Source organism: Lineus longissimus, chromosome 9, assembly GCF_910592395.1.
Source record: "Lineus longissimus chromosome 9, tnLinLong1.2, whole genome shotgun sequence".
Taxonomy (NCBI): Eukaryota; Metazoa; Nemertea; class Pilidiophora; order Heteronemertea; family Lineidae; genus Lineus; species Lineus longissimus.
The window spans coordinates 11,725,872-11,870,050 of NC_088316.1; the positions used below are offsets into that span (position 1 = coordinate 11,725,872).

The 144,179-nt window shown below is 42.4% G+C and overlaps 9 protein-coding genes and 1 long non-coding RNA gene across 22 annotated transcripts; 3 read left to right on the forward strand and 7 right to left on the reverse strand.

The window, feature by feature from the left end:
• The first annotated feature begins 1,480 nt into the window (after positions 1-1,480).
• Positions 1,481-60,346, forward strand: LOC135493310 (neurofilament heavy polypeptide-like). 7 transcript variants are annotated; one of them, XM_064780549.1, is made up of 9 exons: positions 1,481-1,596; positions 9,070-9,174; positions 9,657-9,816; positions 11,360-11,492; positions 48,373-48,502; positions 48,990-49,117; positions 49,634-51,094; positions 51,808-51,850; positions 55,194-55,299. In XM_064780549.1, the coding sequence occupies exons 2-8, from the start codon at positions 9,120-9,122 to the stop codon at positions 51,838-51,840; spliced, it is 2,100 nt and encodes a 699-aa protein (XP_064636619.1). In that variant the 5' UTR covers positions 1,481-1,596; positions 9,070-9,119; the 3' UTR covers positions 51,841-51,850; positions 55,194-55,299. The 7 variants fall into 7 exon arrangements, with proteins under 7 accessions (XP_064636619.1, XP_064636616.1, XP_064636618.1 ...); XM_064780548.1 differs by lacking the exons at positions 1,481-1,596; positions 51,808-51,850 and adding exons at positions 7,792-7,842; positions 8,261-8,429 and having other exon boundaries at positions 55,194-60,346; XM_064780546.1 differs by lacking the exon at positions 51,808-51,850 and having other exon boundaries at positions 55,194-60,346.
• Positions 37,996-39,767, reverse strand: LOC135493827 (uncharacterized). The gene is made up of 3 exons (XM_064781411.1): positions 39,612-39,767; positions 38,898-39,035; positions 37,996-38,279 (listed from the first exon to the last, which is right to left on the reverse strand). Exons 1-3 carry the CDS (start codon positions 39,700-39,702, stop codon positions 38,140-38,142), a joined length of 369 nt encoding a protein of 122 aa, XP_064637481.1. The 5' UTR covers positions 39,703-39,767; the 3' UTR covers positions 37,996-38,139.
• A 1,182-nt stretch (positions 60,347-61,528) lies between the features above and the next one.
• On the forward strand, positions 61,529-66,872 carry LOC135493380 (RNA-binding protein 41-like). The gene is made up of 6 exons (XM_064780697.1): positions 61,529-61,658; positions 62,114-62,272; positions 62,977-63,157; positions 63,729-64,340; positions 64,494-64,641; positions 65,036-66,872. The coding sequence occupies exons 1-6, from the start codon at positions 61,585-61,587 to the stop codon at positions 65,143-65,145; spliced, it is 1,284 nt and encodes a 427-aa protein (XP_064636767.1). The 5' UTR covers positions 61,529-61,584; the 3' UTR covers positions 65,146-66,872.
• A 1,147-nt stretch (positions 66,873-68,019) lies between these two features.
• LOC135493528 (uncharacterized) lies at positions 68,020-76,256 on the forward strand. Of its 7 annotated transcripts, none has more exons than XM_064780923.1 (2): positions 68,020-68,131; positions 73,315-76,256. In XM_064780923.1, the coding sequence occupies exon 2, from the start codon at positions 73,420-73,422 to the stop codon at positions 74,260-74,262; it is 843 nt and encodes a 280-aa protein (XP_064636993.1). In that variant the 5' UTR covers positions 68,020-68,131; positions 73,315-73,419; the 3' UTR covers positions 74,263-76,256. The 7 variants fall into 7 exon arrangements, with proteins under 7 accessions (XP_064636993.1, XP_064636994.1, XP_064636992.1 ...); XM_064780924.1 differs by having other exon boundaries at positions 73,398-76,256; XM_064780922.1 differs by lacking the exon at positions 68,020-68,131 and adding an exon at positions 68,282-68,347.
• A 790-nt stretch (positions 76,257-77,046) lies between these two features.
• LOC135494018 (uncharacterized) lies at positions 77,047-85,596 on the reverse strand. Its single transcript, XR_010448342.1, has 3 exons — positions 85,479-85,596; positions 84,853-84,993; positions 77,047-77,494 (listed from the first exon to the last, which is right to left on the reverse strand). It is a non-coding gene; the product is annotated as an uncharacterized LOC135494018 (long non-coding RNA).
• An 8,192-nt stretch (positions 85,597-93,788) lies between these two features.
• Positions 93,789-94,505, reverse strand: LOC135494061 (uncharacterized protein K02A2.6-like). Its single transcript, XM_064781811.1, has one exon. It carries the CDS (start codon positions 94,503-94,505, stop codon positions 93,789-93,791), a length of 717 nt encoding a protein of 238 aa, XP_064637881.1.
• Positions 94,506-105,643: 11,138 nt separating this feature from the next.
• LOC135494062 (uncharacterized protein F54H12.2-like) lies at positions 105,644-107,011 on the reverse strand. The gene has a single exon (XM_064781812.1). It carries the CDS (start codon positions 107,009-107,011, stop codon positions 105,644-105,646), a length of 1,368 nt encoding a protein of 455 aa, XP_064637882.1.
• Positions 107,012-114,870: 7,859 nt separating this feature from the next.
• On the reverse strand, positions 114,871-117,021 carry LOC135494063 (uncharacterized). Its single transcript, XM_064781813.1, has one exon. It carries the CDS (start codon positions 117,019-117,021, stop codon positions 114,871-114,873), a length of 2,151 nt encoding a protein of 716 aa, XP_064637883.1.
• A 5,666-nt stretch (positions 117,022-122,687) lies between these two features.
• Positions 122,688-126,665, reverse strand: LOC135493640 (uncharacterized). The gene is made up of 3 exons (XM_064781126.1): positions 125,467-126,665; positions 124,992-125,309; positions 122,688-124,771 (listed from the first exon to the last, which is right to left on the reverse strand). The coding sequence occupies exons 1-3, from the start codon at positions 125,602-125,604 to the stop codon at positions 123,653-123,655; spliced, it is 1,575 nt and encodes a 524-aa protein (XP_064637196.1). The 5' UTR covers positions 125,605-126,665; the 3' UTR covers positions 122,688-123,652.
• A 2,100-nt stretch (positions 126,666-128,765) lies between these two features.
• On the reverse strand, positions 128,766-131,802 carry LOC135493641 (uncharacterized). The gene is made up of 5 exons (XM_064781127.1): positions 131,605-131,802; positions 130,837-130,946; positions 130,371-130,601; positions 129,868-130,052; positions 128,766-129,360 (listed from the first exon to the last, which is right to left on the reverse strand). Exons 1-5 carry the CDS (start codon positions 131,629-131,631, stop codon positions 129,122-129,124), a joined length of 792 nt encoding a protein of 263 aa, XP_064637197.1. The 5' UTR covers positions 131,632-131,802; the 3' UTR covers positions 128,766-129,121.
• Positions 131,803-144,179: the final 12,377 nt, after the last annotated feature.

A 144,179-nucleotide genomic window follows, 5' to 3' on the forward strand; every position in this document is an offset into this window, starting at 1 on the left:
CACCAGTTGTTTTCAATATCGTCGCCTCTCGATATGACAAAGGAGTAAAAAAGTCTGATCTCAGGATGGTGGACTCCTGGAGCAGTCCATTACGTCATCCTAATTGGGTCTCCTTACGATAAGGAATGAGGCTGATCCACAGCGTCCGGAGTGAAGGATGATGGGCCAGATGCTCATTGGGCTGTTCAATCTGGTTTGACAGGTTTTCGGTATTAAGGATCCAACTTTGTAATTGTTATGGTCCAAGAGACTAAATCGGGATCTACAATATTCTAGACAGTATCTATAATAGAAGACACCTCATGGTTGAGACATTGTCCCCGCTTTTATTCCTTGACTGTCTTCAGTCTCAGACCATCAAACCCCCTATAACCCTAGACCCGGAAATCAAGCGGACCATGTAATAGATATATCCGCGTAATGACATCCTAGTGTAGGACCAACTAATTACCTACTAATACAACTAGCATGGTTTCAGTACAACGGCACCCCCTAAAAGCACTACCCACTACCCATGCACTACCCACTACCCACCCACTACCAAGTACCTTTCGCTCCGGGCCATATTCCTTGTCGCTTCTGTTAGTGCCGCCCAGGCTCGGGATTGCTTGTACCCACTCCCATTGTTAGTTAACCCCCACTGGACCAAAGTATACCTCAGAAATTGCTAGGCCTATCCAGATCACTATTCACATAATGTAAGATAAGAAGTTTATTGGTTTTAGCTTGGAATAACCAGACTAACCTAGTCTGGTTATTCTCAGGTTTTAGGTAGGAATATCAATCCCGAAAAATTGGTAATCAAATGTCGATAGTATCCCATTTTGTTGTGATTTGAATACAGTCACACTTCGCCGTGATTTGGTTCATTCAAGCTAAACCGTGATTCGGCAATCACGTTTTTGTATGAATTTACACAACTATGTTATTATGTGATATAAGCAGGATAAAGCGTGACAAAGGAACAATCGTGTTTTTTCGTGTTGGCCCCGACTGTATTAGAATCCTGAGTTTGATGTATTTGAGGTGGACATTATTTGTTGTTATTGTGCTGTTGTGGATTTGTTATAATCAGTGATGTATGCACAGGTAGACGCCCGGGTAGATTGTTCCACAGTAGTGGTGGGACGGGCTGCGCCAGCTGGTCGAGGAGGGCAGTAATAAACTAACACGGAATATGGCCCGGAACGAAAGGTATACTTGGTAGTGGGTGGGTTGTGCATGGGTAGTGGGTAGTGCCATTACAACTGCACAACAGGCGGACAAAAACACATTTCATATTTTCTGTACACTCTGAACGCTGTGGACCGGCGTCCCCCTCCCTCCCCCTCCCCCTCCCCCCTCCCACTCCCACTCCAATTACATGTATTGTAGGGTGATGACGCAATTGGCTGTCCTGGGAGTTTTCTGCTGAGCACATGGCAATGTTTACATTCAAGTGGGCGTGGCCTTGACTCCAGTGACCCGAACCCACCGGCCATATTTGGTAGTGCTGCTATCGGATCGTTACTAGTGTCTCAATTTCCTACATTTCCGTCCATTTTAGTCGCATAGCATGTAAAATAACTATCTGAGGATATCAAGAACATTCCTAAGGTAGTATTAGCGCATTTGAAGTAACTTATCCGCGTTTTGAAAGCGTTTCTGCAGCGGTGACATATTCTGACAGATCGGTCAATGGCATTGCCTGTCTATTATACCAGTGGTAGTGTATCGGTATACATTGTGTACATTTAGTAATGAAGAGTACATGCAGTCGGTATGGCATTTGCAGGTGGTATGTACAGAAAGACGTATCTCTCAAGGTACAGGCTGTCTGAGCAGTTCTGGGGTGGGTTGTGGACATTGATTACTTAAATAAAAATACTTATTTCATGGACCTGCCTGTCACCCTGCAGTGACACTGTCTGGAGGTGGCAAACTTTTCACCAGTGTTGAAAGACATTCACCATGGGGTGACATATGCTAAATCGGACTGCCGACGTCTGGTATAGAGGGCCGGGCAGCAGTTGGGTACAAAGGAGCATGTAGGCCAGGACAGTTGGCACTGACAGAATGTTTATGTTTCTGATGATGCATCCAAAACTGGGCAGTATCTGAAACCACATACCACATACCCACATACCCACATACCCTCATGCCAATTTTTTCCAGCTGGGGCAATCCAATGACAGTTGAAGCTTTTTCTTCACATCTATTGTCAAAGGAAAATCTGTCGATCTTTCGACCTTAGAGGGCGCCACCGCCAGTAACTTTAAGGGGAAGTCTGTTGTTAAAGGGGAAATTTGTCGATATTTCCACCGGATGTGGTACTCTGCCAAATGGAAATAGCTGTCGATATAAAGGGGGATATGGTGATATTTAAATCCTAGAGAGTGCCACCCTCACTTTCTAGTGTTAAAGGGAAATCTGTCGATATATCAATCTTCAACCGTCATTGTATTGCCCCACCTGGAAAAAATTGGCATGTGGGTATGTGGTTTTAGATACTGCCCAAGAACTGCCATCTATTATTCTTCACAACACTGAAAAAGTGACTTGAGTCTGATGTGTCGATGAAACATCATATTACTGTTAACAGGGAAGTGTCTGAGGACGTTTTAATTTCGCATTCTTGCGACAAACGAAAATAGAACAAGGCGAAAAACAAATAAAGTTAATTGCAATCATTGATACAGCGTTCTCAAAACGCTTGTTTAAAACTACACCAAAGATGCAATTATAGCCACATGTACTTTCTAGTTTACAGTAAGAGTTGATTGGTGATCTATGTTCATTTATGTAACCAATATTAGAACTATAATAGTGTTAAAAATCCATTTTGTCGATGAAAATGAACGGTGATATATCTAATCTAAGACATAAAAGTATTTAAAAAGCTTATAAATATACACAATTAGCTAATAAGCAATGGCTTATCCAATCAGTTGGATTTACTAGTGACTTGTGCCAAAATAAGAAGCTGCTTGCCAGTGGATATATTGATACTATAAATCTTCATCCAGCAAAAACTTAGATGAGGAGAAATCTTTTTGATATCGTTTTTATCAAAGACCATTCAACCATTCTACATTGTGGTTTGAGTCCTGTCGCAGACTACGTGCGAAGATGACATTTAGGTCAACATCATAGGCTTTCTTTGTTGTTGCATTGGCCTGCCTGGTTTTTGTCCGGACTGGGGAGGGTAAACATGGGCCTGTAATAGAGGGAACATTGAGTAGCTGTGAGAGGTCTACGATCATATATAGTAACAGCAAATATTGTGGGGACACTTGACCTATTTACAACACCAAAGGTATCTTCTTGCGTGTCTTTGGGGTTAACTGGAAAGTACATTCGAAATTTTTAATTGAATTTTTAAATTCCCCATTGTGCAATTTATATCTATTGAATATAAATTTCAACATTGCGGTTGTGCATTAAGATACAAATACTATGCATACCAATTTTCAGCTAAGTTGCATGCATTATAACTGAACTAGGGCATTGTCTACAGCTCATGCATTTCTATTTTCCTTACCCATGATTATATGTGAATGGGGTACTCCTTTTTATGTACCAACTCATGCCAAAGTTGCCTTTTGGCTCTCAGTCTTGACAATAAATCTGGCAGGGTAAAGACCGCTATCGGGTTTCCTTTCCGTGTGCAATACTTCAAAACCTGTCTTGACGTCTGCTGCGCTGTTTAGAGACTAATTCGGCCATCCACTTCAAGATGAGCGCCTCTTGTGGTGGAGTGGCCAAACTTAGCCAAGTTATGGGGCAGGCTCTGTTGATTTCAATGTCACGTCCGGCCGCATAAGTAGTGGTTTTATACCGCCTGTCAATATTTCAAACCTGGTGAAATCCATACCCTTCAGGCGGATCGTATCAGTAGAAAAAAATCTGAGTGCAGCCATCAAACGTTGCAGCATTGTTATCCCAGCAAGTCTTTTCATTGGTTGTTATCCCGAACGCACAGCGATTATCATTGGCGATAGCGGTTATACCAATCGTGCTTCCCCCCGCTGCTTATGGAATTATGCAACACGTGCACGGGTGTATCAAGTACAGTATAACCTCTCTATTAAAGACACCCTCGGGACTGACAAATGCGGTCCTTAATAGAGAGGTGTCCTGATTAGAGTGGTCAAATTGAAGTGAAACATCCAATTTGGGACCAGATCTCGTGTCCTTTATTATAGAGAGGTTGTCCTTATGCAAGTATCAACTCGTGTCTTGTACCCCCCCTCCTCAAGGGTACGACACCTTATCACCCTATAACGACATCTTAAGGCTCAAGCATCACCCTTTTTTCACCAATGCTACTTTTTCTTTCGTCAAGACATCACCATCAACAATATATCAGTTATCACCGTCATATAAAGTAACCGAACTAATTTTACTGGGTAAGGCTGTATGTTCGACAAGACATCGACACATTAGCATCCTTATTCTTTCCAGCTTCGCCAAATTTTCACTAAGGGAAAAATAAAAACTACTCAAGCATCGGCAAAGATTAGTAGTGATAGCTTAACTACCCTTGAGGAGGGGGGGGGGGGTACAAGAAACGAATTGATACTTGCATTCATAGAGAGGTTGTCTTTAATTATTGCAGGTATTATAGGCCTATTGCACAGGAGCCCTCGCTCAACTGGGTAAGGCTCGTCACAGTATCTCAAGCAGATCATACTCGGAGGGTGCGCCCAATGTCATGAATATCACTGTGCATGCAAATGACAAATTAGGATTTTTGCTGAATTCTTGTACATAAGCCAATCATGCAGTCCTTTGGTACTTTGTCTAATATGTGACCCGTCACAGCAAAACCAGGTGCATGTCGCTCTGAGTTTGGCAAGTTAAGATGGCCTGGTTGTTCATTTCACTATTGTCTACCTTTCGGGGAAATCAGAGCACATCTATGTCTTCCATTACCTCCTGGTGTCATTTAGGCTCATCTTCTGTGCGACAAGTGCCTGGTTTTGCAGTGACGGATCACATATTGTGTCTTTTAGTGGCAATATCTTTCAGGAAGGTTCGTACCACCACTAATGACATCAGTTTGTATGGACCAGTCACATGACATTGTTTGTCCAAGCGGTGCTGGGATTCCAAATTGTCATGTAATGATATTATTTGATAAGTGTTGTCAGTTATGCTCGCATTTTGATCTTCATGTGCCCATACTGGTTTACTGGTGTGTATGTTCAGCTGAATATTTTTTTCTTGCACAAACAGAAATGTTCACTTTCTTTCAGCTGAAACACAATTGCATGACAACCCACATGAAAATGTTTTTGAAATTTTTTGCGCGAAATTCGACAACTTGAAGAATTCTGCTGTACCACTCCATGGCAGCAAAGTTTACACAGCACTTGAAATGCCATGTCAGAAATTGGAAGAGTACATCCACTGAATACGGAGTCTCATTGCACTATTCGCGCAAATCCACAAGAAAATGTGAGTATGGCTGTACCAAAGCACTGCAATGTGTGGAAGTCAAGATTGATCCGGTCCAACGTGCAATTCTCGTCTCAATTGGGTTTCATAGCGAATCGGTGAATAAGTAATGATGACTTACATTGTATTTTGTGCTTACATATTGGACGTATCAACAGGGCACAGGGGAGCAAAGTACATGAGTACCGGGTAGGTCATGTGTAATCTCAAGAAAAATCCATCTTAAAGTGGAGGGGGGGAATAGGGGGGTGTATCAATAGTCGAGATTTGCCCAAACCCCGCACCCAGCCTGGATGTGACAATGGAGAATACAGAGAGACTATTTGCCCCTTTCCTGATCAGCGCCTTTTTGGTTGAGCTCCGGTGGGGCAACAATAGGCAGACTAATTGGTCAGCCTCTGATGTTTTTCACAAAGCATCCCGAGATCAAGCTTTTTTAAATCCTTCAGTCATATACCCCCCCCCCCCCCCCCCGAGGATAAGCAAATCCACTGCGAAGAGCGCCTGCTCCAACTACAGTGGCACCTCCCTTAGCGGACACCTCTCTTATTAGGCCTATGTGAAACACTGAAACGGATGTGCAAAACCGGCTGAATAGCGTCGACACAGTATTTACTGACTCATGTATATTTCATCAACCTGTTGTCCCGCAAGCGATAATATAATCCCAGCTGGAACTTGATTTAGGAGAGACAGTATGCTGCTGTTCATTCATACTGTGGATCAGAGATCATAGGCCTTTGGAGATCAGTTATTCAAAGTTGGGCGTCACTTCTGAGTGAGTGTCTCGAATCGGATGTGATGTTCATTCATATTGTGGATCAGAGAGCATAGGTCTTTGGAGATCATTTATTCTAATCTGGGCATCACTTCTGAGTGAGTGTGTCGAACCGGATGTGAATCGATTTGCCTCCTCGAGGCAGATCACTGTACCATACCTTTTAGATTGCTCTTGAGGCTCCAAGTTGAACTGGTTTTTGTGTCTTACTCTTATTTGATCAGGTTGTCTGTTCTGTTCTGTCATCAGGATTACGTAAATAGAAATAGGACTCTGGGAGGGAAAAGATCGAAGTTGGTCATCAACATTTTTTTTCTCGAAAATCTTACATTTCAGGTTGAAACTTCTTGGAGTGGAAGGATTTAGGTCTGTCTTTTAAAGTGCATGTTACACTGACTTAGGTTAGGCCTTTTCAGGTAAAGTTCATGAGGGCTGACAGGTTACATGCCCTAGTACAAATATGGCTAATGAGTGGCCTTGGCTTTGAAGGGTTGACCATAGGTATTGCCATTTTGGCTAGGCCTCAAAATTTTAATGCAATTATAACTCTTTCTAAGTTAATTGATTGCTCATTTAAAACCCGGGGGGGGGGGGGGCTATTCTCTGGAAAACAAAGAACAGACTCCCGCCCTTGAAATGAGCATTCATTATGTTTTGAAAAAGTTATAATTGCTTTAGGATTTCAAAATGGCGGTATCTATGGTCAACCTTAAACTTTAAAAAAAATTATAATAATACATAGGCTACAATGTGAAAGAGAGAGCAAAGGCATTGACAATTTATGCTGTAGGCCGGCAAGTTATTGTCAGCTTTTGAAAATGCCAGACGTCACCACTTGCAGCGTACCCAGTTCAACTCTCAGCTAACTCAGTAAAGTGCTGTACGAGTGATAGTGAGATTGTATCGAGCAGTGTTGTGGGTAAAGCAGTCATGTATCGCAATGCTCGATTTGACTTGCACATGATATCGTAAAGTTATAGTTCACCGATCAGAAAGTGTAGTCATAAAAGGAGTAGAACATACACTTGATGTATCTTGTTCGCAGATTTTTAAGGTCATTTGGCTAGTGCCTATAGATTCATGCACTTGATTGGGAACAACGTTTACATAATGTTGGCGGTCGTCACGTCAAGATGCATTGCAGCTCTGACGGTTTTACATTACTGTAACGTGACGTGACGCAACGTCTTCGTAAACGTTGTTCCCAATCAAGTGCATGAATCTATAGTGGACACTTGGGGAAAATCAGTGCATAATGTGATTCTGTTGGAAGTCCTACAACTATGCTTTGCATTTTTAAGCACTCGTTAAAAAAGGTGAAGTCCACAAAATGCCACAGACCTGTAAAATTGAATTAAAAATACTGTATGATGGCCAATAAACCTGGCAGTACCTGTCCCATTGCCCACAACTAGACAGTTCATTTATAAATAAACGATGTTTGTATTGAAATTCAATAGAAAATCCCTAAATTAGGTCTGTGGGACAGCTCAGACCTCCTGACGGTTGTAAGTGTAAGGGGATTGCTGTCATTATGCCAAGACACTTCCACTGGATTTGTAAATATCTTCTAATCTATCGACTGCAGTTATCATATGTCTTCAAATTTTTGGTCAAGTGTTTATGTAATGATTCTGCTTATCTGGATTTCTTACCCTTTCATCTTTTTGAACAGTGTTCTTATTTCATTGTTTGGAATTGTGTGAGAATTTATGTGCCATAATCACATGAGAATTCATATGAAATGTTCAAAATGGTGCTGTGTGCAATCGATGTGTTTGAATGCCTTATTTGTCATGTGGCACTGATCTTTTCAAACATGTCAAAGAGTCAATGCCAGGTTTGATGGAATAGCAGTGTTACAAGCCTTAACGTTAGCCAAACAGTCTAATTGTCCCATCTCGGGGTTCAACGCATTTTCACCTGGTGCTTGCCCAACGGTAAAATTTTGACCCTCAAGCCATTGAACTGTGAAACCACGGCAGATTTTTTATCTTTATTGAAGTTTTCAGTTCTCTTTTGAGAAGTTTGACTTCTTTACAGTGGACTGGTCATGAATTCCAGGGCATAGCTAACATGAGACAAGCTTTACCACTCCGATTCCACAGTGGTAAACTCGGAGTATAACATTGTTGGTTGAATATGCCAGTTGTACTCTGTGCCATACCGCAGCACACCAAGAGAGGAACCCAAGACTTCAAATTCCATAAAGGTTAATAATAAATGCAAATACATTGCCATGGTTACGTGTAAACAGCAGTGCACATGTTTCTATCGTTGACTGGAAATTTATGGATTTTAATTTCATTACCTATTCAGACTAGAATGCACTTAATACTCGTGGTGTAGAGTGCACTTTACTCAAGGTGATCTAACTGTTACATTCTAGACTGTTTTTTACCCCTTGTCCATTGCCGGCTAAATTTCTTGTAACAGGGGTCCCTACCATGGTGGACACATTGATTTCTATACAGTTTAACCTTGCTAAGTGGACACCTCTGTTGAAAGGAAAATAGGTTACTAGCACACGCAAGAATTGATTTTGATTTTGTCTCAAAGTTCTATTCAGTTTGACCTCTGTCATTTTGATAACTCTGTCCAGATTTTTGGTTTCAAAGTTTTATTCAGTTTGACCTCTGTAATGTGAATAACTGAGAGTCTGGTCTGAGAGATCTATTCAGATTGACCTCTGTAATAAGGATAACTCTGTAATTACTCAAGAGTTTTGTCTAAAAGTCCTATTCAGACTTGACCTCTGTAATTTGGAAAACTGTCAAAAGAACACCATTTGTTAGCCCCAAAATTTTGGTATTATTTTTTGTGATTTTGAATGAGCGACTTGTTTGTTTCAGGTGTGGTGCCTTAGGTGTAACTGCTGACGTGTGATCAGGCTTCCAGAAAGATGGCATCCAAGGGTTCAAGTGATAATGTGGCCATGTCCTCCGACAGCCATGAGGGTAAGATGGATTTGCTGAACCTGTCTGCATTTCTATTCTGACATGAATGAAAGTTGCTTTAGTATATACCGTCTTTGAATGAGACATACTGGTAAAATTATGATATCTGAATAAAGGTTGGTGGTGCACAAATCCTTGTGAAAAATGAAAAATCACCAGGCCAGTGAGCAAGAAAGACCTGATCAACGAGCAAAAGAACCCAGACCAGTTGGGAAAAGGGCCACACGAGTGAGCAAAAAAGACCAGACCAGTTGGGAAAAGGGCCAGACCACTGAGCCAGAAAGACCAGATCAGTGGGGAAAAGGGCCAGACCAGTGAGCCAGAAAGACCAGACCAGTGAGCAAAAAGACCAGCCCAAGAAGGAAAATAGGCCAGATCAATGAGCAAGAAATGTTGAAGAAATGACCAACCATTGAGTACCTTTCATATCTTTGTTGTCCCTTCTCGTTGTAAGGAAGTGCTAAAAAATGCTATCGTTTCAGAAAAAGAGGTGAAAAAGCGACGCTTCCGTCCGCTAAAGGCCGTTAGGAGATTATTTACGATGAGACGGAAAAGTAAGACATTTAGCAGCGAGGATTCAGGTGTGAATCTGGCCTCATCCTCATCAAGGTCGACCTCTAGGGACAAGGACTTGGCCACAGGGTAGGTTGCATATGGGTCAAGTATGAGACATCCTCTGATACTAGGGTCAGTTGTATGCTCCTTCCATCACCCACGTTACTAACCCTGGAGTAAAGCGATGCTTATTCGTGGGATGAGGCGAAACCATCCACACCGCACAATATCTTTCCCAGCCAGGAACAATCACCGCATCTTTTAACATGCATTCTCATTGGCTGTAATTTCCAACACTGGGGATACATCGTGCGAAATTTCTTGTTATAACACGCTCTTACAAGATCTTGTAAGAAGTTTTCTGTTCATCCTCCCCATGCAGTAACTAAAATCTGTGTCGTTAGCACGTCCCCATGGCATAGGTCGCGCGTAATTTAAGCGAAACATAGGGAGATAAGCGCGCCACTGGTGTGTCATTGACGCGTAACTCGTGTGTACGCTGCGCATCACTGACGCGAAGCAGGAAGGATGTCCATTGTAATTTGGACTGTAATCGGTGCCCTGAGCTGATATAAGAAGGATAATCTGTAATCTGCACTTGGCTCATCAGTTCCTCTAACTTGCTGAAGTGGGCAGCAGGTACTACTCATGCAAGCAAACCCTTCATTACCTGGTAGATGTTTACATAAATTCTTTAAAGGCCTCCTCCTTTTTTTAAAGAATTTGAAATTTGAACTCGATTTTGAAATTTGAACTCGATTTTGAAAGTGTCTAATTTTGTGAACACCCACTAAAAGTATATTACAACAGTCCAAATTTGGAGACAGATTTACAAATACTATTAAAGAGATCCAGTCGTGGCACAAGTCGTAGACTAACTGAACATGATGAGAATAACTAAATTCAAGAACTCGAAACTGTTAACATTTATCAATGGAAGCTTATTCCCACCTTAGGTTTTAACCGGGCCGTTCAAAACTCTCCATTTTTACAAGCGTTTCGCTATAGGTTTCCTTTAATACCAAGTTTCAGAGAATTTGCCTGCATAATAACTGCATTGCAGCATTGTGTATATCTATTTTCCTGAGCCACCAGTAAATACAGTGAATACAAACGGCATACGCCTTTAATACCTAATCACTGATACATTTTGTCTACATTACATAACATACAGTTAAACCAGGCCCTATTTATTCATCATGATGAAGCAATGCTAACATTACTTTAGCTGCTGTAACAGATGTAGTTAGATTTCCATTGCATTTCTTCAGGTAAGAATTCACAAGTTGTGAGAAGACATTTCGAGTTTCTTCAATTGCTACCAGTTTCTAACTTGGTTACTGCAGGATATGTTGACAAATAAAAACTTGTTATAATATGGATTATATTCACAATTGATGGAATACAATGTGCGTCTGCACTGTGCTCGAAATGTTTAGAAAGTAGACCCGCGATTATGTTGGGCTGTAGTCAATTAAGTTAGAACGAATTTTTGATTGAAGTCTGGATCAAATATCTGATACCAGCAGTTTCTGTTTTTCGGCAATACAGTTAACTTCTGTCTCTAGCCAAGTACTGTCGACACCTTGTTTGAATGACTTTGTCACACCGTCTTTTGATATTTTTTCAGGAGGCATGCCAAACCTCTGAGTAAATCTTTCAGTATGTCTGCTGATAGTGTGTTCACTGCTGACCAGAGTCGACGCGATTCTCAGGGCCTTCACGAAACAGCTACATCCATCCCAGATCTTCACATTCACCACGTAAGTTACATTTGCTGTTCTATCTGACTGTAACCACCCTCTCCCCCCAAGAGGATGTCTTTAGACTTGATGTTAGTGTCCTCACTAAGAACCTTGGTTCAGGCAAGTGTTAGCTTTAGCCTCTAGGGCTCTCAATTACACTAAATATATTGTACCTTTTAAAGGCCTACATCGTTTGTTCGTTAAAGATTTGAAATTTGTTATTGAATTTGAAAATTCCGTACTACTATGTACTGAAGATAAATTTCAACATTGTGTAGACAGGTCTACAAATACTATAGTTGCGCGTACACCACGAAATATTGGTGGACCAATTGCACGTACACCACCACATTGCCGCGACAAATTTGTTCGGCAATCCATTGCCGGTACAAATTGCCGGGCGAATTCGCCCGGCTTGTTAAAAGCTCGACTTTGTCGTGGTGTACGCGCTAATGGATCGGCAATTAGCTAGCGAGATGGTTCGGCGACAGACGGCGCTTTCGAAATGACGCTTTCTGCTTATTGTTTGCGCGCCATCTGTTGCCGGATTTTATAACTAGCTGCAGCGCTGGTGTACGCGCTTGAGGATTTTCGATGGTGCGGCATTGGTGGTCCATTTTCAGGTGGTGTACGTGCGGCTATTGTGTACCAAGTTTCAGCGAATTGCATGAATGATAACTCCACCATGGCATTGTGTATTACTGCATTTCTATTTTCCTGACCTACGACTATGTACGAACGGTGTACCTCTTTAATGGGCTGCATTTAATCAGGCTGCCTGTAGTGACTGCAGTTGGGGTAAAACGTAACTAATTACAGTCCAAGATAAGAGAACTGCCCAAGGGCTTAAGATATATAGCATTCTGACTGAGGCTGGTCAACACCTTGTTGCCCAAGCAGCAATGAGACTAAGGTGATGGTGAAGTACTGTAACCCCTCTTAGTTTTTCGTGAATAATCCCCAGTCTGGCTAAAGCCAGTTGTCATCTCTACATTCAAAGTGTGCTCCTGCTTATCATTCTTGCCATGACATACAGATGTCTCCCCATATGTGACATTCCCATTCACTCATCATCTGGTGCCCAGATGTCACTAGTAGTCTCATTGTCACCAAACCCAGCTGATCAGAGTTTACACTAATAATCAAGGTGTTGTAATTCTGGAGGTAGGATACTAATAAAGGGTAGGTGTCTCAAGTTCTGTGGTTTGACATATCACGTTCGCGACGAAATTAGTCTTATAAGATTCTTTCTGAGGACTTCAAAGGGTCATGTTTCTCGCATAATTGGTTTAAATGAGATATAATATGCAGAACGTGGACATCGTTCTTTTCTGGTTTTCGGCTTGACATTTGAGGCAATTTTTAATGAGTTTATTTTACTCGTTGAGGAGACTTTTTTCATCCTTTTGCCGGTTAGCCTTTCATGTGCACAAGTTGCATCTGTTGCCCAAATATGAGGGTTTGAAGATACTTTTTTTACAGAGACCGTGTTTAAAGGAAGCATGGTAACTTTATATTTCACTTGTTGAAAACTTGGGAGTGTTTTTACATGATTTCCTTCCCAAGTTTCTTCTGTTTTAGTGTCGGCTCAGTGCTTGGAGGTGCAATTCTCCAGGAAGTATTCATCCTCCAGGGCATGATGAGCGTTTTTGGCTCACCGTCTAGGTGAGTCTATACAATACCACAGTGTTTGTCATTGTCTTCGTCGCCGTCGCTGCCGCCGCCACCGCCGCCGAACTTAAAAAGGGAAAAAGTGCAATATCTCGCTTATTAGTGACTTGTTTTTGATGGTATTTGTATGGTAGTTACTCCAAGCAACGATACATCACATGTCGTACCGACTTTGGTTTGACCTATTTACTATACATGTAGCATGGTTCGTAACCAGTATGAATTCCTAACCACCAAGTATCTATACGGTGAGCACAATGGCCCTTGGCCATTTCATTACGTGCCACTATGGTATGGTTGAGTTAATTGGCATAGTGGCTCCATCTACAGCCAGGTTTCCCAAGTTTAAATGCAAGGATTGCTGTCTCTCTGAGATAAGTTGTAGGGTGGGAAGGTGCCTATTTGTGGTGCATCCCATCCCATCCCATTTTACGGCCCTCTATAATGGAACTTTGTAACTTGTAACAACATGGGTGATGGCTGTCAGTAGGCCCCTTTAAATCTTAAGTAAAAATTTAAAATCATATTATTATGCCCGGGTCCTCTCTCAGCAACTCTACATTATTATGATATGGGCCCATTTTGATGTTACTAATGTTACTACAGGAAATTGTTTCCAGTGGTTCCCAGTGAGTTAACCACTTTTTTGACCTATTTTGACTAAGTCAGCCGTACTTAATATGAAAAGTGGCCTTCCGTGTCAAATTATTACCATTAATGAGTTGATAACTATTGTTTTTTGCTGGTCGATTATTCCCAACTGTTAGGTGCAAACAACTGATGCTGGTTGCATTCAAGGTTGAACATTCATTGAGGTGCAATTGCAGTATTGGCAGAGTGTGGTACTGGTGTCGGTGGTTCTGTAACTAGATGTCATTTATAAAGCTTGATTATACAGCTTCATTTGTCTAAATGTTGTCTCTGCATCTCTCTAAATCGGCCAATGTTGGTTTTGGCTATTGAGAGTTATTTCTAAATTCAAAATTCAAATTCAAATTGATTTATTACACTAAAATACCCTCTAGGGGTCAATGGTAATATCCAAAAATAATTTCAAGCAAATATACAGTACAAAATAAGATAAAGTAGAATAAAAAGTATGTATTACATGTGAAATAGGAAGCTTACAACATATAATATGAATACCGGTAATGATAACAACTTCGTAGTCTTATTATATAAAATAATCACAACAGTGCTTTGAGCAGGCTTGAGCATATCTTGAATAAAGATTTATTCCTCCTAGAGTATATGGAAGTATAATTCCTCGAAGGAGCAAGGTACTCCACTATGTACCATATCTCTGTTGTAGTGATATAATTATGAGTATGATAATAAAGTGTGTGCTGCAGGATGTGTGCTGCAGTCCAAGTCACAATAGTCTTCCCGTAAATCGCGCATTGGCGTGTCAGTGACGCTACCCAGCGCATAGGTCGCATGTAAGTCACACGTAAAATACGCTAAACAGAGGGATAAGCGGGTCACTGATGCGTCATTGGTGCGTAACTTGTGTGTACGTTGTACGTCACTGACGCGAACCAGATGGATGTCAATTGTGATTTGGACTGTATGGTAGTTAATTGACATCCCGAAGCCACAATCTGTCCTCTGCATTTGTCCTCAGCCACTTGACCTTATCAAGAGCGCATTGAAAGTGTACTTTATAGCATAACTCTCGTGTTTTATACTTGTTAATATGCAGATTGCGAATTAATTAACTCAAAGTATGTCATCCGTGAATGAGAGTATGATGAATGGTATCAAGTCCAGTCAACTCCCAATGAAATATTCATGTGTGAACACAGCAAGCCATGTGAAGGCTGCTACATATTCAACATCCATTTCTTGGCGGAAGCTGGTATTTTTCTCAAAAATGTCTAATGGCTTCCTGATGTGGCTTGAATGGAATTTGGAAGATTATAGAATTAGTACTAGCACCAGGATTTACGACAGAAATTCGGTGCTGCAGACACCAATGCCAAGGAAAAACTTTGGGTAGCACAGCAGGAGGACCAAACACTCGCCACAATACTGAAGTTATTGTTTAGGCAGATTGAATGCAGACATTGGCATCATTAGTAGAGTGGCGAGTAATACTCCTTGTGTTACAGTGGAACCTCCCAACGCAGTCCCCTCTCTATCAAGGACAACCTCTCTATTGAGGACACTTGTTTTCGTCCCAAATTGGTTGTTTCCATTCAATTTGACCTCTCTAATCAGGACACCTCTGTATTAAGTATAGCATCTATCAGTCAAGAGGGTGTCCTTAATAGATTGGTTTTACTGTACTTATAAATGGGTTGGTCAAGTTTGGCTACCCCTGCAGAGGTCATGGCAGCAAAGCACTCAAGCAACCTGTGAGAGAAAATGGTCAAGTACAATTATATGTCTTGATGCACTTGGCCATAACCATCACAGTCATAACCATCACAGCGTGTTTTGCACTGCCTCACCATGAAGGCAGTGCTCAAAGCATTGGACCGGGCATACTGCCTAATTTCGTGGCTAGAACCCTGGGCAATTTCACACAATCTCCACTCAGTGGCGCCGTGTGACAGGGGTACTTGGACATTTTGCGTGACTAAAATGGTCATTTAAAGCGCATATTGGTGCGTAAAACTCCACAAATATGTTGTTTTCATGAATTTTGGTGGTTGAGATTCCATAATTCCCATCGGAATAGACATTTATCATGCTCTTTTGAGGATCTATTTGATATATTATATGCCATGCCATTGTGATCAGGTTTGACGATATATGCGCAGGAGTTTTTTTGGCAAAATATCGCAGTCCTGTGATCCAACCAACTCGACAATAAACCTCGTACGCAGATTGTGACATTGCAATGCTTATTTCATGCAAAGTTCGGCTTTCAAACGATTATCAGCAATGGTAAACATGCCTCATGGGACGTTAGTTCGTCAGTTAAATTGGTTAATCCTTCTCTCAAATGCAACATGCACCCTAATAAAAGTGTCTGCCACTAGTCTGTCTCCGCCATGGTTGACAAGACTCCTTCTTAGGTTAATGGGCACAGTCCTTTATTTAATGTAGTGTGTGAATGTGACCACTTTGCATTGAAATCTACTTCTAAATTGCCGTCACATGGGATCCTGTAATTTCCATCATTAAAAGATTATCGATCACTTAATTTTGCCACAGGCTCTGTTGGCTATAGCTTCTGTGCATGCTATTTGGCAGCCTGGCTGAGCCGATTTTGAGCCGAAATGGGGGCCATCTGTTCATAATTTGACACTTGACATTTTCGAACTTCCTAATTTTCGAATTTTTGAATTTGACTACGTTTGTTGGATGTGCATTGTATACCTTCGGATCAGGAATAAAAATGTAAGATCCATTTTGGTAGAAACAAACTGATGTGAAAGGAACATCCAGACAATGACTTGTAAACAGGCAAAAGTTCTTGAGAAAGGTCTTCAGGACAGATACCCCTCACTTGTCAGTATAATGATTGCTTTGGCTGTATATGTAAATTGCCATAATGGGTTTAATAGTACAAAAAAGTACAGTTCCGTCACACTGACAATGCACTCTCGCTGCCAGACAAAATTTACCATAATTTGGTTGAAAACCCATAATTAAGAAACTAATTTGGGATGTGACTAGATGGTTGTAATGAAACGGTCCCCAGACCATCAGAAATGAAATCCCAATCATAATTATGATATTAACTCATCAAACGCCTGTCCACATTTGATAAATTTCGATATTTTTTGGGTCAAGGGCCACTTTCAGTGTTAGGAGTATATCAGTTTTCCTGCCTTTATATTTGCATTGCCCCAAAGGAAGCTTCAGACTAAGTTGGATACACAGTTCTTTGACTTAATTAGTGACTGGCATAATTAAAACTTAAGGATTTTCTATGGCTGGTCCATTTGAGAAGTTTGAGGCATTCCGTTGGATTAAAAGCAAGATACATCCGTCACCAGGCCAGGTATGCATCGGTTTTCTAGTCTCTCTGTTTCATACTTTTCTTTTGATTGGCCTATATTTTAAGATGGGCCTACATTGAGTTACAATGTACTTCGAAGGCAGTTAAAAATTTATCAACATCAGAATGAGTTATCAAAATGTGGTATATTTTTTAATAATAATACTGTTTTATCTTGGTACACCCTGTACAATATATCAGTTCAGATCTTGCACACCTGGTCAGTTACAGTTTTCTGTTGTGTGCTATGATGTGAGGATACAGCCCAAGTCACAATTGACATGCATTAATTTGCATCAGTTGTGCGCATGTTGTGCACAACCTATGTGCTGCCCAGTGAAGTTGCACGCTGGTGACACGTTTTAAGTTGCGCGTAACTTCCGCGTAGCAGAAGGGATGTCAATTTTGATTTGGACTGTATCTTGATAAGCCTCAATTTAAGAAGAAAAAGAGTGACGTCTCTCGTGTTAGATTCTCTTATTACTAACTGCTAGAAAAAAGAAAATCTAAGTATGGAAATTACAAGTCTGTGTTTCTCATGAGCAGTTGCCTGGCAACAAAGGGTCTCCACCCATCTACGCCATGAATATCGTAGCAACTGATCATTGTACTGATTTATAACGGCTCGATTGGCTGTGTACCATATATGGGCAAGATACCATGTTAGCTCACTGGCAGCAGCACTTCTACCGCCTCGGATGCTGGGCTGTGATGGGGTCACGGGGTCAAGGTCGTAGGTGTGTCATCAAGAGTTGTTGTTATGTGCAGACGTGGTTACGGCAGATTTGAATGAGCAGCTGATCTGATGGTTCTTACGGATTTTACTTATTCATGGATAGAAGCAGGTGGGTCCTATTTAATGTTGTTCTCTGGAGGATATAATTTCTAACACACTATTTTCCTGGATGCAGAGTTAGCATTTATTTCAGGATGCATCAATCAAGTGTGGAATTATCAAATCTTGACAAGTTTTGTTGAAAAATACTTTCGGAAGTAAAAACATTTGAAATATATTTTGTTGTATTTTTGGCTGATGGAAATTCTTCACCTTAACAACTATAGCAAATTTTATGCAAAGCAGTCTTCCTTATACAAATTTGAAAGTATGATTATCAAAATATTGTTGAGCTTATTGCTTTGGTTCCTCGGCTTGGCCATTGCATAATAATGTTATCTTATGTTGAGGGATATACCCAGTAAATTGTTCTGTGCTATCATTGGAGATCCAAATACAAATGCAAACGTTTGAAATGACTTAAACTGCTGCACACAGCTCCATACAAAATCGTTGTAGCATCCCCCCCCCCTGCATCCATTCAAACTCCCAGTTTGTCACATTGAGATCCATATCAGGATTCAGTTTTCAAGGCTATCAATCTCATATTTCTAAACAAGTCATGCTGAAACCCTAGAATGTTCTAATATAAGCAAGCACGAACTCGGCAGAAAACGTGATAAGTGTGTTTGGTAACCATGGCAGCCTATGTTTTGTTGTGTGACATGCTGTGCACACGTGTGTGTTGTTGTTATTGTCATCTTGCTGACAATGCTGGATGTGGCTGCTTTATGTCCCTCGATCCTGCCGATCGACTCACACTGAATCACCTCATTCTACAGCTTCTCGTGTAGTGTATCATGCATTTTTTTCTGAGTGATTCAAGTAAGAACGTGTACCTTGCCGAGTCACTCATCAGTCATGTGATTGCATTATGCATCCTGTCATGAAGGGATGCTGTGGTCTCCGATTCACCTTTTTACCATTTCGACCAGTACTCCACAAGTGTGTCATTAGGAAAGCCTGAAATTAAAGTCTCATGTTGTCGTTGCAGGCAAATGCTATTTTGATGCAGAGCATTGTACATTGCCTTAGCAAACGTTATAATGCACTAGCTCAGCCTGTAGTGAAGTGATTTATGAAACTTGTAATGCATCCCATAGTAAAGGATGCTGAGGTCTACGATTCGAGGCTAACTTTTTATCATATCCACCAGTACTCCAGTGCAATGTGACACATTGCAGGCTAATACTATTTATGATGCAGTGCACCGAGTGACGTCATTCCATCGTAGATTGCCTTTGCAAATGTCTTCATGCACTAGGCCAGCCCAATGAAGCAAATTGATCAATAAGACCTGAGGTGTCATGATCTTTATATATCAACTAAAATCGGCAAAGTCCAAAACCAAAGCTTGCACTCCAACTCACAAAGGCAAATGCAGTTGAAAAACCCATGCAACCGGCGGCTGTTTTCAACCTCATGAATTCTGATGGACCAACCACTCAGAAAATGTGGCCAAAGCGACCACATCAATTATTGAGATATTTGCCCAGTGTGCCATGAAGTCCAAATAGCCTTGAGCTAAAGCAAACAGAATCTCTTTAAAAATGAATGTTATTAGCGCAGACTCGGAGCAGACGCAATGCTCAGAATGACACAGTGTATTGGACTTCTTGCATGGTCTTAACCTTGTCGAAGAAGTTGTCAAGGGGTAGATTTGGGATGCTATGGAAGGGAGGACAGCCTTGGAAAAAGGGTGTGCCCTGGTAATTTTTAGGGCCAATGTACCAAAATTTGTGGTCAGTCAAATGATTTTTCAGATGGGAGGGGGTTGCCGATTCCTATGCCCGTCCCCTGGATCTGCCAATGTGGAATGATCAACACAGTGTTTTCATGATTGGAATCTGCCACAGAGTTGAATGCAACTAAAAAAGTAGCCATGCTCTGTCAAAGTGTGTTGTGATGTGCCTTTTACCAAACTATTTGTTGGGCAAGAAACTCATGAGCCAGGGCATGCTTGGTATCGAACTATTTGTTGAGCAAGAGACTTGGGCTAGAAGAATAGGACCGGCCAGGGCATGCATAGGACCAGGTCTCAGTCCTCAGTTTCTTGCTCCAAAAATAGTTTGGTACTACCAAAAATATTTATTTTTGATACTACGCATATCTCGACATGCTTGACACAATGCTGCATTCTCTTTTCATCATCGATTCTTGCATTTTAGCTCCGAGAGAACAAAAACAATAGAGGATGTCGTCGTCATGACGAACTCATCTAAATTGAATCTGGCTGAATCACCAAATATTGATCTATTTTGAGATATGAAATAGCATCGGATGTTTATCTTCTTTAGTTACCATTCGCTAGCAGACTAACACTTTCAGACTGCAGTTTTCATATCGTAATATTTTCAAGACTCTAAGACTGTGTCAATACCCATTGCAAGAGTAGTTATTTTGGAGCTGTCTTGTAGGACCTAATTCCACAGACTCCAGGAAATGGGTGATGATTTCAAAGCCAGAGAAGTGCCTTCAGCTGCCTTGTACTAAACACTACGAAGCTACTGTAAAGATGTCAGTGACTTTACTGCTTGTGGGCTGTTTGCTCAAAATAGAGGATTGAGTCATCTTTGCTCACACTGTGCAGTGTCATTTATCAGAAATCTCCTCGAGCTAGTGATCTCATGTTGACATCTATGCTGCCGTATCCAACTTAACTGCAAAAATTTCAAGAATAACAGTAATAATATGTCCATTTGGAGATAACGTTGATTAATCAATATCATATTGAGTTAACAAAACAAATATGTCTAAACAATTTTAATACAGTTCTTTAGTATACTATTTGATTGCATGTACCTAGTTCTGATAGTTAATCAATGGTTTCGCAAGCTGTTGCTTGTGATGTCGATTCATATCCATATCTGTTTTGTTATTTGTGCAAACTGTTGGAGCACTGAGCTAACCACGGGCACTGGCCAGGCTGCCACAGGGGGCACCAGGCAGCTGACTCCAGCAGCTTGGTGCAACGAAACTTCCCCAAGTTTCTTATTTGGGATTACCAGCACACCCATGGCAAATGCGTTCAAACAAGTTTATTTCAGCCTCAAAATCTCCCTTATCAATTCTGAGTAGTGCTTACAGTCTATCGCTTAAAGTGAGCAGGGGTCAATCACTTGTTTTTTGTGGCATTCTCTCTACATCAGCGACCTTCAGCGACAAGTGGACTTGAGAATTTAAACGTGCTTTACAAGCCTCGATTCAGTGTTTTCATTGGAACCTGAAAAGGTGTAAGACAGAGTTGGTTTTGTGCCTGTCACACAGAATTTTGCTGTCTGCCATGTAATGGATTATTGTTGTAATAACGGGCAGCTTGTACCTGTTGAAGAGTCAGACAGCAACTCAAGTGTACCTGTCAAAACCTCTAAAATCACAATTTGGTGCCTGACAATGTCCTTGACCGGCAACCTATTTCCAGACTTGCGCTTATATTATTGTTGGGCTGTTAAAACTCGGCCTGTGAATGATTAAAATGGTATGACAAAGCTGCGCAAGTCATGTGGAGATTACAGCCGCCACACCGCAGTCTGGTCGTCGTGATGAGGCCAGTGATACGCCACATCTATCCGACACTATGGTCGTCAATAACTCTTTATGTGCCAGCTATTCAGATGGCTCGATCGAACTCTAATGGAGTCATCGATTGGGACTGCGTGCACGATCTTCCCCATTGAAAGTTGTGTTATTTATCAGCTGAAATTTCAACATGTGGCTGTCTCACTTTAGATTAAAAAGTGTGGAGATCCAGATCATATTGCAGAGGTGACATAAGGAATTAACACTGGACTGGCGGACCTCTTACTACAATTGGGACTGGGAGGATGGAGCTAGCATCTGGGCCCAAACCTGATAAGTTTTGGCCGAAAGTTTGGAGCGGAATTTGAGCTCCATGTGACACGTTGGTGATTGTGCAATAAAATTTGATGTAGAATTAAACTTTAAAAAAATCAAAATGGTATGGTTCCAGCCTCTTGTAAACTAATATTTGATCTGTATTCCTTTCTTTCCTATTGAGCAACTGTTGTTGGTTTCTGAGTAGGGCCATTTGTTTTGGTGGTATGTAAATGTTGAAACAAGCCAAACTAAACGAACCAAATAAATCAAATAAACATGAAGTTGCAATGAATATTACTGCAATGAATCCTACAAAGAATATTACCTATGAACTTGATCTTTCAGTTCAGGTTTAAAATGTTTATTTGGATCGTTTAGTTGGGCTTGTTTCATTTGGCTCGTTTCAACATTTACATACCATTTGTTTCTACAACCGTACAATTATAAAAAGAAGCAAGCTTGCGTGTAGTTGCTTTATTGCATTTGAAACAAAAGAGGATATGTCATCCTACTCATTACAACAACATTGTACGATTTTAATGATTCAGCACCAATGAAGAAATAGTCATGTGGAATTATAAAAATACTCAATGGAACTTAATCCCATTACATTATCACATTTGATGCGTTGCCACGGCGATTTACAAACGAAATGGATCACAACAACCATGAGCATTGTCTGCCTCAAACCTTTGAACAATGGGCTAGAAATACTGGTTCCAGTTCAATCAATCATATGCGATAATTGCATCATTGATATTGATGGTATTCGGCACTGGGTTCGCCTTTGTTTTCTTGATCCTATTGTTCTCCAGTTAGCTTTGTGGCTTTGTGTGTGTTGCTGATTGGCTTCGAGGGGGTCAGTGTTAGTAGAGCAGGTTAGTTATTTCTGCTTGAAGCCCTCAAGATATTCAGTGATACAAAGCGGACCTCCCCTAATAGCATACACCTCTCTACTCAGCGCACTGTCTCTAGGGACAGTGACTTCGGTCCCAGATGTTTGATTTCCCCTCTCCTGTGAGAGAAGTTAAGAGGGCTCAAATGCGATCTTGGTTGGCACCAACTGCCATGGCAGCTACATGAAAACTAGGGGGAGAACATTTTGTCTTCGATGCAGACCTTGAACAAAGATGGAAACATCAGCTTCTTAGCATCCACAACACCATAAGATCAATAAGGTTTATCTCCAACATTAAAGATTATGTCCCTTGCTCTGAGCATCATAGAACATTATCTTCTTGTCAGTAATGGATTTGATGGAAGGTTCTGATGTCAGGCTCTGTCTAATATCCACAAAGTCACGAGCTTGTTCAAAGAAGGTATTTTCAAACCTAAATTGCAAAACAAGATAGAAGTAGTTCTCTGATCGAGAGAACCTCCGAACCATGAAATATGACCGAGTGGTTCCGTGACAGCCAGTGATGCTATCAGTCAGATATTCCCTCCGGAGTCCGGTGACTCCGTCTCATTTATTCATGCTGTGGTGTTGCCTCCTTTCTCACCTGTTAACACTGATGAAGCTGAAGGAGAGAGATTTAAATTTGTAATGCCAGAATCCATAAATATGGTTAGTGTCCCTAGCGTCAGTGTCACTATTATAGACACTGGCGGCACATGCTTGGAGATCCTCTGCAGGGAACATGAAGAAGTCTGCATCAATTCTTGGGTGTCAATTCTCCTCACACTTGCTAATTGTGTTTTGAGCCGTGTGTCGGCTTGATCATGGCCACGTAGACAAGGAGATCCTTGGAGATAAACAGGTACGAGACTGCGGTGAACTACTTCAAGAAATGAGCATTTCCAACTGACCTTTCTTCTCACGCCTGCAACAAAGACTGCTGAAAGTACACTTTGAAATGCTGGAGGAGATCCTTGGCGATGAAGGACCAAAGACTGCAGTGAACTACTTCAAGGAATGAGCATTACTTTTCCAAATGACCTTTCTTCTCACGCCTGTAACAAAGACTGCTGAAAGTACGCTTTGAAATGCTGGGGATTTTGAGGCCATTATCATAAGATCTTCCACAATACAAGGCCGGATTATTGATTTTCTGATGACCTTTTCTCCTCTCACCTGCTGATGATGAAACACCTGCCTCCCAAGGGATAAGAGGGATGGACACATTCATCAATTCATCTTGTTTGTCTCTAATGAAGTTGCGCATAGCTTTGTGCAATTTGTGCTTGGTTGGGGATGGGGTTTGTTATCCTGTCTTTCTTGGCTATAGAGATGTACTGCATCAAAATCATGTCGCCATGGATGGTGTGGTGGTTTTGCTGTGGGGAAGTATTTAAAGTGCACTCTGGTATGATTCCAATCTGAAGACGGAACTATTTTCACATTTGAAAACTGAGTGCCGGGTTACACACTTTGGTCAAGATCAGACCAAAGAATTACTTAATCTGATTCTTCTTTTTAATACTTGTATGAGAAGAACAGTAAATGTCAAAGCACTTTATGACATATGAAGGACCAGTTTGAAAACCGAACCTATCTCCTTCCTGACTTTATGGTCTCTGTTGGGCAGTTGATCTTGGCTAACAGAGTTTTAGATTACCAAAAGTCTTGTAGATTTTTAAATAACAAAGTATCTTAACCCAGGATACTGTAAAGAAAGCATAGATTGGCCAGTGTTATTGCTCTTGAGTGAGATAGAGGTTATTTATATGATATGTCTGGAAAGTTTGTGCGCAGCTAGGAAGCCAAGAAAAATCAGGTGCATGATATAATTCCCAGGGATAATCCAGGCCTGATGATGCCGTTTCTAGGGTTGCAACGGTTGCAATGGGAGAGAAGACCAGCAAAGAAGACTTATCAGCAGAAAAGGTCAGACGATGCTTTATCGCAGTATGATCAAAGGTTGAGGAGAATGTCAACGAGTTAGAGCTGTATGTACGATTAGCAGGGGACAAAGTATCGGATTTCATCATCGCGCAAACTTTTTGCTTATTGCGTTCCATCAAATCCTCGGTATAAATGTCATTGTGTCATACGGTTGCTCAGTTCAGCCCGTTGCCGCGGACTTAGGAGGATCTAAAACTAAAACTGTCTGGCAGATGGGATTTGTGTGAATGTCTGGTTCAGTAGTTCATTCGTGGTTTAACCAGTTGAGTTTTAACTTGTCTCAGCTGTAGCACGAGAAGCTTTGGCGAGTGTAGTGAGATTTGAGTCAATTTCTTCTTGGTACACGGTGCGTTATCATCCATTACGATGGTTCGCGAACGGATCATGCGACTTCCATATCAGCCCTACGTGAAGCATGACATCAAGGGACATGGGCAGGTAAGATCCAAATCAGATACTTCTAAACTGGTCAGTGTCACTAGATTTTCGTCTCTTTGTGTGAATTGTGCCTGAAATGTCATTAGTAATTTTCCGTCACTCGGTGTATCAGAATTTGCGAGGACCAATTCTTTGTTTTCATACATGGCAAAGAATTGATAATTCGTAATTGAAATTCTTGAGCAGTGCAGAAACTCTAACATCACGTGCTGCTAAACTCGCATCCGATTGCTCTGAAATGGGGATTTCTTTCAGTACTTCTTTGAGCCATAGTTATTGCGTCCTTTTAGAAACCAGCCTCCGAAAGTGACGGTGTACTATACAAAATCCAGTTCCGTGGTCATATATGCAAATGAAAAGGTGATTGCAAACATTGAATCGCACCATTACAATTTTCTATGGACTAATACTGAACTGATTATCAGGAGTCAATATAAATGTTAGCTTTGTCTAGTCAGATGTCAAATATAATTACCAAAAAATGATGACTTTGTTAGCATGTTTATATTTGGTCGTATCAAATGATAATTTCTATCATTTAGTTTCATAAAAATATTATTCAATTTATTCAATAACCTGTCTGCATTACCGGGCATTCAACAAGCAGCCTGAAAATTGTGCATATTTGTAGAGTGTGCGGTTGCACCTGGCATATTCATTTATAGGTATAACTCAAAAAGGAACCTGGATAAGTCAACAGACTAACCAGATTTATATGAGAGGTGAGATTCACAGCCAGTGTTCCATTACATATTTGATCAGATTTTGTGTCTATGGATGTGCATGCTTATGGAAGTATGTGGTTGGTACCGTTTGAAGACGTCAAAATTGGTGAGTTCCAGGTTATTTATATGATGGGGTATCCAGTCTTGGTCTACAAGTAAAATACTGAACATCAGAATGGACAGGGCAGTAGTGCTTGGTTCATCTTAAAGGTGTACTGTGTTCATTCAAAAATTTTAAAATTGAACTCAAATTTGAAAATATGCATTGAAGACGAATTTCAACATTGCTGTCCTGTACAGGGTGGCCCAGAATCATTTTCCCTCACGCAATGGACACACAATAGAATTCTATTGTGCAAGGGAAAATAATTCAGGGCGACCCTGTAGACTGATTCTAGTAAAGCTGACGGGTCAAATATACATTCATGAGTAGGCCTAACCAATACAATACGGAGGCCAGTGACAAATTTTTTATACATCGACTCTGGACGGTTTCACTGGAGGTGACCCTATGGTGTGTGCAGAGAATGCTTTGCTTTCTATTTGTGCACTTGGGGTAATGGGTATATTCCATAGAAGATCCAAGTGCACATCACAAACATTCCTGAGAGCTCGGCTTCGGCGGCACTCGGGAATGTATATTTGACCCGTCTGCTTTAACAAGTTTCAGAGAATTATTTGCCTGTATAGTAACTGCATTACGGCATTGGGCATTACTATTTTTCTGAGCAGCAGCAGTAAATACAATGAACACATACATTGTACCAAAGCCTTTGAAAGCGCCCCTGCCTTATATTTTAGAAATAACTTCCCCGGTGTGCATCATTCTTGCGTCGTAGCATTTTAGAGAAATGTCTTTCACACACTACATGCTCATCCCAGAGACGGATGTCGCCGGCTCTGGGTTGAGTTTGGTCATATCAGAGATTATGAACTGTCTCACTGGAGAATCATCTGATATGGTCGCTGAAATGTTGCATGAGACGATGGGAAAGTACTTTGGCCAGCACTGTATCATCTTCAAGAGGTCCAGGCTAACCAGCCATAAAAATAGCAAAAATGCACTGATGAGGTTTCCTAATAGTATAAACTCTTAACACAGTGGCACAGACAAAGAGGCAGATCACAATAGAAAATAATCCAATAGCGAAAATTAATTTCCGTATTTCCCATCCGCACTCTGTAGCTATTGATCATGCCTAGGGCTGGTTGGGTGTGTTCAATATCAATATGGAGGGCCACGACAATTTATCAACTTATGAGGCACTTTGATATCATAACTGTAATGTGTGAAGCTGTTGAGGTGTTGACATGAGTTGGGAGTTCGATGACACCTTAACCTGTCCATTGCGTGACCCCCATCTGACGGGGTCACATTCAGCAGCCAACCCTTATGTCTATTTTACCCCTTTATGCACCAACAGGAAACATGAACACCAACAAACCTCTTTAATCCCTGAAAGAGTGTGAGACCATTTTGAGAATATTTTGGAGAAGTTCCCATCACAAAGGTTAAAAATGTTGAATGATGAATGTCTGATAGAGACTTTTATTCCCAGGACCCCGACTTAACCATATTAACCCATAGTTTGTGTCAAGTCCCTTTGGATAGAGTAACTTCCATCTTTGCTAGGCTACTTAGCATCAGTTGCATCTATCTACCCCAGACCATTTAGATGATGGCTCTCTTCTCGCTAGTCTGAATCATGAAAAATTGCTCCGGTAATGGTTCGTTGTTTGGAAATCGCGAAAAATGGCTGTATGATATGATAGATGATTCCAGGAAAGCCATTGCCAACCATCATGACCTGCAACGTTTTGGTACGATGGCTAACAACCGGGAGAGTCGTTCCCCAACTGACTGAGAATCTTGTCCTAATCCTGTGTATTCAAGGCAGGCTTTCCAGCTTACCGAGCAGCCTGCCCTAGATGGTGCCTGGGAAAATGAACGTGTGCATCTCAAGAATAACGGCCAAAATTTGCACTTACTGGTAAATTTACTGAAATAACGTTTGTCCAATTGGTATCTACAGTGCATGTGCAAAATCAGTACATGCATTCTTTGTTCACTATAAGCAGGATGGCGGTGGATCTTTCTCTGTATTTGATGCAAATCATGCTTCAAGGACCTTATTACCAGATGAACACAGTGCTAGTTTGTTAATAGATTTAAAACAACACTGTTTTTCCAACATTATTGAAAAACTTTGCCCATCCGATCCCAGGACAGGACAGCTCGACAAGTTGGAAGGTATGCCTGATACTTAGCAAGCTTGGGAATTGATTCTCTAGGGTGACTATTGCATTGGTTTTTATGACCTGGCCACTGCACATTTGGACTATTTCAAACGTTTGAAAGGCAGAGTATTTTGTTGCCTCCACTTAACTGTCCTCCCCATTCCCATCCCCGCTCAATTAGCTTCAGTCTGGTGAGGAACTGCCTGGTTCATTTCCAGAGATCCTGACATAATGGAAGCATGATATGATGTATTGTAAGGATGATAAGTCATTTGCTCATCTATTTGGCAGTTGGTCTCCCGTGGATGAACAGGGGTTGATATGGCTGGATCTGGTCATGCAGTTGCGAGGAACACAGCTTGATAGACCATCTCATTGGCAGATGAAATGCCAATGTTAAAGGGAGACTATAGCAAGTCATCAAAGGTTTTAAATAGACCATAAACCACGCCGTTGCAGGCACAGTCATTTTCAACAAACCCTCTTTCCACATCCTCGCCATGTAAACATCTCTCTGATCAAGATATATCCTCATATTCAAACCTTGCGGATGGATGAATCTCCTCCGGCAAGCCATTTCATTTAGTCGTAATTTGTTGGTCGAGCTGACCAGCTGCCCTTCGCAAAGACTGGTTGTGACGGCCCAATTCACCAAGCCATAGTCCAATCGTCTTGACGGGACTTGAGGGTACATCAACAGAACCCGGTAATTAAATGTCTGTTGCCCTTAGGAGGTATATAAGGGAAGCACTTGTCCACCACCAGCGTCTCTGATGGAGCTGAAGTGCTTCACCAAACTGATGGAAAGTCTAGATTTGTGAAAATTTGTTGCTTTTTGGTATCTGCAATATTGGTTGTTTACTTCTGTGTCATTTTATGGTTGCTCTTACAAGCTGTGGTCAGCAGCTCGACGTTTCCTACTTCTTATCCGCATTGGTGCCTGCTCCTTGTAGCAAACACAAAAGAACTGCGTTGATGAAATTTCTTGACATTTGCAAGGTGATTCCCAGATCTACCTTAAGGAACCTTTCTACTCTGGTGCAGTTGGTATGGCTCTCATGGAAGGAAGTGAGATCTCCCAGTGGAAATGCAAGGGAAATGGTGTGGAAGTCCAAGTTGCGCTCAACTGGTCAACAAAACCCTGCGGTATTGAGTTGAGATCTTAGCAGTACCATGAGAGTCCTGGGGATGATAAACGACCATTCTGGGTAGACAGGAATTAGAAAGGTCAGCCTTTTCATTTACATTCTTCAAAGGGAGGGGAAATGTCACGATTCCACTTTTCATTTGAGTGGAAGTAATGAGTTTCCTCATTTCCCCAGGTTCCCTTGCTCGGTGGCACAATGGTTTACCTATGGCATGGGCAGTGGTGTCTCAAAATTGCCTTTTGCTAAAGGTTACCAAATCAATAGTAGGCCTTTTCAGTGGCTTCTTTTTTAATTTTCCGAGTAAGATTATTTAACGATCCGAGTCATCTATGTTCTACCTGGTAATCTGTCACTTTATCTCTTGGCAGCAAACCCTGGATGCGAAAGAAATGTCAGTGCGACTCTAAAGAAACAAAATGAAATCTCTCTACGTCATTGGTGCCTGGTTCAAGGTACTACCTCGATGATTAGTTAAAAAGGAGATCTGGACTTTCTTTTCCTTGTTAAAGCAGGCACACAGACGTGAGATTTGTTTATAGTTGGATAAACTGTAATGAAGCAATTTAGTCTATCCAGGGATCAGTTTGGATTGGGATGCCGCAGATTATTGGCAAAACTGGTACAGCTAACAACCTGCGAGTGGAAGATGAAAATTGGGGGTCATGTCATTTATTAGCATCCAGAACGTGTGATGACAAAGATGCGTCTTTTCACATTTTCCGAAGTACCATTATTGATATTAAAATAGATCGGGGTAAGTTTCGTATTCATTGCTATTTTGAGCGAGTAATTTCCTTTGCTACGTACGCTTCAATTTCCATGTTGCCATCAATTTAATTCTCCATTCTGAGATTTCTAACAAACGGAAATTTGGTAATCAAGACTTGCTCACAGCCCCCATTGATTTAACTTTAATGTCTTTAAAGAAACTCGGTATTGTTGTATTGGGGTATTGTTCGAGTTGGGTTGATTTAATTCTGTCATCAGGAAAGCTCTTTGGCATAATTGGTGACTGGGGATCAGTTCAAATGGGGCAAGGTGTCTTCTTTAGAACATGCTGATATGTTGACCTGTCAGCATACTTGCAAGGCAGGATTTGATCCAGCAATACAAGGACATTTTTGGTCAAGACAGGAAGGGTTTTTACTCTGGCTCCAAGTGGCTATCATTGCAACTATGATTATATCAATCTGCAGCTTGATTGGTGTTCATAAAACGGGAGACATTTTTTTACCTTTAGACCTATTGTTCTTACCGTACCGCCTGCCGCCTGTTTGATTAGCCATTACAGAATCCAATAATCCCGTCTGTTCAGCGCTCGCCAGTAACCTGCGTGTGCACCAAAACAAAACAGGTCAATAGCATTCAGAATCATTCAACTAGTCGATGCTAGGGAATATTTATAGGGTCAGCTTATTGCATGATTATTTATCCATTCAAGAAACGTTCTCTGTTTTCAATAATCTGCTGTCGGGTTTTTCGAAAAAAAGCTATCATGTATTTTGATATGCCTTCCTCTGTTACCTCCATGGAAGAAGTTGTATTTGCCCTTTTGGAGACAATGCTATCTGATTCACGTTCATATCGTTATACAAAACACGATTGTCTCCCAATTTGAACCTGATACTGCCGATTAGGGGTAAATGTTGTTTTGTTCTCTGACATCTTACTCTTTGAGCAATCTTGATAATCATCTTCTTGGGAGTTTGTTCTCGTGGAGCACGATTTTCATTGTAAATGGTGACTGGATAATGCTGTGTTTTGTTTGGTGATGAGCTTTGCTCTTGGGGTTCCTGAGCATTTTTTCTGTTCCTGAGGAACATAAGTTGACGGGAGAATCTGAGTAAAGAGGTGTTGCAAAAAAGTCACTAAGTGACTTGATGCAAGGTAGTCTCTATTATTAATATAAAGACTTTAGGATAACGTCACCCTATTTCCATTTTTAACAAGGTTTATAGTGATTCTCACCGAAAAGTCAAAGGTAAAAGCTATCGGGTAATGACGTCAATTGAAAGATAATGTGCCTAAGAGATACATCGCTACTATTATGTGTGGATTCTGATGCTGTGATGTAAACAAGATTTATTGTTTTAAGTTTTGTGTGACAAATGTTGATATATATGTTGTTGGTGACACTTTGTCAAGTGCCACACTCGGTGATACTTTGCCAAGTGCCACACACAGGAATGGTTTTGAAAAGTGAAGATTTCCGGAACTGTTCACATTGACCATTTATTGCAAAGCTCTTTAAGAGCACGTTCTGATGGCACCAGTTGTGTGATTTCCGCAACAAAAAAACCCCTGGCCAACAGCAACACCGAGTTGGCATGTCACATTCGCTCGCCCATCCCTGTGCCCCTGGTAGAGCCAACAAGCAATTTCCAAGTGATAATATGGACCTTTTTCGTCGTTGATTGGCAGCGCTGCTGAATCTATCATCATTAGTAACAGGAGAAGATCAATTAAGTGATGAATTGGGCCTTCATTTCTGCAGCTGCAGATGATATCGGCCAGAATTTATGAGGTTTTAGTTTTGTTTGCAATGCATTCATGATCCTGAAAGAGTAATATTTGAGGACTTGAAACGCCATGCTGACAGGCTAAATGCCAAAGTGTCTACTTCTTGGCGGGCCATATCCAACCTAACACATCAATTTCACCAGTAAGCCCACATAATATTGAGAGATTAGGGAGGTGGGAGTTCAATTAACTTTGCGCTGAAGCCATTGGGGATGGCATTATATAACCACGCTACATTTTGGTAATCATATTTTGATGATGTTATGTAGGTGAATTTTTCATAGCTTGCCATGTATCTGCCAAACATGGTCGATTTGGGAGTTGCTGTGTGTCTTTTTTCATTTCCTAGCTGACTGGCCTTATATTTTCAAACGCTAGTCTAATATTGTGCTCGTTTGGGATGGATGGTTTTATCACACAAGCTAGAGCACATATTTGTGTTTGCCTTAGTAATGATCACACTTTCTAAAACACTGTGTCTCGTTTTAACATCAGCGGTTATGGTTATGGAATTATTAAATGTGTTCACCAGGTAATATTTACACATCTGTACCTCGAAATGTTAATTCCAGTCGACACTTGTGATGAAAATTAACTGGAAACCGGAAAGTGTGTACATAAATATAAAATGAAATATTTTTTGGGTCCAAAATTAAAACTTCTTTATTTTAGCTCCATCCCTCCCCCAAAGCGTACCCTCAAAACGAAACCCGGTGGAAGCCCTGACAGGGCCTTGTCACAAACATCAGAGTTAAAGGCTGATGATGGAATGTCTAGACCACACCATCCCACTTTCCTCACATTGCCATCAGACACAATAAGGATATACGAATTAGGCATCATCTAACTGATCCTGAACTCTAAACATCTCTTTTCGCTAAATGTCATTAACACTCTCACAGTAACCATGGTTTTGTCATAACATTTGGTTACACCAAGTCACGTGGCATTGGTAAATAAAAGAAAATCAGATATCCAGGAGATTGATTGGAGGGCATACACTTGGAATGAGGTGAGTCTTCTAGGCAGGTGTGTAGAATAGACATTTTTCTGTGGTATTGAATTATTTATGGATGCCACACAAAGGCCATCTTGGTGGAACCATATTTTCATGAGTCGATACAATATTCTTCGATAATTAAAATTGTCTATTTTGAAAAAGTGCTATTGTGTATGTAGCCACTGTAGTGTGGATATGAAATAGTATACACAAATCCACTGTCAACTAATTCGCTGCATCAAGTAATTTAAGCCACAAAGATGGGTATCAATTAGGCAAAATCATTCAAGAGGTGTGAAATTTGTGTTCACAAATGACATCCATCCTGCATCGCGTTCGAGTGGTGTCTGTCCTATTTATAGAGACTCTGTGATGCAGCCACAGCCACAATCAGTCCTTCATGTTTTAGTCCATGGCCTACTGACATAGTTGGAGGCATGCTGCCCGAGTTTAGCTCTATTGGTGTACGGAGAGGTTTGACACGCAACTCGGGAAGCAACTGCGAGGACCAGGGATCAATTATCTCTCTATGTTTCGCGTATTTTGCATGTAACCTGTGTGCGAGTTATGTGCGACCTCCGCGCGTCCTACACATCACTAAATTTGCCAGTGACGCAAATTTAAGGATGAAAATTGTGATTTGGACAGTAAGGTAAAACGTTTGAGTCCTGTAGTATCTTGTGGCTTTCATTAGTTATCCGGATGGTTGAAGCATTCACTTTGCGCATCTGTGCATCATTTAAGAGGTTTATTTGGTGGTGTTGTCGCTCCTTATCAATCAGTGATGGTGATCAGGCAATTATTGTACTTCTGCTTTAATGATGTGTTAAAGAACAAACAGCTCGTATCTTCCCAATATCAAACATTCAAAGATACTGTCTCTGAGTTACGAGCACCGCCAACACCATTAGACCATTCTACATCCTACTGAATTGCTCCCTCTGATCCTGTCTGAAGCTTGTCCACCTTTCAATAGCCAACATCACTTAAGAACAGAAATTGTCTTGCATGTTCGTGTTACTTAATCCTGTTCGTGTAATTAGTTTGTGTTCAATGGCATGATCAGGCCCGGAAATAGGAGAATTTAATCGAGAAATTGCCTCATAAATCCAATTTCATGGTGAAGTGAAAGTGGATAGAGGAGTTAGCCTGATGCCGGGCATGAAGCTGATTTCATCTTGTTATTTGCAAATTGCAGAGACCTTGACTTCATTCTCTGACAGTTTGGTTGTTTTGCCAAAACAGCATAATGAATATTTAGCAGAGAGACTAAAATGAAAACCCTTAGAGTGCTTGGTACTTAGTGTTGTCAGTGAAGCACTCAAGTAAATGAGATAGCAAGAAGAAAAAACGAAAAGAAAAACAGTCAATGAATACAGATCATGGTGGATTAGTATTCAAGATGAATAAGAGAACATGGGCACTACAACAGTTTGTGTTTTTGTTGAGAATTAAAAAAGAGTCTGGTGGATAAAGAAGGGTGTTTCCAGGGTTGATTAGTTTCTCGCGTCTGCTTCTTACCAAGCCATAGGTGGCCTGGCTTGTTATTTTGTGAATAGTTAATTGTCACAGTCTTAAAAAGCTTTATGACATAGTTACTTGCATGCATATAGATGAGGATGTCTCGATGTGCCAATAGCAAAAGCTTCAACTTTCGGATTTTGCACGATTCAAGCTGTATTGGTGTACGGAGAGGTTTTAAATACCGCCTGCTTTTAGGTCAGCACATATTGTGATAGTCTAATCAGTGGCATAGTGGTAAGAGCACCGTGCTCATAATCAGGAGGTTGTAGGTTCGATTCTCAGTAGGGTCACTGCTGTTCTATCTTTTTGTCCTTGAGAAAGGCACTTTACCCTATTTGCTTCTCTCCAACCAGGAGTAAATGGGTACCTAGCCGGCAGTTGGCACACTGTTAATGTTAGTGCTGAGTGCTGTATAGCTCAGCTGCAGCTCGGACATGTAATACTCCCAAAGAGCAGAGTTTGAACCACGAATGTACAGGCCAATGGGTAATAATGTCAAGCGCTTTGAGCGACTGAAACCAGTTGGATTTAGCGCTATATAATAAGTCTCATTATTAATTGCATGAAAACATTACTGTTAGTAAAACGAATTCAGCCAAGCACATCTCAGCTGAGAAGTTTGTTATGCCAAGAGACTGGGCTCTTGGTGTCTAGTCAGTTCAACCAAGAATAGATGAATTAATGTGATCTATACTTGGTTCTACTTTAGATCATGGAGCATGACATATCATCGCTAAACTTTATAAAAATAACAAGCCTGGATTCAGAGAAATAATTAGTTTCTATGGAAACGATTGATTGAACACATCAGTTGGAGTTGCCACACCCTGACCATTAAACATCGGGAAACAGTATCATCTTGGGATTTACAGATCGGATTATTGATTCGGTGACCGATTTGACATGTTATATTGAGACGACTTCGATTTGATGACATTCAACATTGATATGACATGGAGACGTCTGAGAGGTGTGGTTGCTCGATGGGAGGTTGAGTGTAGACGCCTGAGAGACTATATTTGTTAGTGAAAGTCACCTTGTGCTTAAAAGGTAATAGCAAATTCAGCTTCTAATAAACCACACATGTATGCAGCAACAAGACTTGCCAAGTGAGGGTTTGAGACCAGAGTGGGTGAAACGAAAATCCCAAACCACCTGTGGGGGAATGGTTGGCCAGTGCCAACAATCTTGACACATTTTGAGGTGGTGCTGTCTACACTTTTGTCATAAGGATATCTTGTTGTGCATGTGAACCTGTTTGGCAGCATTTTGCTGCTTCAAGGATTCTGGGACGTCTGAAGGATTAGTATTGGCTGCACCTTCCTTCGATTGTTTCAGTGCTCTCTTCTCAATTGTTTTAACCACAATGAGACTTGCTGATAACATGTCCCGAAGGAGTGTCACTGACAGGGAAATTAGTAGCACTTCACACATCCAAAACTCCTTTCTTGCCTCTGGTATCAATAAACTAGAAATATGTGCTTTTGCTGCACCCGCTTGCACCTTGCCCTGGGAGAAATGGCACTCTGCAGTGCTTACAAAAATTGTACTCGATCTCCCACTGGGACAGATGTCACCAATATTATCCTCACAAAGTGTCCCAGACCTAAACATTGATGGAAATTCCACCCATATAATAACTCATTGGTTGCACCTTGCCTTTTGAGAAATGTCACTCTGCAGTACTTACAAAAATGGTGTACTCGATCTCCCACTGGGACAGATGTTGCCAATGTTACCCTTGCAAAGTGTCCTAGACTTAGACATTGATACCACTTCCACCCATCCAATAACTCATTGGTTGCCTTCGATATCAATAAACATCCCGATACACAATCATCTCGCATCCCATCCACTTCTCAGAGCTGGAGCAATTTGTTTTATTTGAACATGGCTCTTGAGTGTCGTCAATGTTTATCTTATTCACTATTGACTGTTGGTTTCTTTTCAAGGTCAGAGTAACATCATCCACGCAACGCAATCCTCGAGACATTTCTACGAATTTGATTTGGTGCGGCACTTTTTCAAATATGATTAGAATGCCTTCATTCCTTGGGTTCCCAGTGGATTTCGTTGACAGGTTTTGTGTTGCCACATCACTTTTTGTTCTGCTCAAGGATAAAGAAAACATTTACCTTGGGGTGTCTCGTTCTGCAGAGAATTATCACCATTACTCTCTGATGCAGTTTCATTTTAGAAACATGACAGTTCTTGGGACGGGAAATTGCTTTTTCATCTTCGCCCCTGGGAATCATGCCCGGTGTTCCACACATCCATTAGATTGTCCATTAACCTGAGTTCTGTGATTGTCAGTTTCCTTTTCTTCCCGGTGGTGACATGAACACCACTATAAGTTCATCATTATTATGCTGTCAGATAATTGCTGCTCTGTGGTGTTAAATTGTTGCATATGTTCAAGGTTTTCCTATCCAGTGACTGCCTTTTGAGGCGCGCGATCGCGCCCGCGCACCATCGCGCGCCTCAATTTTTTTTAGGTGAATGAAACATCGCGCGCCTGCCCTTTAAAATGCATTAAAAAATCGCGCGCCTAAAAAATGATTGCGACGCAGTGGAAAGTGATGCTAATTACACAGGGGTCAGTAAGTCAGACATTTCAATTATCGAACTATTTTTGTGCTAAAGACTAGGCCATGATAGACAGAAATTATAGAAACCGGACGCGACTGCCGCAGGTGCACGAGCCGAGATGCAATATTCCCGCCGAAATTATATACTCAAGAGAAGACATACTATACCGGTACTCCGACGTAAATCTCGCAGTTCTGGAAATATCTTTGCGGTAGTCTCGCGCGTACCGGATATAACCCATCAAGCTTTTCTCCTTCAGAGAAATACTGCGTTGCGCTCAAGTGCCTTATAAGGAAGGCTGTGAACAAAATTAACGTTCGACCAATGAGAAAGCCACATTACCCTGCATACGAGGTTGGACGCGTGATCACTTAGTGACAAGTAAAAATAGAATCAGACCAAATGTTTCTATATGTCAGAATGCTGCCGTTTGCGCTGTAGTACACGTGTGTTGTCCAAATTTTCGATTTCAAGCAAGTTTAAGGCCAACCTCGTGTCCACCAGACTAACGTTGTCGATGGATACCAGAAGAAAAGTTGGTTGGTGGTAAAAAAAACAGTGCACCTAGGATTTTATGGTGCACTGAAAACCATGCACCTGGCTTTTTCAAAAGGCAGTCACTGCCTATCATGCCTATTGAGACTCTTCATCACACTGGGGCACCTTGTAGGTTTGCTACAAGGAAAGGTCTCGACCAGTGGCAGAACCTAGACCAGGTGGTGTATGTTAAAGGGCCAACCTGGACATAATATATGCTGGTCATCCATACGAAACCGGCTTCCAGCAGGACCGCAACTTCTCCAAAAAGGGGCCATTGAAAAATCATTGCACTGCAAAAAACAATGCACCAGCACAAGGTGAAACCTTAGGCCTGCCTAAAGTTTGCAAGACATGTCCAAAACTGCCTTGCAAAACTGACGAAAATCATTATCAGAGATCAGAGTTGTCTGATACTACAAGTAGCGGGGCATGGTGGAAAGTGGGCACATTATCCTCCTGGCCAGGTAAATACTATGACAAAGTTCTTCCTTTTACACAGCCGGCGTAGCAGTGATCAGACAGAGATGTACTGGTCAGCCTTGGAAGTTGAGGTGTCTTGGAGACTGAAACTAACCTCAGACATGTGGACCGAAGATGCAGCAGACAGGATATATAGAGTATTGAGTTGCATTCTCTATGAAAGAACAAAGACGATCAAGTACAGATTGGATTTATTGACAGTACAGAAAGAATGAAAGAAATAATGGAGCAAGGGACCTTGACATGGATTCAAACCACATATCTTTGGATTGCCTGTCCCATTGAGCTGGCAAGGCCAGTCAAATGTTTTTGCCTGTTAACGCTTATTTGTCGGAATTAGTGGGTATACATGCTCTAAGTTGGCGGTACTCTCCTGTGCATGGGCCTCTCCAGCATTTTTGCCGACGCTCCAAGATTCCAGAACTTGGGCATATACTCTGTGGTGAACCCCAATAATCGAAACCTGAAATGAGAGAGATAAGATGTGCATATTTGTCAAGTGTTGTATAAATACAAGTTCACTTAAAATCCTAGCTATTATCAACAAAACTCCACATTATGATAAGCTAACAAAGTCACGGTTGCTGCACTATAACCAACACTTTGCTGTCAGATACCTAGAATATGCCGCAATCTTGGTTTAAACTTTCAAGGTTTGGCCAAACTTAACCCAATGAAAAGAAACCATGGTCAGGAGTGTCTCGTGCGTTCCACATGTTGTCTCCACCTCTTGTCGAACTGACACATTGGTTGGTCGTTGTAGGTATGAGAGCCCAAGCAGTTTCTGCAGGCACTTCATCTCAAACGCTTGGATGCGGCGCTCTGTCTCGGCCTTTGTCGTCCAGCTTTCACAGCCGCAGTAATGTCAGACAATATAATATAGCCAGTTCTGTCACAATGTTTATATTTCCAATAAAAAAGTGGCGATGATACGCACGATATTCTAAACATCGTTTATACATCGCCTGACGTTAGATGTTATCTTGTATGTAAGCATTCTCAACAGATCCATGAAAGCAAACTGAAAAAAACCAGTGAAATACTAGCTAGTGATGCGGAATTTGTGGCTGTGTTTACTTACTTTTCCCTTGCTGACCATTGCAATACTCGTTCCTAAACCTCAAAATACAGTTCTGATTTTCACGCTCACAGTCGACACGCACGCTGGTGTGGAAACCATCATTGTCGCAAGGTCCCCACTCACTCCATTCGCCATGAGCTAAAGGAAAGAAATTCTTAATAAGTGTGTAATGGAGCAAAGAAATTGGTGTTTGGGTTGAGCCCAGACCACCAAAGTATTAAAGGGGGACTATAGGCAGGAGCAGAGGGGCTAATTTGGCCATCTTCAAGTGACAAGTCTATACAGTAAGGACCTTTGGTCATGTCAGACTTAGAACTAAATATATCCCTTGCACAAACATGAATAATTTCGATGTACTGTGAGATGGGAGAGACCCCTATTTGTGACTTCATGTAAATTCGTGTTTTAGGGCGATGTTTTTTTTTGGGGGGGGGGATGATGGAAGGGGAGGTGGGTAGGGCTGGCAAAAATATCTCATCATTAATACCTGATTAGGTCACATGACCTAATACACTTAATACTAATTAAAATAAATAAGGAAAAAATGCCATCTTGGAATGAATTATGGGAAACTGCAAAGAAATTATAGTTGTTGTAATGCTTAGCTCCCAGTTTGATACTTGTTTGGTATTGTTAGGAAAAAAATGTCACCCCTCCCTTTAGGCTTGGGACAGGAGTGAAATTAGTGCATGGCAGCAAAAGGGTTAAACTTACGGTACACCTTCATCCAGTCAGGTTGGTCTAACCACTCTTTGGCATTGATGGCCAGAATCACCGTGGCGAGGAATAGGACCTTGAGCTTCATGGTGGAGTTTGCAGCGGTTCCCAAGAGTGACAAATTAAGTCTGGGGAGTAATGGCTTGGTAGTTGCAAAATGATCAATTTATACTTGTTAGTGACAACAAACTCTTAATGTTCTTAGTATGCACAGCTGAGTAAATTTACTTATAGATGATGTTTCAGGATCTAATCTCTGTCACCTTGACTGTAGTGATATCTGAGTTGTGGTTGTTGTTTTTAGCTCACCTCTTAGCGGAGGTGAGCTTATCCCATACCGTGGCGTCCGTCGTCCGTCGTCGTCGTCGTCGTCGTCGTCGTCCGTCGTCGTCCGTCGTCCGTTAGCAGGGCACGTTTCGTAACTGTTAGAGCTATTGAGTTGAAACTTGGTACACATGTACCCTTATGTAATGACACCTTGGAGACCAAGTTTCGGTCCGATTCGTTTCATGGTTTGGCCACCAGGGGGCCAAACGTTAAAAGTGAAAATATGCAATATCTCCCTTAATAGTAGTCGGAAAATTTTGAAAAAAATATGGTAGGTACTTCTAGCAAAGGTGCATCATATATCCTCCGGGTTTTTGATTTGACCTCCTTTTCAAGGTCACAGAGGTCAAATGGTGTAAATTGGCCGCCAGGCCGTAACTATAGCACGTTTCTTAACTGCAATGACTATTGATCACAAATTAAGTACTCATGTACCCCTTGGTCAGGTGATCTCAGGTACCGAAGTTTGGTGCGATCTGATTTGCCGTTTGGCCTCCAGGGAGGGGGCCAAATCCGAAATTCTTCAAAATGCCATTATTCCTAGTAATGACTTGCCCGATTGGCACCAATTTATATCATAGGTACATCTGATTCTAACAACCATTCAATGTGTCACCCGGGTCTTCTTTGATTTGACCTACTTTTCAAGGTCACAGAGGTCGAATGTACTGTAAATTGGCCATTTTGGGGAAATTGTAATTGCTTGGACCTACATCAAACCTAACACTACATGACACAATACCATGCTCTTTATCCATCTTTCCTCCACATGAGGTGAGCACAATGGCCCTGGCCATTTCATTTTGGCTGACCGTAGGGGAGTCTATAGAACACCGCAGTGTCCGCCTTCCATCGTCTGTATCCTGTTTCAAAAACAGTGGCACATTCCTTAACCGCTAGGGCTATGAACTTGAAACTTTGCACTCATAACCCCCCAGGTCAGGTGACCTCTGACTCTGACTTTGACTTCTAATTCTCGACTTGGCCACCCGGGGGCTAAAAGTTTAAACCTAAAAAGTGTGATATCTCGCTTATAAGCGACTCGTTTTTGCTAAATTTTTTATGGCAGGTACTCCTAGCAAGGATACATGACAATCTATGGGGTTTTGATTTGACCTAATTTTCAAGGTCGCAGAGGTCAAATGGCATAAATTGGCCGTTTGAGGGTAACTGTGGCACCTTTCTTAACTGCTGAAGCTATGAACTTGAAATTTAGTAAACATTACTCCCTAGATCAGATAACCTCTGACATCGAATTTCGATCCGATCCGATTCTCGACTTGGCCACCAGGGGTAAAAAATAAAAATGGTAAAAAGTGCAATATCACGCTTCTTAGTGACTTGTTTTCAATGATTTTTTTATGGTAGGTACTCCAAGCAACAATACATCACATGTCATACCGACTTTGGTTTGACGTATATAGATGTAGCATCTTTCTTAACCAGGATGAATTCCTAACCACCAAATGTCTGTACGGTGAGCACAATGGCCCTTGGCTGTTTCATGCAAGAAATGTTATTAGTATGAACAGCTGAGTAAATTAACTTATAGATGATGTTTAGTGTCTGAACTCTGTCAACTCGACCGATGTGATATCTGAAGTGTGGTTGTTGATTTTGCTGCTGGACAATCAAAGCTGAAAATCTGAGCTGACCTTCATATCCACAGATAAACAGGTCTTCATTTGCAGATTTTCAAGATAGTAAAACTGGGTTGGTTCAATACTTGGCACTGGCACTGTGATAAGCAGTGATAAGCATTTCCATCGGGTTATCATATTGTATATTCATCACAATGTACGTGTAACATCCCAAAAGTGTATGAATCTTTACCTTGTAGAAGAAAATTGACATAAGCGAAATATATTCTTAACAGATGAGCAAAGACTGATCGCCATTTGCAATCAAGTGTGCACTGCAGGCCAATCCTCGCCGTGCCCATATCAATGCATGAATCTATTAATCTATACTATAATGCGCGTTGTGGCCGCTAAATAGGAGGTGATTTTTGTTTCAAAATTGGGCCTCGAAAATGCGTCGAATTCTTGCAACTTTCGGCTTCGTAGGTGTGGATCATAAGTAAGAGTGTCACTAGGGTGTCATACGTTGAATATCTTGGTGGTTTTGGAATAAATAACAACTTTGTGGATATGACGTCAACTGGAGAGCTCCAAGTAATCTCTTCGCCGAGAAGTCCATCAGTAATCTCTCTGCATTATTACCGTCACGAAAATTGCCGAGCCACCTCCCACCTCCGCTATCAACCAATCAGATGTCCTGTTCAAATGGTTCCTTCCATGCGCGCATCATCCACCAATCAAAATCGACGTCACTGACGCCAGCATGCAAGATGGCGGCGCCCATATCTGAAGGAAAAATGCTGCTTTTCCACCTCGAGACAGCCATTTATTCACAAATAGCTCATCTTAGGACACAATGCACCCAACGGGAGACAAGATTTACCCACACACCGGTAACTTAAACCATTTTGGCGCTAATCGCTGGCTGATATCGAGTACATCACCAGTCTGCACCATCTTGGTTTTCCGAGAATTAGTTTAGCATTGTGGACGCCTGCACATCATGTACATGGTTACATAGTTCCGTTTTCAAGAAGTATTACACTCATGAAAAAAGTGTTACTCACAAACCAGCACCCCATTTACACCAAACCCACAACATACCAGCACCCACACAATCCGATGTTTATACCTCGAACAGCCCGCGCCTCGGGTATATGCTAGTATTATCAATTCATGAGGACCAACATTTCGGACTGCAGACATCACGTGATCGGCGATGGCGCTGAAATGTTTTTGTGTGCTGAAGTTTTGTTTCAGTTAATGCCAATGTTCTTATCAAATGTATGGTATTGGAAAATATGTTGATGTTACAGCTATTCAGTTATAATTAGAGAACAGAATAAACTGGTTTGAGTACTTAACACTAGTAAAGAGACACTAAAATTGCATATTGACGTAAAATCAATGCGTTTTGCCTTGAAGCCGGGCACTTCCATTTGACTTCCAGGTCGGAAGAAAATGGTGTTTCGATAATTAATGCATAGGGTCTATTGCATCTGACCTCACAGTGTCCGTGGAGAACTGTGCTGCCAGCTCATTACTAAACCATGCATCATAGCTCCAAAGCTACTGCCTCACAATTTATAAAGTCACCCACCGTCATTGCAAAGTGTAACGTTTCTTTGACTACCATCCCTTCGCCTCGGGTGATCATTAATTGCAAGACTGGCTTCCTTTCAGCGTGTTACCATTAACTGCGCAGTAAGGAACACCAAGGTTACTTCATGTGTGTGACATGTGGTAAAATATTTGTTGGGTTAATTCTATGACCTTGTGGTGACTGGATGACATCATATTCCTTTGCCACTGGCATGTCAGATCATAGATATCATAAGATATTTTGTTGACTATTGCTGTCCAGTTAGGTTCACCCGTCAATTTACACACGGATCTGCGTAACTAAGCCCTGATAACCTGACAAGAACGACAATTCCTTTTACCGGGAGCTCCTTTTTTGTTGTTTGTGCGTCTTGAAGCGAGGCTTCTTATCTGCCCGATAACAGCCTTCTCAAGGTCGCATTATTGGATGATTCTTTGGAAGATATAATGATTTCTCGCTGGCAAGTGCCAATGATTCATCTTATGTGGAAATTATTTGGCAGGATTCAGGGAATCTCGGGGTTGTTTAACCCTTTTCGGTCCGAGCTTTGGCATCAATGTGATGGGACTGGCATAGAGTTGGATAGACCAGCAGTTGGCAGAAGAAAAACTGAGTTGTTGGTTACAGAAAAAACTGAGTTATGGTCACAGATTATGAGAAACGTATTCGGTTTTCACATATGAAGGAACACCTTGTGTCAAATTAGACTAAGTAGACTTTTATTTCCCGGAGTTGGAAAGGAGGGTCTAAATGTTGTTGACACTGATGAATGCTTTTGATCTCTATATTGGATTAACTCGAGGGTGGCACCGCACCATAAGATGATCCGACAAAGGAGAATATTCGAGTCCAATTTGCCAATCTAAGAAACACCAGAACTCACCGAAAATCGACAAAATGGTAAAAGTATGACTTAGAGGACATGGTCACCTTTGGTCTGCATGGCCTCTGAGCGATATCTTGTACAAATTTTTGGCGTTTGAAAGAGTTCTGGTGTTTCTAAGATGGCAAAATGGAGTCCCTTTTGTTTCACCTTAACTATTGTGATCTTAAGAGAGAAAGTTCAGTGCAGGCAAACATGTTACTTTGTCGTAGCAATAACTGTACATATGTTTGATTCTCTATCTGGTTGCTAAGGACTAAGGCAAATATAATAGCCCAGGGTTCCATACAATAGCTGGTTTTGTTGCTCACTATACCATAGCTTTGCAGTCTGTTAATGTTCGTGGAATAAAAACGGCATTCTGACATTCTGAGTAATGACGGGATTTGCCATGTAATGTTCTGAGGAGCTCTAATCGTTCAATCATATTCTGCATAACTGACTTTTAGTTGGTTGTAGTACGCGTAGTGGGTTTTTCATGTGTAGAGATAAATGAGATAATGCATTGAACTGGCTTACTGGACTTTGAGCAATGTAGCAAAATCAACAAAATAGGGAGCAGTCATTATTTCTAACCCCAAAGCAGTGTTTCTTTCAGGAATGGCAAATACTTAAGCATATATTTTTCATACATAAATGTTGATATATTTTTCTTGATATAATTGCTCAACTCCTATAGGGAGTCCTACATTATAAAATGATATATATTATATACGGCCCAGCTCAACACAGTTCTGCTCTAAAGCCCGCACCACACGGTGAAATTTGCGTGATGCAAGTGACACGCGTGCACGTTGCGACAGGCAAATTCTCACTGTGTGGGGTCGTTTTTTGCTGCGTATCTTCCTCGCGTGTCGAGACGCAGCCGATCTAGCATGTTTGATATTTTCTCGACACGCGAGGAAGTTAATCACCGTGTGGGGGCTACCTGCAGCAATGTTGCACGAGTTCGACGAATCACAACAAGCAGATCGGTCACATGATTTATAGGTCAGTCACATGATACCAAAATGGCAGCGCCCGGGAACTGTCAAATCCTATGAGAAGTATTATGGACCAAGACTACCAAATTGCCCTTATTCTCCTGCTGTTACTCCGTCGGAGGCGGCGCAGCGTGGACCGTAGTCTTTGGACAAGGCCATGGATTCAGAGAAGAGAGGATAAGGGGGCCTATGCAAATCTAATTGCTGAATTGCGGGAGGAGGACCCCATGAAGTATCGCCAGTTCCACAGAGTGCGGGTCGAGGAATTTCAGGAATTGCTCGAGATGGTGGGGCCGCAGATACAAAGGCAGGATACAGTAATGTGACTGACCTATAAATCATGTGACCGATCTGCTTGTTGTGATTCGTCCAACTCGCGCAACATTGCTGCAGGTAGCCCCCACATGGTGATTAACTTCCTCGCGTGTCGAGAAAATATCAAACATGCTAGACCGGCTGCGTCTCGACTCGCGAGGGAAGATACGCAGCAAAAAACGACCCCACACAGTGAGAATTTGCCTGTCGCAACGTGCACGCGTGTCACTTGCATCACGCAAATTTTCACCGTGTGGTGCAGGCTTAAGTTATACTTTGGGAGTTATTTATAGATCAAAAGTATATGATCTTTTTTGTGTCGGCTAGTTGTAGCTCTTTATTTGCAAAGATGATGTCAGACTTGAAAACTCGTCTCAATCCAGTTATCAAGGCAGCTGATCACTGAGGAAATCAATTCTTCAAGTGCAGAGTGCAACAAAAATAAACCCAAATAGGATGTAATAGATTTTTGTGCAATTTGTCTGTGCACGCCTGACACACCCTGACGTGTCAATCGGTTCACAACTAACTTGGATTCTAGTTGTCCGTTTCCATGGTAATAGAAGGATGCCAGGACTATTACATGGTTAACCACGGTTTGTTCTTTATTATCATTGATAGGTTTCTGCTTGAAGTGCGCGCTGGCCAGCGGGGATTATTCAGATGGTTCCCCGCATTACATTCTGTGGTGTTGTCATCGATGATTTCCTGCCGAGAAGAGGTTCAAGATTAAACACAAATTGAACCGCTTCTTTCTCAATATCCAATTTAGTCCAGAGCGGTATTTTTTTTACGTGTTTTTGATTACATTTCATGAAATCTGCAGGGTCAATATGCTGGGAATTAAACAGTTTTGACATTATTAAAAGATGGTAAATCTACTGCTATTTCCTATAAAATCATTGGCAATTTAATTTTGATATGTTGGATAATCATACTATCTCCATCGTGTGGCCTTTATCCTGAGGATAAAACTGACTAGCAAGGATAAAATTACTTTCTGTGACATCCTTGCTCAAAACATAGTTCCACTGTTCTTTCAGAATGAGATATTTAGGAAATTGAAGGATACTTGTGGATCAGAAGACGATGGTCTGCCCCAGAGCCCTCTATCTGTCACTCTATCATCTGATATACTATTCAGTGATTCTTTGAAGGTAGGACAGCAGAGTGTACCATCCCGTCAAGAACTGATAAAGACTGTCTTTATTCATTCCCGTTCCATCATGACTTCCTTTCCCCATCCTATCCTGGACATGGACTTTGACTAACAGGGATGACATTTCCAATTTTTGGAGGACTCCTAAACTGAGGTAGTGGTGTGCACCTCTGCCACTGCCTTCCAATTCCCACCTAGTATCTTAGTCCGAAGTTATATAGGATTTCTGTCGTGAATTTCCCCAATCCTAGCAACATATGAAATAAGTCTTCAATGGAAACACTGATTATCTGGTTGGCTGTCTTATAATCCGACATTCTGTGTCCTGTGTGTTTCTTCCAACACACTATTCCCTAGTCATTACACCCATCAAGACCTTTTCCATCTCCTTTCTCATAGTGAGGCATTCAGCTGGCTATAATATTCCATATCAGGTAAAAATGGCACTACACGAAAAATAAGCCTAAAATAGCTTGTTCTTGGTCATGCTTTGTCTAATTCTGACAAAGTTAGAATTTTTAGCTACTCTTGGTTTCCAAGTTTCAAATGAAACATAAACATTTCATAAAATATTCAATTTCCAGTGCCATTTTTTTGGTTAAGATTGTCATTTTATCGGTCTCCGACATCATGAGTTAAAGGCATGTTTTCTTCTCAACATAAACTCGCATCAACCAGATTGCTGACGGATCTATGTACAGTAATCCTATAGCTACTACCATCATCTGTTATCAGGTTTTTTCAATAGGATTGCTGCTTAGATTTCCTTGAAGTCACTAAAAGCCATCTTAAGAAGCTCTATGATATTATCCTGCCCTTCAGGTGATAAAAGACATCAAACGCTATTGATGTCTTTGAGAGAATGTAGTGTGAGATTACAGGTTTTAAGCTTGTCATCAGTTGCTGCTACTTTCACATACAACATGTTCTAGGAATGGATTTGGTACCCTAAGTCTTGTGATCTATGCCTTTGTGCTGCAACATGCACATTGCAAAAACATGGGCTCCAGGCGGCCATCTTTGAAAACCTTATTTTATCAATATCTCATGAACGCTGATAGCTAGATCCATGAGATATTTACTGTCAATACGTCTAATGAGACTACATTACATGATATACAGGTTATTATTGATTTGACCTACTTTTGAAGGTCACAGAGGTGGGTTGTCGATCTATCGCTCCGCGTTTGGCGATTAACGAAAGGGTTAATACTCTAGTTTCACCGATCTGAGACCGGTTCTGAATATTCCACTAAAAGCTCGATATTTTGCACATGGTTGATTGATTCAATTCAACGTGTTCAGTTATGATGGGCGATGAGTTTGCGATTCAAATTTATCTGATGGTCATGACGTCATATTCCAAGTTGACCATAATTTCAATTTCATTGTAAAGCAATTGGTCTTAGATTTTTGAAACTGGAGTATTTGATTGGGTTCGTTACTCCCCCTTTTCATTTTTCACTAGGTTGATTGAGGAGTCTGGTAGCCTAGTCATAGTGGTTGGCGCTGCTAGCATCCACGCACTGGGCCAGGGCTCCTCTCATCATAATTCTCTTGCAATTTTTATCAACAAAAATCAAACCATTTTCATTTGTCACTTAATACCTCTTGATAAACTGTCATAGCAGAGAACAATATAATGAAGCTTATCTCATTTCAGACCACACAACATTCTAAAAGCGCTTTACATTTATTCCCCAGCCTCACCTGAAACCTTTAAGTAGAACTCAAATGAGTCAGGCATGTATTGTAAGGCAAAGAGGCCTGCCTAGAGTCTCACCCCAACAGTGGGGATCGAACCAGGAACCTCTTGACCGCTGGTCAGAGACCTGAGCCACTACACCACGCAGCTCCATTGAGTTTCGTTGTCAATGTTCTTATGATTCTCCGCTTTTCTCGTTGCAGTCCAAATCAAAAACGATGAGTCGTGACAGTGAGCTCAGCCTGTACAGCATGGACAGCTCGGAGCTTGAGGAGGAATTCTTCTCGTCTAGTCCGACAAGCGGCAGCTTCTTTCGGTCTGCCTCTTCATTGGGTAAGCTAAATATTTAAGGTATTATAGGTCCACTCCATTCGAAGATTAAACTCGAATTTGCAAATTTTGTACAGTCCAAATCACAAATGACATACCGTCATTGGCGCTCATTGGCGCTCATTGACGAGCTACCCAGCGCGTGGGACGGGCGTAGGTCACGTGTAATTTACGCGAAACATAGAGAGATAAGTGCGTCACTGCTGCGTCATTGGCGCGTAACTCGTGCGTATGTTGTGCGTCACCCACACAAAGCAGGACAGATATCGATTGTGACACAAAGCACTGCAATGTTATGTAAAATATGCACATTTTAAACTGACTTCCTTTCAATCAGGAGTAAAGAATTTGCATCATTAGAATAAAAATCATGCAGATGATATCAGACAGTTACCGTACTTTGAGAGAAAGAATCACATGGAAATGAGCTTTTTAGATTAGGTCGTTTTGACGTGAGAGTCTAATAATTCAACTTTTGTTTCTGTTTTAGACTCAAGTATGGAGCTTGATCTCGATGCGGTCAGTCCATCGGAATCCTTGGATCTGAGTGCAGCGAAACACAAGGCGGCCATGCGCCCCAGACAACGACGAAAACCTTCTAAACATTCACAATCAATGGTAGGTGGCGCTCTCTTGTTATCTGATTTAAGGGTTGACCATTGGCATCTCCATATCATCTTGACCATCAGTGTATTGACATTGCTAAGCTTACAGACAACGCACGCGTCAATACCTCGACGAAAAGTACACCATGCATTCTATTACCAAATGAAGTCGATCGGTTATTACTCACTCATAAATGGCATCGCTGTACAGCCAATGGTAACAAGTAGCAAGTTAGCGTGATGCCAGGGACCATCACTATTGCTCGATCAGCGGTCTGATATCTCAACAAGTGTAGCGTTTTTGTGTCTCTTCAAAAACCACAATATATTTTGCGTTGAAACTTACTTTCCCCTTTGAACATGTTTAAAAAACAATTGGTGATACCAAGGTATTTTTTCGATTGTGCTATCAAACTTGATGAAGATGAATCCCACAACTCCTTTGGGTAGGAATATCATCATTGGATAGGTGGCGCTTAATATCATCTCTTGAGAATATATTCATTTCCATCATTTGTTTGTCTTTCAGAAATCACCGAAATCTCCACCGGCAAATCTAACAAGTGTTAGCGAGGAGTCGCCGTCTAAAATGTCGTTCTCGGGTTCACGGCGAGAATCGGAGGAAACGAAAGAAAAGATTGAATCACATCGAGCTAGCTCATTAGAAATTCTCCCATCAAAGGAGGTGAGAAAGGAGGACACGGAAGTTGAGGCTATAAATAGGAATATGGAAACAAAAGTGATAATGCGCCAAAAACGTATCGGTTCCTCCTCGCCGATCGAGAAAGATAAAGAACATCAGTCGTTGTTGTTAGAAATGAAACGTAAATCGTTTAACAAGAGTTTAGAAAGTGTCACAGCGGATAAGGAACTAAAACCAAGGACACCTAGCCCCGAGCAGGTATCGGAATTCTCCAAAGCATTTGATAAGGTTAAACGACGATCTGTGTTCACTGACGATAAGACTCAAGAATCTTTGGACGGCTCAACGAATAAGGGTGGTGCTTCAGTTGATGAGAAGAGAGAAACCAAAGTGGAGCCAAAATCTCCGGGCGGGAAAATCAGTGCCGTTAACATTTCTATGTTTGAGAAACCTGGCAATACAAGTTCACCCGAAGCCAAGACTAAGAAGGATGATGTTAAGAAACGCGAGGACAGTCCGACGAAAGGTTCACAGCCATGGCGGAGCAAGACTGCACCAGTTGACCCTGTGGCTTTCAAGGTCGCGCAGAGTAAAAGCTCTGATGCGCTGAGCATAGATAAACAGCCGCTAAAACGTGTTTCATCACACGATGTGTCAAAGGAGCTGAAGCAATCGAGTGTCAAAGTGGAGACGAAGCGGTTTTCTGTGATCGAAACCAGTTCTGGCGGCGCCGAGCCGGCGTGGATTTCAATGGCACGTAAAAAGCAGAAGGACCCTGAAAAAGAGGAGCCAGTGACTTTGTCACTATCCTCGTCACCTCCTATATCACCTGTGCCTAAATCGTCACCGATGACTGAGACTACATCGGATAATTCTGGGGAGTCTGATGTTCCTGCGTGGAAGGCGCAGCTCAAGAAGAATAAAGAAGATGCGGCGAAGGCTAAGGAGAAGGATGAGGCTAAGACAGAAAGCGTACCACCTTGGAAACGACAACAACATAAGTCTCCAGAGAGAAAAGTCTCGACTGAGAAATCTGCCATTAAAAAGGATGATCGGAAGGATGATGCTAAGACGGAAAATGTTGCACCCTGGAAACGACAACAGCATAAGTCTCCGGAAAGAAAGATCTCAACCGAGAAAACTGCCATTAAAAAGGATGATCAAAATGTGCCGGGGTGGAAACGGCAGTCGAAGGTGCAAGAAAAGGCAGTGCCATCTGGTGACAGCAATAAGACTCAGACGACCTCACAGTCGAGTATTGTCAAACGATTCTCAAAGAATTTTGAGGAGGACCCTTTGAAAAAGACTGAGATCATCGACATCAAATCTCAGAAGCGACAGGATAAGGTGAGGGTCATGATCGGCTTAGTAGGCCTACCTATCTTCTGGTTCTGAGCTCGAGGTTTTAGAGCTTGTCGTGTTTGGGATAAAAGATCTTTAAAGGGGGGAGGGGAGTATACGGTTTTGCATGCTGATCAGAAAGACTGTGTCCATGGCGATGGGAGTGTCCCAGTGTACCTGTTGAGTGTTGTCTTTTTGGTTCCTTTAGTTTAAGTTCACCTGTGTTGCATTTCAAAGATTTTCATTCCTTAGCAAAGAGAGCAAAATCCATGGAGTCAATGCAGTTTGTCTCTAGGGGCCTTGGGCAAAGTTCAGTTGAAATTAGATAGAAAAGGTAAATGTTGGTAGTTTTATACACAACCTGACTTCAGCAGATTTTGGGAGACATCATGATTTTAGGTTTTTCCCGAAGTAAATTTAGCTACTGAATGGCTGACAGATGCTTCAGAATTGACATTGTGTCAGAATTTGATGTTGATTCCTGAATGTCCATGTACTGCATTTTACCAGCCATGCTCTTCGAAATGAGTTTATCTGACTCCGTATTATTTTCCTCCAAAGGCGGGTGGAGGGATCATTCTGACGACTCTGTACTTTCCCCAGTCTGACCTATCTCAGCTGCCCACGGAGCATACATTGAGTCGTTATGGACTTGCTAATCTACACCCTTGTATTTGCTTGTTTTTTAAAACCATTTTGAAAAACGTTATGTTTTTCAGGTGGCAAGGAAATTAGTTCCCCCTCTGTGGTGAAGGGGTTATGGTATGTTAGAGTGTGACTACTACAAACCTTATTATGAAAAAGAAGCACTTGAATTGAATGCATTACATGGAAATCATTCACCTGGTCACTGCTCTACAGATAGGTAGCTTGCTGTGCCCTGTAAACGTCAGATATTTTGTCACTGGTTCTGGAATTCAATGGATTTCTTTAAAGACCCAGTTATTTTTTGTCACTGGTTCTGGAATCCACTGGATTTCTTTAAAGATCCAGTTATTTAGTCACTGGTTCCGGAATCCACTGGATTTCTTTCAGGACCCAGTTATTTAGTCACTGGTTCTGGAATCCACTGGATTTCTTTAAAGATCCAGTTATTTAGTCACTGGTTCTGGAATCCACTGGATTTCTTTTGAGATCCAGTTATTTAGTAATTGGTTCTGGAAATACAATGGATTCCTTTCAAGATCCAGTAAATCTCCAGTGGATACCGGAATCCCCTCCAGATACCGGAAACCAGATGGCACCACTGGAATCAGCTGGAATTCTAGGATTGCGGAATACTGTTATCCATTGGATTCATGTGGGATAAATTCGATGTCACAAGGGGGGGGATGATATCATTAAAAGATAAAAGTCACTGAAGACCCTCAATGACGAAATACATTTAGAGGCCCTGCGACTGGGCTAACTGGGTTTTTTGTGTATTAAAAAAGGGTTTTCTAAAGGAATGGAGTAGGCTTGGTTTCTGGGGTGTTGAAGTACTTCAAGTGAGTCCACATTGTTCTGTATGCATGTTAGAAGTACTTGCAAGCAGACTTTATGCACTTTACGCAAGAACCGTTCTTCTGTTTAACCCTTTCAGGACGAGTCTCGCAAAATTGGGAGCACCACAATACCTCCGCTCTGGACGAGTCTCGCAGAAATGCGAGAAATCGACAATCTTTTCACTACATTGGTTTTCCAGTCATTTCTAATGCCGATCCGCATTTTTTTCCTGCTGGGAGGGTATTCCCGTCATCCTGGGGAATACCTTTTCTATTCATCTCAACTTTAAAGCGATTCTTGTGAAGCTGATATTCTGCTTTCAAAACTTTCGAATTTGGATGAAAAAACTTGAAAAATATCCAGTCCAGAGCGGAGGCTCAGGAAAAAAATATCCAGTCCTGAATTGGTTAACCGGCGGTGTTAAGCACAAATTGATCCAGCATGAACAGATTCAAGTTTGCATGATTATCTGTTGTGGTGTTGTGAACCTGAGGGACAAACTCATCATTGTGTTAAACCTAATAAAGTTAACTAATCTCAAGGGTGGGCTTCTTAATAGTTAACAGAATATTTGCTAACAATCCATTGTGAGTGAGTGACATTCTATCTTCCAACTCGGAATTAAATTACCCCATAGTCCACAGTTGGGTTTATCAAAGATGTGTCAGACAGTAAAGATAAATTTGTCTGAAAATCTGTGCATTTGTACTCCTTTTCAGGCACATTTTAGCAGCTTAATTTTTTTAACCAAAGTTCTTAGATTTTTTTCTTTGCTATCTTATCAGCTATTTTCAGAAATTAACAACTGTTTGTTGCAAATATTCCTACAAGTTACAATGCGGCATTTTATTTACCTTTGACGATTTTGAGTGATAATTTTGATTTACCAGCACACTAGTGCGTCAGATTGAATATATACTAGTGACATGCCAAAATTGACTTGCTGCAAGCTGTTGTCCAAAGCCCTCTGGGGGGTGGTAGGCAACCTTGCGTAGGTCATTGCACCTCTCGATCAGTAGTGCTCTACAATCGGGGGTTATCCAGATCTCGGAAAAAGTTCTGCATTATGCGTCATAGAGACGTCAAATTGTGTGAGTCTTGACATCATTATGCCCTCCGTACAGTTCATGTCACAATTAACATCCTTTCTGCTTTGCGTCAGTTGCGCGCCAGTGACATGCTTATCGCTCTTTGTTTCCCAAAGGTTGAGACCTAGATGCTGGTTATTGCGTCATGACGCGCTTCTGAGGCGCCACAAGGGATGTCAATTATGATTTGGACTGTGACATACTTCCTGAGCCATTTTTAGTCTCAGAGCAGAACAATTTTCAATCCCCAAAAAACAATTTTGACCATTCCTCGTGATCTCGACTGGTATATTTTGACCATTCCTTGTGATCATAACTTGTATATATTTTGACCGTTCCCCGTGATCATAACTGGTATATTTTGACCATTCCTTGTGATCATAACTGGTATATTTGACCATTCCTCATGATCATAACTGGTATATTTCGACCATTCCTCGTGATCATGACTGGTATATTTCGACCATTCCTCGTGATCATGACTGGTATATTTTATGAGATGTGCTAGTGTGAGCCTGTGTGTACACCTACCTGTTCACTATTTATGTTCTACAATGCACAACATCTAACACCAGGTGGTGGCCATGGTGTTCTCTCCCATGTTCACCCCGGGGAATCAAAATCCTGAACTCTTGAGTATTACCCCATTCCGAGCTTCTCGTGTTCCCTAGTTCCAAGTCCCTCCATCACTCCTCTACAAAAAATGGCTCCCTCTGGCCATACCTGCATATGCTTGTGACTGAGCTGATGTTTGCAAACGGATCTAGAAATATTTGTCCGGTTGTTGACAGCTTTCAATCACCATATAACTCTGCTAAGATAACAAATATAAGTGGGAGTTCATAAAATGAGCAACCCAATCACATTTTTAACCCGATTCAACCTGAAGGAATGGAGGTTTCAATGTGAAATTGACCATAGTGTCCTGAAGGGCCCTAGATCCAAATGCACGAGTTAAACAGGAACTGAATTGTGTATGTAAAACAAGGGAGGAGGATTTTGCCAAGACACAGTATCTGGGGGAACTCGGGGACACAAATCCTGTAGTACTCCGAGTTGAGGATTTTTATTCTCCTGGGTGATGGTTATACCTCTTATTTCCTTACCATTCCTTAGTCTTTCTTTTCTCTTCTCGACTCCTTTTTTACTGATTTCACCAATAAAAATTGTGAAAAAATGTTTTGATTAAAAAATTGATCGAAAATTTTGTGATCCGCCAAGATGAAAATTGTGAAACTCTAACTTCTTTAAAGAAATTTTTGTGAATCAGAAAAAGTGTGCGGATATTTTGCGATTTACAGCATTTGCTTGGTTTCCACAGCTTTCAACCTCAGTTGTCATTGGTCGATACCACAGGTGACATTTTTTCAAAAATCCCAATATCTAAGTGTTCTCTCAAAAAAAATTGGTCAGGATTGAGAATTGACAAACCATAAATTTAGTGGTGAAGTGAATTGCTGAACTGCTAATTGCAGATAAGCAATTGAATAAAACTTTGTCTCTTTTCTGATCCATTTGCCTGTGTTTTTCAGCTGTCGTCTGCCCCCGAGGCTGTCGCCCCGGAAACCTGTAGCTCGGCAACCAAGAAACAACCTCAGAAGGTGCTCGATATGGTAAAGAACTTTCAGAATATGCAAGTGAGTTGATGAGATGGCGGGAACGACATCAAGTGGAGTGACAGCTATAGAGAGGGAAAAGCTCCATCTAGGGAGACTTTTGGAATCGATCAAGCTCCATCACCTGTGTTCAGTAAAGAGTACTTTAGGCTGGTCTGCCATCGGGTGACAGACTGTTGAACAAAACAGCCATTGCACATGGCTATTCTATGTAGGGTCTTCTGTTGGATTGGTATTGCCAAACTAGACCTATATATTGATATATTTGATTACTAAATGACGTCATTCTGACATTATGCATAATTTATTTCGTGTGAACACCACGTTGACAGAACAATTTCAGCGTCGTGCGATTGTTGCCATATTCACTTGGATAATCTATGCCAATCCTAGTACAGTAGAACCTCTCTAATGAGGACACCCCCAGGACTGACAAGTGTTGTCCTTAATAGAGAGATGGCCTGATTAGAGAGGTCAAATTGAGTGAAAGCAACCAATCTTGGACCAAAACTAGTGTCCTTAATAGAGAGGTTGTCCTTAATAGAGACTTGTCCTTAATAGAGACTCGTCCACTATAAGGGAGACTCTACTGTACCCGCTCATGAATGACTTCCTGTCCTCCAGTACGAATGAAAAGACATGCAACAGAACATGGTTTATAGTTAGTTATTTAGATTCATCGATTTGAACATCACTTTGTACAGACAAATTCATATTGTAAATACTGTTAACTTTGTAGATAAAATATTGGCCAGTACCTCCATCACTTGAGTTTGCAGTAGAGTTTGTATATTTTGGGTGTAAACTCCACAAATGTATCTGAGATGATGTAGCATCATTTTGCACCAGAACTGTAGGGGGAGAGGGGAGGCAAAGAGTTGTTTTGCCCCTCCTTCCCAGGAGTCTTTATGGCCCCAAGACCGAAAAGTAATCTTCGGCCCTGCACTTCAATATCATGTAGTGCATTGAAATTGGTGAAATGTCAAATTCTTTTGGTCAAAGTAATCATGTGTCACTAAAATATGGAATCTGGGCATTAATGTCTTTCAACTTCAAGTAACTTGTAGATGTCATGTCTTTGTACATAAAATGTCAATACCTGTAACAGACATTGCAAGACTGTATAGTGTTAAACCTGAACCCTGTGTGCACAAGTGTTGGTTAACAACATGTTTTCACAGGCATGGTTGATACTGACTTAGAGTCCAAGGGACTTGTTCAGTTTCCATTGGCTGAGAAACTTTAAGTTTCTCCCACCTCCCCTTAGACTCATCTCTCTGCAGCTTGCAGTGTAAATAGGCCCCCTGGTGGCCAAGTCGAGAATCAGATGCATGCGGGTCTTGCAAAACGGACGGCCTGGTTCATAACTCTTAAATGGGTACACCGTTCGTAATTACTTGTGGTCCAGTTGAATAGAAATCCACTAATACACAATGCCGTAGTGCAGTTATTATGAATACGAATTTGTTGAAACTTATTTGTCTATATTTCTACCGAAAGGCAATGCTGAAACTTATATCTATAGTATGTAGTAATACGCAATTGAAAAATTTTCAAATTCAATCACAAATTCAAAATTTTTAACGAACGGCGTAGGCCTTTAAGAATGGAAAAATGTGATGTCTGACAATCTCTGATGGTCAAATTTTTTAGGGTATCTTTTGGAACATATTTTTTGGCTCTTTAAATGTCCAACCGCCCTACTATTAACAAGTGCCTTCTACTTGAACATATTGTGTCAAAAAGATTTTACAGAAAGAAATTTGTCAGTGCTATGTGTAAAGTAAATTTTGGTTGTCGGCAGACAAGGTTTTGAACATGAACTGGAGTCCCCTTTTTTGATGAGCCGTTTAATTTTCATCATTTTTAAGTCATTCCCCTAAACTGGACGTGTTTTTAGAAATGTGAACTTTGACAATGTTTTAGGGAGATTAGGCAGATATGATGATGACTCAAAGTTGAGTTTAATGAATTGATACCGAACTGGAGGTGTTGATTTTCTCACCAAAACCGTGAGGGTGGAGCTAAAATGTAGACCAACATTTAGCTCAACCCAGGCGGAACATTTAGTTCCACCCAAGCAGTTGTGTTGAGACAATCAATACCGACAGTGAGGCATCAATTTCTATTCTAAAACATCTCAAATTAGATAATGAATAATGTGGTTTTAAATGCTTTTTGACTGCTTCCATATTTTGCACCAACCCAAGCAGTTATGGTTACCATAATTGCTAAATTCAAAATGAGGCACTGTAGACGCATAGTGCATTTACACTGTAAACTGCAGTTCATTGTAAACCTAGGTGTTTTAGAATGTAGACCCTAACGTGTCTGTCAAGAAATAGATTGCAGTGTCTTCATACCTGTACTTAATAATGACATCATGCTAATTAATTTCAAGTGGAATGCCACTTGGCAGCGAGTTAAGCACCTGAAAAAGATACTTCTGTTGCAGGGACCTGCGATAATTATTTGAGATTTTTGTCTCATACGATAACTGTCATAAGTTGCGGGAACAAAAACATGTTGTTTGTAGGGCGCTTTACTCTTTATTGTGAGAAGGGTTGTTAGCAAACGGGTCAATGATTTTCGTAACTCGCCATTCGCTCGGGAAAATTTGAAAAATCATTTAGAACCACAAAGTTGTAATTTCTTGATGACTTGGCTTTCAGTTATGGAGGTTTGTCCGCTTTATAGAAGAGGGTAGGGACAAGTAGGAGCAGGAAGGGGTAGTGACAAGTTTATACCGGTACTTTCGATGAGAATGGGATAAAGGAATTAAGAAATACAGAAACCATTGAATATTATTTATTGGGGACTAATTTCCACTGCCTGACTCATATTTTGCGTTGCAGCCCTTCGAAAATAATCTATGCACATTTAAGGTAAAATATAGGACTCTAGTATGAATAAATTGATGTTCATAGCTGTATAGGACCGAGTATTATCACACATGAGTAATTTTAAGCCGCACATTTTATGGTGTCATTTATTTTTATGAAAAAAACCTGTACATAGCTCTTTTGAGAAGACCAAAAGTAATAGAATTGTCAAATTTTTAGAGCTGGCTAGAAGTTTTATTTATCATTATCATTGCAGTCATTTTTGGAGGGAAGTGATGTGATGAAATTATTGGTATCAGTTGATTAACCCTGTTCTAAAGAGTTAAAGAAGGAATGTCTCAAGATGTGCCAAGCCAGCACAAGTTAGGTCTGGAGGATGAGATCAGAAAATGTACACAAAAGTTCTACAAAGTGTCTGTAGACATTTTCAGATGTGTATCTCTAGTACTAGTATACTCTAGTAATTCCTGGCTCTTCACAACAAGTTATTATCTCAATATGAGATAAATTATGAGGGTCAATCGATTGAGACTAAATGTTGTGGTCATTTGGCAGGTAAAAGATCCCTTATAGGTGGACCTATAGTTGACTTCATACCTCCGCCAAAAATCCAGTAGGGTTAGGCTGCTGGTAATGATGACGATGATGATGAATGCTGTTTTGCATTATCTCAAGTCAATCCAACTTTAAGCTATTTTGTGATGCCACTTAAACTGGGCTCGCCCTTGCAAGAGAACCTTCTTGCTATTTGGAATGACATGTATTATCAGTATGTACATGTAGTTGTATAATTATATCACTTCCTTGCTTTAATTAGAGATTTCATTCAAAGGGGTAGGTGGTAGCAGTATATTTGGGTTGTAGTTTTGCAAAATCCATATATCACAGTTCTGTATGGATGATTAAACATTAGAATTCACCGTTTGTCACCAACTAGCATCAAGTTTACATTTAATCCATACTTGCTAGTACAGAAGTAGTGGAACTTGGTTATATACTTTTGCAAAATCTTCCGAAATAACTGACTTTGATCCAACACCCCTGTTAACTTTGTGTTTCGTAGGTCTTAGACGTACTCAATATATTAACATGTAGTGTACATATAATTTGGTGCTGACAGTACAGTGTACTGTATTATTATGATTTTATCATTGTGCATATTCTATTAATAGATTTTTATGTTTATTCGTTGTAAAATTACATTTTTGAACTTGATGAGTACTCAACTTCACAAGTCCCTTTTGCAAAATGCAAAAGAAGGGTTCGCCAACAAATACAGTTTATGGACCGTGCACCAGCGCGCTGTACAGATACTCATCTATTACTAGTGCAGTTTTAGTTGGTTATATTTTTGTTTTCCTTCCTGGCAAGTATTATAAAGGTACACCAGAACCAGAATCTTGGTAGAAGACCATCTAAATGCAAGTAATCACAACACTAACCCTGCATCAATATCACTCTCACTAATTCCAATGACATTGGCATTGAAATTATAATTCCAATTCCATTAGCATTGAGATTTGTAATTCCAATTCCATTAGCATTGAGAATTATAATTCCAATGACATTGGCACTGAAATTATAATTCCAATTCCATTAGCATTGAGAATTATAATTCCAACTACATTAGCATTGAGAATTATCATTCGAATTACATTAGCACTGAGAATTATAATTCTAGTGACGTTGAAATTTACATTACAATGACATTAACATTGACATTATAATTTCAATGACATTTTGGCATTGAGGATTATAATTTCAGTGACATTGAAATGTACATTATATTGCATTGACATTTATAATTTACGCCAATGGAAATTATAATTTGCTTAAAACCACAAAAATCAGACTAAAGAGTAAGAAAGCTTCTGATGAAATTTGTAATTCGTTTTCTGGATGTATTTTGAAATAAGGGGTAATGGTGAAAATATTAACCTTCATGATACTGTTGTACATGGAAATGTTGGTTTTCTTTAAAACACTCTAAAGAGAAGGGGTCAAGAAACATAGCTTTGTTGAGGTAATTCCTCTGATAGAATGGCATGTGACCTAAGCCTCACTCTCACTGAAAATGGGCTGAATTTGGTGATTCCTTGTCTTTATCATGTGACGTAACTGTTATGTACAACAATATTTTAGTGCTAGCCAAAAAATGTTGATATGTTACTTTGAATATAGTATACATGTACCCGGTATATGTAAAATAAATTATGTTGTTTATCAGGTAAAGTTGTTTGAGTTTTTGTCTGGTCTACACTCCGGACGCAGTGGACAGGTCTAGTCCTGGCACCTGCTACCTCTGTGACAAGCCGTTTTTTTTTGGGTTTCATATACTAGCGCCGACAACCACAATGAAATTTAGCACTAATGACAAGGTCGCTTTTAGTACAAGTGCAGATAAATGATTCTGCTTAGTATTTTGACATTCGGAACAAAAACTAGCAATAATCTATAAAATCAGGTGTGGACCCTATATTATTGGCTTAAGAAGGTTCTAAACTTGTGTTGTGAGGACATATATCTAGGGATCCTCTATTCTACCCCAAAAATCTGTCCCGCTCGGACTTCAAATATGAAAATTAAATAAAGTTGGATTGCAATCAAATACACTTGACCACTGCATAACACAACTCACTTGCGTGCCAAAATAGCAACCACTATCTACAGGCTACAGCTACGATTGGCTGAAAAGACTCGAGAATTAATCGACAAGGAGGATGTGGAATGACCTACTCAAAGACGCAGTGACCATCTCCATGCAGCCATGAGCCATTTTGCAAGACTGGAATAAAACTCCATCTCCATCAGCTAGAGACTCGGTTGATAACATCTTGAACTCTGGGATCGTTAAGGGGCAATATAGGCAGCAGCTAGGCAGGCTAGATAAAGTTACACAAAGTCACCAATAGGGGTCTCTCACATCTCGCACTACGTCGAAGTGATTCATGCTTGTACAAGAAATATATTTAGCGCTGAATCTGACATGACCAAGGGCCCTTACTGTCTATATTAGTCACCTGAAGACCCCCTTTAAGTGGTCCACACACACAAGTCGGTTCTAAAAACTTTTCCATGTTGAGGGAAGAAAAAGATCTAACCGAAACCAGGAGAATCGAATCGAAAGCAACTAAGGTGAGCAGAGCTGCTCATTGAACTTAGCAAAGTGTCTTTTCAGTGTGGTTGCGATAACAAATTGATACATCATTTTCAAATAAAGAATAAACACCATCTATGAGGAATTTGATAAAATTACAAATCCATTATCATTGGCACACCCTGTATACAATCTTATTCTAAGACTTGTCGCGAGATGGCGAAACCTTCCAATAAGGAATTCCCACATTTTGATGTCGTCAATAAGTAATTCAATGAAGACAGCCCAACCCGCAAAGGGTATTTCCCCAAAGCAGATTCTCAACATTTGGTTCTTTTGACGTGATAGAGTCAGCTTATTGTCAACAATGCCTGGCGGGTCAGTAAATGGGAGGCCTTTTAGGGAAGAGGCATCATCGTATGCTGCTACTGGAGTTCCAAGGTGAGAAGAAAACCGTTCGAAAAGCTTAAAATTTGTGATTTAAAAAAAAACCTGGTGTAAGACTAGTAAGTTAAAGTTACTAAGTACTAGTCTAGTAGGCTAGAGTCAAGAAGTTAGAAGTGACTGACAGAGACTCGGGACACGTCACAGGCGTTTGTCTAGGACTATGATTCGAGGGACTATATTTCCGTTTACACCACCACCGATGCGATACATAGGCCTACATTATTACAACCATTATGCTGCAAATGAAATTTAACAATCCTCCGACCTCACTCACAGGCTGACAGCCACAGGGATTTGAGGCAAAATGTGCTCATTCGGCATATGTGAGGCATTAGTCTGTCAGTGAAAGGTGTAGATCTATGACTACAGAGAAACCAATCTCGTTCCCAGAGGGCTAGGATTTTGACTGTTTTCATTCATAACAATTAATATGTATTGCTTATTTCAAGGGGCAACCCAAGTCGTGTCTTCCATCATGGCGTGATGCGCATGGGAAACAGTATGACGGGGAGGCTGCTTGCACCAGATGAGAAGATTGAAACAGAAGGAGAGAAACAACTGAAGGCACTAGCGAAGAAGCAAATTGCCACGGATATCACACTTGAGGAGTGAGTACTTCTGTGGCCGTGCCAAAGGTTTCTTCTAGCAGTGATCGATTTTACAGCTTTAGGCCAAGTTGCCAATCGTGCCACCTCCAAGTAGAGCTGGGCGTCCTTCTCTACAAACTGAAATCGTACAATTAATTTTTTGGGAAAAAGGTGAAATGTCTGGTTGTCGGTAGGGCAAACTTTCCACTCAAAGGAGTTGCCCGCTCTTAAATCTGATGGTTGTCTCGGGCAACAGGACCACTGCTATAAGCAAACCCTGAATTTGAAAGGAGGCAGCATGGTCCTGTTTTAGATTTGTAGAAGGTTATGATATTTCTTTCTGGACCTCAGCCAGGCCCAATGTCTGTATTAACCCACTGTTGTACAATGTAGGCCTACAGGAGACCATCATGGCAGCTGACATAGGGTAGACCTACCTAAGTGTGCATTAGCTTTGTCATACTCAAAATGCATAAGGTTTGTCATACTTGAACTTTAGTTTAAGGTATGGTTTTCTTGATTGGTTGTGGTGAGGCTGTAGTCCCTTATTTTGGGCAATAGAAGTGTCAGAGTCAGATGAAACATCATGCTATAATCTGCTGTTGCCAAAGGACTTTGCTAGAAAGATTACATCAGACTCCGCACTGAAACAACTGAGGTGCCATTACTGCTTCAATCCATAGTTCAGATCCATCAGCTGATATTGATTTTATGAAATTTTTTAGTCACTTGAAACAGAAGAAAGAATTCACAAGTGGGGTGATCTACAAACCGCTGGTTCAGGATGTTCAAGGACAACTCAGCCTCGATGATTATGAAGAACTTGCTGAAAAAGATAAGCAAATTGAAGAACTGCGCCAATGTGGATTGACAAGAGAGGAGGTGGACTTGAAACTGTTTAGTCAGGTATGCTATGCTGGAGTCCATCTAGGATTCTTCTTGGATAGAATGCACATTCCACTTTCCACTTGGATGGAATGCTCATTCCACTTGAATGGAATGCACATTCCACTTGGATGGAATGCACATTCCACTTGGTTGGAATGCACATTCCACTTGGTTGGAATGCACATTCCACTTGGTTGGAATGCACATTCCACTTGGTTGGAATGTACATTCCACTTGGATGGAATGCACATTCCACTTGGTTGGAATGTACATTCCACTTGGATGGAATGCACATTCCAAAATACTTTCCTACCATTGACATACCTCACACTTCAGATAACAAAAAAATGGTCCGATCGCAGAAACAGATAGCTCTTCACTGTTAATCATGAAATTATTGCGAGTGTTTTATTTTGGCAAATTGCTGTCAAACGCAAACTTAAAAAGCATGAAAATTTCGACTATAATGCATTTCACCATTTAATTTGCTGCAGCAAATGCAATATTTGGTCTATTGCCAATTGAAATTGAGGAAATTTGCAAACTTGTAGCGTCTAGCTTCATGTGAAAACACATCTAACTGTTTCAGGTGCCAGATAAAAGACGTCGTCTTGGAGCAGACCCAGCCATTCAGGAGATGAGGATCTCAGAAATCGATGCTAAAATCTCAGAAAAGCAACATTCATTGTCCAAACCAGATCAATTCAGCGGCGTTAAACAGCTCTCAAGGCACGAATACGATCTCGAACAGTCACTTTTGCGGGCAGGTAACTCTAATGACAAGAATGTGCTGTCGAAATTCACTAGGAAAAAAGCGTCCAAGGATCATAAACTTGACTTTTGCAGGAGAAATACTGATGAAGGAATTGTGGGGAACACTGCAAGTGACCATAAAAGTGGAAAGGATAATTCAGGGGCACATGACATTTCACAAACTGATTTCAAATCTTTCGTTGAGACAGAACTGGTTGTAAAGTTTTGTTTGAAATGTTACAGAATTTTTAAATCGGAAACTAACGTGAAAATATGTGAGGAGTGTGTCAGAAACTGTTGTGCGGATTCTAATGAGGATGGTCCTGCGACTCTGTGCGGGCCAGTCAGGGCTATCAGTGAAAATGTGATCAAGAGAGACCGTCTTGGGATCGATGAAATCAGAGATATTCCACGGTTTAAGGATTATTCTCCTGGAGTCAGAAATAAGGTAAGGTCGAAAGTCAAACATCAACTCTTGCACTCCTAGTATAACTTTATCAAGTTATTCAAGCATCATCATGAATTTCCGCCTTGGAACAATCTATAGTGGTTATCGGACACTTGAACACCAAATTGTACAATTATGGTCTTTCTTTTTCAGACACTCTTCCTAAAAAACCTTGCCTCTGGTGTGACAGAGTTTGACCTGGTGTCGTTGTTTGGCCGCTTCCAATCACAGGATGGACCCAAGATTGTCTACAGATTGATGGCTGGCAGGATGAAGGGACAGGCTTTCGTGACGCTGGAGAGTGAGTAGACTTGACTAGTGGTAGATTGGCTCCTGATCCAATCTATTTGATGTTGTATGAAAATGAAGAGTTTCATCGCAAAGCAAGATCCATTAATTGAAAAATTGCTTCAAAGTTTTCTAAAAAAAAAAATCGAAATGTTTTTTCTTTTTAAAGAATCTTATCTTCATCTCATCATGATTCAAACTCGGGGGAGGCATTGGTTGGTCCTGTGAAATCCCAATGTCAAAAAAGCTGACCTATGCAATCCCGTCTTCGTTCCTGCAATATTATTTTGGCACAATGGTTCATTGTTTTGATCCATTGTCCGTGAAGAAATTTGTCCAGAAAATTAACTACTACTGGACCTGAATCATGTTTTTGTAACTTTACTGAAGAAGATTTCTTGTTACAGGTGAAGAGACTGCAGGAGCTGCCTTGGCTCTCCTCAATGGCTACCAACTGATGGGGAAACCTCTTGTCATTCTGTATGGCAAGAAGACTGGCACAGCAGACAAGGGTTGAACAATGACACTGTGAGACTGAGATGATATCCGCACCTGTGTTGGAGTTCCGATGGCCCTGTCCGAGCTTCAGGCTGATGTCAGAACCTCCTGTCATGTAGTGAGAATGATGGCTTCTGAGACTAGGATTTAGGATTGTCACAGCAGACTAGGGTTGAACACTGACACTATGAGACTGGGATGATATCCGCACCTGTGTTGGAGTTCCGATGGCCCTGTTCGAGCTTCAGGCTGATGTCAGAACCTTCTGTCATGTAGTGAGAATGATGGCTTCTGAGACTAGGATTTAGGACTGTCACAGCAGACAAGGGTTGAACACTGACTCACTGTGAGACGGGTATGAAAATTGCACACATGGTGAAGTTCTTGTAGCTCTTATTGAGAGTAACCGGCTGACAAGGGAACCTTTCTGTCATGTAGTAAGAATGCTGGCTTGTGAGATGAGGATTTAGGACTGTCACAGCAGACAAAGGTTCAACTCTGACCCAGTGAGACTGGGATGAAAATTACACCCGTGATGAAGTTCTGGTGACTCTGTCAGTGTAACAGACTGGCATGGGACAACCTCTCCCCATTTGGCTTCTGAAGAATAAAGTCACAACCTGTCCAACACAACAGGACAACCGCTCCCCATTTGGCTTCTGAAGAATAAAGTCACAACCTGTCCGACATAACAGGACAACCGCTCCCCATTTGCTTCTGAAGAATAAAGTCACAACCTGTCCGACATAACAGGACAACCTCTCCCCATTTGGCTTCTGAAGAATAAAGTCACAACCTGTGCGACATAATATAATAGCCTCTCCCCATTTGGCTTCTGAAGAATAAAGTCACAACCTGTCCGACATAACAGGACAACCTCTCCCCATTTGGCTTCTGAAGAATAAAGTCACAACCTGTCCAACATAATATGATCGCCTCTCCCCATTTGGTTTCTGAAGAATAAAGTCACAACCTGTCCGACATAATATGATAGCCTCTCCCCATTTGGCTTCTTGAGTACGAAGTCACAACCTGTCTGAGAAAATAGGACAACCTCTCCCAATTTGGCGTCTAGAATACGAAGTCACAACCTGTCGGACATAATAGAACAGCCTCTCCCATTTGCCTTCTAAAGAATTAAAGTGATAACCCCTCCGAAATAACAGGACAGCCTCTCCCCATTTGGCTTCTAGAGAATGAAGTCACAACCTGTCTGACATAATAGGACAATTCCGCCAAAACTGACTCGTCCAAGGACAAAGTAACCAATGTGGACTGCACATGAACATCTTACAAAGCACAGCTCGGCCTTTCTTCCGCCAGTGACATTCTCACTTAAGAATATACTGTACTTAGTATAAGTTTTGCCACATAACCCGGCTGGCACACTAAGATGAGACAAGCCTATCACATCACCGGTGGTACGTACGTGCTTTACTATTTAGTTGGGCTATTCAACTATAACCTTATCCTTTTGAGTTGCCGTGCCACATAGCAAAAGTTATTGAGACATTTTATCGTTAGCGATCTGTTGCAATAAACGACAGGGTGAGATATGGTTCAGAGCATGCCGACTTTAATCAGCGGTGAATATCAGTCCTAAAGTCTCCTCCTTTCACAACGACGGTGGATCGGCATGGGTTCAGAGCCGCTGTAAAAGTAAGCGGATGTGTCAACTGAACCGGATGCCATTGCCCGGTAATATCAAGTCGATAGTAAATCTTAATTCCGGTGACGTAGAGTACATATCAATTTAGATGCAGTTTCAACTTTTTAATTAAAATCATTTAACGAAACAAAGAATAGCTTGCTAATTGAAAAGCGCATTGAATCGATAGCGCAAATAAGACAGGCCGTCTCCGTGCGGAGGACCATGGCGATTAATCGGCGGTGTGCGCCAAAGGAGGTACACCGTACAATCCGGACGCAGTGGACCATCCTCGTCGCGCACTCGTAAAGAGATCCAATTAAGATCACGCAAAGGATTGCCCCCGGAGATGAAGTAGTCTGACTGTGTTGTTAAATGAATAACTCGAGATGAAAACTTGACTGTATTGACGGCTGGTGACTTTGGCCTCCTGGTTGAGACAAGGACAGCTGTCAACATACCCGGCTATTCAGACGAAAATTTCAAATTAATCAAGAGTGGACCTCGTACAACAACTTGATTAAAGTATAAGGCCAATGCCAAAACAACCTGGTAATTGAGTCAACTAAAATTAGTATTAGTATAAATACATCACTGCATTGTTAAAACACATTGAAAATTAATTGAGTAAAAATCATGGGATGGTTGACCAGCTGGACGAGTTGAAAAGAAAAACCAGGCCGGATTGATAACCAACTGCCTGAGTCAAATTCGTCGGCGTCAAAGTCAAAACCAATGAGTGGGGAGTTTTCGCTACCCCCCCCCCCCCCGAAACGTCAACGCGAACGCCTGTCCCATTGTTTGACATCGTGATCAGGAGCACGAAAACAGCCTAAACCAAGAAGTATTATCGTATGTATCGTGTAAGTCTTAACTAACTGACAAGGACTTAATCAAGTCGTAACCAGTATTTAAGAGATCTATTTTCAATTAACACGGCACTTGGAAAAACATGGTTCAGTACCTGAAACTTCGCGATTACTGCTAGACCTGGTGTATATAGGCTTTTATCAATATTGTTCTTCATTAAGGCTGTGCCCCGCGGCCGAGTCAAATACAGTCAAGAGAACTCAACATATTCTTGGGCTTAACATAGTTTTCATTTCCCATTATGTGTTTTGAAGTTGTTGTTCCACGTCGACGTTTGGGGATTGAGGACACAGCCGAGCACGGGGGCACCCATTCACGCCAAGGAAGTCAATCCGCAGCGTGGCGCGTGCAGTCCTTCGGACTCACTTCCTAGCAACGAAAACGCTTGACTGTCCGAATCCGCAGAGCAGCTAGCTTTTCGTCAGTCTTTGTGTTTCACAACATTAGTACGGAGTAGCTGATAACAAAGGAGATTTATTGTCGGAAGGTAAATTTACGTTCATAAAAGTCTTTATGACTTTATCGCTGGCCGTTAATGGAAGTGATCGATATAGAGATAGTGATTTGCTCATGTCTAGCTATTGTGTATGCTTGTCGGTGATCCATCTATATTGTTTGCTCTGTCCTAGTTAGTTTCGTCGGACACTCCTTTCATGTTGCCTGTCATCATTGAAGCGAAGGAGGGCTACGTTGCCCGTCGAAGGTAGGTGTGCTATCAATCGGAAGGAACGTACACTCTTAGAAACAAAGGTTTTCGAGATTCTGAAAAACCATTGGAAGCTTTTCGGCAAACCCAAAAATGCACCCCGTAGAGGTTTTCTTTGAAAAAAAACCCCCATATGGTTTTTGAGATTGTGAAAAACCTCTCAGAGTTTTTCATCGCTGAAAAACTTTTCGTTCGGTGTGCATATTCGTGTTGGCCGAAAAACCATTCGAGCTTTTTCAAAAGCTGAAAAACCTTTATACTTCTGAGAGTCTACCGAGAGTGTACTATCCTACTTACCCTAACATCTTAACTCCTAGCTTACGTGCCAGTTCAAGGTTCGGAGCCTTCTCGTATTCCCGAATGCCAAGTCCCTGCTGGATAGTTTCCTGACAAAAATGGCTCTTGCATGTCAAACCTAAATATGGTTGTATTCGACGGACATTCGGATCTTGAGATACTGGGCCCAATGTACGCTAATTCCAACCACCATCAGCTAAGGCGGCGTGATGAAGCAAAAGATCCTAAGGCAAGCATGACAACAAACGTTTTTCACTTACTGCAGCCTATCGGACGGAATCTTTCATGTGACAATTCAACTATCGTGTTCCCCCGAGATCCCCAGAACCGAATGCATACGTTGTACATTATTTGAACTTTATCGCGTCTTTGAAGCAGGGGAGCGCTGTTTTCCTAGACGCACGCGATCGAGGGACTCGCAATTCAGGAAATACGAGATGACTCGGAACATATTTTGACACGGCGAATGCCCGGAGTTTAGGATGGAATCTTCAGGGTGGTACTGGTTCCATCTTCGATCCGCTAATGGTAAGTCGGTTGTCGCAGGTACTGACAATAAAACAGATGATTGGGACCAGTCAAGATATATCCCAAAAATATTCTGCGGTCTCCACTGACTTTAAAATCAGTCCGAAGCTGCGAAAACCTGTAGATCAGCCCAAACTAACCAGTCGTTTGAAATCTCAGGTCTTTCTTGAGTTTCTAAATGAGCTCTTTGACATGTCAACAATGAAATTAACGATCCAAATGACAATCTGCTACGGTTCAAGGCCCATCTCAACTATAGCGTGCCGCGCAAACGAAAGATTTAACCCTCTCGCACTCACACTCGCCAAACTACGTCCAAACATTTGTATAACAGTAACCATTCTAATTTAAGATTTTTTTATTGCTATAGCCCCATCCTCCTGTCCAACCAAAACAACTCCCTTCTTTCGATAGAAATATGGTGCAAATATTGCGACGTTGAGTGTGCAAAACTCATTGCCAGACACGCAAAAACAAACTCTCATTGAACAGTTTCACTGCAGTTGACACTTTTCTATATGACGTCATTTTAGGGCCGGCACCACACCTCGCAAGGCCAGTCGTGTTACCTGTGGTGAAAAGGCCGTTACACAAGAACTATACTCTCACGAAGATTCTACTGCCACAGTGTCTTCCTTGGAAACTACTTGCTTGACATCGTGCCATTTTGAGGCATGTATGTGGGATAGTTTTTGAGTTGACTACATTGGAAGTTAAAACCACCATCGTGCTGTTTCTGACCGCCTTAACTTAGGTATCTGTCTGAGCTCTAAAGTGCTACCAATTTGTGGTGTTTTAAGTCAGCTTCGAGTGATGCACGTTTAGCACATCTTGCTTCTGATTTGGGTAAAAATATGCTCTTTTGGGTAAAAAAGGCCAAATGAGTTTGAAAAAGTTGCGGGACACCTTCGTATTCGAGACCGCCTTATCCCCGAACGGAAGCGTTGTGCGTAATACATGGCGTAAATGAATGTTATGTGGAAAAAGGCCTTATGCCAGATAAGTATCGCTCAATATCATAACGTATCAAGGTATGATATACAATATATATGATGTATGTAGGTGACATCCAGAACGATTATCATTATAAAAATCGATTATATTTATGGCGCGGGAGTCGGATCCAAGGCTGTCAGTTCCCGTCCGGGTATAGGCATACTGCCTCGCAGCTAGATAAACACCCACCCATTTCCAGTCGCTATACCAACCGCGGTGAAAGGCGAAACATCTCGTTTGTTCAAGTTTTGTCCTGGTTGTGTCCCCGGGTTTGTATCATTTGTGTTTCCGATGGTAGCTTGGTGACGGATTATTTACCTGTTGGCATTGATTCTACTGTGATATCATGTACGCTATTACAGCAAATTAGGCCATTATTCACTCACCTAATGACAACATCGATTCGTGTGATTGGGTTTGAGGCCAAGCAGGAGACTGCTCTGGTAAGTATTATCTTTGTGTCGCAGGATTCTCTGTCGAAGTCACAGTAAGAAAGAAAAGCGATTTCCAGTTCATCCTCTATATTAAGGACACCCTCGGGACAGATTACTGCTGTCATTAATAGGAAGGTGTCCTGATTGGAGAGGTCGAATTGAACGGAAAAAACCAATTTGGGTCCAAAACTATTGTCCTTGATAGAGAGGTTGTCCTCAATAGAGTGGTGTCTGCTTAAAAGGTTCTTCTATAAATCACCCGCTGGCGCGGTAATGCTGGGGCCAAGACACGAACTAAACCGGTGAAGAAGTAGAAATTGTCCCCCGGGAAAAAAATACGTTTACATCACTTTTGTATTCTGACGTGATATGTGGTTCTGGTTTAGGCTATGACCGTCAATTGCTCAGAGATAAGCGCATAATAGAATCCTTTGCTCCCCGGACATTCTATCCTAGGAGAGTTCAAACGTCTACACCGCGCTACATGTAACTCGGCGTGCCTCCAGTCGAAATCAGTGGGATTCGGACAGTGTCAGCAAATCACTGTTGGCTGTGGTTACCGAAGCGGCTAGCAGACGACAGCAAATAAATCGAAAGCACAGGTAGGTTCAACCTCGAATATTTCCTGTGCTATGGCACTCGACGTGGATTCGCTGGTTCTAGATGATAGCTTAAACACATCTGTTAATAGGTTAATATTCATGAAGCTGTCCTAAATAAGTAGTGAAATCAGTGTTTTTGTAGCCCTGGGTACAAATTGCGCTTATATCTACCATATCTGCCTAAGTTGTGATTGTCATTGCACGTGCTGTGTTGTGAAGCATGTACACCAGAATAGGAAGATGTGATAACAAGCACCTGGCTCTAAGTGTTTCATAACGTGACATAAAATGCAGTTATAACTGGCATACTGTCCGCTATGGTTATATATGGACACTGCCATGACTGTACGCTATTTTAATGGTATAACCATAGCGGACAGTCACACAGGTGCACCGACCCTACCATAGCGGACAGTCTGCCGTGTATTTTTGCGTTTTAATTAGTCACTTTATAGAACACTTTGAATCAAGCGCTTGTAATCACATATTCCTATTCTGTTGTACATGTTTCAAAACACAGCCCGTGCAATAATCTCCACAACTTAGGCAATTATGGTAGAAATAAGCGCAAATTGTGCCATGAATTTGGCATAGAGCTACAAAACACTGATTGATCTACCTATTCAGGACAGCTTCATCAATATAAACCTATTAACAGGTGTGTTTAAGCTATCATCTAGAAATACCAACCAGCAAATCCACGTCGAGTGCCATAGCACAGGAAATATTCGCGGTTGAATCTACCTGTGCTTTCAATTTTTTTGCTGTCGACTGCCATATAGCCGCTTTGGTAACCATAAGCGGACAGAGATTTGCTGACAATTTCCGAATCCCCACACTGGAAATACCCAACAGTGGTACTCGGCCAGAGTATTTTCCCGACAAAATAGGCTCACTTTGTGCCAATAGAGTGAGGTCAGTGTGTTGAACCGCCTCAACTAGTTTGCCTACCATTTGATTAGAACTTCGACAAATTTGAACAAGAAATCCGCTATTTGCGAATCGCACAGTTCATAATTAAAAATGGCCAATTCAATGCTAATCTGACGTAATAGAAAGTATAAGCTTGGTGTAGGTGCTCAGGCAATTATGTTAGTCAGCTTTTATTTCAGGTGAAACAAAACATGACAAAAATCCACGAATTTGGATTAATAATTTGTCAATGATTTCTTCGGAAAATATTTTCTTGATAAATAAGTGTTGCGCGGTCCTTTTGATAATCAAAAGCATTGTGAATGAGTTAAACGATATTGGTATGATACAAAAACAAAGATTTTGAGTTCATTATTCTAAAATTGGTTCTTAATAATAGTTTTACTTCGGGCCTACGAATACATGTAATTAGCTGCATGGTTTAACCCTCGTCGACTCTCTGCTGCTTTATCCTCTTGACACACAAGGTTCCGAAATCGGAAAGTCTCTTAATAGCCAGCTCTGCCGGTTAAGGTGGCGATTAGACTTCATATTGGGGTAAGATGTAGCTTCATGCGAAAATACATTTTTTGTGTAATCCTTTTCGTAATGCGGACTGAGTTAAAAGTTAAAGTCAGCCGGGCCGAGAACGGCTCATGCGGCCGGAGCTTATCCTGGTTTCCGGTAGCATCAGAGTTTTTCAAATAAATTTATTTGCCTGTGAGAGAATGTCTTTCCGCCTCTGTAACATCGAGAAAAGGAGTTCCTATTTCAAAGTCTCATTCGAAGGACTGTGAAGAGCCAGGAGCTTTTTCGATGCAGAAAGCTTGATGGTGGATTGGAGGGTTTCTGGTTGGTAAGATGGCAACAGCACGTCCCAAATATAGTATGTCAGTGCCTGAGAAAATAGGCGATGCAGATGATGGTTGTATCGTCGTTTCCATCAAAGAGTTTCGGAAAGCAGCATTTTTAACGATTCTTATTTAATACTCTCGACTCCCGGGGCAGTCCATTTCGTCTTCCTGATTGTGCTTGTGGACCGGGCCGTCCACTGCGTCCAGAGTATAAACATGTTTATACCCATCTTATTTCAACTTATATCCATCTTCTTTTCAGGCGTCACGGAAAATGGCAAATAAATTAAATATATTTCCTTCTTCTTTTCTCCCTTTAACTTTTCTTTTCTTCATTTCAGGCGTCTCGGCGACCGCAATTGAATAATGACAATATCAAAAGGAGATCTGACGAACGTTTTGAACATTTTGTTTGTCGTTCCAGAAATAATGCTACCGCAACCACGATGACCGAGAAGAATCATAAACTGCCGAATCTCGGCGCGAGGCATCCTGTCGTGGCGGCCTCTCCAAGGAATGCGGTCTTGGATGCAGTTGAGGGACACATAGCCGAGGCTAAGGCCCTTCATGCTGAGGGAGCGCACCCGAAACCGTCGCCCTTGGTCAAGCGGTCATCACAGGTGAATCTCTTGGTTCAGAGAAAGATCTCGCAAGGACAGGAGCCGCGTGGCGGAGCAAAGAAATTCGCTGCTTTGGGCAGAAAAGTAGTGACTGCTTTAAGTTGGAAGCGCGTGTTGAGTAAAGCGGCTGCGGATGCACTCCCGGAAGAGCCGAAAAAAGAACCTGAATTAGACTTGCCTGCACAGCCTCGTTTCTGTGCGACGCTTTCAGTTGAGGCCCAATATGCCATGATGAAGGGCTATGAGGATTTATTATTGACAAACCTAAAGGAGAGTTACCCGGAACGAGCGGTATTCTTACCGAGGACACGAACACCGCCGACCACAACGAAAAAAATCGTTGACACTGATTCAGATGATTCAGAAAGTGAGAAAAACGACTCCGCGAATCTTCAAGCGTTGGTTCCCGTGACTAATTATAACAAACAGGTGGTTCCCTTCATGAAGACAAAACCTAAATACAAAGGTCCTAAGAAGAAACAGCTGGTGATAACCTATAGGTTTCAGAGCGCTATGGATATTCTCGATACGATGAGGGACAAGAAAGGTCACCTTGTGACGTCACCAAGGTTGAAAGAGAAAACCATTAACCCCGTGGATAGCTTCAGTTCTTGGAAGACCACGTGGGCAAAGGAGTTCAAATTCAAACCAGTGCCGCTGACGAAATGATCACACAGCGTGGGTCTTTACCCAGAGATTTTTAACTATATAGTGTTGTCGGCCGAAAGCTCGTCGCTCTTTTCAAAAAGTCACCAATCTACAATTTTCGGAATTTTAGAGGGCGGAGTAGACCGTGCGATTTCATTCATCCTAAAATGGCTTCCGACAGAACCGTTACTGACCTAGACATTATGTTACGAAAAACGGCACTTGGCAGGACAATAAGAGAGGATCCATCGCTCCGTATCCATCACTATCGCTAAAAAACCCCACGCATTGGGGTCCTGAATACATGTATTAACCATGCAGTCCCTTCATGAATGTAGTAGAGTCATCTACATGTAGGTTCCCCCACCCAACATGGGCAGACCGGCTACTTAGTATCTACATGTAGCTGGGGGCGGATATATTCCTCTTAGACACCGAGAGACGCCTGGTACCCCTAGCAGTGTTTATGCATGAACCCAAGTGTCTGCACCCACAAAAATATTGAATAAACGACACCCGTTTCGACGATCTGGCCATAACTTGGTGATTTGAGACTCAAGATCGCATCCGCGCACCATTTATAGGCATAGTTTTAGCACAAGGCCTATCAGCGCTAAGAAACACAGCTCTTCCATACATCTTAATTCATCGGAGTTCGTTAAATCTCAACTGCGAAATGACTTCTCCTGTTTACCAGCGAGGGACATTCTGATGTAACGGAGCAGCTCTGGCTTATCCTTGACCCCATGGTATATACTCCCTTAAACTTTAGCCGGGATATATTTCAAATCTTGATGAGATGCAGAATCCGTGGTGGTCAAGATAGTTCTGGTTGTGAACGCGAACATTTCACCGTTTTATCGAGTTATATAGCGACTAGAGTGCCATCTACATTATTTGTACCGAGTGTTGGACCTTTTCGTAACCAGTGTCCTAGCAGTGTTTATAGCGTCGACAGGTACGCTCCAACACGTGAGATCTGGAGTACATTAAGGGCCATGTACCTCTTTTAAACTATGAATTCAAATAAACTTTGAGTGCCTGCAAACGCTTTTGAAATAAGACTCCCCTCCCCCCCCCAATTCTAACCCAAATCGCCTGACCCTGCCCTAATCTCTGACGCGTCCCATCCAACCAAGCGCACAATATTCTCAATGGCCGACCACCCTGTCACGATTCCAACTTTATCCCGTGCAAGGAACGGCATTTTAAAGGAGCAGGTATTATTCCAGATACGGATGAACTCGAAACTCTGGAATACGAGATATCCTCGGAACCTGGTAATACTGGGAGTTTAGTATTTGATTTACTTGGGAGTAAGCGCTAGCTGTCGATAGACGACTTCGATCATTCATAAAACAAGACGCGTGACCAGGCTACGCTAGCCATCGTGCATAATATAGAGATAACACGCTTTTCGATTAGAGTAGCTTAGTAGCTAAATAAGCGCTACATGTTGTAAGACTTGGACATTATCATCATTATTATTACTATCTTTAGCATATTAAGAAGCACAACTCAGCATCCTAGCCAGTAAACAAGGCATTATTTTTTGCTAAAAGGCGACACAGACTACCATATATCTAAAGTGTTTTAATTGCTACCATCCCTTCAGGTAACTTCCATGGCAGTGTGTCTGGTCCACAAACTTTTCTTTGCAAAGTAATTTGATATCGGGGAGGTACTCTGCCAAGTGTTGGGCGCTGAGGGAGCAGTTCTCTATTCTCACCAAGCAATTTGTTTATCTTGGCCTGTTGTTGACAGGTGTGTTGGTTAACACACACAAATTTTTTACGGCGTGCTCCGGTCTCACTGCAGTTTGCACTGGTCTCATTGAACATATATCAGCAGTATACCACACTATCAATTGCGCAACATCAGGCGTTATATATATCTGGCTTCGTATCCAAGTTGAATATTTTATTTCAAGAGACACTCGTGCATATTAGGAACATGCATTGTACAGACCTTTGCTGTGCTCACCGAATATGATAAAATACCAGGTGGTATACACATATGCATATGCACAGTGGGAAAGATATTCTATTTACCTCTGTGATTTTAGCTTGCAATACAGTTGTTGCACATGTTCAAATGGAATAGTGACAAGTGAGAACGTGTGATGACACCAGTGCAGTCACAGGTTCGTGAAATTAAGAGCTCGACCCCCCCTCACAGGCCCCCAATCGACTGCCCCCCCCCCCCCCCCACACACACGTAGTAAGAGCTATTGAGATGCTGTATTAAGGTATACGTTGTCAGGAAATCGGAAGTCTTGGTCAATAGCATTGCGCGAAGTTGCTATTTATAGCTCACAAGGTCATTTGCATAAGATATTGATGCCGTTTTAGTCACATGACAGTCGGACATCGACACTTATTTCTACGCATTTGAGCTTATTTCAAAGTCAATTATCTTTGACCCTGCATTGTTTTTAGCATGAATGATACCATAGAGTCAGAGAGAGAAATATTCAGAACAATTATGAAGTATTTCCAACACTCGGACATGTGCCAGTTTGAATCTAACTGCCCTAGTTGGAAAGCCTGAATCCATTACGAAACCGCATGTTTGTCCGACATTGCCTGTAATTCAGCGATGGGGAAAATAGAGGGCAGCAGCTGCAGAGACGTCATCTTCGCGGAATGCTATTATGTTCTACCGGTGACGCTTTGTCTCGTCATTATTTAATGCATGTTGATTTTTAACCGCTTTTTACTATCATATAAAGTATGTCATCATTAACTGAGATAATTAATAAATAACACCAAGTAGAATGTAGTATTTATTATGAAGACGTGCCGATTTACAATTATATTTCACAGATACCCAGATGTAGCCGAATTCCTCTCCGTAAACGTTGCTGAATTCCAAAAAGTACTAGAATTCGGCTTCATAGCTAGCAGGAACGACGAGAACGATTGGACTGACACAACCAGGCCGAATCGGGCTTGGCAGCTTCACCGAGTTCCCATAGACGGCAGAATACACTTTAGCGTATTTTGTAAATCAGATGATAAAGAACGTCAATATATAAAGTGTTGATTGTTGTCTATACAAGCGGTATACTATGTCCAGTTCATTATGAACTATTCGGTCATAATTTATTGCCCACGTGCAGTAAGAGGGTTGTCCGAAATCTCTACAAACGACATACACAGATCTCGTCTGGCTATTGGAACTCACGAAGGGCGTATGCCAGCTAGTTTCCTTAGGTACCGACATGTCCAGTAATTACCATTTTGGCATCGGACTGCAAGAAGAAAGAAAATGATAAATGCTTCATAAGGTTTTCTCGACGGACATTGGGGAAAACTCGAAAAATCTTACGTATTTCAGGCTTAAGGAATTGAACCCGAGGCGGAGGACCTTGGTTGAGTTACCAAGACACTCTCGGGTGGAGCTAAAATACAGTCTAAACCCGAGCCGACAGGCGAGGGTTTGGACGAAATTTTAGCTCCACCCGAGAGTGTCTTGGTAACTCAACCAAGGTCCGAAGCCGAGGGTTCAATTTCTATTCTAAAATACCTCAAACTTAAAAAGATAGGCCACGAAAATAACTTGAATATGTGCGAATTTGGCAAATTCCATCCATCGCCGGCCCGGCCGGAGCGCCGGTAGCGCCGTTGTTTACATTATGTTACGGCAACGTTGCAGAAAATGAGACATGTACATTTTGTACAGCGCGCATAGGAAGTCCGCATCGGCTCGCTCAAAGTGATGCTAAAATCCGCGCAAATGGGCTATTTGGAGCGTTTTTCTCGGCAAATATGTGTAGTGCTCATTAAAAAACTTAGGGTGGTTGATGCTTCCCCGACTGATTTGTGTTTGAAGCAGTGTTTTGAGAGCCTCAAACTTCTGAAGTGAGCTGAAATTCCATTGACGTGACGTGTGCATGGTTTCCACATTTTAGTGCAACCCAAGGGAACTTTGGTAGAGCATCTTGGTTGCGTGTCCAAAACACTCCGCTCTCAGAACGAGGCTTATGCATTTTCCATTTAAAAGTTGACTTTACGGTACCAAGGTATTTTAGAATTGTGAACAAAACAGGGAAATCACATAGGAATGTACCCTTTCTTAGATTTCTGTGCTCAGCAAAGAAAGGTACTAACCTCCTTAACTATAAATAACCGGGGCAGGAAAGTCTAAATGCTGACCGTGAAGTTCAACATCGATGGATGGCCACCCTGTCTGGATACCATAGCATGTTATCAAAGTGTATAGGTCACTTATGTTGAATGTTCCTTATCGAATCCTTGTAAATGAAATTGACAAGTGTAGAGTTCTATATATCACTATTATTCATGATAACTAATAAGAGGTAGTACAGTACAGAAGCCATGTTGTCTAAGAAGGAAGTGATGCTGAGTTAGTTACAGCAAGATAATGATAGGTGGCAATAGTATAGATAATACATTCAGGTAGACATACGGTAGTATGAGTCATCATACAGTAAGGTTAAACTGAAACATCTGATAATACTACATCTCCCTCCTTGAGATATTAATCCACACTGGAAATAAGCAATGTTAGTAATATACAATCAATACAAGGTATATATGAAACTAATGTGAAGATATGCAAAATAAACCTTATCAGCTTAGAGTTGTCTCACAAGAAATTGGGTGATCAGTCCAATGATTTGGAATCAATCCATAGCGTCATTTTTTCACAATGTGAGTGTACATACCAGCTGTACCTAGCACTTGTAACATCCGGATTATACGTATCATTAGTATCAGTCTGTGCATGAGAATCGTGTAATATGAGTAATATATAATAAACATGCATAAAAAAAACAAGTTTCTCAATGATTTTGTAAATGTCACTCATTCAAACACACACACACAGAGTTCATTATGTAACACTAATGAATCAGAGTTTTTTACAGGTTAAGTCTGTCTGGTGGATGTATTGCTCGACCAGATCTTGTGGTATATTGGTTGTTGTCTGGTTGCATTGACACAGCAGGTTGCGGTACCTGTGTATCAGTTTCATGTGAAATGTCCAAGTCGGTGTTATTACTGAACTGCTCCTTGGTGGTATGGAGTTGTGAACGGTTTCTCCTATATTGTCCTCCTTGATCGGTTTCGACAATATACGACCGAGGTTCGGACAGTTTCCTTGTGACCTTGGCAGGTTGCCAATGTTTTGACTGATTGTCTCTCATGCGGACAGATTGGCCTTCCTCTAATGGCGGTAGAGGTGCTGACCTTGCTGTCTTATCATAGTATGATTTCTGGTGGTTTTGCCTGTTCACTAGTTCAGCTTTTGTAATGTCATTGTCAATCTGTTGCGATTTCAGTGAAGACTTTTTCATTGGAAGTAGTGTTCTCGTGTTGCGGTTCATCAGGAGCATGACAGGGCTAGGCAGGTTATGCGATACAGGTGTGGCCCTGTAATTCAAGAGAGCCAGATTTGCATCTTCTCCTGCATCTAGTGCTTTCTTGATGAGTTTCTTCACGGTTTGGACACATCTTTCAATCGTACCATTGCTTTGTGGGTACAATGGGCTGCTTGTTGTGTGCTTTATCTGATAGTTCGCGCAGAATGATCGGAAGGTGGCGCTAGCATACTGAGGGCCGTTATCGCTTACGATCTCCTCAGGAATTCCATATTCGCTGATTACCGATTTGGCATAGGCTACAGTCACTTCCGAGCTCAATGATTTTCCGAGTCTGCGAACAACCGGAAATTTTGAGTAATAGTCTACAAATAGTAGGTAGTGAACCTGACTATGTTCGAATAGGTCCGTGGCAATCTTTTGCCATGGATATTGCGCGATTTCATGCGGTATCAATGGTTCATGTCCTTGGCGATTTTGATACTTTTGGCATGTGGCACATGCTTCTACTGTCTGTTTCACTTGATGTGTGATTCTCGGCCAAAACACTGACATTTTAGCGCGGAGTAGGCATTTTTCCATGCCCATGTGTCCCTGGTGTATGAGGTTTAGCATTTGTGGCCTCAGTGCATCTGGTACAACGAAGCGATTGCACTTGAAGATAATGCCATCCTCAATACTCATGTCCTCCCGGTAGTTCCAATAATCCATTACTTCAGGAGGGCAGTCATTTTTTGCGGCAGGCCATCCTTCAATGACATGCTTTTTCAGTATCTGGAGAGTTGGATCAGCAGCCGTAGCGGTGCGGATCTTTTCGATGTCATGGTTACTTGAGTTCACTGTTTCTGTTATGTAATGTACCGGAATTTCTGGAATCTCTTTGTGATCTGTTGCTGATGAGAGTTTGTTTGGATCTACACGCGATAATGCATCTGCTAAGACATTGTCCTTTCCTGGTAAGTAGACCACTTCTACATCATATTTCGACATGCGCAAGAGTAAGCGCTGCAGGCGCGGGCTGCATTTTGAGATTGGTTTTTTGTGGTTTATGGTCGGTTTGTACTTCTACGTGTTTCCCATATACATAGTGGTTGAAGCGCTCTAGTGACCAAACCACACCGAGCAGTTCCCTTTCGATGTTGCTATAGTTCTGCTCTGTGGTAGACAGTGTACGTGAGGCGTAAACCACTGGGCGGCCATCTTGAAGAAGACAAGCGCCGAGCCCCCGGAGTGAGGCATCACTTTGGATTACAGTGTCCTTCTTTGGGTCATAATAAGCGAGATTATCGGCGGATACGATAATATCTTTGAGCTTGTCGAAGGCTGTCTGGTGCTCAGGATTCCGTGCCAAGAGATGTCTTTCTTGGTCAAGTCCCTGAGAGGTGCTGCCACGGTTGCAATACTGGCATTGAACCGGTTTAGATAGTTGACAAGACCAAGAAATGATTGCAGATCTTTTACATTATCAGGAGGGGCCATTTCAGTGATCGCGCGGACCTTTGCTGGATCGGGTTTCATCCCGTCGGCGGACCACATGTGACCAAAGAAATGTGCGTCCCTGATCTTGAACTGTAGCTTGTCTTGGTTGAATCTGACGTTGTTGTCGCGAGCCGTTTGTAGTAGGTTGAGAAAGTTTCCGTCGTGAGCTTTCTCTCCGATGCCATACACGATCAGGTCATCGGCGATACCTGTAATACCTGAGAGTCCTTCACACAGTTGGTCCATTTTCTGTTGAAAGATATCTTGACTGACAATCAATCCAAATGGTAATCGGTTGTAGCAAAATCTACCGAATGGGGTAGAAAACGTGGTTAGCAATGATGATGCCTTATCTAAAGGTACCATCCAGTAGCCACTGCGGGCGTCCACTACCGAAAAGTGGGTGGCCCCAGCAATCAACGGTGCAATGTCATCGACTGTCCTGGTGTAGGTATGCTCGCGTTTGATAGACTTATTGATCTCACGGGGATCAAGACATATTCGGAGTCCTTTGCCAGCCCCCTTATCCACGACAACAAATGAGTTCACCCATTCAGTTGGTTCGGTGACCTTTGAGATGATCCCGAGTTTCACCATACGTTTCAACTCTGCTTGAAATTGGTCCTGTAAGTGTACTGGAACTGAGCGTGGAGGGTTAATCACAGGTTCAGCGTCTGATCTCAGTTGAATATGATAAGGATCTCCTGGAAAGCATCCAATGCCTCTGAAGACATCTCCATGCTCTTCCAGGACCTTTTGCTTGGTGAGCGGTTCGGTGATTTCGGAAGGTTTGTTGACCTCGCAGTTGATACGAATCAGGTCAAGAAGTTGGCAGGTTTTTAATCCCAGTATCGTCGCACCAGAGTCTGTAACATCAAAGCTAATTGGGTGTTTCTTTCCGTCATGACGTATGTACAATGTGCACGATCCGTAGTTGGCTATTTCGGTGCCACCGTATGCGATTAGCTTAGCCTTTGGTGGCGTTAGCTTGTGGTTTTCTGGGAATAAGCGGTCAACTTGCGATTTGGAAATAACGTTGGTTGCGGCTCCGGTATCCAATTTGCACATGATTTGTGAATATCGCTTGTGGTACTGTTGCGTAGTAACGGCGAATTTTCGAATGATTTCTGGCGCATTGACACTATCGACTTTCGAAACCTCGATTGATCCTACGAAAAGGTCAGAGAACTCCTCCTCGATTTCGTGTAATCTTCGTGATTTTCCTTTTGATTGGCACACTTTGTCGTAGTGACCAACCTTTGAACATGAGCGGCAGGTGGCGTTCTTTGCAGGGCATTTGTCTCTTTTGTGGAAGCCTCCACCACAAAAGAAACACGATTTCGTTTTCGAATGATCCCGATCCCGATCCTGGCGGTCCGATCGAAATGTATGTCTGTCCTGTCTGTAGTCTGTAGATTGTCGTTTGAACGGCGGTTTCCGTTTCTTATGCACGGCATGTACTGCATCCTTATCGACTATTTCCTTTGTTTTCAAGGTCGTTGCTTCGAATGTTCTGGCGATTTCGATAGTTTTGTCAAGGGTTAGCCCGTTCCCTTGGCTGATACATTTCGTACGCACTCTGTCCTCTTTTAAGCCAAATACTAGAGTGTCTCTCAGTATTTCCTTTTCGACATCAGCAGCATAGCCACAATCTGCTAGTGAGAGCCTGGCCTCGATCAGAAATTGCTCAAACGATCTGTCTCCTTGTTGTAATCTGTGTAACTTGTGTCGTGCAACGAGAAAGTTTGCCTGAGGGTTAACATATTCTTCGAATTTTGACCAATAGTTCTTAAGTACTTTTTGATCTGCTGCGCTGAGACCCCATGAGTTGAAGAGGTCCAACCCACGGTCTCCAGCCCAAATGAGAAGATATTTACACTTAACTTCTTCATCCTCTGCCTTTAGAGGTCCTTCGAAGATAACTTCCACTTTCTGCTTCCACTTTTTGTAACGTGATAAAAGTTCAGTCCCAGAGTCCCAATCAATGGACGGGCCTTGGTTGATGGCTGCAAGGGCTGATGCCATTGTGAAGCACGAATGTATTGGAAAATGTACTGGATCCACCCCTTAGTGCATTTGTACAGACTATGTATATGCACTGCGGAGAACAAAGGAATCACAAAGTTGCAAAGTTAATGTTCATTTTCCACGTTTCCTTGGGCACGGTTCGGAAAAACACTTCTGACACCATGTTGAATGTTCCTTATCGAATCCTTGTAAATGAAATTGACAAGTGTAGAGTTCTATATATCACTATTATTCATGATAACTAATAAGAGGTAGTACAGTACAGAATGTAGCTGAAGCCATGTTGTCTAAGAAGGAAGTGATGCTGAGTTAGTTACAGCAAGATAATGATAGGTGGCAATAGTATGGATAATACATTCAGGTAGACATACGGTAGTATGAGTCATCATACAGTAAGGTTAAACTGAAACATCTGATAATACTACAACTCATAGGTTATAAGTCAGCTATACGAATTGGGTACAGAAAGCCTCCTCATCAGTAATGTTAGGGTAAATGATTCTTAGATCAATGATTTTTAGAACAACGTCGCAAACATTTCCGAAATGCCTGCATTGTAGGAAGGCAGAACACGGACCGGTTGCTCAAAACCAGTTTTGTCACTAACGCTGGCGTTAACTTAACTTGGCGTTAATGCTATGGGCTTAACTGAAGGAGATAACGCCAAGTTAAGTAACTGAAGGAGATAACGCCAAGTTAAGTAACTGAAGGAGATAACGCCAAGTTAAGTAACTGAAGGATATAACGCCAAGTTAAGTAACTGAAGGATATAACGCCAAGTTAAGTAACTGAAGGATATAACGCCAAGTTAAGTAACTGAAGGATATAACGCCAAGTTAAGTAACTGAAAGGAGATAACGCCAAGTTAAGTAACTGAATGAGATAACGCCAAGTTAAGTAACTGAAGGAGATAACGCAACGTTAAGTAACTGAAGGAGATAACGCCAAGTTAAGTAACTGAAGGAGATAACGCAACGTTAAGTAACTGAAGGAGATAACGCCAAGTTAAGTAACTGAAGGAGATAACGCCAAGTTAAGTAACTGAAGGAGATAACGCCAAGTTAAGTAACTGAAGGAGATAACGCCAAGTTAAGTAACTGAAGGAGATAACGCCAAGTTAAGTAACTGAAGGATATAACGCCAAGTTAAGTAACTGAAAGGAGATAACGCCAAGTTAAGTAACTGAATGAGATAACGCCAAGTTAAGTAACTGAAGGAGATAACGCCAAGTTAAGTAACTGAATGAGATAACGCCAAGTTAAGTAACTGAAGGAGATAACGCAACGTTAAGTAACTGAAGGAGATAACGCCAAGTTAAGTAACTGAAGGAGATAACGCAACGTTAAGTAACTGAAGGAGATAACGCCAAGTTAAGTAACTGAAGGAGATAACGCCAAGTTAAGTAACTGAAGGAGATAACGCCAAGTTAAGTAACTGAAGGAGATAACGCCAAGTTAAGTAACTGAAGGAGATAACGCCAAGTTAAGTAACTGAAGGAGATAACGTCAAGTTAAGTAACTGAAGGAGATAACGCCAAGTTAAACTGAAGGAGATAACGCCAAGTTAAATAACTGAAGGAGATAACGCCAAGTTAAGTTAACGCCAGCGTTAGTGACAAAATTTGCTTTGAACAACCAGGCCCTGGGTTGTCAACGTCGGAGTTGAATATGCGTCGCTGCTTTTGTGGAATACTGGAAGGTAAAAACTACTCCTAGTTAGTCTTAACTTCATGATGAGAGAGGGCTTGCCTCAATACTCACAGAAAAGCTGTGGACACCACTCCTCCATGCACCTGCTGTAATAGCGAGACGAACGAGTGAACCAACGCGTGCACCTATCGTTGAAACATGCAGCTCTCATTGCGTCTGTAACCATAACGATCTCATTGGGATGGCAGCAAACTGAAGAAAAAACGCGATTAAATTAAAAAACAAAATATTCCAACAATATGTATCCTCTGATGACCCGATCCTAACATTGTTCAGATTATGAGACACATTGATATTAATGGGCGATCGTTAATAAAAATGTATTTGTCTCAGAATCAATCTTTTTAGAACAACTTCGGCTCAGGCGTCGGCGAAAAAAAGATGTTTCTTGCAGATTTTTAACGAACAGTAGTGTGTTGCCAAAAAGGCTCCCCGCGCCCTACCCCAATGACAAAAAAGTTTAATCCCTGCGCTGGAACAATATAACTTCAGGGTTTCCCCGCAAAAATGGCAAAAGAGTACCCCAAAGTAACTTTTAAAGAGTTTGAACAGTTTAGAATTACATGTATAGGCAACTTCATGAACGCTCCTAAATGAACACCTACTACGTAGCATACTGTTTGCACAGTAAACACTTACTTACAAAACATGCATTTCTTCAAAAAGCATTCGCTTACCTTTCAAAGCAAATACGACGTAAAACATAACCATAAGGTGTCCGGACTTCATCGCGGGTGACTTGCTTCCCTTACTCCGTTTTCTTTCAAATAAACTCAGTTGTCGTCAATATTTATTTCATTCATGCACAAGTGGCTGGTTGTAGGGCAATGGGTTATGCAAAGGGGAGAGAAGGTGAAATACATTTGAAATAAAACAATAGAAAATTACAATGCAAAGAGGTTTAAGGAATTGATACCGAACTGGAGGTGTTGTGTGGGTTTAAATTAATTCTTTTCGAACTAAATCAACAGAAAGAAAATCCAATACGACCTGTTTATTTACATGACGTAATACTGCGTGACACTCCTACTCCACACTCGGGTCATACGCGAACTCGGCCGATAGTGACGACGTCACCGGCTTCGCCTATGTGTCGATTTCGATCAATCAACGAATATACGGCTCCATTCCATGTATACGCAAGCCCTTACACTTATGAGCTACATTTTGATGGCACATTGTTGATCAAACTCAAATTACTACCAGAACCCTACTCGTGACGAAAAAGATAACACCCTCAAGGTGTTAACTTAAATCCCGCATAAAATCTGCTGTGAATGATTTTGAAATCAGAGTGGAATAAACCAAAGAAAAAGCATGCTTTTTGGGGCAGTTCGTTTCATACTTGCGTTGTAATTGATGGTCTCCAAGTGCAGAAACACGATTATGTAATAGACTCGGCCCTGATTGATGACGATGACAGCATAGAAGAATGAATAAGTCTTGTCATGAGTTTTGTACTCAGCAAGGGCTCTTGTAATATGTAAAGAGCAATCTCTAGTGAACTCACACAACTGTTTGACATGGGGGAGCCCCCCAAACCCCCGTCCTTCTGACATATATAGCCAGTACATTGGGGGATGAGTCCCCCAAACCCCCTCCCCCGTTCTCTGAAAGTGACAGGTTTTAGTCAGTACATTGGGGGAAGGCCCCCCAACCCCCCCCATTGGACTCTAAAAATAGAATTCCTTGGAGACGCTGAACAATAAGGCCCCATAAAGAAATAGTCCCCGCCCCGGTAGCTGTCTCATATCAGCTGGAAGAAGCAGCTCTTTGTGGTGAAATAATAATTGAATGCATGTCATGACACCCAGGAGCTTTTTCTCATTTCTGAAACAGTTGCATGGTTGGAATGAATTTCCAAATCAGTCCGTCAAATCTCTATGCAATGAAAATTGAAATGTCACAACTGTCTCCACCGACGTTGTCCTGTATGTCCTAGCAGACGATTTTTAAATAAATGATGTGATTGATATACTTGTAGATTGGAATGAATTATTTCTTCAATGATATGAAAATTGAAAACCCTCTGACATGCCTGAGTACAAAAATGCAGAGGCAAGACACACCATGCATGTCATGACACCCAGGAGCTTTTTCTCATTTCTGAAACAGTTGCATGGTTGGAATGAATTTCCAAATCAGTCCGTCAAATCTCTATCCAAATGGAACTTTAAGACCACTCTATATTTGTGCAGTAGTGTTAAAACTGACTTTTTGAAGTAAAGTACGTAAATCGAGAAGAAGAGGATCGTTTACCTCGTCTGCAATAAATGTCACAACTGTCTCCGCCGACGTTGTTGTCCTGTATGTTCTAACAGACGATTTTTAGATACATGACGTCCCACACCCGCACTTCAAGACAGTGGCGCCGGTGTGAATAAATCTACTTGCGTGATTGGTCAATGGCTCATGACGTCATGAAATAATTGCGTCACGAGGAAGGAAACAATGGGAATCATGGTAACTGTGGTTGCGGTGCGTCGTGAAAGCAGGATCGGCAAGCGCGGCCCGTATGGAATGCGACAAAACTGTACCGGAACCGGAATTGTCATGGGTCTGCACTTTTTTTTCAGATTCGATGGACATGATGGATATATGAATTTTGTTTACACTTTATATACATACGTAACCATTACACTCACTACGTTGTGTGAGTTATAAGAAATTGACGTATTGAACGCAGAAAAGGACTCACAAAACAGACTTTTTGATCCGTTTGTGGTTATCTGTGGGCGGTTGTGATTAGATGTGAGCTAAAAATGTAGTTTTTTTTCGTGTAGCAGCCATGTTATCTGAGTGCACAGCCGTACTAGCCAGGGCATTTTCATCGATGCTGGACGATTCGACTTTTGTACAACTTAAGAGGGGGAAAAAATCAGTCCCATATTTGATGACGTATTTTGCAAAAATTATAAGTATACGTGATGACACTAGTGCAGTCACACGATTGGACTGACACACCGCTGTTGCTGGTGCTTTTGCCTCAAAGTTAAAGACTCTTCTTTTTAAAGACTATTTTGTCGTCTGATTTTATCTTCTCACTTATGTTTTACTTCAAATACTTATGTTTTATCGTCACATGTTTTTAAAATGCTCATGACTTATTTCATGTCCTGTAATGCTTATGTTTCATTTCACGGCCATTTTTATTCATGTATGTACAGTGCATAGAAAACTTTTATGTTAACCTTGCACTTTAATATAAATAAATTATTATTACTATTATTAAAACCAAAACCTCGGCTCTGCCTCGATTTTGGTCTACATTTTAGCTCCACCCTCGCAGTTTTGGTGAGACAACCAATACCTCCAGTGCGGTATCAATTCCTTAAATCAATCTGCATATTGATGTATTTAACCTATGAATTCCCATCTCCACATTACACTACATGGTTATACGTCACGTTTGCAAAAAGGCCTTGTGCGTGATACATGTATACGTGGCATTTTCGTAAGGCTGTCTCATCCTTTTTCTCTACGTACATGTACCAACCTATCCTCCTTTCATGTCCCATATCGCAAATCGTTTGACTAACATAGCTTAGTCAGTATGACTAATCCATGACTAATTAAACCAGGCAGAGGTTGATAACTTACTAAAAATCGGTCAAAGTTCACTACTAAGTTGAGGTTCTCAGTGTGGATCATCCAGATACAGCACAAGGTTCATTCGCAATAGAATTAGCTAAGTCCAGTGATGGTCATTTTCAAGAGCCACTGAAATCTAACATATTGGGAAATTACTGGACGTTTGCAACTTTATGCTAAAAGGGTAAGCGCAGTGCAGCAGCATCAACAGCACGACACAAGTATGAAACCCAACAAAAACAAACAAACTACTTGATTGCAGTTCTTAATTATTCTAGATGATTTGTTGTACGTGCATAAAAACAACAGCATTCGGGAAAAAAAACAAAACATCGAGGCTGATCATGTTGACGATTCCGATACGGCCGCAATTTTTGGAACATTCCGAACATTTTCGAGTTCACAAAAAACACTTACGTCCGACACAAGCGATGTCATTCAAAACTCTTAAGTTCATCAAAATCCTCGGGTAATGATGTTTTATCAAGGAAACGAGATAAGAAACAAGGAATTCTGGCATAAACAGCGGCCTTGCAGGTCATCCACGACCATAAGTTTGGCACAGTCACATAGAGCTTATTAAGATGTCAACTTGTGGTAAAATACAATGCTGGGATGGATCAAAGCGGAATTAATTTTCAAACTGTGGTTGATTCTTAATCTACAGAGTCCGGCTATCATAGAAATATGCTTTTTGACAATATAATTTATCCGCCCCAGCCACATGTTGATACTAAGTAGCAGGTCTGCCCTATTTTTTTAAAGTCACCAAAGAATCAGCAGACCTTTCATTTTGATTGGCAGCAACTTAAAGTTTTTTAATGTAGAAACATTATGCATTTGTTTATTCGTTACAAAATATTTAGGTATATGTTGTAAGGAATAGAAATATTTTTTAAGGAATATGTAATATTTCTACTCTGATGACTTTGAAGATACCCCGGATAGCAAGATGTTCCATGTAAATGGGTAAATAATTTAGATTCGGCATGTTGGGTGGGGGAACCTACATGAAGATGACTCTACTACATTCATAAGGGACTGTATGGTTAATACTGCATGGTTAATACATGCAATCAGGATCCCAATGCGTGGGGCTCCTACAATGTTTCCAAACCAAAGGAATCTCAGCCGCATTTGACTCCACCACGGTATAGACCGAATCAAGCCTATCCTCTATTCATAGCAGAAATTGACTAAAGGAATCTATCTGAAATTCGATTCAATTGTATCGATTCGATCAGCTGCAAACTTTTCAACAACTGAAGTTTTAACATTCCGATTTAGAATGAACCGCATTGGCTTAAAGTGTAAATGCACTATGCACAAATTTTCACCAAAGGCGAACCACGTCGAATCACTTCAGTCATCAAGTGTGACAGGCGACGGTTCGAGCTAAGCGGGTAGTAGACAAAATTTAACCACGATTTGCGACACCTATCTGCGCAGAAATCATTTGCGCATCCGGAACCACCCTTGCCTTGATCGGGCTACAAATACTAGGCCTTTCCTAAGTGAATTCCAGGTGGCGCTGACGACAGCCAAGCAGTCCTTTGCTGGAAAGCAAGCAAGGCTTGGGGAAGCCTGGAAGGTTGAGAACCTCCCTCAGAACCAGTGGAGAATGGCTGGTTGTGACAGGGGTCAGGTCCAGAAGGGGTATGCTGATGACACCATCCAGGGGACAGGAAGCTGAGGTGGAGAGGCCTCCTCCGGTGCCTCCAGAGACTAGAGAGAGATTTTCCCCACCCACCCTCCCTGAGATTCTATCTAGTCACTTCCTACATGTCTCTCAAATGGTTGTTTCATCCCCAATTCAAGGCATGAAGGAAGAGCCAGATGGAATCTCACTTTGGATATGTACTTATCGTCACAGTTGCGGGGTATTCAAGCGCCATTAGCGTGACGTCGGAAAAAACGATATCAGCACCATGACGTCAAGGGGTAGATCCTAGCTCCAGGAAACGCCTTACTAGTTAATCGTTCCACGTGGAAAGAGTCGATGCGTGGAGAGCTAACTCGGTCATTATCAGGCTGGTAGAGGGGCCCTCTGGCAGTGAATTGGCAGGCACTCGCGTGTTGGGAATGATCTTTGTCTTGAAGGATCATTGGCATCGTTAAGAGCAGTATTACCCAGCTGTCGGCTTCCAGGTCACCTCCTATTCTACATAAGTAGTTTTCATCAACAAACTGCACCAAAAAAGGAAAAATTCAAAAATCTGACTGAATTTTCGCGCTTTTCCGATGTTGACTCCGATTTTCCTGAGTTAGCTCTCCATGCGGCGATCCATTCCATGAGGAACGATGCATTAGTAAGGTGCTTCCTGGAACCATGGATTTTTCCGACGTCACGCTGATGGTGCTTGATTATCCCGCTACTACGACGATAATGAATATGACGTTGCATAGTGATAGCGGGGTGACGTGAACTCGGATCTCGGCGTGCACTCACGTCGCGGGAAAGGTATTTTGCGCCAGGCCTTGCGGGTACTTAAAAATAACGAATAACGCGTTTTTCTACTGTTTATTAAAGAGCTAAAATTAAATTGGAAAAGCATCAAGCACGTTCAGAAGAGTAGTTTACTGATGAACCAAAAGAAGAACAAACATACTGCAGTAAAAAGCCGCCCATTCCATTAACACAATAGGACAGTAGTAACGGAGCTAGAGTCTATAAAATGATGTGAGGCCGAAAGGGGTTGATCAACGTTTTGCAAAATAACATACATGTATTGGGTTTGTACAAATTATGGAACCGGTAAAGAAGCTATAAAAATCACATTCTTATATTTAGAAGTATGAGTTATAAAATAGAAATTGGTACCTCACTGTCCGTATTGGTTGTCTCACCAAACACGGGCTGGAGCTGCCCTTCCACTCAAGACCTCAATCAGTGAGACGCCTTGGGTTTAGCAATTTGTTGCGGTGTTTGGGGTGAGAAAACCAATAACCCTCCCCCCTCCCGTTTAATGCAAATTCCTTCAACCTAAGTAAGCCCATTCACCCCAGTATTGGCGAGTGCGTTCAGCGTGTGACATGGTGGGGTCATTCACACGGGTCCAAACTGATCTAGTCCAAACATATAATCTTGTCGGCTCGTGTCGATGATGTAGGCTGCACTTCGATTGAGCAATGGGAAGGGCTCGTAAATGGAAAAGGGAGAATGACGAAATTGGTGATCGAGTGAGAGTGTATATATATCAGGAAACGTTTCTAGTCCGTGAGCCGCTCATCTGTCAGTAGCTCGAGGGTGAAAATACAGAGATTTGGATGACACGGGTTGGTGATAAAGTCTCCTGTACTAAGTATAAATGGCCGAATCTAAAAAGATTACCCCGACTTAAAGGATTCCCTAGACGTGTTCACATATCACCACAGTCTAAATGCATGGTATCACCAAGTGCGGTCAAGACATTTAATTTTTTTATTCAGTTAAAAAGGGGATGTTAGCTGAAGAGGAGGAGAGCATCGTGCACAACTTCCAGCGATAGTTTTACCCCTGGATTCTATCCTGATGGCAGTCACACGGTTGGGACTCAAAAATGAAAAGACAAAATTTCGTACGTAATTTCTCTCATGCATAACAAAATGCGTTTTCTACTTTAACAATTGTTCAGCGAAATAGAAAGGGTGACTGCTAATAAGTACTTTTTTAGTAATCACCCGACACCCCTTCAAGTCTCTTGATCAACTGCGAATGCGAAAAGCGCGATGTATGTGTCGTTTCCAAACCAAATAACCCACGGTAACATGATAAGAACATGGACTTAAACGTTCAGTCACAACCCCTGTAACCCAAGTATTGGCTCTCTGACGGTAGTCCTTGGTTATCACAGAATCACCCACGGAAAGTTCTCGAATGGTTTTGGTTCGAACGTTCCCAGATGCTTGTCTTTGAATCCTTTCAGTAGCATCCAGATGTACTAAGTCCAGACGGGAATACCTTGCGCATGATTTCTATTGTATGCGTAGCGCTAGTTGATTTCATGCGGTAAACCTCTGGCCATTTCGAATAAGCATCAACTGCGATGAAAAACATGTGTCCCATGAAATGGCCCGGCGAAATCAACATGGACTCGTTTCCATGGCCCTGATGGCCATTTCCAATGATTTCCTTGTGCCGGTGTGGGAGTTGAATGCACATTTTGGCATGCGCCACATGTTTGAACCAATCGTTCTATGTCGCTATCGAGATTAGCCCACCACACATGTAACCTGGCAAGACCTTTCATGCGTACTATTCCTGGGTGACCATGGTGTAATTCCTCAAGTATTTCTCCCTGCAATTTCTTTGGGATTATGGTGCGTATTCCCCATAGGAGACAGCCATCCTCAGTAGTGATTTCGTCACTGCCATTGTAGTACGGTTTCAACTCGTTTGAAATGTCCTGGGGTTCGGGCCATCCTGTGCTGGTGAAATGCGATACCTTTGACAACACAGGATCATGTCGCACTCCCCTTGCAATGTTCTTAGCCGTAACAGGGAGGGTACTTATCTGCGCGATATTGAGTTCCGTTGCGTCTGCTGTCCACTGAATGAACTCTTTCGTACTGCCCTCCACAGGTAGCGGTAGCCTCGACAATGCATCGGCATTGCCGTTAGCTTCTGATTTACGGCACTGAATGTCATAATCATAAGCGGCTAGTTGGATTGCCCACCTTTGTATTCGCGCGGCTGCAAGAACAGGTATAGCCCGTTTGGGACCAAATATGTAACTCATTGGCTTATTGTCAGTAATTAGGGTAAACTTGTGTCCATATAGGAACTGGTGGAACTTATGCAATCCGAATATAACTGCCAGTCCTTCTTTTTCTAACTGCGAATAATTAACCTCTGCTTTAGTGAGCGTTCTAGATGCGTAAGCGATGGGGCGTTCCCCGCTGTCCGTAATATGCGACAAAACGGCACCTAACCCCTTGGGTGATGCGTCAACTGCCAATGTAACGTCCTTCCTAGGATCATAATGTACCAGTACACCGGCCTCCGTTGTCAACAGTCTTATGATTTCCTGGAACGCAGTCTCACATTCGGGAGTCCATATCCACTTCTGGTCCTTCCGTAACAGATCTGATAGAGGCGCTGCGATCGAGGAAAGGTTTCGAGCGTATCTGCGGTAATGATTTACTAATCCTAGAAACGACTGCATTTCAGTCCTACTGGTTGGACGCGGTGCGTCACGGACTGCCGCAACGGTGTCATCGGCCATGCGTAGTGCATCTTTGTTGACTACAAAACTTAACCACTTTATTGACGGTTTCATGAACGTGCACTTTGGGAGTTTACAGCGGAGTCCATTATCATCGTGTCTCTGAAGCACTTGGTCTAGATTGTACAAGTGATCAGGATCGTCCTTTCCGGTCAGAGCTATGTCGTCTATGTTGCACGCGCAATCAACTCCCTACAGCACTTTGTCCATCATTGATTGGAACAGTTGAGGGGCACAGTTGACCCCGAATGCCAAGCGCGTGCAACGAAATAAACCTAGTGGAGTGTTTATGGTGAGATATTTTCTGGATTCATCCTCGACCTCAATGTGTTTATATGCGTTGGGGAGATTTAGTTTAGAAAACTTCTCACCTCCTTTCAATTTCTGGTACAGTTCATCCATGTGTGGCATTGGATGCTCAGGATTCTCAATGTACTTGTTTATAGTCACTTTGAAATCACCACAAACCCGTATTGACCCGTCTGGTTTCCTAACCGGTACAATAGGGGCTGCCCAGTCACTATATTCGACTCGCTCGAGAATCCCTTCTCGTTCCTCCTTGAGAATAGATTCCTTTACATCCTCAAGAATAGCATAGGGAACAGGCCTTGCTTTAAAGAATATAGGGGTCGCATCCGATTTCACCCGCAGTTCAACTTTAAAGTTCTTGGCTTTTCCCAATTCGGATTTGAATGCGTCCTTGTGCTTTTCCAGAATTTCGCTTAATTCTGGTAGTTGGTCGCCATTGTGATTATCTAGGATACTATTGACTCGATTTACACACAATGCGTCCCAATTCAAGCGAATGAATTGCAACCAATCTCGCCCAAACAGAGCGGGACCGTCACTGCGTACAACATACAATGGAAGATTGTTGACGTGTTGATCCTCGTATTGAACATTAACCATGGCCACACCAACAACAGGAAGGGTGTTCCCAGTTTTTGATTTTAAGACAACATCACAAGGTTTAATCTCAACCCGTTTGACGAGATATTTCCGATATAGCCTCTTTGAAATCATCGAATGCACCGGTATCCACCTCCATTGGCACACGTTTTCCGTTTAGCATCACCGAGGTCATTATCTCTGGCGTTTTCCTCGGCTGCCCGACGTTGTCTCTAACGGATCCTATCGTTATTTCGCTCCTTGACAGTTTCTCGTGTCCATATCCATTAGACTGGTGTGAATCACCAGTATCCACCGAATCCGTATCCGAATCCGCTCCCACGTTCAACGTAACTTTTTTCATCCGTGTGTGACGTATATCCACATTGGTATCATCATCGGTATTCGACGAATCAGTGTCCGATCCAATCTGTTGAGCATATTTAACCTTTGAGGACCGTTTGCCCTTTTTACCGTATTTGAAGTGTCCTTTGGTCTCAGATGACTTTTTACTTTCTGCCGTCTTTGTACACTTCTGGCGAATATGTCCACAGGAATGACATAGATGGCACTCAGTCTCTTTATGGTAACACGTGTCCGGGCTGTGATTAGACCTACCACACCTCCAGCACTCCTTATAATGATGTGCCTTGGAGTTTACAAGTTTCACTTCGCTTGCGGGATGAATTTGTTGTACATTCTCCTCAGCCATTTCACAACTCAACGCAATCTTGAATGCTTTGTCTAATGAAAGTTCCGACTCACTCAGTAACTTCCTTTGTGCTGTGCGATTATTGAGACCAATGACAAACATGTCCCTCAGAACGTCATCCAGGAAATTCTTAAAATCACACTTTTCTGCCAATTTGCGTTGCTCCTTTGCGAATTGAGCAACCGTCTCTCCCTCGGCTTGTTTTCGATTGTAAAATGTATCGTTCAGCAATGATTATTGGTTTTGGTGTAAGATGGTCACTTACAACTTTCGTTAGTTCCTTGTACGTTTTCGTTGCTGCTTTCGTAGGTGCGAGTAGTGTTTTGATGAGTCCATATGTTTTCGATCCAAAGACTGAGAGGAAAAGAGCTCTCTTCCTCTCATCCTTGACATCGTTCACCAGGCATAATTGGTCAAACCGTTCAATATAGTCCTCAAAGTCCTCCTCTGCCTGGTACTCTCTGATACTGCCTAGGTACGTCGCCATGATCCTCGTCGCCACATTGATGTATTAGCCCAAGGAGAACACACAAAACACATCTACCTTCTGTGATTATTTATTCCGGACTAACTAGACCAAAGCATAGGTTACTAAATACAATGACGTAACCGCATTAATAGGCATGCGTCACACAATAACAGTCTAAGTGGAGGGATTAATAGTTCATTCACAACAGCCTGGAGTTCAGGATTTTGATTCCCGGGATGAGTATATGTTTTTGTACAGTGCTTAGAAAATGATTTACATTCTTTAGTACTTTAAATATCAATCACTTATTATTATTTTCTTATACATTGAGACCGGTCGACAGTGGATTTGAGTATACTGTTTACTGTATACTGTTTAGACTACACTTCAGCGCCTATTCACTGTGACCAATCAAGAGCTTCGAAACTAAAAAATTTATTGGGAAATTATTCTGCCGCGAATACGTCTATCGCTCGGCATTTGCAAAAATTTAAAGCCGAGATTTGAAAAAGGGTATGACTTGACAGAGTTCAATAGAACGTTGCTGTGTGGATCAGAAATATGTCTAATCGAACTAATGCAAAAACAAACATTAACAGAACAAACATAAACAAAACAAACATAGACAGAACAAACATTAACAAAACAAACATTAACACAACAAACATTAACACAACAAACATTAACAAAACAAACATTAACACAACAAACATTAACAAAACAAACATTAACAAAACAAAAAATTAACAAAACAAACCTTAACAAAACAAACATTAACAAAACTAACATTAACAAAACAAATATTAAGAAAACAAATATTACCAAAACAAACATAGACAGAAGAAGCATAGACAGAACAAACATTGACAAAACAAACATTGACAAAACACTACATAGACAGAACAAACATTGACAGAACAAGTCCAAACAACCAAAGTCAAAGCCAGGTGTTGAAAATAAATGTTGCCAAACAAAGCAAACAAAATCATCTATGATGGATTTCCAATCATGGCGACGACTCGAGGCACTGAGTTCAGGACAGTGAACAAGCATTGGTATAATGTACATGTGTCTGTCCATCGGATAACAAAAGGGCAGACTTAATTTAAGTTCGTTTGGGTTTTATTGTTTCTGTTTACAGTTGAATTGGACATATATCAATATATATTTAGATAGCTCAAAGAGCATTCTACTCAACGCACTTTAAGACATTCTCGTAGAACATGTCTGGTCCATTACCGTTCTCGTCTCGGCATTTCCCAGACACACAACCTGCGTTCGCGGAGCATCGGGACCCAACTAATGCTTTGGTGTTCCCCATGAAGCTGAAATGAAATAGGACAATTGTGACGAAAACAAACTTCAAGCAACGTGTGAAGTTTTACTGGAGGCAAATTGTAATTGATTTCTGAGGTGGTTCTGTATACTCTGAATAATTGTGTCTGTGGATTGATGAGTTTAGCTAGGTCATTCTACCAGACGGGTTTTGAAATGTTAGTGCCAATTATTCTGTCACACCACCTCCGTCTTTCAATGGCTCAGAGGCACACAACAGAAATTTTGCCAGTATATTGTGCAATACCTTTATACCAGGTATTGCGGAAGTCGTCACATTGAGGAAAAAAAACAATCCTATCAGAATAATATTTTCAACCTAATAATAATGCTTACATTAAAGACTATTTGATAATTTTGGAATGATTTTCTTTCATTAATTTTACAGAAACTCAAGGTTTTTTAGACATTTCCCTTGACTAACCGGAGTCAAACATACCCAGTTCAGTAATCAGGTGATATGCTAAATTACCTTGAGTGACGTCACAAAAAATTAATTGATGCGATTTAAAAAGCAATATCCTTGCTGCAGATGACCTGAAAAAGCAGGATTTTCATTGTATTTTGTCTTTTTTCCAACGTCTAATAGTTTATAATTTTTATTATCTCTCAATTATTGAAATATAAATATTTGAATGTTGTTTCCCTTTTCTATTGATTTCATTGCTTTAGATTGCTATACATGTAATGATAGTCCTACATAACCAAGATTTAAAAAGACGGCGTGTGGATGCATGATTGACCCCCCCCCCCGAGTGAATAACCTCGAAAATCAGGATGGAGTCATCCCTAACTTCATTTTCTGGAAGGGGAGAATAATCCCGTGATTCAACTATTCATAACGTACTGCATTTCCTGGAAGGGGACAATAATCATGTTTCAGTTTTTTTAAAAATGTTCACTGAGAGGTTATAGTCCAAATCACAAGTGACATCCCTTCTGTGCTGCGCGCTAGTAACGCGAGAGTGATATAAGTTAGGGGTTGCATATACAAAACGGGTCATTTGAGATAATAGCGAGTTTCCATAAATCTCACGAATTACATATATTACCAAATTCTATTTATCCATAAAAATGACCACAAGATTGGTTTCTAAGCTGATCAACATCCGCTACCCTTAGAAGGGTCAATCAGGATCTAAAGTTCTTCAACCAAACCACTGTAATTTTTTAGACGCAGCGAGTGTTGAATTCGTGGTGACGAACTGGCCGAGTCGTTACGAATTAGTCTACAATGTCACATCCTGAGATACAGGTTTTTGATACTCCTACAACGTATACAAAAGTTTGAAAATCAAGAGGCGGAGTATATTTAAAACCACTGATTATGTCAAGATGCATTGTTGTAGGATCCGTTTTCAATGAGACCGGAACTGGACGAAAGCATTAACTTCTAACACATAACTCAAGACACAGCTGGCTGCAAAATGGAACGCGAGTTCCCTCGTAATTATAAGTTCGTAATTTGTATTTCATATTCGTGAGATTTGATCAACTCGGTAATTTGAAGACGCAGCGAGTGTTGAATTCGTGGTGACGAACTGGCCGCGAGTCGTTACGAATTAGTCTACAATTTCACATCCTGAGATACAGGTTTTTGATACTCCTACATCGTATACAAAACAAAAAATTGAAAATCAAGAGGCGGAGTATATTTAAAACAAATGATCATGTCAAGACGCATTGTTGTAGGATCCGTTTTCAATGAGACCGGAACTTGACGAAAGCATTAACTTCTAATACATAACTCACGACACAGCTGGCTGCAAAATGGAACGCGAGTTCCCTCGTAATTATAAGTTCGTAATTCGTATTTCATATTCGTGAGATTTGATCAACTCGGTAATTTGAACATCAACGTGTAATATGTAGGGAATTGTGGCTGTGTTTTACAAATCATGCATGTTCACGTCGTATTTTGTCGGCTTCACTGGCCTACTAATAAGTTGTATGGGAGACAGTGCGGACTATCCAAAACGTAAAATTTAGTGGTAGCGGTCGGTAAAATGTACTTAAATTCGTGACAAATCACACCGTCCATACAGGCACCGTCTATATTGGAGAGGTTCCATCCGTACTGGCGCATATCTGGATGGGCGCGGCACTGCGGTGGTCACTGCTGGTAACGTTACATCGAGAGCTAACAAACAACGTTCAGCATAACTACAATACATGTAAGCCTAGCACAACAAGGAAGGGATTATTTAAGTTAGCGTTGATGTCATCTTGATAATCACTTGATCATGAAGTGTTAAATCCATTTGCCACATACTCAGACAAATCTGTATTTTGGCCTAGCGCTTTTAGATAAATGTAGAAATTTTGATTTACTCACCCATTGCCATGAACAGCAGACAGCAGAAGAGCAGCAACAATGACGAGGAGGAATACCTTCATTTTGGTTTGGTTATGGAGGCGTTGTTGGTTGGAGCTAAAACAAAATTGGAAAGCATCAAACACGTTCAGAAGAATAGTTTACTGATGAACCAGAAGAAGAACAAACATACTGCAGTAAAAAGTCGCCCATTCCATTAACACAATAGGACAGTTATAGTTACGGAGCTAGATTCTATTATTTAAATGATCTGAGGCCAAAAGGGTTTGATCAACGTTTTGAAGAATAATATATTTGGTTTGTACAAATTATGGAACCGGTAAAGAAGCTATAAAAATCACATTTTTATATTTAGAAGTATGAGTTATTAAATCCGTCCTCAATCAGTGAGACGTCTTGGGTTTAGCAATTTATTGCGGTGCTTGGGGTGAGAAAACCAATACCCCCCCCCCGTTCAATGTCAATTCCTTCAACCTAGGTAAGCCCAATCACTCCAGTATTGGCGAGTGCGTTCACCGTGTGACAAAGTAGGGTCATTCACACGGGCCAAACTGATCTTGACAAAACATATAACCTTGCCGCCTCGTGTCGATGATGAAGGCTCGTAAGTGGAAAAGGCTCGTAAATGAAAAAGGGAGAATGACGAAATAGGTGATCGTGTGAGAGTGTATATACTATAAGGCAAAGTTTCTAGTCCGTGAGTCGCTCATCTGTTAGTAGCTCGAGAGTGAAACTACACTACCCAGAAATTTGGATGACACGGGTTGGTGATAAAGTCTTCTGTACAAGTATAAATAGCCGAATCCAAAAAGATAACCCCGACTTTAAGGATTCCCGCTCGCGAGGTTTAGACGTGTTCACGTTATCACCACAAAATAAATACAAGGTATCACCAAGCGCGGTCAGAACCAGACACACCACAGAATCAACAAAGTCCGTCTCGTGTCGGTCAAGACATTTCATTTTCTTATTCAATAAAATGGGGGACGAGGAGAGCATCGGGCACAACTTCCGGTCCAGCAAAATTTTTACCCCAGGATTCTATCATAATAACATTATGCGTTTTCTACTTTAACAATTGTTCAGCGAAATAGAAAAGTTGACAGCTAATAAGTACTTTTTTTAGTAATCATCCGACACCCCTTCATACAAGTCACTTGATCAACTGCAAATGCGGTAAAGCCCGCAGCACACTAGCCGCCAACTTTGGCGACAAGAAGCGTTCAGCTGACGCCTCTCGACGCCGAAGTTGGCGGCCAGTGGATCCCGGTCAGAGCACACCTGCCCAGAATCGGCGTCCAGTAGCGTCTTTTCCGCCACTTTAGGGTGCCAGTTTGAAATCATGTGACATCAAGACGCATACTGATTGGCCATAGCCTCGCCGCCGACGCCAATTCAGGTGGCAATCCGTAGCACACCTGGCTTCTTCTTGCGTTTAAACGCGGCGACACGCGTCAAAAATCAAACATGTTAGATATTTGGCGTTTAGTTGCGGCAAGTGGCGGCAAGTCACGTTCGCCGACGCCGTTCGTAGCAGACTAGGGATTTTTCAGGGGTTCAGGACTCTTGCGGCAAAAAACGCTTGTGAACGCCGAAGTTGGCGGCTAGCGTGCTACGGACTTAAGCGCGACTTGTTTTAAATTTGACTACAGTAAAATTATTTTGTGTTTGAATCACCATGCCACCCAGAAGTATTAAGTTAGCAGGAAGGGTTGGGCGTTTGTGGTTTCTGAGTCTGAGGGGGTTGGTGTCTGTTGACTGTGCTTTAAGAGAGACTAGGCATGGCGCCAGTCTCTCTTAAAGCACAGTCAACAAGCATTTGGTCTCAGTATTTGGGTAAGTACAGAATCAAGGCAGCTCAGAGAGCAATGATTGAACGATGCTGTGGACAAGTCCAAGGATACTGCATCAGTCACGACCAACTTCTCATCAGAAAGCGTCACCACCAGCATATTCAATGTTCAGTTCCAACCTGTACCAGTCCAATGTACGCCTGGCATGGTCAGCAGTGGTCAGCTTAGCGCGATATGGAACATTCTTCCGAAACTCAAGCGAGGGAAGTCTGCTCATTAGCATATCTCGCGCACTGCTCCTTCTTGTCAAACATCGTAGTGAAATCGTAATGGAAAATGTCTGGCTTTGCGCCAGACATTGAGACTAATAAGTGAAGAACTAATAGGTGAAGAACTTCTACTTGCGCGAGACTGCTGTGATAAAATTATCATTGCAGAGACTCCGGTGACGTACACATATATTTTTTACAATCAAAAATGCCCTCAAAAGACGACATGGAATGATTATTTTACTGATATTTCCTACTATATACCTTCTAGTTATCACTTTATACTAATAGATCGGCGTTAGGCCGCATGCTTTTCTTTCCTGGTGACACTATAAAGCAAAATAGTTGCAACCCCGTAAATGCGCTATAAGTCCAATAATAAGTGACGGTGACCCGTTATAAATGTTTCGCCAGCTTCGATTTTTTGCCGCTACGCGGCGCTTTTGGCCCTTGAGTCGAGGAAGATGCGAGGATAAATTTGGCAGAAAACACTTACCTTAAATAAATCGAGAGCCTTGCCGAGAAGATTCGTGATGACGTGACCGTACTGCTTGGAGTCCAATGCCGGATGATTGGAAGCCTGGTTAGGCCTAGTAAGTGTAGCCCGATCAAGGCAAGGGTGGTTCCGGATGCGCAAATGATTTCTGCGCAGATAGGTGTCGCAAATCGTGGTAAAATTTGGTCTACTACCCGCTTAGCTCGAACCGTCACCTGTCACACTTGATGACTGAAGTGATTCGACGTGGTTCGCCTTTGGTGCAAATTTGTGCATAGTGCATTTACACTTAAAGTCAATGCAGTTCATTCTAAATCTGGCATTTTAGAATTCCGGGTGAGGCGTTATTCAGTGTTGGAATGTTGAAACTTCAGTTGTTGAAACGTTTGCAGCTGATCGAATCGATACAATTGAACCGAATTTCAGATAGATTCCTTTAGTCAATTTCTGCTATGAATAGAGGATAGGCTTGATTCGGTCTATACCGTGGTGGAGTCAAATGCCTGAGATTGTTTTGGAAACATTGTAGGAGCCCCACGCGTTGGGATCCTGATTGCATGTATTAACCATGCAGTATTAATCATGCAGTCCCTTATGAATGTAGTAGAGTCATCTACATGTAGGTTCCCCCACCCAACATGCCGAATCTAAATTCTTTATATATTTACATGGAACATCTTGCTATCCGGGGTATCTTCAAAGTCATCAGAGTAGAAATATTACATATTCCTTAACAAATATTTCTATTCCTTACAACATATACCTAAATATTTTGTAATGAATAAACAAATGCATAATGTTTCTACATTAAAAAACTTTAAGTTGCTGCCAATCAAAATGAAAGGTCTGCTGATTCTTTGGTGACTTTTAAAAAAATAGGGCAGACCTGCTACTTAGTATCTACATGTGGCTGGGGCGGATAAATTATAAACTGTATTGCAAGCTAAAATCACAGAAGTAAATGGAATATCTTTCCCACTGTGCATGTCCATATGTGTATACTACCTGGTATTTTATCATATTCGGTGAGCACAGCAAAGGTCTGTACAATGCATGTTCCTATAGGGTATTAATAAACAGAGAATTAGAGAAACGAAGAAATCGAGAACTTCCCATATCGAGTAGTTAGGCCTTAAAACCTATGTCTATAATGTACGGCGTGAAATTTAATGCTATTTGGCATGCTATTTTTGGCTCAACCCATGAGGGAGAAACACTGTAGCCGGGCACAGAAGGCCCTTCTAGTATGCTAATTCCACATTGCAGACAGAGTGATTGTGCATTTCAGGAGGTGTATAATATGTCCAGTGCAGAAGTTAAGACCGTTTATTTACTGGTTGGATAGGAGAATGAAACCATTCAGTTATTAAGAGAAGTGTCAGTAAAATGGTTCTTATCTGCGTCCCTTCTCAAAGCACCGATGTACACCTGGCACGGCGAAGTTGCACCCCCACTTCATATCTCATTTCAGCCTTGTTGAGTATTCAGCATAGTCCAGTCTTAATTAGCAAAGTCTGTATTTTAGATCTACCCGGTGTAACAGTAGATCGTAGTCCGACGTGAGAAATAAAGCATTTCATCTCCGATATTCTCGACTCTGTTGCCCTGCCAGACGCTACCCGCCTTACGAAACAAGCCTCGTCCCCAGGACTAAACAAGCAGGAGGGACGAGGTTACCAGGTCTAAAATTGCCCAACTAAAGTCTTGGTTGATTGGTTTTTAGTGGTTGTTTTCTTGGTTTTAATAACCTAATACTCGGATGAAATGCTACTGGACTTGAAAAAGTCGAGTTACGGATGTTATATTGGCCAACAATTTGTAGGGGCATTGGCGTACGCCGATGATGTAGTTCTATTGTGCCCCACTAGACATGGCATGCAGGAAATGCTTAAGATTTGTGACAGATATTCCGAGGAGTATAGATTATTGTTCAATGTCATTAAAACACACTTCTTATTGTTTGGAAAAGAAGCAGCCGATACTTTTTTAAGGTGGCAAAACAACAGACTTGAGGTAGAAGATATAGCAAATCACCTGGGCCATATCATAGGCCCCCACGCCGAGCAGACACTTATTGATCAAGCTATTGGAAACATGATTGCCCGAACTAATGCACTTGTCTCTGCATTTGGTCATTGCGACATTGATGTAAAATATCGCCTGTTCAAAACATATGTCATGTGTTTATACGGCAGCGTACTGTGGGATTTTTCTTCTAGGCACATGGATAGACTGCTTACGACCTGGAGGAAATGTATAAGGAAACTATTCAAATTACCGTATCGAACACACTCAAATTTGTTGCCTACTATATGCCGGGATATCAATCCGGAATTTCAGATGCACAGCAGGTTTTTAAAAATTTTTTCTAAGACTGCTCTGAGAAGTAATAATGAACTGGTTGAACTGTCTGCGAAATTAGTCATTTACGGAAGTAGTTCCTCCGTCGGGGGAAACATCAATGTACTATGTGAGAAGATAGGGACCGATAGGGACAACCTTATTAGAAGGGGTAACAAAGTTGGTGATATCGAAACGAATGACATAGGTAGTGTGAACAGGGATCTTATACTGATGAGAGACAGGGGTGACTATCACCTCTTTGATAGAAGTAGTATATGAAAATCACACTTTAAAACAGAATCCAACTGTTTTCGTTTAAATCAGCAGAATCCAACACAGAATCTAGGAGCACTTTGATTCTGTTTTAAAATGTGGATTTCATAGACCGGACCCGTTCAGGACTCTTGGAAAAATCAGTTCTGGCCGGTAAAAACAACGTAAATTCAAAAGTTCTCTTTCACGTTTGGTGGTAGCGTTCTCTCTCGAAATTTGAGGGCGTGGGAAACTATTATTAATCGGGGAGTAAGAAAAGATCGAAAGATGAAGATAGACAACAAAACGCTGTTTTTTGGATTATTATGTTTTTTAATACTACACATTTCCACCTCTAAAAGTTACATCGTATTACAGTATTATTCTATTCTAAAGTTTGTGCTAAAGACTTACTTCGTGTTGTAACATCAACATCTATTCTAAAGTTTTTTGGTCAAGTTTTCGCCTTGGCAAAGTTTACATCATCGAGATACAACATGTAGTTTGATAAAGTTTACTTCGAGTTACAACATCTATAAGTTTGTTAAAGTTACAAAGTTACATACATCTATTCGTCTAAATTATTCATACTAGTTTTGTTCTCCCCACCCGCCGCTTAATCTACTTCTTTTGCTTTGCTGAGGAGTTGTGGGAAAATTCGTGGCAGGAGAAAACTAGTGTCGTATATGTCCCGTTTTATCCCGAATTGCCTTTCTATGGTCGCATTTACTTTTTTATCGTTTCCGAGAAGGTCGTACGCCGAAAATTGTTTTAGAATCTCTCTCATCGATAGGCCTTTACTTCGCATGAGGATGTAGTACATGCAGTATTGGCCGCAGACTGTGGACAAAGGGCTTTGAAGCCGAATATAGTTTCGAGTAAAGGTTCCTTCTCTACTAAGAATTTCTCTGAATCTCGCTTTTCTGGGGGCTTCTCCGTTACTGTCAAAGTACTCGTGAGGAGGAACTTGGTTAAAATAAAGGCACACCCAATGTTCCCCTGGCTCGTGGGCTTTTGCCGTATTGCTTATGTATGCGCAGGGTCTCCGTTTTCGAGCGTTCTTCGGAAGAGTATCACTGGACACCGCCTTGGTAAAAATGTTTCGTGTCCCCGGGTGTCTTTTCATTAAAACGTTCAGTTCGTGTTTGTTCATATTTATTTTTCTGCTCCTTTCACCCCGCCGTGACTGTAATACACGTTTCGATCGGCATCGATTTCCACGAAAGAATCGTATTCGTATAAAACTATGAGATTCACTGCTTCGGTGGTGGCCGTGGATAGCTTGATTTCCACTCCGACATCACCATTTTTTGCGAGTTGGAAAGCACTCGATCCCGCGTCATCCGGCGCTAAATTGAAGACGTACAAGGCATATCCATCCACATAGTCGTCTAGTGATATGTCGTTGCTCTTGTTGGCCGGCCACAACTTGCTCCCCCGAAAGAGCGTCATGTATCCATTCACCACATTTTTCGCGGTAAAATCCACCTTTAGTTCCCCGTAAGGGATAGATGCCCCCGCGACAGTTAGTTTTATGCTTGTCACGTTGTAGTGTTTGAAGTTGAACGGGTTTCCATCCAGGGCCCCGTTCATGGCGTTGCTGGCAAGCAGTCCTATAGCGATGCGCCTCGGCGTTTCTCCTTTGCACAGGTTTGCCTCGGACAAGTCGCTTCCTCCTGCTGCTTTTTGGTAGTAGCGCATTTCAATCCTTGTCACGGGGTATTTTGCGTTTGCTGCGAGAAGCCGCTGCTCGTGCGCTAATCGGACGTAGCTGGCTATTTCTTTGACGCTTGTCATCAGTATTGCTTTTTCCAATTTTATCTTGTAATCGGTAGCTGTTGATGCGGACATCAGGCTGAATTTGGGGTTTCCTAATGTTAGTTTGACGGTTAGTGGTACTTTGCTGAGAAGCAGTTTCCCTTGTTCGAACATCTCATTATGGATCCGACCCTGGAGTTCAAAAGATTGGCTGAACTTCGTCATCTTGAATCGGCTCACCGCCCCCTTGTTGGTGGCTGTGCTGTCACTTATTGTAGCACCGGTTGTCTCCATGTCGGTCACGTCTTTGAAGTATCCTCCTGCTCTCAATTGGTGGGTTTTTGCGTCTTTGCCATAACTGAGCAACGCCTCCAGGTAAGACCGATAAGCGTACATGCTGCTGGTGCTCCCAATCTGTGTCCCGGAAAGCGATATTTCGGCCTGTTTGAACATCGTCCCGACCAGATAGTTTATCGGGTAGCATTGCGCCTTTGGGTCAACAGTGTCACCTGTTTTCTCTGTCAGAGCGGTGCCATCCAGTTTGACAATTTTGGCCCTGATGTAGATGGTCGTTTCCCGAAGATCGATGTAATTTTTTTCGTCGGTTTGCGTATTAAATTCAATGACATCGGTGTTCTCAATCGAAGTTGTTGGGTGCACCTCTACGAGTTTTCCGGACGTGATCGCTGTTTGTGTTGGTTTTGTTTCGAACAACTCCAATTCCGCCTTAGTGCACGCGCAGGAATCCGCGTCGATAAGCGACATGTTTTCTTCTCGGGGTAACTATCGGCGACGGGTGAAAAATCCCTTCTCAGAGTTTGATTTTTGTCCTTTTATTCTTTTTGCTTTTTTGGTCCTCGGCGGCTCTTCTGGTGGTCGCTTGTTTACGCGTCGATCTCTACCCGGTCGGGGCGTTGTTATCGCGTCCACAAGGTCTTTTCTTACATCATGCCCGACTTCTCTTACTCCCTCAAGGGCTCTCTCTTTAAAGGCGGATTTTATATTCTTTCCGTCCATAGCGTCTCCAAGAACTGCCACGCCCTGCTTCAGGAGAACCTTTCCCGCCCTTGACGCCGCTCGTTTAGCCATGGGTAGGACGGTTCGCTTCAGTACGGGAATGATGCCTCTAAACATTTTGCTTAATGTGTCCCCAATCCCGTATCCCTCTTGGTATGGAGTTCCTCGGAAAACTGGGAGGCCTCCTGCCTGTTCTCCTTTCCCGCAGTAATGGGCGATGTAGTCTGCGTCCACGGGCTCGTAGATGACGCGCCTTGCTAGGGCGCATGTCCTTCCACTCCTCTTTGACATGATATGATGTGGAATTAAGGGGCTTTATGTATACGGGTATATGATATATAGTTTCCTACGCGATTGGTATTTTATGTCCTCGTGCTGACTCCTCCAACCACACGGCAACTACGTTCTATTGCGCCCATTTCTTCGCATCGAAGGGTAGCCAACTCAGATTTCGCTGGCGCTTCGACTTTCGGGTGGTCGGTTTCGATGTTAATTCGGATGGTGAGGCCGCATCCGTTTTGGAGGAATCCGGCGTCAAGAAAATGCTCTTCTCCACCACCCCCCGGCTTCTGTCGGGAGATTCTGGGATGACACTGACGCTGCTGTTGTTGTTTTTTTGGGCTTGGGTGCTCGGGACTGCACTTTTCTGAAAGTCGGTTAATGCTTTCAAAATGCTTTTGTCAACCCCTGTCGCTCCCCGCAGGTTGAACACAGGTGTAGAAGCGGCTTTAGGAGAACTGATTTTACCCAGGGGGGTCTGGTCTCCTTTATTTTCCCTGAGCTGAAGGTAGTTTAACAAGACCTGTTTCTGATTCTCGAGTGCCCTGGGCTTTTTCGGGGGGGTTGTATCGGGAATTTGGGCTCCGCGAATATCTGCTGCCGGTGCTGGAATCACCGCGGGACTGCCGCTCGATTCTGCCCTGTCCTCTGAGTTTATCCAGCCTCGGGGCACGCCGATCTCCGTTAGTTTTGCGGCCAGGCGATAGGCTCCGGGGGGTGCGTGGTAGTCGAGGTCTTCGGGAGCCAAAAGGAAATGAAGGCTTCGCAAAATATTTGATTTCGGTAATACAGTTCCGTCGATTATCACTTCGTAAGTGCTATCCTTCCAGTCAATTTCACCCGGGAAATGTTGCACGTAATCGCGTAATATTCTGTTAATGAAGGGATGTCGGATGCCGATGATCTGAAATTTGCTCAACAAGTCTTCGAGTCGCCACGCTTGTCCGGTGTTAGTTTGTGCTTTTTCCTTGATTTGTCCAGTTTGTTTTTGTTCCCAGCGTTTCCTCGCGAGCAAATTTAGTTTCACATCATCCGGTAGGTCTTTTTGATTGAGGCCCTCCTTTTTTTCATCTTCTTCGTTTTCTTGAGGTGGTGGCGGCGGTACTGTAATTGTCTGTCGACATTTAGCCCGGTAGGTACTCAGAGGGACTATGACGCTCTCCCCGAAATCTGGATTCATTGACATCTGGATTAAGCCGCTGTTTTTAGCCTCTCTTCCCGGTTATTCCGGATATAAGACTCCCTATTGCCGAGACGGCCAGTGGTATGAGAGAGCCAAGAAATCCACCCGATTGCGCCAACAGAGCTTTTTTAGTCCGTAGGCTAGTTCGGGGAGTCTTAAGCCGACATACCAATGGGCTGTGCTTTCGTAGTTTTTGTGCTTTATTCTCCGGAACTGGCACAGTGCGATGGTGGACGTTCTCTATACACTCTAAAATCGCGTCAATTTGACCTTTGCTGGCTAAATCGAGAAGTTTTGCGCGTGTTGATCGACTGGAGGCCCTCCCGAGCAAGGATAGAAAGTCTAAGTGTTGTTTTGCTTTTGATTTATCCGCTTTGGAGCAAGGAGATCCAAATGAGTGGTGTTTTCTGCTCCGGCGTACCTCCTTGAAGCCTGTTTTCCCAGAAACTCTACGGGGCATCTCCGAGCTTCGTTTGTGTTGATCTGTGTTGCGAGTATTTTCTTCTGAGTAATCCTGTCTCTCTCGCTCTGTCCTGCAGTCGGAAACGTGTTTAAGTTTCTTCCTTCTGTTCATTCACACGAAGATTTTTACTCATCTGTTCTATTTTCAGTACATCTGGTTTGGAATCAAAAACTAGATGTTTCCATTTCACTTAATTCACGGCAATACTAACAAAAATGGTGGTATGGGTTTTTTAATTTTTATTTCACATCGTCTAAGAACAACTGGTACTACACAGAAGAGAAAGTTCTAACAATTATTAGTCGAAGACTTATTTACCGGCATTGGGGTGCCATGCGTTTTAAGCCCTATTCCCCCCCCCCCCCCCCCCAGCTCTCTTCGGCTAGTTTCGTTTTATTTTCAGTAGTACCAATCCTACTACTACAGTATCGGAGCGAGAGTAAGATTTTCAATTTCACAAGACGCCCGGCGTATGGTCCTCTTTCGAGGACGTATAGAATGATGTCGAAAGATTAAAGTTATCAGGCTCCCCATTGCCGGGGAACGATTATACATGATTTTTTTTTTTGTGCACGGTATGTAATATGTATAGGCCTATACATAATAATCTACTTTCACAACGACGACAACCATTTGATCAAAACATTAAGATTGATTTAAAACTCCATCGAACATTAAGATATAAGTAGGTATCTAATTTGTACGTTTACAACAGACGTTATATATTATTGGTCACAATATCGAGAGTTTGAAGAACTTAGTCGCTCAACACGATCAGACTATGACACTAACGACGACAACCATTATTTGATCAAAAACTCCAAGAAACATTAAGATTGATTTTAAACTCCATCGAACATTAAGATATAAGTAGGTATCTAATTTGTACGTTTACAACAGGCGTTATATTGGACACAATATCGAGATGCCTTTATTTTTTCCCTCCACCACCGCCCTTTTTTGCGTGCGGAACAAAAGCGTTCTGAAAGTCTTCTCCAAAAATGTCTGTGCGAAAACGAGCTTCTTCCGGGGTGTTCTGGTGCCCGTCTATAAACAAGTAACTGTTTGGCTTCTGCGTGGCACTTTCGTAAATTCTAACGAATGTCTCCGGCCTGCTCGGAAGAATGCGTCTCGCCAAATGCTGTCCAACCGACCGGTCTAACGGGCTTTTAAAGAGAACTAGATAGTGGCAACATCTAAGCATCGTTACTCTTGTTTTCCCATGGTGAAATAGGTTTTGCATGAGCACAATCCAACTCACGCCTCCGTGTTGACATTTCTTTGTCACCAGACGACTGATTTCCTCGCTGTTGCTGACCCCCTGCATAAGGTCATCGAAAATTAGCAACCCGTGCTGGCGCTCGCCGGCGTGGGGATCTCGGACGTGGATGTATTCGTCTAGATTTTCTGGGAGGCCCTCCACTGTTCGTATTGTATTCTCCCTTTCCAGCTCGGTCACTGTTTTCGACGGCTCCCCGTAGAACCAATATATATAATCGAAAGGCCCATCGACGACTCGTCTAGCATTTTTTAGGAGTTGCCGTACAAAGAAGGTCTTTCCCGCAAGTGGAGGGCCAACACAAATCATACCAAAGTCACGCTTGATGCGAGCGTCAAACACGCCTCCGGCGACAATGTTGTCTGGGTTCGTCATTTTCTATCGAGCTAATCGTTCAGTTTTTGTGCTCCCCACATGTTCGTTTATGCCTTTTCGAGTTGTTCTGTTGTCACCCATTCGTCGAAACGAGCCGGCCAACCGACGTAATGGACAAAATATTCGGTTTTATTTTTTCGCCGGCGTTTTTTCAAAACATCAACGCGGAAGGCGGTCTCATCTTCCGGGCGCTGTATTCGTTGCATCTCCTCTTCATAAAAACTTCCCTCTATGAGCTCCCCGTGCTCGTCTCGTAGTTTATACGTTGGTGGTTTGGTATTTCGACGATGAGCCACCACAAACCACTCTGTTGTGTATTGGGGTTTGTAGCCCTTGCCAAAGACCTGGGCAACTTGGCTGACTCTGACGGTGTCTCCCAACTCAAACGCAAATTTAGTCTTAGTCGGAAATTCTTTCCCGTATAGGTGGAGCCATAAGGCTTTTTCCTTGTCGACGGTAACTTCGTTCGGGGCCAATTTCGTTATTCTGTGTACAGCGTTGTTGTAACTCTCGACTAGAGCGGGCAGGGCGTCTACGTAACGATGGGTATTGTTTTTCGTAATGAATTTATAAACTTTAGATTTCAGGGTCCGGTTCCATCTTTCCGCTAGCGCCGCCTTTGTTTCGCTGTGCACAGAAAACAGTTTAATTCCAAGGTCTTTTAGTAACTTTGAAACGTTGGCATTAAAAAATTCCCGCCCCTGGTCTCCGTGGAGGTACTTCGGATAAACATTTTCCCGGAGGAAGAGGTCTTTTAGAGCCCGGGCCACTTCTGCTCCTGTTTTTGACTTGAGGGGCAGAGCCCAGGCTCGGCGGCTGAACACATCAATAACTGTTAACAAGTATTTTATTCCGTCATTGAATTTTTGCAAGCTTTGCACGTCCACTAAATCAATTTGCCACTGATGATTGCTTCCGGGAACGATGGTTTTGCGACGAGGGATGTTTCTTCTAGCCTGCCGGTGGAGCGTGTAGGTGTCCTCCCCGCTTAGCCAGTGAACGACCTCGGCTCGCTTAACGGTGGGGTCGCGTCGCCTGCTGGCCCCTAGCAGACGCTCGACGGAGCCGAAGCTTGCTGGATGCGTATTTTTATAGTAGATTTTGGAAAATAGGTCTCTCCTAATTTTGTCTTGGTTTTTTCTAAGCTTTAACGCCGCGCTCGAGCTGTTCACCGTTGTCCTCGTCGCTACCGGATTCGTCGGCCCCGCTTGTGCTGCCTTCTTCCTCTTCGCTACTACTCTCCTCTTCCTCGCTGTCTTCGTCTCCCGAACTATTGTTGCTTCTATTTTCTTCGCTCGCGTCATCGCTCAGATCGGTTCGCGCCGCGACAGTGGTCGGGTAGGGGGAGGGTGCTTGGGTAGGGAAAGGAGTCAGAGGCGGGCCATTTTCGGACTCCAATTCTCCTACGACGGGTTGTCTAGTGACGGCCGGATGATCCGGTGCACGCGAGACTTTCGGGGGGAGGGTTGCCGGTGTTGGTCTTTCTACGGAGAGTGTGTTCTCGATCTGTGGTGATGGTCCCGCTATAATGGTCGTCTTATCGCTGCTCGATCGGCCGGGGTTCATGTGTTCTTGTGTGTTTACTTGTAGTACTTCTACTAAACCATCTCTCCGTTGGGTTACATCTAGTTGAATACGAACTGTGAGGGGAGCTTGTTGAACCAGCTGAGACGTCAGAGGAGCCCTTCTCGCGCTTTTAGGTCCGGGAGGACAATAACAGTCGCCTGATTCGAGGGGGACGCTTCGTTTCTTGACAGATTTCCCCTTCGGGTCACGAGTTTTCGTCGGTAAACCTCCCGCCGTCGCCGCCTTCGCATGGACTGGTCGTGCTTTCGTTTGTCGCTCAATCTCGGGCAGTATTTCGTGGCAGAAGAATCCCTGCTCGTCGGATCCTGTGGTGGACTTCTCCGATATGGTGGGTTTTTTTTTAATAGCACTCTTCGGCGATTCTAAAGATTCACTCGCCCTCCCCGTGCACTGTTGCTGCTTCTTTTTTGCTCGAGCCTCTCTTTCCGCTTCTAGTTTATGGAAACAGGAATCACAACGTTGATCATCGAAATTGTAGAATTTAGGACTGTTGTACGGTTTATGGCACCGCCTGCACTCGCGGAAGCAAGCCTTAGAACAACCTTCGCAATACGATTTACCCGAAACGAGCCTTAATAGACGATTACACCAGATGCACTTTTTTTTGAACTGTTCGAAGTCAGTTCCCGAATCGTAGGCGGTAGTGGAAACCAGAGTTTTTCTTTTCCCGGTCCCCTCTTGGATTTTTGCCGTTTTCCCCATATCAGCTAGAACTTAGACGCCGAGTTGGCCAAGGAGACGCTACTATTTTCGCGTTCTTATCGTCAACTTATCCGACACCGATAAAATGCCGGCGTCTTCACAGTCACACAGTTATTTCTTCTCCTCCGCAGCCCTTACTAACGAATCTAGGAAGCTGAGAAGTTGTGAGGGCTCTCCTACCCCCGCTTTAACGACTGTGTTTTCGTCCCCGCAAAAATACAGCCTGCCTTCCGACTCGGTCCACCAGTCTAGATGTTTAGCGTATTGTTCTTCCAGCGCGTCCAGATAACGCCTGTCTATGCTAGATTCGTAAGAGCGACCCCTAATTTTTATTCTTTCCAAGCAAACTTCTACTCCGGTGTTCAGATAGTAAATGCTGCTATATCCTTCGGGGATCCCGACTTCAATCAGGGTGCGTCGTGCCGAGTATAAGGTCTCCGCTCGCAGGTAGTCTTCCGCGAAAATCCCAATATTTCCCTGCTGAGCTGTGTTTTGCAGGAAAGGAAGGGGTCCGAGCAGGCTTCGATCGGTTACTATGATGTGGTATTTCGCTGTCAGAGCAGGCGTTTCGGCGAGACGGACGAGATCGGCCTGAACTTCCCGCTTGAATACGGAGTTGATGCAACGAATTATGTGTAATTGAGCTAAAGTTACATTTTCCTTTGGATCTAGGTATGCCAGGGCTAGAGGGTTATGCTTACCAAATTTCGTGAATTCGTCGAGTCCTTCTCGCACTATTGAGAGGGTGAACGAGGAGTTCAAACGCCGAGCGTGGGCTTGGACGAGCCCTTCCAACAAAGTTGTTTTTCCTGCCCCGATTTGTCCCTCAACGGCCACCACAAGTATTTTTTTCTTTGGGGTCGTCATCTCGTTCTAAAGAAGGGCAACTGCAACAAAACCAACGGCAGTACACGTGCCGGAGACGGGTCCTCGCTGATGGTCCGCAATCCGGTTCATCTGGCGAGGAAAGTTCGTTTTTTTCCATATCCGGGGAGTCCTCCGGTATGTTTTTGTTCCGCTCTTCTCCGGGCATCAAAGCAACAGTTTGTATAATTGTATACCGAAGAAAGACATGACTTAAATTACTCGCAGTTCACACTCGTTGTAGTCTGTCACATCTCAGTTTTTGTCTCGGTCCGATTACTCAAGATTGATAGGATATTGGCTAGGGAGGGAGGAGGGAGGAACGATCTCTGGCAGTTAGTTACCAAGGGTCCTTGACAGTTTTAAGGTGCGCTTTCTTCGCCAATTTTCCTGTAGCGGTAGCAGTAGCAGCACTGTTCTTTGATGACTTTTTCTTGCGTTTTTTAGTGTCACTTTTAGAAGTTGGATCTTCGCCCGTCCAGGATCCGGTCCCCTCCGAATCGCTTTCTTCCTCCGGCTCGTGTGAGACTTTCGGCGCAGCAAAAGCAGTCGTCGGAGCGGTGGGAATTGGCGTCATGTCTGTTTCGTTCAGCTCGCGTTGTAACTCGGCCCGGAACACTTCGCGTGCCGCAGCTTTTAACTGCTCTTGTTGTCCTATCAGGTCCCTCATCTCGTCCGCGTTTAAACTCACAGTCTTCGTGTTTCGTCGCAAGTGGAACCACGTCTCCTGGTTCCAACGGCAGATGTTGATCGACAGTCGCGGAGACAGTTCTACGGTCACCCGTTCTCGAGGCAGTTTTGATGACGACGCCATTTTGAGTGTTGTTTGGAAGACAAAGTTCTGACCACACGGGTGTTTTTCATCAATGCCGATCTCATTTTTCGTCGTCCTCACTAGAGCTGCTGCTTCCGAGAGACGGTACGGGGGAGGGTGGTTGACGGTTGCACCGAAAATCGCCGTAAGCGTACGTCTGAATACCGTCGCTTCGTACCCAACGTTTCAAGTCAAGGCAGGAGAGTCCCTTCTTGTCGCCCGAGAGGGTGAACAGATCGTGCTTGATCGAGCGAATAGCCTTGAAATGACACCTCTGGGGCTTTTCTGGTTCAAACAGCGCATCGTGATAATTTTCAAAATGTAACTTTTGTAATGCCGTTCTCGGGATGCCCTTGGCTTTTGCTTCCCTGCCCTCGGATAGAAATTTGAAGCAGTACATTTTTGCGCGAACCCCCACGAAGGCAACTATGGATTCTCCCGGGTATTCTATTTTAAATGTGCCCTTGATTTTTTTATTGACCTCACTGTACAACTCGTGCGCTCGGGGGAAATTTGAAAAATCGAAATACTGTGGCGCAACCGAGGAGAAGATAACCTTTGGCTCGATGTTTTTCACCAGATACACGAGACTATCAGTGTCAGTCATCAAGAGTTGGCAGTTTTCTGGGCCGCCGAGCACGGGCAGGACGAAGTTGTAGTGAAACTTGTACATGTGGAGTTTACTCAACTCCAATACGGTGAACCCGGCCACCACTGGACTGTTCAGCTCAACGGATGCGGGTGTAGACTGTACCCCTACTAGTGTTTTATCGTAGAACGTGACGGATTTGAAATTCGGTTTACTCGATAACTTTTTGAAAGCTGCCTCATTGCTGACTAGCTTCATGTTGACGTGTTTGGTTTTGTCGATTAAGAGTCTGCCAAAGATACTGTTCAGGATCAGCTTCCAAAAGCTGCTTTCAAAATCGGAGACCGCCTTTGAACGCTTGCTGGTTATAAAGTCTACAAAATCATGCATCCAGCATCTCTGTTCAAAGGCCAGTACACGACGAATGCGCCGCAACCGCATGCCGCACTTGAGGTAGTATTTTAAATTTTGATAGTGCACTACGTAGTCCCGCTTCTCAGTCAGATCGGGCACCAGTTTTTCTTGACCAGATTTAAAGAACGATGCCTCGCCTAGTCTTAGTCCCAATTCATAAGTGTAATCCGACCATTGGGCCGGAGGAATCACCGCTTTGTGTGGAGCCAGAGGATACATGGTGTGCCTTTCGTGTAGTTCTGCCGGGTAAGTGAGATCTACGCTCAGGATAAAACCCGTTCTCGCGTCGTCTGGAATTTCTGTAACGTTTAATTTGCTGATCTCGTTCTTGCTCAACCAACGATAGTTTTTCTCGGGCAAGTTTTTGCTCAGGGCGTGTCCGTATAAATTAGTGCAATCGAGCGCCATGATTTCTTGCCGAGGCTCCTCGGGTCTGTAGTTTCGGCCCATTTCGGGGATATTGGCCTCGGCGTGGCGTAGCATGATGGAGGCGACACCCCCTCTGACACCCCGTTTCACCCACTGCACCATTTCTAGATCGTGTAATACATCCAAGCGCACCTGCGTGCGCTTCAGCATGGCGTGGAAGGCAAAGTGTGGCAGTGTCAAAAACTTGGCCGTATCCATTTGGAAATGACCCAAAGACAAATCGCGGAATTTCTCAAAACAATCCGCCAAGAGAAGCACGTCCGTTATCAGATAGACCAGTAGGTAATCTTTCAGATTTTGGCAAGCCGCAGCCCTCCACACCCGCTCCGCGTGTTTATATTCGGCCTCCGTGACGCTTACTTCACGAAGAGAATCATAAAACACCTCTTTTGAAGGGAGTTTATCGAGTTTGAGTTTATCTTCCCCGTCTAGGAAGTCGTAACAGAACACACCTTTTCTACTCAAGAGCTCGTATTGCTCGGTGTTGCCTCTGACATATTCCCATAAGAGCGGGAACACGGTTGGATTCTTGGCGTTGGACCCTCCAACGGTGCTCTTGGCATTCTTCATGGATTCCGCAATCGAGCTCAAGGAAGCTTTCATGAATTCAAATGAATCTTGAAAGACGATTTCCCTGTCAAATACGGCCAAGTAGTGCTCAGTGTTTCTTGGTAAAATCCGAGGGGGTGACACCCGGCGTTCTTCATTTCGTCGCGCTATGGCTTTGATCAAAAGATGCTGGTCGAATCGTATGGCTCCGTGAGCAAAACAAGGCACCATTGTTGTTTTTTCGCTCGCGTAAGTGAAGTTACAACGGTTACACAAGGCGTAACGGTATTTTCCAGAAAGGTGACAATGATCTTTGAGGGGGGAAGTGAATCCTGCGAAATCCGCCCCGCACATTTCACAACACGTTTGTTGGCGAAAACGAAGCCAGTCTTCGGGGGTCATTTTTAAAGGCAGGTTTTGAGTATCATTTATGAGTTGGATCTCTTCTCTTTGAACGTCTAGCCAATCGAGAAATCTTTCTACGCAATCCGCCCCGACCCGGTGATACAGGGATGAGTTGTATGTCCTATTTGGGTTACATATCCTGATTGCGGCCACGGCAATTGGTACGTGCCGCCTTCGGGAATCGTCTTCTGGACAGGGGATTTGCATTGTTTCAAAGTCATAGTATATCACAAATCTGGCCATTGTCATTTTTTCAAACTGGCAAAATTGGACAGTAGATGCCTTTTTCGGAGTTTTGTAAAGTTGAGGCTTCTGTGCGCAGCAACTGCGCCAGTGCTCGCCCCGGCGGTCTTCTGTCGCGAACATACATAAACAAGCGCGGCAGACATATTTCCTCCTCTGAGTGACGCCGCTGCCTAAAAGGCGAGTCAAACTCGAGATAAGAAAGTAGTGATTTCGAAACAGCAGCAAGTCCACACACTGTCCCTCCCTCGGCTGACTGGGTAAATTCTTACTCAAATAGTAGATTCGAATCGGGGGAGTCTTGTTGGGTCGTTTTGAAGCGGTGATTCCAAAAACGCTCAGGACAAGAGACGGATTGTTTCTCTCGAAAAACGCCATTTGGGCTAACGGCGTCGGGAAGCTCAAGCCAGAAAAATTCAACTTACTCTTCGTGTACCAAGCCTCAAGTTTATATCGAGGCGGGGGTCTACTCCAACTGCGCCCGTTTTCAAAAAGCAATAAGCAGTCGCGAAAACACACGTCCTCCTTTGATTTGGGGGGGCTGACACAGGCTCTCTTTCCGAGCAGATCTCGAGGCAACCCACAGTGTCTGGCGTCACCACACGAGGCCTGCCCGCCTCCGCGAAATGGAGTGAATGCCGATAGATACAGACAAAGACTTAGCACTCGATCAAAAGTCCATCCGGAACCTTCGTGATGATAGGCGTCAACTTTCCCAGAGATCTCTTCCAACTGCGATGTAACCAGTTCGTCAATTCCTTGTTCTACGAGCAAGCTCCTCACCTGTGTACGAAACCACGGTTCGGCCGTATGTTCCACAAATTCTGTTGTGGTGTTGTCTTCCCCGGGGCCGGGGGCCATCGGAACCAATTTGGAGAAAAACACCCGCAGTTCGACGTGATATTTAAAGGCTTGGGACCCGGATCCCTTCGAGACTAGTATCTTCTTGAGTTGATTTACTATTAACGGGTGCGCTTCTTTCGTTAAAAACATTTGCAAATCATGCTGTAATCGCACCGGGGGCCCGTAAACATACTTTTGGGCCGTCCGACCCTTTGGGCCAAAAATGTTCTCCAGACGAAACATGATACCTCTCGTCTCCCGTGTCCCTTTCTCGCGCGCCTATTCACAAGACTGTTTTGAGGATGATAATTTCGAGTTGAAAAACTGCCGTTTTAACGTTGACAGCGCCCTCATTACACTGACTAGCTACTAGTAATTCCGCCTACTATTAACAGAATTCAACTTAATGTTTTCTCCTCAAAATTAGTTGTCGGCTCGCCTGCGTCTGAAGTGGAGCGTGCAAAGTACCTTCCCCCACTGAAATTTGACCGGTTCACCTGTCTCGTGGCGTATTTCCAAATCGATTTCATTGAAAAACGACCCATTCAGTGGAAGGTATCGCGGCCGCACGAAAGCGTGGCTCAGTTGCTTTCCTCGATTCCGCGGATCCACGGGCACGCTCCGCAAAAGCGGGGTGTATACATCACCCACGGGTGTTGATTTGACGATGGATGAGTAGATGAACAGGTTGTACGCATTGAATTCCAAGTTTGGCTTGCGGTCTCCCTTGATCAAGTATCGCTTCGCCTGGTTGAGCGGCAGATTATCGGTGACCAAGCGGGCCGGGCTCACCGGAGCCTCGTCCGTCGAAGGACTCGCAGCCGCCCCTTGTATTTGCCCTTGTCCTTCGGTCGAGGGTGCGTCCTTTGTCCGCCTAGCGGTAGTTCCTTTGCTTCGTTTAGAACGCGACGGTCGTTGCGTTCGCCGTTTGCCCCCAACCACCAATTTGTCTTCGGCAAAGGGTCCCTTGGTCGTGGCCACCGTTCCTTCGCTAAAAAAAAATTTGGTTCGAGAAAAACCCAACGCTTCGGCTAAATGAGTAGATATTTCTACGGCCTCGCCCTCGAATAGAATTAGCTGCACGAACCCGGTTGCTGTCAGGCGGAATTTTCCGGCCCATATTCTATTCGGTAAGTTCTCAAGGCGGGGTCGCCTCTCGTTTAAGCCTTGAATTAAATCTTCTACGGTTCCGTAATCCTGCACGGGTAGCCCGGCCGGGAGACAGGCTGTCAATGTCGTCGCCGGTATAAGCGGTTGTCTTATGTCCGCTACGGCAACCTTGTATTCGCAACGTTGAGCGGGAAATGGCACTGTCCAGCTGTGCGGGAATGTAATTTCCACCAATGCAACTTCGACTTCGCCCGGGATTAAGCTGACATCTATGGGCTTCGGCAGCCGAACAACAAACTTGTTGGCTTTATTCTGAGGGAATCCAGCCGCTACCGGTGTATTTGATGGCAAGACCACAAAGCCTACATTAGTGACATTATGCGGGTCGTTTCTGGCGGCCATAATATTTCTTGCTTAATTTTCCGAGATGCGACTCTCAAAAGACGGCAAGTCGCTGTATTCACAAAGGGCTTTTTGTTGTTGTTGCGCCCTTGACGTTGCAACGTTGCTATAGTTCACCCGGCGAAAATGATGTGTCCCTGACTGGGCACTATCAAATTATTATATATTAAATACAACTGTTGTTCAGTTCTGATGAAGATAAAAATGTTCATAATACGATTCGACACCACCCCGGGATTCGACACCACGGCTGTGAGCAAACCGAAGAATCGAATAGATTACGGGGCTTTTAAAATTATTCTAGACAATATTATTATTCTTTATTCGATCTACTACGAAAAAGGTTCTATCAACGCTTATACAATAATTTCAAACTAGAAAATGATGTGTCCCTGACTGGGCACTATCAAATTATTATATATTAAATACAACTGTTGTTCAGTTCTGATGAAGATAAAAATGTTCATAATACGATTCGACACCACCCCGGGATTCGACACCACCACCCCGGCTGTGAGCAAACCGAAGAATCGAATAGATTACGGGGCTTTTAAAATTATTCTAGACAATATTATTCTTCTCTATTCGATCTACTACGAAAAAGGTTCTATCAACGCTTATACAATAATTTCAAACTAACTACTTCAAAGGGCCGGGCTCACATTGGTTAAGAACCAAGCTTTCGTTTTTCCCCCCCGCTGGACCCAACCCGGTGTGTCCAGATGTCCTTCAGGGCATCGAACGTGGCAGCGTCTAGCTCGCATTCTCCTTCCTGTCGCCTATCTTTCGAGAAAGCTGCGTTTGAAAAACCTGCTCGCAGATTGCGAATACAAGGACTATTGGGCGCGCAAGCTGAACATAAATGTCCGAAGGGACATCTCCTGAAGACATCCGATAACTTTTTGGGGGTAGATAGTCCGCAGCAACAGTCTATATCCACTGATTTAGACATTATTTCAATGGGTGATTTGTAAAGTCAAACTGCGGTCATGCCGGCTCTGGATAAAACGTAAAGCGTCTTGAGGTATGCGGGGATGAGGTTTGCCTCGAGCAAATCAAACTCAACGAATTCTTTAGACTGTAGTTCTTGCTTAATATTCTTCAAGACATCCGCGAAGGGGGGATGAAGTTCAAGTTCGAATTTTCTATATTGAGTAAATGCAAATTCAAATAAATTGTCATCGTATTCTGCCCCCTTTGCTAAAGCAAGCTCACAATTGAAAATGAACAGATCTCTGGCATTGACTTTTGTCGGCAGAACGAAAACGCGCCACTTGGGGGGGTGAAGTTGTCCACATCCAGGCACCAGCAGCTGAGCACAGGAGGAGGGATCGGCGTCCGCTTTTAAAAATAACACCATGTCTTTCTCCTGGACTAGAATCGAATTAAAAGGGTATAGACATAGACGTATAGATGTTCCGAGTGACAATTGAAGGAAGGGTCTTTGTAGTCATCAGATTCACACTAGTATATAGACATCGATTGGGAATACACTTTTCTTCTTTCGAATGTCGACATCAAAACCCTGTCGAACCGAATCCCTTAGCGGTCCTTTCGAATGGCTTTAGATCTTGAGCGCGTTCCCAGAGTAAATACAACTGTTGTTCAGTTCTGATGAAGATAAAAATGTTCATAATACGATTCTACACCACCCCGGATTCGACACCACCACCCCGGCTGTGAGCAAACCGAAGAATCGAATAGATTACGGGGCTTTTAAAATTATTCTAGACAATATTATTCTTCTCTATTCGATCTACTACGAAAAAGGTTCTATCAACGCTTATACAATAATTTCAAACTAGAAAATGATGTGTCCCTGAATGGACACTATCAAATTATTATATATAAAATACAACTGTTGTTCAGTTCTGATGAAGATAAAAATGTTCATAATACGATTCTACACCACCCCTGTGAGCAAACCGAAGAATCGAATAGATTACGGGGCTTTCAAATAAAATTTTAAATAATTTGACTAACTAACTACTTCAAAGGGGGGCCGGAATCAACTTATGTGCTAAAAAATCTCTGAGATAGAGAGGCAAGCCCAGCTGTTCCGCAGCGCTGGTGGATATCAGCTGATCAGCAGGATGCAACTGCTGCAGTCGATTCCTGATGGAGAATCGAGCGAGCCGGAGAAGACTTGGGGGCGACTCGCTACGATTCTTCACCAGGCGCTTCAAGCTCAACAGCGCTGCGAAAAACTCACTGGGTAGCCTCTCAAAACAAATTTTAAGTAAATTTTGGATAGATAAAGCAGATTCTTTATCTATCGAAAGCATAAAATCGCCAAATTTCAAGAGCCGAAAAATCATGCTTTCTCGTTCTTTCATCGGTTGCCTACACCATCTATGAGTCAAATTTAACACGGCAGAGGCGGTATTCGAGAGAAAATATTCTTTAAAATCCGTGTCGGGGAGGAGGATAAATTCCAACCCCCCGATTAGGACAGACGATTCGGGATCCGTCCCGTAGTCCAGTAGGATTTTAAAGGTCTCGGGACCCCCAAACAGAATCGCCTGCAGGAGAATACTTTTTCTCGAATACGCAGAAAAAAATGCGGGATAAACGGCCGTAACGTTGAAATTGAGGTCGATTTGCGTCTCCCGCACTCTACGACAAAATAAAACTATCAACTCGTCCAGCCCCCCTCCTCCCGAAACCAGGTCAAATAAAATGGCAGCGCCGTGTCCTCGCGGGGTCAGGGAATCGTGGATAGACTCCTCGTCGAGAAGATACTCCACGTATTCCCTGCGCTGGAAACAAATGGCGCTCCACAAGGCTTGCGCTTTTGTAGTCTCCTCTCCACACCAATCGGTAGCGGAGTCTTCCGCCCTGCGCATCTCCAACTCACTAACAGATGACTTTTCGTTATAGAGTGCGCAGTGGAACATCTTGCTGCAAAAATAAGAGAGACAGTTTTAGCTTCGAGCAGACGATAAACGGCTAAAGCTAACAGTATGATTGTATGGGTGTACCGCGTACATAATGTATATACCTTATTTTTAAAGCGCCCTTTTCAGAAGAATGATTCAAAGGCGCTTTACCACTGAGAAGAAGTTATCAATTTGAAAATGCTCTCGGAAAAGCTGACGCTTAACCCGCCTTTTTAAAGAGAGACAAATTGTCCAATCGACGTATGACTGCAGGCAGGCTATTCCACAATACAGCGCCACCGCCGCCGCCGCCGCGTGACCAAAGTGTTTCTCGTCGTACCGGATTCGCGTCTTTGGAGGGAATAAGCTGGGTGACTCTTGATGCAGAGCGTAAACCTCTGTTAATTTACTTAATTTAACAGGATTCCTACAATCAGACTTTTGCTTCCTGGCAGCAAGACGCATCCTCATATGACTATTTACTACTATAGTTCCGTACTAAACAACATCCAACGCGGGTCATCTCTTGTAGAGCAAAAACTATAACAACCCGGTTCTCATGCAAAAAAAAAATGAACCACAACTATCAAATAAATGGGAGGAGTATTTCGTTCTTATTCATTTATTGAACGTACCAAGCAAATTCCCATTAGCAAATGGGAGGTCCGCTGAAAAAAATCTAACATTTAGTGAAGTTTCATGTAGGCCTAATATACGTGAGCGCCTCATTTAAAGTTTTCCTCCACAAACTGTGGAATCTTATAGTTTAATGTTTTGGCCGCAGAATGCAGCACTCGATCGAATTGGAAAACAGATCTTCTTACAGTTCGTATCTGATCTAACGAGGCGTATTTCCTAAAAATCTTGGGGCCAATTTTTCGGGTAACGGGCGAAGCCACCCTTCTCGGATGAAAGGGATATTTCCGGCGTAAACCCGAAGCCAATTCGGTTTCCAACCGTGAGCCCGTTTTTGATGATAGTCATTTGATGTTCTTGATGCCGATCATCGACCGCTTACCTCCAGTCGGGATTTTACCGGGCAAGGTCGGTTTTCGGACGCCCTGCTCCGGACCGTTTAAATCGATTTTCTCTCGCCGAAGACGAGCCTCATTCTCACGTTCTTTCTCGGTTTTAGGGAATATTTCAAGCTGCCTTAGTTCTCTTGGCAACCGAGAAACAAACAGGCATTTCCCGAGGATCTTATCATTACTTTTAAATTTAAGTTCTCTCTCGGCGCACCCAAAACATTGCCCTTTTTCCCCTTCATTCTCGTAAACTCGTTGAGCTTTGAGTACGGGAGCAAAAATCTTTTTGGTCAGATCTTTTGCGGACTGAACCTCCGCATCAAACGCGGCCCTATCTAACATTGTATAGTTTATGTCTTTGGTATAGTCTTCTACTGCCGAGTGCACAATTGTGCGAAATTCTTTAACTTTTATTAGGGCCTCATCCATGAATTGTGTTGCCTTTTCGCCAAGAGCGATAGCCTCTTGTTTTCGGGCGTACTCGCTTTCTAGGCACTGAGCCTTATTGACGCGTTTCGCGTACTCTGAAGAGCGTACGAAAACCTTGTGTTGAACTTCTTTTTCTAAAATTAGCTCAATAAAATGTTCAAAGCCTGCGTGAAAATATTCCCTAAAATTAGCCCGTCCCGTTTCATTTGTTAGATTAGAATATAAAAATGAGTAGTGATTGGAAAGAAACCGAGTCACGTTGAGTTCAGCCTTGGATAGTGCTAGGTTAGTACGAGCCCGGAGACGATGAAATAAGGTCCCCTCCTCTGCAGCGTCCGCCTCTTGGCATAAGGAACTGTTGAAGTCTGCTCGCTTGCCCTGCTCGCTGTTATCATCCTCGCTAGTGCTGGGTGGATCCGTATCAAACGATGTATTTGAGACGACTTCCTGTGGTGTGGCCACCCCACATCCCTGCACTTGTATAACGGGCGAGGAACATTTTCTGCGCGAGGGTTGCTGACCCTCTCGATACTTCTTCTTCTTTGATTGAGAGGATTCTTTATCACGCACTCGGTTTTTCGTTGAAGCCCGATGCTCATTTCTTTCGGGTTTAGTTTTCTTATTTTTCGTCGACGGGGTACAGACCTGCAGAATCAAGCAACAACAAAAAACATGATAGAATATAAGAAAATGATATTGTATTAACAAAACAGAAATCTATATGTTGAAAGGTGTATCTTCTGTTTGCCGATTTTATTTAAGTTCAAACGGATCTACGGGGGCATAAGAAATACCCGGTTTTGAAATCAAGAACGAATATTATTTGAGTTTAGCAGCGTAAAAACGGAATTTGGCCTATACTCACTTGAAGATGAGATTCACCGCCGTCGACGATACTGCAGACGACTGGCGACGGTGATGGAGCGCACGGTCGTTCCTTCTCCGCTTGCTGCGAATCTGCGTGTTGGGCCTTAGCCTGAGGGAGATGTTTCGTCTCCGAGTTTGTGAATCGCCCTTCACCATCTTCTTCAACAATATGATGTTGCTCTACTCTCCTAGCCCTTTTGGCCTTTTTCTTTTTCTGATGATGAACATCATTTGTACCGACTGGGGCGGGGGTGGTGGCTACTTCCTTTAAAGCAATGGTCGGTCCTTCCTCGAGACGCATCACTCGCGGCACTGTCTGTAAAATGAAATAAAAGATTATAGTTGTTAAGATATTTTCATCCCCGCGCGCAAGAAAGAACCAAAAAAAGCAGCGTTAAGGGCTGTGCGACGCATACTGAATGCTTAATACTACAGGTTCCTACCAAAATAATGGAATAGGCCCGCATACTCACTTGAAGATGTGATCCCTCGACTGTACATAGGACGGACTGATGATCATGGTCCTTTCTTCGCTTTTTCTTCTTTTTTTTCTGTGGCTGAGCATCCGGCGCACTAATTGTAGCGAGGGCTGGGGTTTCTTTAGCATTCATGGTCGCGGGGTCCTCCGCGGGCCGCCGTTCGTCGTTTAAATCATCTTCATCTGCCTCATCATCATCGTCTCCACCATCCCTTTTACGTTTTTGGATCGATTCTCGCCGAGTACCGCTTGTAGGGGCCGGTATCAGGACGGGGGCTGCTTCTTCGGTCCTCGCGCCTTGATTGATGACCGAGTCGTCTTCGGAGCACACTTGTGCAACAGACTGCAAATTGAAATGAATCGAGATTCAGCTTCGCCGTAATGTCTGCAAAATTGAAAAAATTTTCTCGATAAAAGCCTGATTAAGTTTAAGCTACTCCCGTTTACAGTCCCAGATAAAGCGGCATTATTGAAAAATCGAATAATTGCTGTAGACTTTTTGTCTCCAGAGGCCGAGTGATTATGATGACGTTGTAAAAAATATATACCTCTTAGTAAGTCCGGGATTTCCGAGGCGAATGGGCGTTGAATAAACACTAAAATTCCTGTTTCGGCGGTAAATTCGTGAAAAAATTCCTCGAGAGCTAGTAATACTGCATCTTCTTTAGATTTCACAAAAACCCTGATCAACTGTTTAAACCACACTGCTTGTGGTGAATTCTTCTCAAAACTCAAACCTCCTTGTATCAGTTTAAAAACGGCATCTCTCGATTTGAATCGGATTTTTTCACAAATTGTCGTTTTTGGGGCATCCTTCATACGTTCAGAAAAACAAGACACCCTAGCTTCGACGAATCGTAAAATCCGCTTGAATCCTGGTCCGAGCAACCAATACTCAAAATCTTTGACAATATAGATTGACAGAAACCCTGATTTTGAAACACCGATAGTGAAATCGATGAATTGGCGAAAAGCCCACCCGTTTGAAAGTTTTACTCGAGAGATAAGTCGCTTATTTCCGAAAACATTTTCTAAGTCTACGCACAACTCCCGTCCGGGTGGCTTATCGAAATTTATAAGCGTTTGTCCGAGTTTGCAGTTAATTATTGATTTAAGAATGAAAAAACTCATCTTTTCTGAAAAATCTTAGACCGTTCATTCTGCAAAGACTCCGCTGCATCAGTTTTCTGAGAAAAAATATTTAACTTACTTGGAAGAGGAATGTTTTTTGGATTAGAACTATTCGACGATCGATCGATCAATAGAGAACTTTCGCCACGCCGTCCGAGATCCGATCCGCCGAGAACGGATCTCGTTCTCGATCCCGTTCCCGGAAAGTACGTTGCGCGCATTCGCCACGCCGTTCCGAGGACGGGTATTTTTTTACGTCACCTGCAGCTCGTTGCTATGGTGATTCTGTCAAAATGGCGGCTGATCTCAGACGGCTAGGAAATTTTGCTTTCGAAGATGACGAATTGATGCAGGTTATGCATGAACATTTATTTTTTGCTGACGCCCAAGATAAGGAGAGCACGTTTAATCCCAACTGGCCAAGATTCGACTTGAATCGACTGACTGACGCACAAAGCAAGGAACAATTCAGATTCTACAAAGATGAAATCATTGAAATTGCAAATGTGTTACGCATTCCAAATGTGGTTCAGTGTCGGAATCGCTGTGAGGTTAAGGGTCTTGACGCCCTCTGCATGACTCTGAGACGGATGGCGTATCCCAATAGGCTCAGTCAAAGTGAAGATGTTTTCGGAAGGCCGACTTCTGTCATATCGTTCGCAATCAATGAAACCGTCGATTACATTTACCAAACTCATGGACACCTCCTACACCAGTTAGATCAGTCATGGCTAAATGAAGAACATCTTCGTGTCTACGCGGATGCTATACATGAGTCTGGCGCACCCTTGGATAACTGCTTTGGCTTCATCGATGGAACGGTAAGACCAATTTGTCGACCAATAAGAGGTCAACGATCAGTATTCAATGGACACAAGCGCGTACACTCTCTAAAATTTCAGTCCATGGTCCTACCAAATGGCATCCTCGCCAATCTCTGGGGACCAGTTGAAGGGAGACGGCATGACGCTGGCATCTTAGCGGACAGTGGCCTTCACGACCAGCTGGATCGTCTGCCACGGACCGAAAACGGTGAAAGTTACTACGTTTATGGGGATCCTGCTTATCCTGTTCGACCGTGGATGATTTCTCCATTTAGGGCAGGCGCGCTTGGGCTAAACGAGCATCAACAGGCATTCAATACTGCGATGGCGGCCCCAAGAACATCTGTTGAATGGACATTTGGCAAGATCTTACAGTACTGGGCATTTGTAGATTTCAAAAAAGACCTGAAGGTATTTTTGCAGCCTGTGGCAAAGTATTACCTGCTTGCAGGCTTGCTGACCAATATCCACACGTGTCTGAGAGGTTCCTTGACGGGCGGTTACTTCGAACTTGACCCACCAACTTTGGAGGATTATGTTGGCATTTTGGACTAGTAAATGAACGTAACGGTTTTCTGGTTCTGTGCGCGCATCCCCGCAGCGCGCCTCCGGTCTCAGTGAATTTCAAATTTAGCGCGGGCGGTCAATTGATTTTGCTGTTCTTGACTGCAACACAAGATGGCAGCGCGATCGCTATTTCCCAAATGACTGGAATTGTGTATTTTTTGGGACCTTCTCGAACTTGCTGCTGCTTGACCCCCCCCCCCCCAGATATAAAAAAAACTGAAGATGACTCGTTTCTCTTCCACGTTAAGTTGGGAATGGTCTTAGTCCATCAAGAGAAACGACATTTTTATTTTCATCTTCCTTGAAGTAATTATATTGACAATATAATTACTTCAAGATCAGACCAGTCAAAACCGAGAAGTGTTGAGACAGAGGGGATTCTACAGTACTTTGCAGCAGTGTCTCCATGAAACGGTTTACTTTAGTATGCATTCTTTTCCAATATACCATAATAAATCGAATGCGAGGCCAATGTTTGCCGATTCCCAGGGGGTTGGGGTGGAGTGGGGTTACCATAATGAAGCCATGGTAGCTGGGAGTAACATCTGACTGGCACTCATCCCTGTAAGCTAACCATGCTAACAAGTCCATTCTTGAAATCCTGATAATTGCCTGGGTGAATTGAATGGCTTCCAGGGGATGGCCTTCTCTCACACAAAAGCTTAATCCAGCATTGCAGAGCATCGTGATAGGTTGTGATCTCAGATGTATACGCTCTTTCTTCACAGATGTAGCCTAAGGCATAAAATTGAATTGATACAAAGATATTAAATCAAAATAACCAACATTTATTTCTATATCAATAAACTCTGTAACATTGCAACATCTTTTAAAAAACAATCAAATACTAACTTAACTCGCACACAATACTTTGACATGAATAACATACTGTAAAATCCTCTCTGTCTCGACACTTCCAATCTTGACCCTTGTTTCTCAAACACCTCACAGAAGCCGGTTTTAAACATCGATATATTTCATTTTGTGCGTAGAGAAACAATGGGAATACCCCCCCCAAAAATATGCTAGGAAAACACGGGGGAAAACCATTCATTCATTTATTCAAGTCACCACAGAAGTGTCGAGACAGAGGGGATTCTACAGTAGACGTACTGATAATTTCAAAGTCTATTTCTTGAGTTGTTGACTCTCAATAAATTGTTGAAATATTGCTGAAAACTGTTGTTCTTTTGTCTTTTCTAATTCCATTCTATGGCGCCTCTCCTCTTTTTCAAGTTCAAATTGTTCCCGTTTGAATGCCAGTTCTTCATTTTTTAGGTTAATTTCCTCCTGTTTCATTTTAGTGTAGTCAGTCATCACCTCTTTCTTTTTCTTTCTTGGGGTGTTGGAAGGAGCCTTGTTTTCATCTGCAATGTAAAAGAGAAGTATAACTATGGAGGTTACTAAAACATGCAGTAGTCAAATGAAACCTCAATTGCAGAATCACAGTCAAACTTGCCCAAGTCAGTCTTGCATAAGTCGAATTCTGACTTATGCTTTTCTTTTTAATAATCCTCACCTTAGTTGAACCTTGTCTTAAAAGTCGAAGAAAAATCTCTGATCCCAACAGGTTCGACTTAGGCCTAGCTAGTGTATTAACCCTCCCTTTGGAGAGAAATGGGACCAAAGCATGTGAATGGGAATCATGAGTTTCCCTCCCTCACCCCTGACATTTGCCCCTCCTAGACATTCTATGCCCCCCTAATGACATCACCCCCCCCCCCCCCCCCCAACTGAAGGACAGTCTTTTCTCAGTGATATCTTTTTGAGGGAAATGGGTAGCAATTATCCAGGGCCACATCAGATTTTTGCCACCTAAATTTATGGGATCAAGTGGACAAAAATCAGAAATTTGTTTCAGTACGTATTCTTACCTTTATCACCAATCAGGGTTTCCATCGCGCGTTTCCTTATTTCAGTCCCCGCTTCAATCAATCTCTTGTCGTTTTTGTTTGAACTGGTTGATGCGGTCTTCTTTCTTTCATGGGAATCAGACTTCATGGTGAGGATCTCTTGAAGGAGGATTTCCCGCTCTTCATATTCCTCAGCAGTGCCAGATCTGAAAGAGTATAATTGGCATGAACATTTTTGCTTGGAAATCAAAGTACTTTATTACTGTTCACAGAGGACTGAAGAAAACCTTAAAAATGATGGGATATTCTACCAACGACCCATGGATTGAAGCAAAGAGAAAAGAATTTGAAAATATGCAGGTTATTGTAAATTCATAGGTCATAGGGAAGTCAAAAGGCAAGGTAAAAATTACCCTAAGCCTACATCTAAGTTGCTAGAAACTATTTTTTTATCTTGTCTCAAAATTTATAATTATTAAATTAACACTGAATTTTGTCCGAGACATCAATGCAACAAAACTTACTTTCTTAGTGCAGCCATCTGCTGTGTTTTGAATGCGTTAATTAATCGGTCTACCCTCTCCTTCACCGATCGGTCATTAACCGGAACAGCTCCGGGCTTTATCTTCAACATAGCAGAATTGAAGTTCTGGGTTATTACTGCCCATCTATCTGCATCTTCGTATGGGTTTCGAGCTCTGATTTCTCGCAGAAGTGTAACATCGAAGGACGGGTTATACCTTATCGTCTTGGCCCTAGAAAAAGCAGAAAAGAATTGTACATTAGCAGATGATTAGTTACCAGATCAAAGTACTATGATTATTATAGTTTGCCATTTTGAGGGATCTGGGAGGATCAAGAGGGGGTTCCTTCAAAAAACGTCTTCTGAATCTGTGCATACCCACCCTGAATTTTCAACAATTATGGGTTTATGGCGAACATCTACAGGGCTGGCCCACAGGCCTTCATGGAGAAAGCATGGATACATACCCTGCCTTGCCTGTACTTTTGGGGTTTTTTGGTGGTGCATCCCCACTGCCGCCATCATTGGGTCCGGGACCAGTTTCCTCATCACCACTGCCAGGTTCAAACCTCATCTCCTGAAACGTGAAAGTGACAATGAAAAAAAAATTAGGACCAGTAGCTAGCCTACCAACCAGTATCAAAGACAGGTGACTAAGAGGCCACTCTTTTATTCGTTGACCTTAGGGGCCTTCGAATGCCTTCAGAGGCGAGTCTGACAAGTCGCCTTCCAAAGATTCTAACTAGTAAAGGCCGCCTCCAGTCAAACATTGGCCAGGGGTGTCAGTAGCCATGTTACATGCCCTGAATGAAGAATCAATCACTGACTCAGTCAATCAGGCCGGTCAATGTATAGGGCCTTTTCGACAAGGGGCTCCCAGACTCAGGCAGAGGGCTTCATCCCATTGTTCGAGCCTCGGACAGAGCCCCATTGTTGGCCTACGGAACAATGGGATTAAGCCCTTCGGGAGCCCTTGACGAAAAGGCCTATCATTCATTCATCAGACAAGAGATGAGAGAGCCATCCCTACATACATTATTAGGCCTACGGTTCTGACACACAGTACATTTACATGTTAATGTACACTGCTGATGTAGGCCTACATTTCTGCGCCTTAGAATTGGCACTGTTTTACCATGTTTACAGCATGAAAAACAAATTAAAATCGTGCAGGATGGCTTCACTATCAACTCAAGAATGTTTTGCACCCATATTCGTCCTCATTTTGTACATACCGCGAGAGTATCCCACAGGTTTGCCATTTGAATAATTTTTGATAGCCGCGCAGCCGTTCCCGGAAAAGCCACTCGAGATATATCGCCTGATTCACGGCATCCGGTTTCGGGATCGCAATCTGATACCCAAATACTGATGACGTCATTCACATTTTTGGCCCGTTCTCGGAGATTTGGATCTCGGACGGCGTGGCGAAAGTTCCCTAATAACATTGATTCAAGTTTCCTGAGGAATAAGGGTATACGAAATATAAGGGTCCGTTTACTACCACTTTCTTCCTGACCACAATGTTGACTTTCATCCATGACACTTGTTACTTGTTTCTTTTATCAACGTAATGTCGACATCGCGAAGTCTTCTCAAAGAATATAAAACTTAGGCATTCCACGTTATTGTTACCGTGACAATTATCTACAAAACTAACCGCGCACTCGATCGGTGAATTCCTTTTCAAATTAACATCGATAACCGTGTTGGCGACAGCATCATCTTCGCTAGTTGCAAACTTTGTGGCAATCTCTGCTGCAAGCAGAATTCTTTTAGATATGGTATCTCTCAATGCTAGCGTTAACGAAGTAATCTCCCTCATGACGTCAGACCGGGATTATTGACTCTGACGTCATTTCATCTCTTGACCACGTTCCATAGGATCGAGTAGCCGCCCGAAAACAGACCAACCACTAATTCAATAAAAATCTCATAGACGTATATAGATACTGAACATAGTGTGTGCGTGTATACTTACCCTTCGAAGAAAGAACTAAACACACAGGTAAGTTTAAGAGCAAAATATAACACCACGTGTATTATCGGGAAAACGCATTGAATTCCAGAAAAAGTTGTTTTGAAGGTATGCGTCAAGAGTAGGGCATTGTTCACGATTCGTGTTAGTAAAAGAAAACGGTAGTTCGTATTTTATTCAGACTAACTGCTGATTGGGCCTCGTTAATATACAAAGATCAAAGGACCACCAGGAATTGATATCTCACTGGAGGTTTTGGTTGTCTCGCCATAACCGCGAAGTTTTGGCCAAAACCGAGGCGGAGCAGCGGTTCTCGCCAACATTTTAGCGCCACCTGAGCAGTTGTGGTGACACAAAAACCTAAAACCTAAAACACTTGCATTAAAAATAAATATTATTGTAACCGTACTAACAGTTGAATTCAAAACTCAAAGCTTTGAAAGGCGCATATAGTGTATTTACAATAACTGCGGTTCGTTATAATGTGTTTTATTAAATATGAGACTTTACGAGTGTTTTTTAGGGGAAATAAAAATCTGGCAGTTGGTTTTGCTTTGAAATTTACATAACGAGTGCGATAGTTTTCGATCCAATTGATCATACTTACAATTATCGTAAAGGATTGTGACGTCAATTTGTTTTAACATGTAAGGGAATATCATTACCCAAGGAATCTTACCGACAAGGCGAGTTCCGAAACAAACCCTGTCATTAGCGGGAAGGACAGTTCGGTGTCTCCGCACTTGTGGAGCTATATACGATTTAGTATTAACATAATTAATCACGTGATTCTTCCTCGGGTTGAAGCTAGTCGTCAGAAGTTGCCATGTACCCCTCCCTGTTTTACCTCGGCGAGCTTCACCAGCTATGTAATAGTTACAGTTTCGCCCAATCCATATATTTAATTTCAAATGGAATTGTTCATCAGATAACATAAACCGGACGATATACTTTCCCTTAACACTGTACCAAAAGGTGGTTCCGTGATATGCATTATAGCTTGGATCTATCCTGACAAGTACGGATATAGTAAACGTGTTACCTTTATTCACATCTAGTGCATCAATATGAATAAATGGCGACAATTCTCCACATCCATTCGAGCGTTTCTCTGCGTTGAAACCAACAGACAGTACTTCGCCAAAATGAGCTGATTGGACGAATTCACAGTTGTTTTCATAATGAAGCCTAAATGAGTTGTAATGTTGATAGTGGTAGCGAATTACAAGACATCGACGATATAAACAATTATTACAATCAGAAGCAAAAAGGTGCCACATAATGTTGTGCTCCATGATAATTAGCCATATACGACCCATAGCTATATGATCACCCGATTTCGCCCGCTGTGCATGTATTTCATCATTATCCCTCACGCAATTTGAATTTTTCAGCGAAATCCTTTTTTTACCTTTTTGACAATGATATCAAAATCAGTTTGTTTCGCCCGTTTGTTGCACGATCTGTATTGCGATGGCGTTGCAGTCATTTCTGGAACCTCTAGGTACATCTGCCTAACCGAATATGTAAATAATGCTTGTTGTTTTTTTCAAAATGACTTGGCCATAGATGGAAAAAAATGTGCATTCCTGGATGTCTATTTTCGACCATTACGGTACAAAACGCACAAAAATATAATGATAATTATGTCACTAAAGCCTTTTGATAGTTTGGATCCCATGAAAATCCCCATACTAAATTAGTACGAGCACGGAACGAATTTGATTGTAGTGGCGTAGGCATTTTTAAACAGTTAGCAATGTCTGTTTGCAAATACTAACCTCAAGTTCTTCATACTACTGTTGAGATACATTTTATGAGATGCTGAAAGAGAAAAACGAAATCAATACCTCCTTTCTAGAGTAAAAAGATGTATCTTTGCTATGTTCAACATTCATTCCTCGGTATGATGGAGATTATGACGCGTGCCGTTGTCACCATGCTAAGCGGGCGAGCGTTCGGGGGCGTAGTGACGTTCGTTGTGAATTAATTTAACATGGAGACTAAGACCGCGGTGTTTATTTGAGCGGATTGTGTCCAATACAATTTACTCATGCCACGGACTATCATACTACTTGATACTCTCACCTCCAAGACACAGCCAGGTTTTAGCACAGTGTACATTGAGAGGAACAATCGGTGAAGGGTTTATGCAGGACGTATTAAAGCACCGGCCCGGATCGCGATTTGCATGCGAATATAGCCAGTAGACCAGCCCCGATTAATAGAGAGGAAATGGATCGACCACAGAGTAATAAAGGGTAACACTTAGCGTTCCCTTTGTAGTGGTGAAGAGACACGTGCGTCCCAAGGATTATACGGGGTGTTTCAAAAACTACTACACTCAAAAAAACTTTGACGAATATTCTTGACGAGAAATTTTGATAACCGATTTTATTAATACAACACAATGGAAAGAATAACTCTGGTATTGTTGTTCTTTAGGTTTGCGCGCTAGACAGTATAAGTAGCATACATGACAAGACGCGTGCCCTGTCCCACAGATGGATATACGGTACGTCAGCCCCAACAAATGGTATTACAATCTCCTCGATGAGATCCAGCAAGACTTGAGTCCTGACCAAACCAGTTTCGGTGTGAGCGATATGGACATTTGGCGGTGGATTAGCTCTTAACTCTTCCCTTACAGCAATTGTTGGTGTTTTAAAGGTAATGTGGCATGTCATCTTCCTTCCGTTGCTGGTTATGCCAATGGTGACGCTACATCCAAGGCGGGGATTATTCCCACGCGATGACTTTATGTTAACTTGGCGATTGCCTTTTGTATCGTATGTGTAATTCGGCAATGCGTCGAAAAGAGCGAATGTGTCGTCTAGGTTTGCAATGAAAGATGGTGCGGTATCTCGAACTGTGTTGTGAAATGCATTCCTAAAGTTGGTCACCACCTCATCAGCATTTTCCGGAAGTTGCTTGTCATCCTTGGTTTTCCGTCGGCATGTAATGCCGTGTCTTTTAAGGAAACCTAAACGCCATCCGTTAGATGCGGTGAAAACGGAAAGTGTCGGCTGCTCTGACACGCAAAATAACCGCTGACGGTCTATTCCAAGGTCATCCCACCACTCTGTGTACAACCGTTATGCCTCGTGGGATATCTGTCTTCCTGCAATGGGCATACCTAGACCACGTTGCATCATAAACCAGTCGTAAAAATTTCTTTCCATCTCCGGAAATAGCCCGGAAAATACAAAAGGGAAGGGCACGAATTAAGCGGTGTCGCATCGCAATTTTCAATGCTAAACGTTTCAACACCTCAAGCAAAATTGAAGAAACATTATAGCAAAAATCGGTAAGTTTGACCTTTTCATTTAGTGAATAGTGTCGACGGTGTTTAAGGGCCGGCTGCGGCTAGCTCCATAACTTCTTCCTCGATGCCTTGATCGGTTCGTGGCAATGCTCGGTTCGTGGCAATGCATGTAGTCCTCGGTATGGAGGATCTTCATTTCCCAATGACAATGACAATTTTTGTTCATCCCAATACTTTGCTTTTGAAGGGTTGATAATGAAGGTCGTGTCGTCGATGCCCATTGAATTACAGAACGGGATTCCACTTCATTGGCGTGATGCAATCGATCTTCAAGCCACGAAAACCAGTCTTTAATAGAGTGAATGCTCAACATGATTAGGCCTAGTTGATTTCCGATGACCCATCAATCAAAGGAATGGGTGTTTCTAATACCAGCTAGATACATGTAGGCCTCCTATCGCGGGCCTTTTTTAATATACAGAAGTACATCCCGAGCATTGTGTGTCTTGGAGTTGAGGATATCCAGTATTTCAAGGAGATGGATAGAATTATAGTATTATGTAAGATCTGCTTATTCACGCCTATACCTGAAGAAAGTAAGTCCTGCAAAGCCTTGTTCGATGACAGAGTTCTTCTGACCAGACAGGTGACGATGAAAAGTCTAAATAACATGGCTACTACTGTGAATATATGAGAGTGGGATAATGGACGGAATTATCGACTGATATTAAACTCCCTTGATCAAGTAGTCTGGTCAGCAGAAACGAGCTTTCGATAGCACCCGGTTAGGTCAACGTTGTTTCGGCATACGCACACGATATAATACCACTCAACACTGAATGTAGTCGCTTGCCTTATCGGTCGGTTGGGAAGGCTCACTATATCGTTCTCTCCTGTCAACACACACGATACAACAGGTAACCGGAAAAACGCTGACCGACCGACCTACCGACCTACCAACCCAAGGAGTTTCGTAGTTGATTCTCAGATCTCTTAAGTCAATGCAATCCACGATAGCAGGTCATGTGAAATGAAATTGTAAACAAGCGCACGTGCGCTGTTCAAATGACAACAAATGCATATTGCGCGTTGCAGTTCATGCATTGCATCGGTCGAGACACTCGAGCAGAAAAACTACAGTGCATCATGTTTTTATATCCACCGACCATGTAGACAAAGCATATCCTTTGAGTATCGTTATCAGTTCCTTACCGCGTGGGCTCGTGTTCCCGATATACTTGACTGAAGATGCTGCTGTCAGACATGTCGGAATCCATCACGTCCATTGCGCTGGGCACTACACAGATACATGTGCTATAGAAAAGCGAAAGGGATACTGTATATGACGGTAGGTCGGTAGGTCGGTAGGTCGGTCGGTCGGTTGGTCGGCGTTTTTCCGGTTACCGATACAACACGCTGATATGACTGAAATGTTGCTCCCATGGAGGCTCCTGTCGGTGCAACTATTGAGAGAGGCCTATTCTATTATGAGGAGAATATAACCTGCCACAATGGTTTGCCACATTCACGATTGATAATCACTAGCCAATATTTGAATGAAGTCATTCAAATCTATGACATCACTATAGGGCCTACCGATCAACAATGTTTTGTAATCATTGTCATGTTTTATCATGTTTTCGTTTTTTCTCTCAGAACCTGCGAACGGGTAGTTCTGTAAAATATTATACATATAACTCTGCGAGAAAATGTTCATTTTCAATAAACGACGTCCAGCCGGTCCTCAGGATGAAAAAATTATTTTGAAGATTCAATTCTGATTCTGAAATAAGAGTCTGATGACTCGGTGTATCATCAAATTCTTACTTAGAATCCTGTTAAGACTATTTTTAGAACCGGCCGGATGTCATATTATGGGAACTGGCTGAATGCTGTAAGGTTCTAAAGGTGGTTTGTCACTTTTTAGCATCTGGTCAGATAAAGCCTTTTTTAAAGTCCGGTGTGTACGTAGCCGTTGAAAAAGTTACAAAGTGATTGTGATCGTAGCTAGACACTTACTGGGAATTCGTGAATGTGCATGCAGTAGACGGGAAAAAACTTGTCCCATAATGATAGAAGCCTCGTCCGTTTTCTAGGTGATGTCATATTCGTGAACTTAATATTTGGGGAGCCTGGCCTCCTCAGCCCAGGACGGTAACAAGTCTATGAGAGAAAACCCCGAAATCAAACCGGGTAGTCGCAGCTCGTCAGCCTGGAAAAGGCAACCAGACTAGGAGACGGAATCTCAAAAAAATAAAAAACCTGACCTCACGGATAATACCCGGTACACACTACAACGACTGTTGGACTGGTCATTTTTCACGATTAGACAGTGGCGCAACTATCGCGAATAAACCGGGCATGTAGATGTTCAACAGTCATAACCTTGGAGGACTGATGGCTGATTACAACTTGTTGTAGGAGCCGCCGTGGGCATGAGGTCCCTGGTTCCCACTGTTAGCAGTGGGACTCGAGGAAGGTCTTCGCCTTACACGTGCGTGCCTTACTCCACGTGACCGAGTAGGGCTAATTGAGCAGCTCACGTGAGGTCTCTAAAAAGGTTTCAGGACAGGCCGGGGAATAAATTAATGGAAAATGGAAATACATGTATATTGTAGCAAAAAAGAAATTACATGTACTACTAAATATTCCACAATTTATTCGTTTGGAAACTGTGCGCGGAGTAGACTCCCTGGGCTGCCCATCGCATCATCCTAACTTGGTCTCCTTGTGGACTGTCCGGTAAAAAGCGGGAATACGTGGGGTTGGACGATTTGATAGTCAAATGCCATTGCTGTAACGAAACTGTGAGGGCATTTTCTGTCACCGATTCAGAGCGCTCGACCAATACCGCTTTGTCATACATAATAGTGTAGATGATTTTTATACTCTTCATTCCTACACTGCATTTCTTCCATGGTTTTAGATGGTCTACGTACGCACAGCGTTGTATAGTTAGTTGACCCACTTGTCAATAAACAACAAAGAAAACCAAATTCTGAAGTCAAGAAAACTGCAGAATTAACTATTCCTGCATGTACAAAGCCAAGCACTCGAGTTTATACTCTTACATTTCAACTGCATTGAGGTTTCAGGTCAGCCTGTCACGTGACTGATATTTAAACAGACTGGAGGCATCCTGACCATGTCTACTTCTTTTCTAATGTTGTACACATGCTCATCTCCTGTACACGCATGGCGACACTTCGACAAATTAATAGATCTTAAAACGAGCGTGCTCAGAAGAAATATCAAAGCAGGTTTTGAATCACAATAATATCAAACAAACTATAGGACATGTGGATGAAATTATGATTTAGATAGCAGCTTGTATCAAAATTGAATCCCATCAGAAGTGATGAATTGTCAATTGTATGCGAGGTTGTTTTCCAGGTTTTGACCCAAGTTATGCGAAGGCTATGGGACTTGTGTACGATTTATGTTTCAACTTTGTCTGTGCAGTTAATAAAGCTGCGTGAGATGCTGGCAAATTCGTCCATGGCCACTGAAATGAGTGAGCGGCTTTTTACTCCAGTATGATTGTTCTTCTTCTGTTTCATCGTTAAACTTTGTTCCTGAAACTACTCAACGGTTTTTTTAAAATTTTGTTTCAGCTAAAGTAGAAACACGCGTTCTTGACACTCACAACTCCTCACGCGAAAAACCTTTCTCGCAACGTGAGTGTACGTCGATTTCGGACTGAAAAGACTCTTGGTATTATTAAGGGCATTGTGACCAAGATGACGGCTGTCCTGTCACCTTCCATTCTGCAGTCACAGTTTCCATCAGTATATAACACATGAGATGGACAAATTCAAAAACTGACTAAATCAACACAGTTTTCCCATTTTGGTTCCGACTTGACCCGAGTGAGGCCTCCGTGCATAGATAATTTTGGTGCGGATCGATGCACGGTGGCGCGCAACACGGAGACGAATATCTGCACCTCGACGTCACGCTCAGATTACCCCGCTACTGCGACGATAATGGAAATGACGTTGCGTCGTAATAGTGAGGTGACGTGAACACTCATCTCGGCGTGCAAGTTTTTTTTCCGTATTAAAAGTAACGGATTACCCGTTTATCTACTGTCTAAGAGTAGAAATTAAATTGGAAAAGCATCAACAACCTTCAGAAAAATAGTTTACTGATGAAACTGAAGGACAAACAAACATAACCAAATAAAAAGCCCCCATTCCTTCACTTTTGTTACAACGCAACACATTATTTCCATTGTCCGGGGTAAATCAAGCGCCGATGACATTCGTCTCCGCGTAACACATCGCTGAGCATCGATCTGCACAATGACTTGATTTCACAAAGGCCTCGCTCGGGTCAAGATGGGATTCAAATCGGAAAAGCGTGATACTCCAGTTAGTTTTTATATTTCTTTTATTTTATGTGTGATCAGATAATGGGAACTGCACTGAAGGAATGAAAGGCGACTGAGTAGCGACGGCTTGGTGATAATGTCTTTATTAATGCCAATGATCCTTTAACGCATACAGCCCGATGTTTTCATCAGTTGAAAGTGTATCCTAGGTATTCTCCTGAGATTTCACTTTAAAGTGACGAACGCCGTCTTCCCAAACTGAGGAGAAATAAATATCCTTAATTTACTAAGCTCTTGTATTGCATCTTTTTATCCCTATGTAATGATCGAAGCTCGCCGTGATATTGAACCCTATATGATAATACTATAATGCGGCTCGATAAAGTGCCATTTGGGGGTAGTGTTTCGTCTCGAAATTTTGCACGTTTGCAGGTGATATGTTATCCTGATGCAACGTTATGTTTATTTTCGGAAATTTACTTCAGCGGAGCAGTAATGAAGGATTTTTAATCGGACACTGTCAATTCTCCTTACCACTCACAGAAGCCAAGTCATTGCTGTTTAGTTATGCAGGGGCTTAATCAATTACCTGCACTCTCTGTGGGGTGGCTAACATTACCTGTTGAACAGCTGGCTGTAGGGGGATGATTGGAATAGCCTGTACCTGTTGACCTGCTGAACTAAGGTTAATGTTATTTTCAATCCACGATTGCAGGTCACCTGATGTTCGAGATTTCGCGGGGAAAGAAATTGTAAACAAACGTATGTGTGCAGTTCAAATGTAAACAAAAATGTATTTTGGTACTTTCGGTTGCTGGACTTGGGTTTTCGCGCAGTAAGGAGCTGGGGTCAAATTGGTGGTCTATTGTTTATGGGTGCTGTGTTAGCCAGAGCTAGCCCTTGATAATGAAGGTTACCATGGTCTGTTTATGTGCTCACCACAGCTTTCAATACTTGATCTGAAGAGGCGCGCTGAACCTGAAATGGCCTTGTCAAGGAGCTGCTCACGGTGCTGAACTTCTAACTTGCCTGTCGACTAAGTGCCTTGCCCGAGACCTGGCTACATGTAGGAGGAGCACGCATTTTAAAGTTATAGTAGTGATAGTGCAATTGGTTCGAGCCATTTGGAGGCCGACATGTGAAGGCCTATCTGGGTACTCCTTCTTCTCCGTATAAAAAGGGGCATTGCTGACTAAGGAACGAGGCATTGCCTCATCATCTCTATCGGACCAACTGATATACTTTTATATGCACGCATACAGCACGCCACAGCTAGGTCCGAGTCTGTGGACAAATGGTTGGTTTAATTCGATATGGCTCCTTTGATATTGCATTAGATTTTCATTGCAATTCAATCAATTCAAGGTATAGCCCATTTGAACCTGCCTGCGCCACGGGTACAATGCTAGTCTTACCATAATACATCCGGACATAACCAGTGATTTTCAATAATTATCGAATGAGTTGCGAAAAGTGTAATGTCAACTTGTAAGACGTTTTATTTTGCCTCTGTCTGTAATATAACATGCAAATCTTGTAAGTAAAATAAATGAGATCTTAGTCTCTAACTTGCTGGCTCATCGTTGTTGAGTTTAACCAGTGTAAGATCTCTATTCAGCAGTGTCTTTGTTCTTGGACACTTCTCTTTATGGTGTTTAATTACATCTTTTGAAGGGGAAGAATATGTGTGATAGTATGACTCCTGGTCTCCTCCTTTAATGGGCTTTGGGAGTGGCGCAGTATTAACTATGGTTGATGTTATGAATATGTCTGAAGTCTTCATAGTCTTCATGGTCTTTAGCGCTATCGCATGTCACCAGTGTGATGGAGTTTGAACTCCCTCCGAATGCGTAGGTTTTCTCCCGTTGAAACAGTTTTCCTCCTACAGGACATTCCAGACGCCATGTCCTGTTGCTTGGAATATAAAATAAATATTTAGAATAATAACCTGGTTTTATTTTGTTTTTCCTCTGAACTTGCAGAAACTTTTTAAAATGAGGTGTATATTCCTAACCATCCCACATTTTGGGAGTGGTGCGACCCTATGGTAACAATAATAAGGTTTCGCTGTCCCGTTCCGAGGACAAATTCACCGAGAATGACCATCTTTTGAGTATGATATTACTTATTGCGTGGTCTTCCCATTCTTAAAACGTCACCCGTACCCCCCCCCCCCCCCCCCCCGACACACACACACATACACCCCTACACACAGATATGTTAATTTGAGTTGTTCCTTCTTCGCTGCGGTAAGCACGGTGGGTAACTGTACTGGTGCATAATTGCCATTGCAACACAATAGAAACAAGGCGGTCCCATTACAGTGTTGGAGGGGTATACAATCAGATATATAATAATCGGGTATACAAAAATGATAAATGCGGGCCTTACGCCCCTCATAATGAACTAATCTTTTGTCGGTTTCTTTTGTGTCGTCATTTCCTCTCCAGATAAACACGTATTTTTCTTTGGCAAACCGATACGTTTACCCACCGTGGTTAGGGATAGTGAATAGTGTGCTTTGATCAACCAGGCCCTGTTCATGCTGTTGGTGCTCACCAAGGTCATATCACATTTGTGTGTGGATCCAGTATCTGTCTGTGGTTTTTGTGTCTGTTAACTATTTGTGCATACATGTACTTCTCTCTCTCTTTATCTCGTCAAAAGTTGAACTTTTAGAAAGTTGCACATTTTATCAACTGTTAGCATGTCTAAATCATGTCGTACAATAAATTTCATCAATTGTATCTTTTATGCACGTTTTCCTCTATTTATTGTGCTACACTTTTTGCTGAATTTCAATAAAGATGGGGCAGTAATGAACACCATTATGACGGGAGTTGTCAGGGAACGAAAGCCAAGGCGACTAGGCGCGCCGTGCCCATTTGAATGGCGTCGATGTGGGCAAAATACCTCCCATATGCCATATGGAATCTGACGAGCGCATGGATATTGTGCTTAGGCAAGAATCGAATAATCTATTGTAATCTAATGTAATCTAATTGAAAAGTTCTGGTCATCAGAATAAGGATGACAGACGATTCCACTATTGACTGACTGTTCACCCGTACGAGGTCTTTTAGTTTACCAAGCATCAGACACATCGGGACGCAACTTGCTGTCTCATCCGACCCGGACGTCACAATCCTGGGTCAGGATAGCCAGACCTGCATGCCGCCATTGCCGCCTCACTACACTAATATCATTGCGCTGGACCGAGTCAATTTATTTCTTGCTTTGCAGGGACGCTGACAAAGACAGGACTTAGAGAATAATCTCGGCCAAGAAAGGAAGGAACGAGTCCAAGCTTAAAAGCATGACAATTCCTCTTACAAAATCTACTTCAAACAACACTGCAAAGATGTAGTTCTAGGTACAATGTATGCATGTGTCATGCACATATTCCTTACCAAGGAGCTATTAAATAGATATATTTCAGAAATGAGAGATGCCGTTTCTTCTTCTTATTTCCACATACTATAAATATGGCCGGGGATATTCAGCAAACCGCTCGCCGAACCATTTTTTGTTACTCCTGTTTGGAGAGCCGGTTGGCGAACAGCACTGAAATATCCACCCAGTTTGGTAAGTCCGGCTTGAGTAGTGCATTCCTTTTGTGAGAACTATAACAAAAGGTTTGTACCGTAAGTAAAATAAACATAAACAGTTTTGATGTGTATTTGTTATCATCAATTAATCATAATCGATATAGACGTATCAGCGATTTATCGATTTAGCGATTTATCGATTTATCGATAACCGATATGCCTTTGTTGTGGTACAAGCATCATCACTTTTAGTTTGGCTTATTGATCAATGTTCCTCAATGGATTATTGAGGATCACTCAGATCAAATCTGTATCAGACGTCGATGATAATTGGGTTTCTTCCGCGGAAACGCCCAACATGAAACGCCTGCTGCATTCCAGTTTGTTGCTGTCAATCCACATTTCCTTGCTGACAGAGGCAATCCTACATCAAAATACGGAGCGTGAGTACCACCATACACACTTAGTGCTTCCTATCGCATTTCCGCACTCATCCTCGATATTTTCTCTTCAATGATGAACCAAACCGATTCATTCCTGACCGCAGCCTCCTCCTCTCGAGCCCAAATATGAACCAAACCGATTCATTCCTGACCTCAGCCTCCTCCCCACGAGCCCAAAGATGAGCCCAACCGATTCATTCCTGACCGCAGCTAGCCCATTATATAGCCTCGATCCGCTACGCT

Coding starts and splice junctions, on each gene's coding strand:
- LOC135493310 (XM_064780546.1), top strand. CDS start 9,120: ATGGCATCCAAGGGTTCAAGTGATAATGTGGCCATGTCCTCCGACAGC. Junction 11,493..48,372: donor CAGATCTTCACATTCACCAC/GTAAGTTACATT, acceptor TTCTCGTTGCAG/TCCAAATCAAAAACGATGAG. Junction 48,503..48,989: donor TCGGTCTGCCTCTTCATTGG/GTAAGCTAAATA, acceptor TTTCTGTTTTAG/ACTCAAGTATGGAGCTTGAT.
- LOC135493827 (XM_064781411.1), bottom strand. CDS start 39,702: ATGAAGCTCAAGGTCCTATTCCTCGCCACGGTGATTCTGGCCATCAAT. Junction 39,036..39,611: donor TGACTGGATGAAGGTGTACC/GTAAGTTTAACC, acceptor TCTTTCCTTTAG/CTCATGGCGAATGGAGTGAG. Junction 38,280..38,897: donor CAATGGTCAGCAAGGGAAAA/GTAAGTAAACAC, acceptor CTCTCATTTCAG/GTTTCGATTATTGGGGTTCA.
- LOC135493380 (XM_064780697.1), top strand. CDS start 61,585: ATGCCTGGCGGGTCAGTAAATGGGAGGCCTTTTAGGGAAGAGGCATCA. Junction 61,659..62,113: donor GCTGCTACTGGAGTTCCAAG/GTGAGAAGAAAA, acceptor GCTTATTTCAAG/GGGCAACCCAAGTCGTGTCT. Junction 64,642..65,035: donor GGCTTTCGTGACGCTGGAGA/GTGAGTAGACTT, acceptor TTCTTGTTACAG/GTGAAGAGACTGCAGGAGCT.
- LOC135493528 (XM_064780920.1), top strand. CDS start 68,298: ATGTTGCCTGTCATCATTGAAGCGAAGGAGGGCTACGTTGCCCGTCGA. Junction 68,348..73,397: donor GGCTACGTTGCCCGTCGAAG/GTAGGTGTGCTA, acceptor TTGTCGTTCCAG/AAATAATGCTACCGCAACCA.
- LOC135494061 (XM_064781811.1), bottom strand. CDS start 94,505: ATGGTTAATGTTCAATACGAGGATCAACACGTCAACAATCTTCCATTG.
- LOC135494062 (XM_064781812.1), bottom strand. CDS start 107,011: ATGTCGCTTATCGACGCGGATTCCTGCGCGTGCACTAAGGCGGAATTG.
- LOC135494063 (XM_064781813.1), bottom strand. CDS start 117,021: ATGGTGCCTTGTTTTGCTCACGGAGCCATACGATTCGACCAGCATCTT.
- LOC135493640 (XM_064781126.1), bottom strand. CDS start 125,604: ATGAATGCTAAAGAAACCCCAGCCCTCGCTACAATTAGTGCGCCGGAT. Junction 125,310..125,466: donor TCGAGGGATCACATCTTCAA/GTGAGTATGCGG, acceptor TTCATTTTACAG/ACAGTGCCGCGAGTGATGCG. Junction 124,772..124,991: donor GCGGTGAATCTCATCTTCAA/GTGAGTATAGGC, acceptor TTGATTCTGCAG/GTCTGTACCCCGTCGACGAA.
- LOC135493641 (XM_064781127.1), bottom strand. CDS start 131,631: ATGGCAAACCTGTGGGATACTCTCGCG. Junction 130,947..131,604: donor ACCTGTGGGATACTCTCGCG/GTATGTACAAAA, acceptor TTCACGTTTCAG/GAGATGAGGTTTGAACCTGG. Junction 130,602..130,836: donor AAAAGTACAGGCAAGGCAGG/GTATGTATCCAT, acceptor TGCTTTTTCTAG/GGCCAAGACGATAAGGTATA.